Source organism: Silurus aristotelis, assembly GCF_946808225.1.
Source record: "Silurus aristotelis genome assembly, chromosome: 6".
Classification (NCBI taxonomy): Eukaryota; Metazoa; Chordata; class Actinopteri; order Siluriformes; family Siluridae; genus Silurus; species Silurus aristotelis.
The window spans coordinates 9209495-9353673 of NC_139579.1; the positions used below are offsets into that span (position 1 = coordinate 9209495).

Consider the following 144179-nt stretch of genomic DNA (forward strand, 5'->3'; position numbering starts at 1 on the left):
CCTCGGACTGGGGCTCCATGCAAGATCTCACCTCGTGGGGTCTCAATGATCCTAAGGAAGGTGAGAAATCAGCCCAGAACTACACGGGAGGAGCTGGTCAATGACCTGAAAAGAGCTGGGACCACCGTTTCCAAGGTTACTGTTGGTAATACACTAAGACGTCATGGTTTGAAATCATGCATGGCACGGAAGGTTCCCCTGCTTAAACCAACACATGTCCAGGCACGTCTTAAGTTTGCCAATGACCATTTGGATGATCCAGAGCAGTCATGGGAGAAAGTCATGTGGTCAGATGAGACCAAAAAAGAACCTTTGGGTCATAATTCCACTAAACGTGTTTGGAAGAAGAAGAATGATGACCATCCCAAGAACACCATCCCTACTGTGAAGCATGGGGGTGGTAGCATCATGCTTTGGGGGTGTTTTTCTGCACATGGGACAGGGCGACTGCACTGTATCAAGAAGAGGATGACCGGGGCCATGTATTGCGAGATTTTAGGGAACAACCTCATTCCCTCGGTTAGAGCATTAAAGATGGGGCGAGGCTGGGTCTTCCAACATGACAATGACCCGAAGCACACAGGAAAACCAAGGAGTGGCTCTGTAAGAAGCATTTCAAGGTTCTGGCATGGCTTAGCCAGTCTCCAGACCTAAACCCAATAGAGAATCTTTGGAGAAAGCTCAAACTCCATGTTTCCCAGCGACAGGCCAGAAACCTGACTGATCTATAGAAGATCTGTGTGGAGGAGTGGGCCAAAATCCCCCCTGCAGTGTGTGCAAACCTGGTGAAAAACTACAGGAAACGTTTGACCTCTTCAATGCTCTAACTGAGGGAAGGAGGTTGTTCCCCAAAATCTCGCAATACATGGCCCCGGTCATCCTCTCCTTAATACAGTGCAGTCGCCCTGTCCCATGTGCAGAAAAACACCCCCAATGCACCCACAATTGCAAACAAAGGCTACTGTACCAAATATTAACATTGACTTTCTCAGGTGTTCAAATACTTATTTGCAGCTGTATCATACAAATAAATAGTTAAAAAATCATATATTGTGATTTCTGGATTTTTTTTTTAGATTATGTCTCTCAGAGTGGACATGCACCTACGATGAAAATTTCAGACCCCTCCATGATTTCTAAGTGGGAGAACTTGCAAAATAGCAGGGTGTTCAAATACTTATTTTCCTCACTGTATATATATATATATATATATATATATATATATATATATATATATATATATATATATATATATATATATATATATATATATATATATATATATACACACACACACACATACACACACACATACACACAGTGAGGAAAATAAGTATTTGAACACCCTGCTATTTTGCAAGCTCTCTCTCTCTCTCACACTCACACACACACCCCGGCCACTTTATTAGGTACACCTGTCCAACTGCTCGTTAACGCAAATTTCTAATCAGCCAATCACATGGCAGCAACTCAATGCATTTAGGCATGTAGACATGGTCAAGACGATCTGCTGCAGTTCAAACCGAGCGTCAGAATGGGGAAGAAAGGTGATTTAAGTGACTTTGAACGTGGACGTGGCATGGTTGTTGGTGCCAGACGGGCTGGTCTGAGAATTTCAGAAACTAATGCATTAGTACCAATTGCGAGGAATGTTTCCAGTACCTTGTTGATTCTATATCACGAAGGATTAAGGCAGTTCTGAAGGCAAAAGGGGGTCCAACCCGGTACTAGTAAGGTGTACCTAATAAAGTGGCCTGTGTGTGTGTGTGTGTGTGTGTGTGTGTGTGTGTGTGTGTGTGTGTGTGTATATATATATATATATATATATATATATATATATATATATATATATATATATATATATATATATATATATATATATACATACATATATACATACATACATATATACATATACACACATACACTATATATACACATATATATATATATATATATATATATATATATATATACACATACACACACACACACACACACACACACACACAATCCTAAATATTTTAAATCAACTTTAAATGTATTTAGATGTCATAGCTCACTATATACTGTATATAATCGAAAATTTGCTATATACTGTATGCATACATACATACACTATATATAATATAATATATATATATATATATATATATATATATATATATATATATATATATATATATATATATATATATATATATATATATATATAGTGTATAATATATATATATATATATATATATATATATATATATATATATATATATATATATATATATATATATACCGATCCGGTATGAAATTCCGCGACCGATCCGGTATGAAATTCTCATTTGTGATCCGCATATTTATATTTGTATATATATAATGTATGTATGTATGTATATGTGTGTGTGTGTATATATATATATATATATATATATATATATATATATATATATATATAAAAATATGCGGATCACAAATGAGAATTTCATACCGGATCGGTCGAGGCCCGGGTTAACAACGACCACCACAGGTATCGTTAGCCGACAGGGTACCGGTGGAAATTGGGCTACTGTTGGCCGAAGGAGGAGGAGGAGAGGAGGAAGATGTCTACGGAGACGGCAGGGAAAGGAGCAGTGTAGGAGATAGAGGTTCGGGTTGGTACTTTAAATGTTGGTACTATGACGGGTAAAGGGAGAGAGGTAGGTAGGAAAGGTAGATCTGTTGTGTGTTCAGGAGACCAAGTGGAAAGGGAGTAAGGCCAGGAACATTGGAGGTGGGTTTACACTGTTTTATCATGGTGTGGATGGAAAGAGAAATGGTGTAGGGGTGATTATGAAGGAAGAGTACAGTAAGAGTGTAGTGGAGGTGGAGAGTTTCTGATAGGGTGATGATCGTGAAGGTGGAAGTTGAAGGGATGATGATAAATGTCATCAGTGCCTATGCTCCCCAAGTTGGCTGTGAGATGGAGGAGTAGGAAAAATTCTGGAGTGAATTAGATGAAGTGGTAGATGGTGTTCCTAGGAAAGAACGATTGGTGATTAGGGCAGACTTTAATGGGCATGTAGGTGAAGGGAACAGAGGTGATGAGGAGGTGATGGGTAGGTATGGTTTCAAGGAGAGGAATGTGGAAGGGCAAATGGTGGTAGATTTTGCTAAAAGGATGGAAATAGCAGTGGTGAACACTTATTTTAAGAAGAAGGAGGATCATAGGGTGACGTATAAGAGTGGAGGAAGGTGCACACAGGTGGACTATGTGCTATGCAGGAGATGCAACCTGAAGGAGATTGGAGACTGTAAGGTGTTGGCAGGGGACAGTGTAGCTAGACAGCATCGGATGGTAGTCTGTAGGATGGTTTTGGAGGCGAAGAAGAAGAGGAGGAGAGTGAGGACTGAAAGAAGAATAAGATGGTGGAAACTTAAGGAGGAAGAGTGTAGTGTGAGGTTCAGGAAAGAGGTCAGACAGAGGCTCGGTGGTGTTGAAGAGGTGTTGGATGATTGGGCAACTACTGCAGGAGTGATGAGGGAGGCAGCTAGAAAAGTACTTGGTGTGACATCTGGAAATAGAAAGCAAGACAAGGAGACATGGTGGTGGAATGAGGAAGTGCAGGAGAGCATAAGGAGAAAGAGGTTGGCAAAACAAAATTGGGATAGACAGAGTGATGAGAAAAGTAGGCAGGAGTACAAGGAGATGCGGCAGCAGGTAAAGAGGGATGTGGCGAAAGCCAAGGAAAAAGCATATGAGGAGCTGTATGAGAGGCTGGACACTAAGGAAGGAGAAAAGGATTTATACCGATTGGCCAGGCAGGGGGACCGAGCTGGGAAGGATGTACTGCAAGTTAGAGCAGTAAAGGATGGAGAGGGAAATGTCTTGACTAGTGAGGAGAGTGTGTTGAGAAGGTGGAGGGAGTATTTTGAGCAGCTGATGAATGAGGAAAATCAGAGAGAGAGAAGGTTGGACGATGTGGAGTTGGTGAAGCAGGATGTAGATAGGATTAGTAAGGAGGAAGTGAGAGCAGCGATTAAGAGGATGAAGAATGGAAAGTCGGTTGGACCAGATGACATACCGGTAGAAGCGTGGAGATGTTTAGGAGAGATGGCAGTGGAGTTTTTGACCAAGTTGTTTAACAGGATTTTGGAAGGTGAGAAGATGCCTGAGGAATGGAGAAGGAGTGTGCTGGTACCGATCTTCAGGGTGAAAGTTGGACTGCATGAAGGATCCGCCCTGAGCCCTTTCCTGTTTGCAGTGGTGATGGACAGGTTGACGGACGAGGTCAGACAGGAGTCTCCCTGGACTATGATGTTTGCAGATGATATTGTCATTTGTGGTGAGAGTAGGAAGCAGGTTGAGAAGAGCCTGGAGAGGTGGAGATATGCGTTGGAGAGAAGGGGAATGAGAGTCAGTAGGAGTAAGACAGAGTACATGTGTGTGAATAAGAGGGAGGGCAGTGGAGTGATGCGGTTGCAGGGAGAAGAGCTGGAAAAGGTGGGGGAGTTCAGGTACCTGGGGTCAACAGTGCAAAGTAATGGAGAGTGTGTTAGGGAAGTAAATAAAAGAGTGCAGGCAGGGTGGAGTGGGTGGAGAAGAGTGACAGGAGTGATTTGTGATAGTAGGGTATCTGCAAGAATGAAAGGAAAAGTTTATAGGACTGTGGTGAGACCTGCGACGTTGTATGGATTAGAGACAGTGGCATTGAGTAAAAGACAGGAGATGGAGCTGGAGGTGGCAGATCTGAAGATGTTAAGGTTTTCGTTGGGAGTGACGAGGATGGACAAGATTAGAAATAAGTTTATTAGAGGAACAGCGCATGTAGGATGTTTTGGTGACAAGGGGAGGGAGGCGAGATTGAGATGGTTTGGACATGTGCAAAGGAGGGACATGAATTATATTGGTAGAAGAATGCTGAGGATGGAGCCACCAGGAAGGAGGAAAAGAGGACGGCCAAGGAGGAGGTTCATGGATGTAGTAAAGGAAGACATGCAGGTAGTTGGTGTGAAAGAGGCAGATGTAGAGGACAGGGTGGTATGGAGACGGATGATCCGCTGTGGCGACCCCTAATGGGAGCAGCCGAAAGAAGAAGAAGATATATATATATATATACACACACAGTGGGTACGGAAAGTATTCAGACCCCCTTAAATTTTTCACTCTTTGTTATATTGCAGCCATTTGCTAAAATCTTTTAGGTTCATTCTTCTTGCTCATTAATGCACACAAAGCACCCCATACTGACAGAAAAACACAGAATTGTTGACATTGTTGCAGATCTATTAAAAAAGAAAAACTGAAATATCACATGGTCCTAAGTATTCAGACCATTTGCTGTGACACTCATATATTTAACTCAGGTGCTTTCCATTTCTTCTGATCATCCTTGAGATGGTTCTACACCTTCATTTGAGTCCAGCTGTGTTTGATTATACTGATTGGACTTGATTAGGAAAGCCACACACCTGTCTATATAAGACCTTCCAGATCACAATGCATGTCAGAGCAAATGAGAATCATGAGGTCAAAGGAACTGCCTGAAGAGCTCAGGGACAGAATTGTGGCAAGGCACAGATCTGGCCAAGGTTACAAAAAGATTTCTGCTGCACTTAACCCTTATCCAGCCTTCCAGAATCCACCGTTGGGCTGAAAAAAAGTCACTAAGTTTAAGTGCTGTAAAAATATATCAGATCAATATTTTTTTCCACTTTTTTCACTTAAGTCTGTTAATCAAACTCAGTTCTGATCAAAACTACAAAAAAAAATTATCCAGGATTTAAAATTTTTAATTGCCAATTAAATTAGTGACGTCACAAAAATAGGAAAAAACACAAATATTTTATATAAAACGTAATTGTAAACTGGATTTTTTTTAACCATTTATCACAGGCTAGGATGTGTCAAAGATTGGAAAAAAAAATTGACTTTTATGCATGGTTAGTTTTTTTGCAGCATCAGTTTAAATTATTTTGATGATTTTTCCCCATTGACTCCCATTATAACGACATTTTTTCAATTGCTCCAAAATTACATTTTATATGCATGCATTTTTTTAAATCATTTTTGCCCCTCTTTTTAAACAAGTTATATTTGCGTTTTTTACTGTTGACAGGCAGGTTTCGCCAAGAGACCATTAAATAGAGCTGTGGAAAGACCTTCACCCTGAAGTTTGACGATTTGCGTCCTATGGCGATTTCCATTCATTTTCCTATTTTCTGTTTTCGTTTGCAATTTTCTAGTGTTTGTGTGTTGGGTGTGTTTTTATGGGTTTGCACGTGTGTTCCGCGTGCGCGTGCGTGTGTGTGTGTGTGTGTGTGCGCGCGCGCGCGTGCTTTCGTGTGTGCGGAAATTGCGGAAACTAAGATTTCTTTCCACAGCTCTATTTAAATTTTTTTTTTTTTTTTTAGTTTTGATCAGAACTGAGTTTGATTAACAGACTTAAGTGAAAAAAGTGGAAATAAATATTGATCTGATATATTTTTACAGCACTTAAACGTAGTGGCTTTTTTCAGCCCGATCATCATGAAGTGGTGTATTCTTTCTACATTGAAAACTGCTGATGCATCATTTTTCAAAAATCTTTTTTTACAAATTTTCTTACAAAAAATCATTCCATTACCTTCATTATTTAAAGTTATCAAATTAAATAACATTATTTAAAGTTAGCGAATTAAAACATCAAGTGGCTGAAAAAAGCCACAGGGTCGGGTGAGGGTTAAGGTTCCTAAGAGCACAGTGGCCTCCATAATCCTCAAATGGAAGACGTTTGGGACGACCAGAACCCTTCCTAGAGCTGGCCGTCCGGCCAAACTTAGCTATCGGGGGAGAAGAGCCTTGGTGAGAGAGGTAGAGAAGAACCCAAAGATCACTGTGGCTGAGCTCCAGAGATGCAGTCAGGAGATGGGAGAAAGTTGTAGAAAGTCAACCATCACTGCAGCCCTCCACCAGTCGGGGCTTTATGGCAGAGTGGCCCGACGGAAGCCTCTCCTCAGTGTAAGACACATGAAAGCCCGCATGGAGTTTGCTAAAAAACACCTGAAGGACTCCAAGATGGTGAGAAATAAGATTCTCTGGTCTGTTGAGACCAAAATAGAACTTTTTGGCCTTAATTCTAAGCGGTATGTGTGGAGAAAACCAGGCACTGCTCATTACCTGTCCAATACAGTCCCAACAGTGAAGCATGGTGGTGGCAGCATCATGCTGTGGGGGTGTTTTTCAGCCGCAGGGACAGGACGACTGGTTGCAATCGAGGGAAAGATGAATGCGGCCAAGTACAGGGATATCCTGGACAAAAACCTTCTCCAGAGTGCTCTGGACCTCAGACTGGGCCGAAGGTTTACCTTCCAACAAGACAATGACCCTAAGCACACAGCTAAAATAACGAAGGAGTGGCTTCCATGACAGAACTCCGTGACTGTTCTTGAATGGCCCAGCCAGAGCCCTGACTTAAACCCAATTGAGCATCTCTGGAGAGACCTAAAAATGGCTGTCCACCAACGTTTACCATCCAACCTGACAGAACTGGAGAGGACCTGCAAGGAGGAATGGCAGAGGATCCCCAAATCCAGGTGTGAAAGACTTGTTGCATCTTTCCCAAAAAGACTCCTGGCTGTATTAGATCAAAAGGGGGCTTCTACTAAATACTGAGCAAAGGGTCTGAATACTTAGGACCATGTGATATTTCAGTTTTTCTTTTTTAATAAATCTGCAACAATGTCAACAATTCTCTGTTTTTCTGTCAGTATAAGGTGCTATGTGTACATTCATGAGGAAGAAGAATGAACCTAAATGATTTTAGCAAATGGCTGCAATATAACAGTGAAAAATGTAAGGGGGTCTGAATGCTTTCAGTACCCCCTGTATATATATATATATGTATATATAAACGTCTATGTGCATTTTCTTTGGACATCATTAAAAATAAAAAAGTTACACTAAACTTTACAAATTCTAAAAGATAGATAAACCAATAAACACTAAAAAGCAATTTTGTGTGTACGGATGATGGGTCCTTGTGTTTTCTTTGGCAATCTTTCTAAAAAATATATAAGTAATCGATCAGATCATTCTTTAACACACAGTATCTTTTTATAGGTTTTTATTTCCATTCAGTTTTATTTTAGTCCCTGATTTCCCCTTCATGACAAACATCAAATTTAGCAAAAAAGAACTGCATATAGTCATCTTAGGTAAAGCAATAAAGACAGTAAAAAAAATAAAATAAAATAAAAAAAAAGATGCACATTTAAACTACAGCACGTATACTAGCCTTAAATAGCCACCTCATAGGCAAGAAAATCATAAATTAATAAGCTACGTGAATGCTCCGAAAAACATCCTCGAGAGTGTAACACAATGTAATAATATATGACGAGCTAGCTAATTGGGTTAACACAGACTAATTTAAAAAGTATTATTACATTTATTATAATTTTTTTTTATCCTCTAAATAAGCTAAAGTTGTTATCAACAAACTGGGGTAGACGACAGTACATTCAATTTGCAGAGTAATTTCGCTTTTTATTTAGCTTGTGTTCATCGGTTTCCACCTCCATGTCCACCTCCAAAGTCATGCACATGTAACAAGATCAACTATTATTAAAAATATCTTATAAACCAAATTAAACACGTTTTGTTGGGTTTTTTCCTGTTACTATTAACAAAGATCTAGCAGTTGATTTTGTCCACCCCTGCACCTGCTAACAGTTAGTAGAGCTTACACACACTATTATAAAAAAAAAAAAACTATTAAGAGAAATATGTCTCCAGAGAAAATGTCATGCACTGACAAAACGTTTCTGCTAAAGAACAGCATAATTTGCTGCTCTTTGCATGTAGCCTTAAGTCAGTGTTGTAGTATTCACCAGTAGAACACAAACTATTTCCTGGAAGACTTTAAGTCTGCTTGATTAGCACATAATATTACACATTTAAGATCTGAGCTGCCTGTAGCTTTTTTCTGTACGACTGTAGCTTTTAATAGCTATTAAAAATCTCAGCAAAAAAAATTAAACAACCAAAAAACCCCAGAAAAACTGCAAAAGAATTTCCTCTGACAGATTTAATTACTTTTTAAGGTTTCCTTTTGAAACTGTGCTCACTTGGCTTCACAGATGGATAAATCCTAATAATATCAGTACACATAGTTGCAGAGTTTCATTCAATTTTATATAGTTAGAAAAATATAGTTGGTCTTAATCAGAAAATAACTGCTTATTAACGAATAGATGCAACTTTATGCCCTGCATTTGATATACAGTACAATACTTAATACATAATTTGATAAACCGTCAAAAAAACCACAATGCCCATTAAAACAAATATAACTTACTCACACAGGACTTGATTGTGTATCATGTGGGTGAGAAGCAGAAAATCCCAAAAGCATAAAATACCTGCTCAATACAGTAGGCACAATGGGGTAGATGAAATTCGACCAATAAGATGCATTGCAAACCTCAACATCTGGACCCAGTAAGCAGCCACCTGCAAGTCATCATCAATACCTTCATATACTGCTTAAATCAGGGGGCTCCAGTGGAATCGGTTCTAATGCACTGGTCCCCAAACCTGATGCTGAAGGAGAAACTTACAAAAGGAATAAGCAGGGTTTAAATTTTTGTATTCAGTGCATCAACATCCTCGAGCAAGAAATATTATGCTTTAAAGCAATGGGTGTCTAAACTGCTGAATCCTTTATGGTGGAACAGAAAGCTAAACAAGATACTAATGAATAAGAAAAATAACTGTAGCCAGGAAACATGTCAGAAGTTATAAAAAATTTGGTCAGACAATAAGGACAATTTTTTTTTTTTTTTTTTTATGACTGTTTCAGGCAATGGAGTGAGTCAAAGTCACCTTTGAAGGAAGTAGAAAGCCAAAAGTGCCCTCTCTACATTACACAAAAATTGCTTGTGTGCTCACTGATGCCTAGCTTCAGGGAAACCAACTTGCAGAAGATAGTGCTAATAGAGTGGAACAGCGAGGCGAAAGTGGAACCCGTTGCTAATGTGGTCAACTCATTGTCAAACGCTGTTCACCTCAATAGTCAAGCAGGGGATCACAATCTTGTTGGAGTACCTCAATTTCTTACAATCCAATCCAGGAGGTTGATCTGAACAGGCTATTCCAGGAGAAGTGCTTTATCCTTGTGATTTGCTGAGGTATACTGTTGCCTTGCAGCTATGCCAGGTTCTGCAAGGTCTTGAGCAATCATCTGCAAAAACCTTCACAAAGCCAGGTGTGTTGATTTTTATCCTGGACCTTATAGCAATCTGTCCCCTGGCATTTAGGGTCAATAAAATAAAATGCTAGTTAGGCAACTTCCGCTTAATGAACACTAAATATGCCCTTTAAACCGGTGAGGGTCTGGAAGGTTCAGAAGTGCAGAAGGCATATATAACCATCTCATTAGTCAGTTCCCAAATTTGGTGAAGCCCTTGATGTAGAGCACTCAAACGAGAGCAAATACAGATGTTAAGAACCACACCTGGAGTTTATCTGGCGATGAACCAGTTTTCCACCTGCAGTGCTGAAAACACTGTGCTGAGAAAGAGTTCTACTGTTTATCAGTAAAGCGCAGAGACAGTTAGAGCACAGTACGACTGAATTGCTTAATATATAATTGTCATTTAAATAAATAATGTCAAAGTGGTAGGCAGCACAGACCTAAAACATGATCTTGTACACCTAAATTTATTTTGTATTTTGGAAAAAAATAAGGTGCAAATGCAAGCAAAGCCCAGACTGCTAAATCTTTAATATTTTACTGGTATTATCATGAACGATAGATTACTGGTGATTTTCTGCATAATTCTCATATATCCGGGCGATTCTTGAAAATATTAAGTGATTAACATCCTTTGATTTGCAGAAACATGCAGCAGACTTTTTTGAGCTGCCGAAAGCGTTGTGACCTTAAAGACACATTCGCCCGCTTCTGAATCTGATCATAATGCTTTAAAGCTTAGTGTATTACCTGAAAGCTGTCTGATGTTTAAAAATAAGTAGCTGAGGCAGTCAAAACAGCAAAGGTTTTATTGCTTCAATATGCATCTTGAAGGAGAACTGCTTCTGTACGACTAGCCTTTTTTAATTACCATTCGTGGAGCCACTCAGCGGCAGCCGCAGTGGAATTCAGCGCTAGGATCAAGCAGGAAGGTGGCCCGGTTACGGTCGTTTGGAAGGCAGTCCAAGTGATACCAGGCATCACAGTCATCACACTGCACCCACTGCACCGTCTCCTGCTGTGGCAGACGACAACAAACCGAAGCACATGGCTCGACACACTGCGCGGCCCTCATTTCTTCTTCATCGTCATCTTCATCCTCTGAGGAAGACGATGTGGAAGACGATGAGGATGAGGAGCTAGATGACGACGACGAGGACGCAGGAGATGGAAGGGAAAGCTGTGGTGGTGGATGTTTCCTGGGTCTACCACGTCGTCTACTGCAATGGTAAAAAGAATACACACAAGTAAATTATACATGAAAGGCATTAACAATTTCAAAAAAGATCAAAACAGACCAAGAGAGACTTAAATACAACTAGGTCACCTTAAATATTAAAAAGAGAGCTGCAAGAAAAGATCTGCAGGGTCCAAGCACTCTTTGCAATAGTTTCCTCTGACAGACAGTTCTTGACAAAAACACATTAAAGGACCATAAATTAACACTTATCAAGTTTAGTGTTTTACAATTGTGTGTAAAATACCTGCAAAAAACTTAAGCCAACCAATTTTAATTAAATCATTCATGAATGGTTAATGTATCTACCTATGACTTTGATTTACACATTAAAAGTTACATTTAAAAAGAAATACAAAAATGAAAAATCAAGACTTATGAAGCATTTACTTTACTTACTATTTTGATCAAAAGGTACAGGATCTTTGTTGGTATCTTTAATACTGAAGCTTACAGAAGGGGATAGAGCTTTCTCTAACAAAACCCCACAGCTATAGAACACCCTTTCAATTATTGTTATTATACAGACTGAAAAAGAAATTGGAGCAGAGGCTAAGTGATAATGCTGCTTTGTGTCCCAGACTGAAAAAGAAATTGGAGCAGAGGCTAAGTGATAATGCTGCTTTGTGTCCCAGGGTGCCATAATGTTCACATTCTACCTTTTAGTTATGCTGTAAATTAGTCCTTCCAGAGTCATTGTACATCCATAAGTATTTGGACATGATTTTCATAATTTTGCCTCTGTATACAATAAAATAAGTTAAAGTCAGTCAATATGTGATTAAAGTGTAGATTTTTAGCTTTGATTCAAAAGGTTTAACAAAAAAAAAGTGCTTTAAATTTAGAGGGTTCACTTTAACATGCAAAACACTGACAACAAGAACAGAGTGGACACAATAAACTGCTATTAAACATCTGAAAAGCCTGCTTAGCTCTGGAATAAGGTACTTGGACAAACCTAGAAACCAAGATTAAGCAGTAGCAGAATTATAGAAAGAGAAAGCTAGCTAGGGCTTACAAAAGGATATCACAATCTGTCAAACGTGGCAGTGTTATGGCATGGGGATATTTAGCTGCCAGTGGAACTGGGTCACTGATGATATACTATACTATATATAACTATACTGATGATTGCTGACAGAAGGCGCAAGATACATTCTGAAGTATAAAGGGTTGCAAAATATCGCAAAGCTGATAAGACAGTGCTTCACATTAGAGCTGGAGAACAAATCAAAACAAACTGTTAAAACAACCCAGAAGATTAAGGCAAATAAATAAAATATTATTGGAGTTGCCTGACCTTAACATTTTTTGTTTAGTTTTTTTCTAGAGCCCATGAAAAAAGGTAAGTTAATAAAAATAAACTGTGCAAAAAGATGGCTGCAATTAAATATTTTTGCTTCAACCACTCCAATCACACTTTGCTTGCTGACTTTTAAATTTACTGTTCAAATACTTGGATTTAGCTGTACATCCTCTTAAACAACTAGAGAAGAGCATAAGGTGTCATTTTATTCTCTAATAAGATACCAATAAGTTTGAATGTGTTTGCTGGACCTTCCTGATCCACCCTCAAGCCCAGTTTCTGAACAGTTCACACTCAGGTCCCAATAACTGAACAGTTCATAACTTCAGCATGTTTATTTTAACATACATAGTACTTGTTGACTTTAGTTTATACAGAGTCTAGTTATATAACATAAATTACTTATAATTACACTATCTGGTGCCACCAAAAATAGGACCAAATAATTGTATTTAGGAAAGGCTTTGCATATTTTATCTATAATTTCCTGCATTTAATTATGAATTACAAAGAGCTGGATGCTAGGGTCTCTAAAAGTAGTAGTCATTTAATAATCCTGTAAAAAGTTTTTTTTTTTTTTTTTCTTTTTTTTTTTTTGGGGGGGGGGGGGGGGGCATTAGAATATTTGTAATTTTTGCAACAACAAAAAAAAAGCTGTAAGAAATCATTTGGCATTTTATGGACATAGATCTATGTATCATATCTGAAATGTCTGCCAATGGTCTGAAGGGCTAGAGCCTAATGGTCTTTATTCACTGCATTTTATTTTTAAAGCTGCTGCAATTTTAATTTCAATACATGATAATACACTCCATATACCCTCCAATCTGGCCTCCACAACCTTCTACAAATCAAAACTATGCCAAAAGAGCAGTATTCCGTCTTTTCTCCCCAATAATACTTATAATGCTCAAAAGATTTAAACTGTCCGAAATTACATCATACCCACTGCAAGTCATGTTCACTTCAACCTTACACAGTTTCATTTTCATTACTGTAAGATAAAATCGACCAGTGCATGTCCACATTGGAGAACATTAGACACAAACGTATTTAACATCAGGAATCTAGAATATATTGGAGTAAACGGCTGTAAAACTAGATATCAGATCTAAACACTTAAATAATATTAACAATAATTAGGAAGTATTTAAATACTATAGGGCAGGGGTCACCAACATGGCCCACAAGTACCACATGAGTAGCCTGCAGGCCTTTTCTAAAAATAGCTGTTTCCTACTTTGTTAAATCATTGTTGATAATTATGAGAAATCATCAACATGATCAGTGTCTTCACATAGATGAATATCACTAACTAATAATAATAACATAATAAAGGTAAAGATAAATATATTATATATATAATAAAGGTAAATTGAGCAAATTTGTTATTTTAGATCAAACTGAAAACTGTGTATTAAACTGGAGCCCTTCACATTAATCGGTACCCAAGAAGTAGCTCTTAGTTTCAAAAAGTTTGGTGACCCCTGCTCTAGGGTCTGTCACTGCAAATGAGACATATACATACATATACGTACGTACATTTTATATATACACACACATACGTATGTACATACATACATACATACACACACACACACACACACACACACACACATCTTTTTGCTGTAGATTCACATAAAATCTACCATCAAGCTGATTTTTTGCAACTTTACCCAACTACTGATCAACATTTTGAAAACAATAGAAACTCACTTTCGCTGTCTTTTTGGCTAGTTGTTATGGGCGATAATATGTAGGATTCACAAGTGATAATCCCACAGCTAGACTTTACAGGATTTCAATGTACAAAGTGGAGGCAAGTTATCGCCTGATATGAAGCAGTAAAATAGTATAATGCACACTAATGCTGTGGATCACCACTGTTGTCTGCAGTGCAAAAGTACCTGGATAAAAATTACAGTTCATTTTCGTTAGTTAGATTTAGAATTGTGCTGCTCCAAATCTTTTTCAGTGATGAAGTAGTGCCAAAAGATTACATTACTTTTAATACGGGTTTTACTAGTTATTAGGTTAAGAATGTCACATAGTAATAAGGACATGGTGTTCTCCTTGTCTTCTCATTATAGTTTTCTTTCATTATTGTTCTTCATTAGTTTAATAATTTCCATTATTACTTCTCCGGTTCATCAAATTCATGTGCCTTCAGCCCCTTTGTTAAAATCACGATATTCACCATATAATTATCACAATAATCCTGCATTTACCTCAGTAAGGTTATTAGAAAATGTTTACAATAGCCATCTCACTGTATGGAACTGGAACTGTTATTATGGGGCATATGGCTACAGAAGAACCTCATTGATTGTAAACTCTGTTAAAACTGACTGCAAGTACCTGTGTTTAACTCATGTGCTGCTTCCAGCCAATAAGAATCCAGTATTAAGGCTAATCTATATCTTTTGAGATTTGTAGGTAAAATGGAAAGTATAGTGAGAATGAAGCGTAGACGCTAGAACGTGTGCTGAATTGTTGAATCAGAGCCTGATTTGAATCTTTAAGCCAGAAAAATGTTAGTAAAATATGAACTCCTTACTACGCAAAATGATCATGGATAAATTTAGTTTAACTTTAGCTGTACCTAGTGCTGGCGTGAAAGCGGGCGGCGTGTCCCCTCAGCACTTTGTTTGGCCGTGATGGTGGAGAGGCCAGCTGATAGTTTTCACCTCCTACGAGCAGTGAAGAACATAATGGAGTGCTGTTTGCTCTTCTCCTGCCACGAGGCGCTGAAGAGCAGCGCTTCTGCTGACGGCATCCCATCAGACTGACACTTTTGCTGTGGGCTGTATTCTCATTGTCACGCTTTAGGATCAGGGTAAATGACGGATGACCATGTTTCCCGTTGTTCAGCTGATTAAAAACCACAGTGTTTTGCTTGGACAGGACCGGCCTGGTATCAAGTTGCGGCCTTATACTTGACTCCATATTGGACAGTGGAGACTGGAATATATCTGACTCTGACTTGTACAGGCGTCTTCTTTTGCCAGCTTTGGCTTTCCATGCTTCCTCCACCCCGGTTTTGCAGACATCTTGGTCTTCCACACTGTCGTCTTCCAAAAGCACTGTGTGCGCTGATTTGCGGCGACTTTTGGATGATGGCGGGATGGACTTTGCGGTCTCTCGACTGTCCGAAAGAGAAGGAGGAGTTGAAGGAGGGACCAGACTTTGAAATGAAGGGTTGTCAGCAGAGTTTAGAGTCAAGCCAGCAGTTTTGTCACTCTTTTTGAAGGTCCAGCAGCTCCCGTTGATCTTACTAAGGCTGCCGATGGAGTTGAGAATGACTGTGGCTTTGTTGATGGACAACTTAGAAATGTCAAGGCCGGGCTCTTGTTTGCAATCCAAGCTCGTTCTGATCCGGTTATTGATATTGGACGAGAAGGAGTTCGCCTTCGGGACAGTTATGGCGTCAAACTCCTGTGGACTCACCCTGACCTTTTGAAATAGGAAGTAGAATTCTGGCCTTCCTTGCACTGTTTGGCCACCAAAGGTTAGTGTGTCGCCATCAAATATCTCCAACAGGACACCTGACTCAATCCGGACATCATTTACCCATGTACCTGATATCAACGACAATAAGTTGATCAGTTAATGACACATTGACAGCATATCAAATATATAAAAGCACGGATCCAAAACACCAACCATAGCTGCTTCGGTCCCTCACTTGGACCTTCCATCCGTCCTCTCCTGCAGCGTCGCTCTGTTTTTCAGCATGCAGCTCGGCATGTACACGCGAAACACTTGGCGACTCCAGGGTGACGTCGCACAACTCCGCCAGCCTGCCCAACCTGAACACAGAGTGCGCGAGTGCTGGCCGGAACGTGTACAAATCATGGGATGAGTCCAAAACGGCACCGGACTGGTGGCTGTTTGCATGACTTGACGAGCCTATTCTTAACAACTGGAAGCAGGGTTGGATTCCAGGGAACATGTCTGCACAGTTTTGGACAGAACACACAGAACTGCGTACAGAATTACGGCCCTTACGACATCGTAGACTTTCTGTTCTCGTTAAATGTCAAATTTGGGAGTCGTGCAACATTGTGCACAAGCGTTAATCTGCGTAGCAACGTATTAAGGTACGCCAGGAAAGGGGAAGGTCATTCAAAATCACGACCCTTACGACATTGTAGAGTTTCTTTTCCTGTTAAATATAAAATTTATACGAAGTTTTACAACATTGCATAAACGTTTTTATCTGCATAATCAAGGTATGTAATAAATGAGCCTGCTGTGTCATTCAGATGATCATCCTGGGAAGGAAACAAAACAAATAACTTAAAAACAGTAAAAAGAAAATATGAAAACAATTAATGCACAATGTATGTATAAGGGCATTAAGTTAAAATACATAACTTAGTAGTTTTATGTATACCATAAATAACAATTCATTATTTATATTGTTCAATACTACTTCTGATGCAAAGCTGGTGTACTAGTGATGTTCAGCTGAGACTTAGCTTAGCTTCTGTTCCTATTCTAGTCTTATTGTTTAGCACCATGGGCTAGTGCTTTAGCTAGAACGCTAGAAGAAATGTCCGAACCTTGGTATTCCATGAACCTAATGTCCCATTACAAGTAAAAACCACACTACTGTTTTAGTTTCTTTTTAATATCTACATAATCTGGTTTTATGAATATGAGGAGCGGCCGCGCGTGCAGCTTGAACGCCGCCGAACAAACAGGAAACTCCGAAGGGAACGCGCTAAACACTGCAAGCCCGCATTAACTCCGGAAAAACATTTATATACGAGTTTCCTTCGAGCAAAACAGTTTAAAGGACCATGACATACCAGAAATATGTCCCCGGATTACTGCAAACGTGAACATTATGCATCTAGTCGCGTCCTTTCACTTTTTTCGGGGGCGATTTCTTCGCAGGAAGTGCTTTGAAATTTGGCGCGCCGGGCTCCTTGCGCGAGATTGAACGTCACTTCCGGCTTGGCTGGCGCGAACGTTATTCATTTCTATATAGAGTGTGTTTTCATTTTGTCATCAGTGAGATATTCTATAGTGTTTTACATCCGAAACAATCAAGATATCCTGTATCAGAATGTTGCTGAGTTTTTCCTCTCAATACAGAACCAAATGTATAAGTGGTGGGGTTTTGATCAAGCTCCACCTACATGGGCGGAGTCTATTCATTCGGCTGATCCCTCGGACGCGGGAAATTACAGCTCAAGTCAAGTTAAGCCACGTCAAGTCAAGCAGGCTGTCATTGTCAATCCAACCATATACCGCAGTGATCCCCATTTTGAGTCACAAACCAGTTTCAGGCAAGACCATACCTAATAACGTGCACATCACTTATCACTCTTATACATTGGGGATGGATTTGGAATTATTAATATTAATATTAATATTATTATAAAGCAAGTCTACTACAATGGCTTAGGACTGCAGTTTTCATGAGCATTTATGCCCCATCACTAAACAATTCACCTCAGCAATGACAAAACTATAATGAATTGACACCAAAGTGCCACCCAGATGAGGTTGGGTTCCCCTTTTGAGGCTGGTTCTTCTCAATCCTGGAAGTTTGTCCTTGCCACTGCCACCACTGGCTCACCTTTTAGAGATAAACTTATAGGGGCTTAAAGGCACTAAACTAATAAATTCACATTTGATTAACTCTGTAAAGCTGCTTTGGGACAATGTCCAATGTCCAATAAAACTGAATTGAAAGGATATCACATTACTATTATACCAATGGCAGGCTATCAAGGCCAGCAAAGCCTTCTCTGCCGACTCCATCAGAATCACTGATTTACGTTTTAATATATTTTTGTCTATGGATATTTATTACATTATTCTCAATAGACTATTCTATTAATTTTATAGTTTTTCTCTGTGTAAGTTAAGATTGGAGTTTCTATCCAATTAGATTTCAGCCATCACATCATGTGTTGCCAGGGTCAAAGGTATCTATCTGCCGTAAGCCCTTCACAGTCAGCACCTGCGGGCTCCATGAGCGTAAACCACGTTGCTTAAAGCTGTTGCTTTAACCGAACAATTTGACGACTTAGAAGCCCTGTAGAAGGTGTCCAATCATGTCAGCATTTTTAAATCTTTTGATTGGATGGTCAAATATAGTTGTATGAATTTATGGGGTCATAATGATGGTATTAAGAGGTGGATTGACTCAGGTCAGGTGGATTGACTTTAGTGGTGATGATACCACTGAATGCCTAGGAGTAAATAACACGGCCTGCCACTGTAATATACATATATGTTGTAATTATACATTGTATTATTGTATATCAGGGGTCACCAACGTGGTGCCCGCAAGGACCACATGAGTAGCCTGCAGGCCTTTTCTAAAAATAGCTGTTTCCTACTTTGTTAAATCATTGTTGATAATTATTATGAGAAATCATTAACATGATCAGTGTCTTCACATAGATGAACATTATTAATTATTAATAATAACATATAATAAAAGGTAAATTGAGCAAATTTTTTAATTTCAGATCAAACTGAAAACTGTGTGTATCAAACTGGTAGCCCTTCACATTAATCGGTACCCAAGAAGTAGCTCTCAGTTTCAAAAAAGTTGGTGACCCCTGTTGTATATATAATAAAAATGAAACTCAACTCACTATTATGCAAAATCAGTGGGAGCTTCATTTGTCATAACTGCAAATAAAACAAGTGTGAGAAATTGGCATCACCGAAACTAGTTTAATTTTTTTTTAAATAGAACATGCTACAGACTGCAAAAATCAATAAAAAGGAAATAATATTAACATTTGATTTTTTCTGTGCGGCTCAGTACCAAATGATCCACAGCCACAGTTGTTGGGGGCCCCTGACATATATAGTACAATACAATACACAGTAAAACAAAACAACTTTTCCTAGGACCAAGGTGCTCCATCAGACAACATAAATTAACAAAACTACACAAATTAACTGGGACTTTACATTAAGTGCACGTGTGAGACTTTTATTGCCAACACAGCATAAGACAGTGAGACAGTAGACATAGTGACACTGCAGCACCGACCAGTACAGAAAGTTTTTGTTCTATATTGTAATTAATTCTGTAAATGTAATACTAGAATTGTTTTAGCAGAAATTTGTGCAAAACAGCAGTTTTATGCAACCAGGTTATGAGTTAGTTTATTGGTGTTTTTGTGCCAGTCCAGTCCCTTTGTATTGAGTAGTCAAATGTAGTGGACACAGTCTGGATGTGAGAACATGAATGCTTCAGTACCTTTTTGCAGACAGCAGGACGATAAACAGAGTGTGTGAGGGGTGTGTGATTAGCCTCAATGCTGTTGGCATTGCAGATGCAGTTAGTGGTGTAAATGCCTATAAATAAGTGAAGAGAAACTGCTGTATATTCAAAATGCGGGGAAAAAGCATTAACATCTGTCCTGCATGAGTATAAACTTTATAAAATATAAAATATATAAAGATATACAGTATATGAGAGAAAAAAGTGTATATACATGGAATGCTTATGACAGTAAACAGTAAAACAGTAAAAATTTAAGGTGGAAATTTTTATTAGACTATTAATTGATTAGACTAATGTTGTGCTCATAACCCTTAACCTCATACACATAAACTTCTTTAAATTTTTTTTTTTTTTTTAAAAGCCAATCACAAATTTTCCCCAAATCAAATACATAAAGATGGTTTCTATTGCATGTGGCTTATCTGTTTACAAATAAATGAACCAGTCTATTAGGCATTTGTGACAATAAATGATGCTGATCTGATACAATAAAAGGTAAAAGTGAAAGCATTTCTAGCTTGAACATTTACTAGGCTACCATCAGAGGTGGTGGTGCTTCTTGTGCTTTAGACTGTTGTCTTGCAGCATAACCCAGTTTCATGTAAAGGTCAGATCATCAACATTCTTTTCAGGATTGTGTGGTAAAGAGCAGAATTCATGATTTGATTCAATAAGAGAACCACCCCACCTTATAATTACCATGTTTTACTGTTGGTATGGTTTTCTTCTTGTGGAATGTTGTAAGCTTTACATCAGACTCGTCAATCTACAAAAAATGTATGGCTTTTATAAAAGTGGGGCTTGGAACGAGAATATGCAGCAAAAGGCTTCACAAATGGTCCGGATCGATATCCTTTTTGACCCAAAAAGTGAAGATGTTTGCTCATCATGTACAGTAAAACTAAATGTATCAGCACAAACCCTTTATTCCAGCTATGAAGCATGGTGGTGGTGGAAGGATTAATGGGACACTGGGAATGGGAAACTTGCCACTGATATTATCAATTTAAATACATTTCAATTTAAATCAGACTATTTTTGAGATAATTAAAGAAATGTGAACTTTTCCATGCAAAATGGGAAGAAATTAAGAAGGGGCTAATATAGTTTATTGTGAGTTTTCTAATGGACATTGTCTCAGAGCAGCTTTACTAATCTTAAAAGTTAAAGATAATTATATAACATTGATTAATTAACCTGTAAAGTTGCAAAAAGTAATTCCCAAAAGTAGATGTTCTTACCCTGGTCACATTAACAACAAGAACCTGAGAACTAGAAACATTCAGATCTCATACAAAATACTACTGTATACAGGCAAAAGTTTGTGGACACTTCATCAAAAGATTTTAACCTCCACTCTTCAGGGAAGATGTTCCAATAGAGTTTTTGGAATTTGGCATGAAGCCACAAAGGTGTTAGTAAAGTACAATGATGTTCAGTAGGTGAGGTGAGGAGGACTGGGGTGCAGTCTGTTTTTTAAATAATCCCAAAGGCGTTTAACATGGATGAGGTAAGAGCTCTATAGGAGGTCGCTGAAGATCTTCCACTCCAACCCATGTAAACCATATGTTCATGAAGCTGGCTTTGTGCACAGGGGTCATTGTCATGCTGGAAAGTTTAGGTATCCTAGTTCAAGTAAATGAAAAGTTTAATGCTGGCTGATTCAAAGACATTTGCATGCCTCCAACTCTGTGATAACAGTCTGTGAAAGAACCCTGAAAAGTTAAGTGTCCCAATACTTTTGTCCATGTAATGTAGATCAAGTTCTAGTTAGGAGTCACATTTACCATTTGTGCATTAGCCACTATTTATTCTGAAATCATTATTCAACTGCACATTTACCAGCAACAAGGTTGATTATATATTTTATTCATTCATTTATACATTTTCTTCCGCTTATCCGTAATTCGGGTCACGGGGGCAGCAGTCTAAGCAGGCCCCCGCCTAAGACTGCTGCCCAATCCTCACAGCACCGTCCCTTTCGGTCCCTCCTGCAGGTGGTGAGCTCACGGGAAGTATATATTTTATAGTTTTAATAATTTTTTATAAAGAGTTTGTTTCTTTGCAGCGGTATGGAAAAGACAAGCGAATGTTGGTGTAAGGGACCACCCAATGGCCCAACGACAGAATCCACTGGTGTGTGTGAAAAACCTTTGTTGGGAGATGAGGTGACCTAAAGACCTCAACTCTCACATCATCAGGACAATGTTCCCAAAAGATTTTTATTTTTGGTCTGTTCTACTGATATGGGACTGAGATCATATTTCTATTAACACTGTTCTATTTAAACTGATGCCAAAAATGAAAAATTCATTTATAAATTCCTAAGATATAATAACTACAGTACCCAAGTATCATCTTCTTTTGGCTGCTCCTATTAGAGGTCGCCACATCGATCTCAATAATGAGTGCCATAAAGACTCCAAATAAATCTGGGATGCCCAATTAAGCCCTGCAGCATACCAAGTAGCACTGCATATCGGTCAGTTATCAGTCACATTTTGGTGGCTCTCATGAAGAGAAGATACAATAGCGACAGAACTGAAACACTCTTCCTCAACACCTTCCCTTTATATCACGTTTCGCAATTCTTCAAATCAATGCCATTAAAATGAAATGACGAGTCAATCGATCAAGTGTCCTTCAATGTAAATGTACACAAACTCAAGAGCTTCTGTAAGACCCAACAGATTTCTACAAATGATTGATGAAAAGTTTCTTCATACGAAGCTTGATAAACGAGGCTCATTCAGTGAACCACAAGTACAGCTGAAATTTCAGTGTTGTTTACAGAAAACAAAATATTTGCCTGTTCTCTAAAACATCTTAATGTTTAGTACTTTATTATTAGCGATAAAGCATAACACAGAATGCCACAGTTTTTAACACACATGTCCTGTGATGTACTCGACAGCTTAAAATGAGCATCTTGTTGATAAATAACAGTTAAAGGTGCAGCTGTGAAACTTTAATAGGAGCGAATCGCAGGTGGAATGGCGGCGCAGTCTTCGGCATTCAGAGAGTCATCGATCACAGGTCTGTATTTCAGAGTGACCTAAGATGCATCAACATGCAAGAAAATGTGATGTCACAAGCCAAAAAAAAAACAACAAATTTAAATTAAAATGCCTTATTATGCACAAACTTTCTTACCCCAACAGGACAAATAAGAAATCTATTAAACTAATATTATAGAAAATGTGTATATACTGATACCTTTCCTGTCTTGAGATCTGCGTATGAAAGTGTGTGTTTTCTCCAATGCTCTTCAAAAGGCTTCTTTTGCTGACCCTGCAGTGGCTTTGAGTAGTCATATTCATCCACACGAGTCTGTTTGAGAAGAGTGTACACACACACACACACACACACACACACACACACACACACACACACACACACACACACACACACACACACACACACACACACACACACACACACACACACACACACACACACACACACACACACACACACGTCACAAATCAATGGCATAGCATTGTTGTGTTATGTTTTGGTATTAAATCTGGCCATAATATGATTCAACTAGATTAAGCTCCAGAAATTGATTGAGTAGAACTTGCTTTGAAATCTTCGCGAGCATGAGCCCCCCTGCTTTCTTTGCGAGCCTCAGCTGCGTTGATCGTCTGCACAGCATTCAGCAACAGGTTCTGCAACTCCAGAGTCTCCACGAGATCGGTGTTCCAAACAATACCTTAAACACCAGAGCAACATAAGATTTACATTAGAATGTGTTAAATCGTCTAGCCATTGATAACAGGATCAATGTAAAGCTAAGAAATTAACTATTATATAAATCACACACCAAAATGAACTTCTATACCCTCTCAAACTTTTTGGATGGAAGGTATCAGTTCAAACTGCTAAACACGCATCTAAAATCTGCAATATGTAGCATCCAGTTCCAGTTCCATATGGAGTGCGACAGCCATTGTTAACATTTCCTAACAACTTTACTGAGCTAAACAGATGATTTCTTGCGAGTTGCAAGCTTATTTGGTGATTTTCTTTTTTTAATTTTTTTTTATAAAATTAGCTGCGGTACCAGATGAACATGACGGGCCACAATGGGTTCTAAAATTTGACAGAGGGGCCGGGTCATTCATTCATTCATTCATACATACATACAGTACAGACCAAAAGTTTGGACACACCTTGTGTATATATATATTATATATACAGTACAGACCAAAAGTTTATATATATATTATATATACAGTACAGACCAAAAGTTTATATATATATTATATATACAGTACAGACCAAAAGTTTGGACACATCTTCTATTTGTAATTATATTCATAACAAAAAAGTGTGAAACAACTGAAAATGTGTCATATTTTAGGTTCTTCAAAGTAGGCATCAAGAGAATGCCAAGAGTGTGCAAAGCAGTAATCCAAGCAAAAGGTGGCTACTTTGAAGAACCTACAATATGACATATTTTCAGTTGTTTCACACTTTTTTGTTATGTATATAATTCCATATATAATTCCACATGTGTTAATTCATCGTTTTGATGCCTTCAGTGTGAATCTACAATTTTCATAGTCATGAAAATAAAGAAAACTCTTTGAATAAGAAGGTGTGTCCAAACTTTTGGTCTGTACTGTACACACACACACACACACACACACACACACACACACACACACACACACACACACACACACACACACACACACACACACACACACACATAAAAACATTAGAGATATGGCAAATTCAGTTTCATCAAGTGCCAAAAGATCAACAATTTGTTGATCTTTTTTTTGTCAGTGCATCAATAAACACAGTAGAAAAACTCAAGTTCAGTTTCAGTAGGAAGTGTTGTTGAACTCCTTATTTTGCCAGTTCATCAAAGTCTGGAGTAAGTTTTGTTGTGGCAATTCTCAGGATAGATCCGAGGTGTTTGTCAGAAACTGTCGCAGTTTTTAAAGAGTATCAGATTAAGCTTTCTTAAGAGAAGAAGAGAGTATTGCACGCGAACAACGTCAATTGAGCTGAAGTGCGACATCTTTAGGGGAAACCTGGGCATTACAGGGGAAAGGTAAATTTAACAATGTTTACCTGTACCTATTTTAATAGAATTTCGTCACGTTCGGCGGGCCGGATTAATAAATCCAACGGGCCGTGTGTGGCACGCGGGCCGTAGTTTGCATAGTCCCGCATGTCTGGCATAGTGCTTTTAACAATGGACATTGTCCCACAGCAGCTTTACAGAATTAAATAGTTTACAAAAATAGATGAATTTATAAATCAGTCCATATAAGTTTATCCCTTATGAGCAAGCCAATCACGAAAGTGGTGAGGAAAAACGTAGATAGTATGAGGAAGAATCCTTCAGAACAACCAGACTCCTGGGAACCCATCCTCATCTCCGTGGCACACAGTGTCCATCACTGCTGAGTTTATCAACTGTTTACTGATAGACACTTGAAGGCAAAAACTGTTTGTCAATTGCAATCTTAAGCCTAAGACTGTTTATATGAGTTACAGTCCAAATCCATCTTAATGGTTCTTAAGTTGAACTTTGCTCAGTAACTTCATGGATCTTAGACAGACCAGTGGTCCCCCGGAACTCGCGGGGGTTACGTTCTAAGCTTTTGGACCTTTGAAGAAGTAGATGCCGAACTTGCAAACATCCCGAACCATCTAGAGACGTACCAGTGCCAACTGAATCCCACTACATGTGTGGAGTTTTGACATTGGACCTCCTGGAGTGTTTAAAGGCTCTGGCATGGAGAAGCTGGTGCTGGATCTGTGATGATCACAAATGTTGAGCTAAGTAGCTCCTAGTTTTATAACCATAAAGACTGTAGAAGACTGTAGAAAGAACATTACTTATAATCTTATACTCCAGTGCTCATGTTAGTTCTCACTCTCCAGTGTTCTGTAGTGCTGAAAGATTTATGATCAAACTCTTGATGTCACCCAAATGAGGATGGGTTCCCCTTTTGAGTCCGGTTCCTCTCAAGGTTTCTTACTCATAACATCTAAGGGAGTTTTTCCTTGCCACAGTCGCCACGGCTGCTCATCAGGGATAAATGCACACCATTCACCTTGACTGTTGATTTCTGTAAAGCTGCTTTGAGACAATGTCTGTTGTGAAAAGTGCTTATAGAAATAAACTTGACTTGACTAAGACACAAATTCCAAAAACCCGCCAATTTTGGACGCACCCCCCGGAGCCCCTATGGCACCTTAGTGATTTCATCTAGACATTGTGTCACTTTATACACGTAAAGGTACAGTATTTAAACAAATACAGAGTTTAAAATGTTATTCCTAACGGCCTTGAACATTCGGTCCCGCTGCAGATTCCCATGAATTTTAAGGTAATCCACAACTTCAGCCCCCTTAAGGTAATACTTTGTAGCGCCACCTTTTGCTGCGATTACAGCTGTAAGTCGCTTGGGGTATGTCTCTATCAGTTTTGCACATCGAGAGACTGAAATTTTTGCCCATTCCTCCTTGCAAAACAGCTCGAGCTCAGTGAGGTTGGATGGAGAGCATTTGTGAACAGCAGTTTTCAGTTCTTTCCACAGATTCTCGATTTGATTCAGGTCTGGATTTTGACTTGGCCATTCTAACACCTGAAAATGTTTATTTGTGAACCATTCCATTGTAGATTTTGCTTTATGTTTTGAATCATTGTCTTGTTGGAAGACAAATCTCCGTCCCAGTCTCAGGTCTTTTGCAGACTCCATCAGGTTTTCTTCCAGAATGGTCCTGTATTTGGCTCCATCCATCTTCCCATCAATTTCTTCCCTGTCCCTGCTGAAGAAAAGCAGGCCCAAACCATGATGCTGCCACCACCATGTTTGACAGTGGGGATGGTGTGTTCAGGGTGATGAGCTGTGTTGCTCTAACGCCAAACATAACGTTTTGCATTGTTGCCAAAAAGTTCGATTTTGGTTTCATCTGACCAGAGCACCTTCTTCCACATGTTTGGTGTGTCTCCCAGCTGGCTTGTGGCAAACTTTAAACGACACTTTTTATGGATATCTTTAAGAAATGGCTTTCTTCTTGCCACTCTTTCATAAAGGCCAGATTTGTGCAGTATACGACTGATTGTTGTCCTATGGACAGAGTCTCCCACCTCAGATGTAGATCTCTGCAGTTCATCCAGAGTGATCATGGGCCTCTTGGCTGCATCTCTGATCAGTCTTCTCCTTGTATGAGCTGAAAGTTTAGAGGGACGGCCAGGTCTTGGTAGATTTGCAGTGGTCTGAAACTCCTTCCATTTCAATATTATCGCTTGCATAGTGCTTCTTGGGATGTTTAAAGCTTGGGAAATCTTTTTGTATCCAAATCCGGCTTTAAACTTCTCCACAACAGTATCTCGGACCTGCCTGGTGTGTTCCTTGTTCTTCATGATGCTCTCTGCAAAGTTCAAAGGGGGCCGAATACTTTCGCAAGGCACTGTATATACAGTGTTGTGAGATGTTACTATACAAATGACCTTAAAACACCAACCTCTGTCAAAAGTCTTCACGTCGTCTAATGTCTGATACACGGCGTCCATCTTAATGCAGCCTTCCTTCAAGACGTCCCCATTTCGAAACACTGCTGCATGAGACTGCATGGTCTGAGAACAAATACAGATAGATCAGAAATCTGTTACCAATTTTGAGGAATGTAATTAAATTTGGCTCACACGCGTACTGGCATTATAATATAATTATATAATGTAACCTGTTTCCTGATAGAAAAAGATGATAGGGTGTGCATTAAAGTGATTTTTATTTTTCTGGCACCACATGACAATGATGTTGCATCGTTCCCGTTTTATACAGTTTAAAAATAAATAAATAAAATTAAAAAACATAACAGATGGGGCATTTTAACCCTGGAGCATGATGATATTTCCGCTCGCCACCATAATAAAAAGCTAGTGTGGGTGCCGCGTCTTACTGAGGTTTTTATAGTGCCATCTTGGAGACTGAGCGTGGAAATTGAGTGTTTCAATAAAAAAAAGAATAAAAGAGAGACAAAAGAGAACTTTAATTCAAACTCTATTCATCATGAAAAGCATTTAGCTTTGCTCAGAGAGTCATTTACAAAAGTGAGGGTGACGAGTCAGAGAGTTTATTTTTTATGGCTGAAAATCCACAAATGTTGTTCTAAATGGGACCTACAATGTCCTAATGCCATCCTGTATGTAGAGAATCTTGTAAGTTGGAGAATGACTGAGATCTGGAATTCATGCTGTTTTGGTGAAAAGAAGTTCCATCCATCCATCCATCTTCTCCCGCTTATCCGATGCCGGGTCGCGGGGGCAGCAGTCTAAGCAAAGATGCCCAGACTTCCCTCTCCCTAGACACTTCTTCCAGCTCTTCCGGGGGGACACCAAGGCGTTCCCAGGCCAGCCGGGAGACATAGTCTCTCCAGCGTGTCCTAGGTCTTCCCCGGGGTCTCCTCCCAGTGGGACGCGCCCGGAACACCTTCCCAGGAAGGCGTCCAGGAGGCATCCGGAACAGATGCCCGAGCCACCTCAGCTGACCCCTCTCGATGTGGAGGAGCAGCGGATCTACTCCGAGCTCCTCCCGAGTGACTAAGCTTCTCACCCTATCTCTAAGGGATCGCCCAGCCACCCTGCGGAGGAAGCACATTTCGGCCGCCTGTATCCGGGATCTTGTCCTTTCGGTCATGACCCAGAGCTCATGACCATAGGTGAGAGTAGGAACGTAGATTGACCGGTAAATCGAAAGTTTCGCCTTGCGGCTCAGCTCCTTCTTCACCACGACAGACCGGTACATCGACCGCATTACTGCAGAAGCTGCACCGATCCGTCTGTCAATCTCCCGTTCCACCCTTCCCTCACTCGTGAACAAAACCCCAAGATACTTAAACTCCTCCACTTGCGGCAGGAACTCCCCACCAACCTGAAGTGGGCAAGCCACCCTTTTCCGACTGAGGACCATGGCCTCGGATTTGGAGGTGCTGATTCTCATCCCAGCCGCTTCACACTCGGCTGCAAACCGTCCCAGTGCATGCTGAAGGTCCTGGTCTGATGAAGCCAACACGACAACATCATCTGCAAAGAGCAAAGACGAAATCGTGTCGTCACCAAACCGGACACCCTCCGACCCCTGGCTGCGCCTAGAAATTCTGTCCATAAAAATTATGAACAGAACCGGTGACAAAGGGCAGCCCTGCCGGAGTCCAACATGCACCGGGAACAAGTCTGACTTACTGCCGGCAATGCGAACCAAGCTCCTGCTTCGGTCATACAGGGACCGGACAGCCCTTAGTAAAGGGCCCCCGACCCCATACTCCCGGAGCACCCTCCACAGGCCGCCGCGAGGGACACAGTCGAATGCCTTTTCCAAATCCACAAAGCACATGTGGACTGGTTGGGCAAACTCCCATGAACCCTCCAGCACCCTGTAGAGGGTATAGAGCTGGTCCAGTGTTCCACGGCCTGGACGAAAACCACATTGTTCCTCCTGAATCCGAGGTTCTACTATCGGCCGTATTCTCCTCTCCAGTACCCTGGCATAGACTTTCCCAGGTAGGCTGAGAAGTGTGATCCCCCTATAGTTGGAACACACCCTCCGGTCCCCCTTCTTAAAAAGAGGGACCACCACCCCGGTCTGCCATTCCAGAGGCACTGTCCCCGACCGCCACGCGATGCTGCAGAGGCGTGTCAGCCAAGACAGCCCCACAACATCCAGAGACTTGAGGTACTCAGGGCGGATCTCATCCACCCCCGGTGCCCTGCCACCGAGGAGTTTCTTTACTACCTCGGTGACTTCAGCTTGGGTGATGGACGAGTCCGCCTCTGAGCCCTCAGCCTCTGCTTCCTCAATGGAAGACGTGACGGCGGGATTGAGGAGATCCTCGAAGTATTCCTTCCACCGTCCAACGACATCCCCAGTTGAGGTCAACAGCTCCCCACCTCTACTGTAAACAGCATTGGTGGGGCACTGCTTTCCCCTCCTGAGGCGCCGGACGGTTTGCCAGAATCTCTTCGAGGCCAGCCGATAGTCCTTCTCCATGGCCTCACCGAGCTCCTCCCAGGCCCGAGTTTTTGCCTCGATAACCACCCGGGCTGCAGTTCGCTTGGCCTGCCGGTACCCGTCAGCTGCCTCAGGAGTCCCACAAGCCAACCAGGCCAGGTAGGACTCCTTCTTCAGCTTGACGGCATCCCTTACTTCCGGTTTCCACCACCGGGTTCGGGGATTGCCGCCTCGACAGGCACCGGAGACCTTACTGCCACAGCTCCGAGCGGCCGCTTCGACAATGGAGGTGGAGAACATGGTCCACTCGGACTCAATATCTCCGGCCTCCCTCGGGATCTGGTCAAAGCTCTGCCGGAGGTGGGAGTTGAAGATCTCTCTGACAGGAGGCTCGGCCAAACGTTCCCAGCAGACCCTCACAGTACGCTTGGGTCTGCCGAGTCTGTCCAGCTTCCTCCCCCGCCATCGGATCCAACTCACCACCAGGTGGTGATCAGTTGACAGCTCCGCCCCTCTCTTTACCCGAGTGTCCAAGACATACGGCCGCAGGTCAGATGAAACGACCACAAAGTCGATCATCGACCTGCGGCCTAGGGTGTCCTGGTGCCACGTGTACTGATGGACACCCTTATGCTTGAACATGGTGTTCGTTATGGACAAACTGTAACTAGCACAGAAGTCCAATAACTGAACACCGCTCGGGTTCAGATCAGGGGGGCCGTTCCTCCCAATCACGCCCCTCCAGGTGTCACTGTCGCTGCCCACGTGTGCATTGAAGTCTCCTAGTAGAACGACGGAGTCCCCAGTCGGAGCACTGTCCAGCACCCCTCCCAGAGACCCCAAGAAGGCCGGGTACTCTATACTGCCGTTTGGCCCGTAGGCACACACGACAGTGAGAGACCTATCCCCGACCCGTAGGCGCAGGGAAACGACCCTCTCGTTCACCGGGGTAAACTCCAACACATGGCGGCTGAGCTGGGGGGCTATAAGCAAACCCACACCAGCCCGACGCCTTTCACCATGGGCAGCTCCAGAGTTGTAAAGAGTCCATCCTCTCTCGAGGAGTGTGGTTCCAGAGCCCAGGCCGTGCGTAGAGGTGATCCCGACTATCTCTAGTCGGAACCTCTCAACCTCACGCACAATCTCAGGCTCCTTCCCCGCCAGCGAGGTGACATTCCACGTCCCTAGAGCTAGCTTCCGTGTCCAGGGATCGGGTTGTCGAGGCCTCCACCTTCGACTGCTGCCCGATCCTCTTAGCACCGGCCCCTTACGGTCCCTCCTGCAGGTGGTGAGCCCACTGGAAGGCGGCCCCACGTCGCTCCTTCGGGCTGAGCCCGGCCGGACCCTGTGGGGGAAGGCCCGGCCACCAGGCGCTCGCATACGAGCCCCAACCCCGGGCCTGGCTCCAGGGTGGGGCCCCGGCTGCGCCATACCGGGCGACGTCACGGTCCCTGATGTAGTATCTCTCATAAGGGGTTTTGAACCCCTTATGAAAAGAAGTTAAAAACTAAAAACCTTTGGAGCATACAAATCTCATCATGATAGTATCAGACCCAGGGGTGAGTAAATAAAATAAAAAAAAATAAATAAACTTAAAGTTTATGTTAATAATTCATTGAAAACATTCCCCTTTTTGTGCAAATATGAAACCACAGGCAAATTAATATCTTCATTTTAAACGCAACTTTGAACATAATACACATAAAACCCATGTATTAACACTCGAGTACATTTAAAGACAAATACTTTTGTACCTTCTGCATGTTGAGCCTGATCTCAGAAGTTCTTGTAGAGCCATCAGCGAAACGGATTTTATCCAGGTTAGCAACGGATTCCTCTCCTGCGTTAGGCTTCAGAGGTTCAAGCTTCTCTCCTGTTTTAGCAAAATAAGAATACATTCCCTGAACGGTTCCACTGATAGCAACCTATTTTTCCCCAGTCAACCTGGGTGTAAAACGGTATAAACCTTTCATGCTACCGTATTGGCGTAACACGGCACGATAGTAAACGTGTAAAATGTTACTGCTTAACCTGGTGTGTTGTTTTCAGCAATGGTAAGAGCACAAGCACGGCCAAACACCACGAGATCCAGCAGCGAGTTGGCACCCAGGCGGTTGGCACCGTGTACAGAGGCACAGCCAGATTCACCGCAGGCATACAACCCAGGCACTACTTTATCCTCACCATCCTTATGAGTGATGACCTATGCAGAAAACAAAATATTTACATATTACTCCTGTCTTAGCATTACAATATTTTCTAAAATTTTATTGATTGGTTTGTTCTGATTTGTTCAAAAATAAAGGCAAACGAGATATTTGCAGCTGTCTTGCCATGCTGTTTGCTAAATTAACAAATCATAAGTATCATCTGTGCGTGGAATCAACTTTTAACATTGTGAATTGTGAATTGAAACTTTACAAAAATCTGTATATTAAAATTAAATTTCAAAATGTATCCATTATGAACAATGAAACACAAGCAGGAAACCAAGAGAAAACCAATTCTTACAGTTCAGTGCCTGGATTCAGTGAATCACCTAATTGTAGAATTGTTTTCAATGTGAAACGAGAGCAGGATTGAAACATGACACAATGTTAAGTTATTAACAGCCTAAATCTTCATAAGGTTACTGAGCAACTCAAAAACTTTGAGGATGGCTTAAGACTGCAGTTTAAATGAACAGTTCTAGGTGCCACCCAGATGAGGATGAGTTCCATTTTGAGTCTGGTTCCTCTCAACGTTTCTTCCTTATACCTTCGCCACTGGTTCGCTCATTAGGAATACATTTAAAAGGAACAAACATGTAGATACTAAACTTATACACTCCAACTGTATAATTTATCCTTGTAAAGAGGTAAATTTACTTCAAGACTTCTCTGTTCTGGCACAGAGGTGCTGGAATGAACTTCCCCTAGATGTCCAATCAGCAGGGTCACTGGCCATCTTTAGGCGACGGGTGAAACCCTACCTCATCCTGAAACACCTAAACTAGCACTTGCTTTGTCTTTGAAAATAAATCCTGATACATAGGCTGATGGTATCTTAAGTTTGTAATCTAGCGAACCAGTGTTGATTTAGGTTAGGATTCGAAAAGAATACACAAGCTCAATATAACATAAGAAATACAGGCACCTGTCCCTTGTAGTTGGTGGGGATGCCTCCCATGTTGTAGTGAACTGTGGGTAAGACAGGAATTGGCTCTTTGGTGACGTCCACTCCGGCGAATATCATGGCAGTTTCAGAGATTCCTGGCAGACGGGAAGCCAGCTGCAGAGGTGGGAGATGGTGGAGCTGGAGGTGCACGTGGTCTTTCTCTGGGCCAACACCTCTTAATCATGGAGAGCACAGTGTCAATTTATTACTAAATCCACTCACAATCCAGTTTACAAAAAATACCTGCACATTCATAGCTGGGTGATATTTATTTTTAAACAATATTTCGAAATAATAGTTTACAGTTTAACTTCGTTTTCCTATTTTACTGCCGTTTTGTGGACAGTTTTTTACCTAAACGTATTCAGTGCATCATAGAACCGTCCTCAAGTGGTAGAAGATAATGACTCCTTGACCTTATCCATCTTTATCCCTTTTGCTTTATTACCCCTGCCAAAATGTGTGTGTGTGTGTGTGTGTGTGTGTGTGTGTGTGTGTGTGTTTAGGAAAACCCATACCTTCCTTCACGGATTTCGATAGTCATGGAGCGTGAAACCACATCCCTGGAGGCCAGATCTTTAGCGTTGGGAGCATAGCGCTCCATAAACCTCTCACCCTCGCTGTTAATCAGGATTCCACCTTCACCACGACATCCCTCTGTTATCAGACAACCAGCTCCGTAGATGCCTGAACAGAATAACAGACATTTTTCATGGCACAATGAAATAAAAAACTACACCATATACATATATTTATGCATGTGTAATTATTTATGGAAAAACAAACAAATACATCTCCGATGTGTTCAGTGCAAAAGTATACCGATGGATTTTCTGCATCCTGTTATTTTGTGACTTAACAGTTTAAATGTCTAATAACGACTGCAATATTCTAGTCAGAGAGATCAAAAGAAAAAAAATCTAAAGAAATGAAAATGAGGAGATTTTGTACGTGGCATCTCCTTAAATATTAAATCAGAGATTAATCTCAATTACATGAAAATGTAGTTACTCTCCGTTTATGTTTCTGCATTTCAGCCATATAGTAATGCATGAGAATGAGCTATTGAATTAGATTAGACAAGGACTAAGCCTATACAATGTTAAACCATTTCATTAACAAATATGTATTTTACAATGTTAACATTTTGATTTAAAAAGATGTTACACCATTGAAGATTTTTTGTAAAATTCAGTCTCTTTATTGGTAATTTAATGAAAAATATATGATACTGACCTGTGGGGTGAAACTGAACGAACTCCAGGTCCTGGCACGGCAAGCCGGCACGCGTCACCATGGCAGTACCATCTCCTGTACTGGTGTGAGCTGATGTGCAGCTGAAATAGGTGCGTCCGTACCCACTGTGGAGAAATGTGCCTTCAGTGTATATAACAACATGCGGGTGGAAAACTTAAAACAAGTAGAATGCCAGTGATGTATCAAGAGATGCCTCCACTTCAAAGATGTTTGACCATCACCATCACCCACAACGAGGATTATAGTGTCAGGACCTCTTCCCACTTACCAGCGAGGGGCTGAGAAGTTTAGTAGACTTTTAGCACTAAATGAATGGTTACAGTCATGGTGTCGAGAACATAAACTTCTCTTTGTTAATAACTGGAACTGTTTCTGGGAGCGTCCTAGGTTCTTCCGCCCTGATGGCCTGCACCCCAGCAGAGTTGGAGCAGCAGTGCTATCAGATAACATCTCTAGGATACTACACACCATCTGACTGGTAAGACATCAAGAAATCTTCAACTATAAGAACACGCATACTACAGACCAAATAGTTACAAGTTCACACACAGCCCAGTTTATAGAAACCGTATCTATTCCTCGGGTAGTAAAACCAAGAATTACATACACAAGATCCAGAAATAATCTTATTGCAGTTAAAACTGAAAAATGCCAGATAAACAAACACAACAAAGTTCTAAAGTTCGGTCTTTTAAACATTAGATCACTTGCACCCAAAGCACTGATTGTAAATGAGATGATCACAGAGAATAATCTCGATGCACTCTGTCTCACTGAGACCTGGATTAAACCAGGTGATTATATGGGTCTAAACGAGTCTACACCGTCAGGATATGTTTATAAGCATGAGCCCCGTCAGACTGGTCGTGGGGGGGGTGTAGGAACCATTTATAGTGCTTCTCTTAATGTTAGTCAGAGATTAGGATTCAGCTTTAAATCATTTGAAGTGCTCGTTCTTAAAATTGCACTTTCAGACATGCATAGAAAACTCGCTCTGGTCACCGTGTACAGACCCCCAGGGCCCTACGCTGATTTTCTTCATGAGTTTGCTTGTTTTCTCTCAGACCTCTTGATCAGCTTTGATAAAGTGCTGCTTGTAGGAGATTTTAATATTCATGTAGATGATGCAAACGATGCCCTAGGAATATCATTTGTCGATTTACTAAACTCTTTTGGAGTTAAACAAAACGTCACCAGACCAACCCACCGTTTTAACCACACACTAGACTTAATAATATCCCACGGAGCAGACGTCACTGATATAGATATTTTACCCCAGAGTGATGACATCACAGACCATTATCTCCTACTGTACACACTACCGGTAGAGCAGATTAACCGTGTTTCACCACGGTATCGACTTGGTAGGACTATTATTCCAACCACTAAGGACAGATTCATAAATAACCTGCCTGATTTATCTCAGTTTCACATTAAACCCATAACTGCTGATCATCTTGATGAGATGGCGAACAACATAGACCTTATCCTCACTAGCACTTTAGACACTGTTGCCCCCATCCGGTTAAAAAAGGTTCGAGAACAAGCACCTGCACCTTGGTATAATAGTCATACGCATGCCCTAAAGAGAACAACACGTAATCTGGAGAGAAAATGGAGGAAAACTAAATTGGAGGTATTTAGAATTGCGTATAAAGACAGTATGCTTAGCTACAGACAGGCGCTAAAAGCTGCTAGAGCTAAACACCTGAGCAAACTCATAGAAAATAACAAAAACAACCCCAGGTTCCTTTTCAGTACAGTCGCTAAATTAACAACAAATCAGGGATCTGAAAAATGTGTTCCATCACAGTTTAGTAGTGAAGACTTTATGAATTTCTTCACTGAAAAAATAGATAACATTCGAAAAACAATTGTGGCAGTTCAACCTCTGACAGCATCTCCCGACACAATCGTACTTACAACCCCACAACTACACTGTTTTACATGTATAGGACAGGAAGAGCTGTATGATGCTATTATGAAAGCTAAATCAACAACATGTCAGTTAGATCCAATTCCTACTAAACTACTGAAGGAAGTGTTATATACAGCTGGTGAGCCTCTTTTAAATATTATTAACTCCTCACTATCGTTAGGTCATGTCCCTAAATCCCTCAAGTTAGCAGTTATTAAGCCCCTCATTAAAAAACCTAATCTGGATCCAAGCACGCTATCGAATTACAGACCAATTTCAAATCTCCCATTTATGTCTAAGATTTTAGAAAAGATTGTCGCTGCCCAGCTATGTAACCACTTGCAGGAGAACAATATCTTTGAAGAGTTTCAGTCAGGTTTTAGGCCCCATCATAGCACAGAAACTGCTCTAGTTAAAATCACTAACGACCTGTTTTAAGCTTCAGACCAAGGCTACATCTCCCTATTAGTTTTACTAGATCTTAGTGCTGCGTTCGACACTATAGATCATGATCTTCTCCTCGATCGCTTACAGAATTACATCGGTATTCAGGGACGGGCATTAAGCTGGTTTAAATCCTACCTGTCCAATCGTTACCATTTCGTAGATTTAAATGGAGAGCTATCCAGGATAATGCTAGTAAATTATGGCGTGCCACAAGGGTCAGTTCTGGGACCCCTGCTTTTTACAATATACATGCTTTCATTAGGAAATATTATTAGAAGGCATGGAATTAGCTTCCATTGTTATGCTGATGATACCCAGCTATATATTTCATCCAAACCAGGCGATACAGCTCAATTAGCTCGCATAACTGAGTGTGTTGAAGAAATAAGAGATTGGATGACCCATAACTTTCTGCTATTAAATTCTGATAAAACGGAGATTTTGCTCATCGGCCCAAAAAATAGTACACAGAAGCTCCAGCATCTCAGCCTGCATTTAGACGGTTGTTCTGTAACTACTAGTCTAACGGTAAAAGACCTGGGAGTTATTTTAGACAGCAACTTATCTTTCAAAAATCACATCAATCAAGTTACAAAAACAGCCTTCTTTCACCTTAGAAATATTTCTAAGCTAAGAAATATGTTATCTATATCTGATGCAGAGAAGCTCGTCCATGCGTTTATGACCTCTAGAATAGACTACTGTAATGCATTACTAGGTGGATGTCCTGCATCATTAATAAACAAGCTTCAGTTAGTTCAGAATGCCGCAGCAAGAGTTCTTACTAGGTCAAGAAAATACGATCATATAACCCCAATCTTATCGTCCCTACATTGGCTTCCTATTAGGTTTCGAATAGACTACAAACTACTGCTACTCACTTATAAAGCACTAAATGGTTTGGCTCCCATGTATCTATCCAGTCTCTTAACACGCTACAATCCGTCACGCTCCCTGAGATCTCAAAACTCTGGGCTTCTAGTAGTTCCTAGAATAGCAAAGTCCACTAAAGGCGGTAGAGCATTTTCACATTTAGCTCCTAAACTCTGGAATAGTCTTCCTGACAGTGTTCGGGGTTCAGATACACTCTCCCAGTTTAAGTGCAGATTAAAAACATATCTTTTTAGCAAAGCCTACACATAACACACATCACATCATAACCTTGTGCTCCAGAACATCTGATCACATGCACATTATCAACTTGTGCTGTTAATATCATGAACAGCAGCTACGCTAATTCCTCTCCACTGCTTCTCTTTCTCTCCCCATCCCGAGGCATCCTGAGGTTTGGCCAGCTCCAGTCACGTCCCACCTCGTGAAGATTATGGACCTATGGATGATCATGGAGAAGTAGATGCCGAGTGTTTAAAGGCCCTGGCATGGAGAAGCTGATGCTGGATCTATGATGATCACAAATTGTTCTGTATTGTTGAAAGATTTATGACCAAACTTTTGATGTCACCCATATGAGGATGGGTTCCCCTTTGAGTCTGGTTCCTCTCAAGGTTTCTTCCTCATATCATCTAAGGGAGTTTTTCCTTGCCACTGTCGCCACGGCTTGCTCATCAGGGACAAACGCACACCATTCACCTTCACTGTTGTTTTCTGTAAAGCTGCTTTGAGACAATGTCTGTTGTGAAAAGCGCTATACAAATAAACTTGACTTGACTTGACCATTTTTGGATTGAAAAAAATTATTTATGTGATAATTGCACATAACTTAAACATTTAACCGCTACACATGCCTGCAACACTGCTGGTAGTTTGGATGACTGGATATGTGAGGAGATGATGCAATAGGAAAATCCAGACATGGGCATGTTGGGGGTTGGAGAGAAAAACTGATTCCTGTCCGTCCTTAATTGCAAATTAGCCTATCATATTCTAAAATTTTATTTCTTGTTGGATTTGATCAACACAATATGTACATTACAAAATGATGAGCACCAACCCTAACAAGAGGAAGAAGAGCACTGAGGAGCTTTTCTCATACAAAAATGTTTTTAGCTGTGCAAACTATAAAGGTGAGATAATTGCAACACTCAATGACAATAACAAAAATGTTTTAACAATAACACTTTCCCCAAGCAGAAATGGCATAGTTCACATCCACCTGATGTGGACTGCACTATGTACAGTTATAAAACACTCCAGACTTATTTAATTTTTATTTAAAGAGGATTAGGGATTAAGTATCTGAAACGCACCACAGCTCAAATGTAGCATCTTCCTTGAGATTCAGGCTCTCCAAAAAAGTGTCTACAGTCAAAAATGTAATTTTTTTCTTACCCTGTGGCAATTACTGTGTTTTTGGCCCTAAAGCGGTGAATAGAACCATCTTCCATGCACAAGGCGATGACTCCTACACATTTCCCTTCGTCCATCAGTAGGTCCAGGGCAAAATACTCCACAAAATAGCTTGTGTCATACCTCAGAGACTGGCAGAGTGAGAATACAGAGTTAATAAAAACTTAACTTCCTGAAAGTAGTAGTGATTTGAGTAGGTACTGTGACACACCCGTCCATAGAGCGTGTGTAAGAGAGAGTGACCCGTCCTGTCAGCCACGCAGCAGCACCTGTGGGCTTGGCCGCCTTTACCATACTTCAAACTCTGACCTCCAAACGCACGCTGGTAGACTTTTCCATCCTCTGTACGGCTGAATGGCATACCAAAGTTCTCCAACTAGAGAGAGAGAGAGAGAGAGAAAAAGAGAGAGAGAAAGAGATGAATGTGAACAAGCACAAAAAGAACTGTACTGACCACCAATACTAAATGAAAAAATACACTGTGTTCACAATTATTAGGCAAGTTGTATTTTTGAGGATTAATTTCGTTATTGTACAACTACAGTGCTCTTGGTCAATCCAAAATGTTAACAAACCCTCAAACCTGACCATTTAAGTAGTAAAAGTGAAGTTTTGGCTTTCTTAAGAGAATATCTACATGTACACCATAGATTTTCCCATCTCACTTGTTCATTTTCGTTCACCTGTTAAAGTGAGAATAACAAACAAACAGTTTTGATAACAGTCACAAGCCTTCCATTCACAGAGTCATTTTCTTGATCTGGTCAGAATCAACTTTTTGTGCCACCACAACCACGGCCTCCCAAACACTGTTCAGAGAGGTGTACTGTTTACCTTCACTGTAAATATCCTGCTTAAGAAGGCCCCAAAAGTTATCAATAGGGTTGAAGTCAGGTGAAGAAGGTGGCCATGTCATTAGTTTTTCATCTTCAAGGTCTTTGCTGCCAGCCATGCAGTGGAGTACTTTGATGCATGTGATGGAGCGTTGTCTTGCACAAAAATCAAAGTCTTCTTGAAAGATGCAGACTTTATCCTGTACCACTGTTTGAAGGAAGTGTCTTCTAAAAATTGGCAGTAGGTCTGAGAGTTGATTTTGAGTCCATTTTTAACCCAAAAAGGTCCAACTAGCTATCTTTAATAATACCTGCCCATACCATAAGCCCACCTCCACCTTGCTGGCGTCCAAGTCAAAGTGGAGCTCTGTGTCTGTTACTGACCCAACCACGGGCCCATCCATCTGGGCCGTCAAGAGTCACTCTCATCTCATCAGTCCACAAAAGCTTGAAAAAATCTGTCTTCAGATATTTCTTGGCTCATTCTTGATGTTTCAACTTATGTGTCTTGTTCAGAGGTGGTCGGGTTAAAGACTTTCTTACCTTGGCCATGTCTCTGAGAACTGAACACCTTGTACTTGTTGACACTCCAAGTAGGTTGCAGTTGTGGAATATGGCAGCACTGGAGGATAATGGGTTCCTGGTAGCTCCATGTTTGATTCTTCTCAAATCTTTTGCTGTTAATTGGCGTCTTTTCTTCTCGACACGTTTCTTGCGACCATGTTGTCTATTTGCTACAAAACGTTTGATGGTTTACGCCCGAATATCTTAGATATTTCAAGTGTGCTGCATAAAATTTTTTACTTTTTAGTGTCAGTTAAATCTCTTTTTTGGCCCATTTTTCCTGAGGAGACGAATCTGCCTAATAATTATGCACACCTTGATATAGGGTGTTGATCTTCTTAGGCCACACCCTTCCTCGTTACACAAATACACATCCCCTTATATGCATTAAATCCAATCAGCATTCAAGTTTATACAGCTTGGACTTGGAAATTATGGATAAAATGATATGGTCAAAATAATCACTTGCCTAATAGCGTGATGAGAAGAAGTGAAAAAGGTAACAAGGCAGGATGATTTAAGAAATAAATATGATTTTTTTGAATACACGCGCTTTTCTCTCTTCCTCACCTCCACTACAGCAGCAGGAGCCTGTTCAGTCATGTAGTGAATGGCATCCTGGTCCCCCAACCAATCGGATCCTTTTACAGTGTCGTAAAAGTGCCAGCGCCAATCATCTTCCTCCATGTTACCAAGCGCTGCGTTGATCCCGCCCTAAAGAAAAAAGTGCAATTCCATTTTACTGAAATGAACAAAACATTAAATACATAAAAAAAATCTGTTTTAATGAGTCTGTTCCAGAATCAGCCTTGCAAGCAAAAGTCAAATGTTCAGCCTTCTTACAACCTTTGTAGCTCATCATTGTATTTCATTGTGAATTGCAAGCTGGCCTTCTGATACTTAGTTCTGAGAAGAAGTTTATGTGTTATGGCTTATATATTCCAGCTATATATTGAGATAAGATATATATATATATATATTGAGATAAGATATATATATATATATATTGAGATAAGATATATATATATATATATTGAGATAAGATATATATATATATATATATATATATATATATATATATATATATAATCTTATCTCAACATCCTCTTCAAATGTTAATTTTTGATCTCTTCATGCCCTGTGAACGCTATATCAATATATCGATATCAATGCCTTGTTTTGGGGGTTTTCTTCACAATATATTTGTCATCGGCTGCTGTTGTTTTTCTTGGCTCACTTTGTAGTTGTCTGGTTGTTATGACACTTTTATGTTATGATATTACTTTCTTTTTAGGACGTTCCAAATTGTTGTACTGGCTATACCAACGCTTGAGCAATTGCTCCATTTGATTTTTCTATTTGCTCTGCTCTTCTGCTATAGACAGCGCTCTGTTCTTCAAGGTGGTTTGTCGTTTTTGAGAACAAAAGCTTCAGAAGTCAAACTCAGGGCAAACCTGGGCAAGGTGAAAGTATGACCAATCATCTCGCCCATCTTTTCTTCTCAAACGTGAATGTCTTCAGTGTAAAAAAACAGAAAACTGATATTGCTACTCAAACTTTTAGAAGGACATTGTAGATCCCACATATATTCGTTGACTGGGTACAAACATTTCAGAGATTTCCAAAGAACGCAAGTTGCTGATATTAAACCGAACACTGCAGGTGTAAATGGGTTTCTTTGTACCTGTGCAGCCACCGTGTGAGAGCGCGTAGGGAACAGTTTGGTAATGCATGCTGTATTGAAACCGGCTTCGGACAACCCAAAAGCAGCCCGAAGTCCAGCGCCACCTGCTCCCACCACAACAGCATCAAACTCATGATCTACCACCGGATAATGTGTAGATATCTGGAAATAAACACATGTACACAACAATCAATTCTACTTTCAGATGTGGCTTAGAATACATGTTTACATTAATGCGGCTCGATCTTAAGCTTTTGTTTCAAAACGTTTACATTTTTTTCTTTTTTGATTCGACGTGGCGATGTCAAGAAAAAGCAGCAAGCTTTTTAAACAGACACACAGCGTTAGAATTGTTGTTGCCTGTTGCTAAGCCTGAGACCATAAAGTCACTGAGTGTAACAAATGTGACGAATGTGATTAAACATGTCACTGTTTTTAAATATCTCTGTTCAGTCCACACTACAAAAGCAAAACGTAAAGACGTTTTCAAACATGTCCACTCGAGACAGCATTTTGGAATAGAGCTTAGTTTTTGCTGCACAATAAAAAAAACACTATCTCAGTATGGAGGGATGTAGAGAAAAGAGAAGCATTGGCAAATTAACTTGGACATAGCTTTAACACAGACAAGGAACACACGCTATTTTTTTTGCAAATATTCTGTACTCTGGGGTACTTTACTTATTTTACAACCCAGTACATGGGCTGCAAATGACCAAACATTATTTGATTGAAGATGAATAATCTGTGATTAATATTCACAATTTGTGAAACCTTATGCAGTGTTTAGCAGCAAGTTGTAAAGATTTTTCAATCACTTAGAAAAATCAGGTTGTACAAAGAACATCCCCTTATCTTTCGGTGTCTTCTTTACACAGAAAAAACACTAAATATATATAATAATAATAATAATAATAATAATAATATTAATATTTATAATAATATTAATAATAATAATGATAATAATAAAAATAATAAAAAAAAAACTCAAACTAACAAATGAGCCCAGAAAGATAGGTAGTGACCTGACAAGTAATTGTAATATAACTAGTTAAGAGCTAGTTAGTTACTAATTTTTATTGATCCAATAATAAATTGTCAAAAAAGAAAATCTGTACTTGGCATGTAGTTCTTAATAAATCAGTTACAGTGTAATAATAAGCTCATAACTGGATCATTGTCAAAGTTGAACACAGATCAGCAAAGAACTTACAGAGTCTGAGAGCTTCGCTCCACCTCTTTTGCCATAAATGGAGAAATGAAGCTTCCGGAGGCTAGCTGGGCAACCGGCTCGCAACTGGGTGAAAAGATAACAAAAGCATTTGAGTAGGTAAAAAAATAATTTTTGGAAAGACTTTATAACACAAAACGTGAGAAAAAAAATTTTATATACACTATAATACACATTGATATCTATCTATCTATCTATCTATCTATCTATCTATCTATCTATCTATCTATCTATCTATCTATCTATCTATCTATCTATCTATCTATCTATCTATGGGCAAAGTTTGTCATAAGATATGAGTGTCTGTAAACGCTGTTTGCCGTGTCATCCACAAATGCAGGTTAAACCTCTATCATCAAAAAAGAAGCAATATGTGAACAAGATCCAATGCCCCCGTCTTCTCTGAGCCAAAGCCCATTTAAAACTTTCTTTCAGTTAATTTTAAATTGACTGAAAGAGAGTGGAAAATTGTTGTGTGAATTGAAATAAATTTTAACCAGTTTAAAAGTCTGCGTTTCTGATCATACGGGGGTGCATTAATGACTGAAATGGACAGCTTTCACATCTGGAAAGGCACCATTAATGCTGAAAGCTATATTCAGGCTTAGGGTTAAGCAACAATTGCTTCTATCCGAATGACATTTCTTTTCAGGGAAGGCCTTGCATATTTCAGCAAGACAATCCTATCTGAATACTGCATCTATTACAACAGCATGGCTTCCTAGCAGAAGTGTCTGGGTGCTGAAATAGCCTGCCTGCAAGCCACAATGTTACCATTTTGAAAATTTTAAAATGAGTATTAAAAAGAAAAATACACAAAGGAAGACCCTGGACTGTTGAGCAACTAAAATTCTGTATCAGACATAAATTCAACTAAAATTTCAGCAAATGGTCTCCTCGGTTTTCAGATGTATACGTACTGTTATTAAAAGAAGAGGGGATGCAGCACTGTATGAAACATGGCCCTGTCCCAACTTTTTGTTACGTGTTCCAGCCATCAAATTGAGTCCTCGAATGTAAGTCACCTTATCTTTTCCTTAAAATTTCCTCAGTTTAAACCTTTATGTTTCTTTTATGTTCTTCTGTAAATATGAAACCTAAGAAAGGTTTTACAGAACCATACATTTACAAATTCAAAGATTTTATTATAGTTTTTGAAATAATATGCAACATGCTTACTTAAGACTGACCAATGGTGTCTAATCTTTCAGGCATGGACAAAATGAGAAAGAGAAAAAAAAGCCTCTTTGTATCATGAGGGAAACGACCAGCCTGTCCTGAATTAATACCATTAACTGTGTTTATTTCAAACTGTCATAAAATGTAAATTAATTGCTAGTGAATTCAGTTTCAATGACAAAGCAGAACCCGGATCCAAGTGTATATATTGAAAATACATAATGTGGAAAATGATCCGAAGAGATCAGCAAGCTTGTCTTGCTCCCCACACACACACACACACACACACACACACACACACACACACACACAGTGATCACATCCTACTTTATTTCTGAAAGGAAGTTTGGTGTGCAGCTCTTGGCCTGCCTTGTACGAGTTTATACACTGCACTGACACGTGATGCCAAGCTGCGTGATAACTGCATCAACAACCACAGGTGTTCCTATTAGAGCTGCTAAAAAAGTGAATGTGGTGTTAAGAAAATTAATGTAAAAAAAAAAAAATATATATATATATATATATATATACAAATAAAGACAGAAACAGACTAATGTAAAAATGATTGATCATATCTATATAAGAGAGGTCTGTAATCTGAATATGGAAAAAGCATATACTGTACATCACTCTCTCACTCACACTCCCTCACTCTTTCACTCACTCACTCACACACACACACACACACACACACACACACACACACACACACACACAAGCATCTGAATGAAGAAATTAAACACAGTCAAGAAACTTTCTTACAAAATATATACAGTAATTGATCATGAAGACTCTGTGCTCGCCTGGATTGACCTACACAGTTCTGTAGTTATCTAACACTGCACAAGCACTGACCCTGAGACAGAAAAGGACAAACTCACTGATTACTGGACTGAAGATTAATTAAGCATCCGCGTGTAATAACGACTTCCACGCCATTATACAAGCCATCTCACTGACATTATTCCATCGCTTACCGATTTTGATAATAAAACCTTTTTTCCGAGGACACGGGAAGTTGCCAAGAGCGCCGCCATGTTGGTTCTGATATCGCCGTCTACGTCTTCTTCTTCCTCATAACATGCGTCTTCTTCTGCCTTTAGCACACTGACAAATCATATTATCGCCACCTACAGGACAGATGGGTTTAATAAAAGCAGTACTTTTGGGAATTAGCGCAATTTCGCATGTCTATATACAGCACTTACACTTTATGGACGAAAATATTCGGAAAACTTGCTTTCCCAGCTACATGTGGTAATTTCCCAATCTGTTATCGCAAAGGTGAAGGTACACGATTGTATAGGGTAGCATGAAATTTCCCCTTCACATGAACTAGACGACCCAAACCTGTTCCAGCATGACTATGGCCATGTGCACACAGCAAACTCCATGAAGATATGTTTTGCATGGTTTAAAGTGAAAGATCTCCTGCAATAGAGCTCTGACCTCAAACACTCTAAAATGAACTGGAACACTGACTGCACATCAGACCTCCTCACCTCACCTACATCAGTACCTGACTTTACTAACACCCCTGTGTCTGGATGGGCACAAATCTTCACAAGCACGCTCATAAATCTAGTGGAACATCTTCCTATGAGCGTAGATAGATTTATTAAAATAATAAATTGGGAATAAATGTTGAAATGTTGTCCACAAACATTTGGAAATAAGCAAATACTATCCGAATTACTGACTTATGTTTTAATATATTTTTGTCTGTGAAAAAGTATTTCATTATTCCCAATAGTCCCTTCTCCTTATTTGATAGATTCTCTCTTCGAGTTCAGGTTGGAGTTTCTGTCCAATCAGATTTTAGCCGTCACATCACATTTTGCCAAAAGGCTGGCACATATTGCCGAAAGGCTGACAGTGCGGGCTCTTGTTAGATTCTAATCTATGCTGCATAAAGCTGCCTGACTTGGAAAAAGTAAGAAAGAGAGAATCAAAATGGAAACCATTCTCATATGGGTAGGTAGATCCCCTACAGACCAGCAAAAAATCTGACTCCCACACACCCAAATTAGTCCTGTTCCTTTAAAAATGAACCCCTAATATCAACTCATTGTGTGGATAAAAGACACCATCAAAAAAAACAACCTGTTCCATTTAAACCTCTTCACACATGGGCAAGATTAAAGAGCTGTCAAAAAAACGTCAGGGACAAGATTGTAAACCTGCACAAGGCTTGAATGGGCTACAAGACCATCACCAAGAAGCTTGGTGAGAAAGAGACCACTGTTGGACACTCCAGTGCTCATGTTAGCTCTCATTCTCCAGTGTTCTGTGTTGTTGAAAGATTTATTATCAAACACTTGATGTCACCCAAATAAGGATGGGTTCCCCTTTTGAGTCTGGTTCCTCTCAAGGTTTCTTCCTCATAACATCTAAGGGAGTTTTTCCTTGCCACAGTCGCCACGGCTTGCTCATCAGGGATAAATGCACACCATTCACCTTGACTGTTGATTTCTGTAAAGCTGCTTTGAGACAATGTCTGTAGTGAAAAGCGCTATAGAAATAAACTTGACTTGACTTGATTTGACTTGACTTGACTTGACTTGGAGCGATATTGCAAAATCTCATCTCATGGGGTAAGGATTATTCTGAGAAAGGTAAGAAATCAGCCCAGAATTACAAGGGAGATGCTTATTAATAATCTCAAGGGAGCTGGGACCACAATCACCAATGAAAACCATTGGTAACAAACCAAGGTCCTTCTGGTCAAGAATGCATATGAACAGGCCCATCTGAAGCTTGCCAATTACCTACTGAATGATTCAGAGAAGGCTTGGAAGAATGTGATGTGGTCAGATGAGACCAAAATTAAACTTTTTGGCATCAATTCGACATAAATAAACATGTACAAATATGTAAATTAAATGTTACTATATTATGAACTAATGATGAGTAAAGGAATATACTAATCAAGAACTAACTAGCTAGCTGGCCTAAAATAGCATCAGCATTTTCCATCCTCTGATTGGTTGGTCAGAGGGAAACTGTTACAGCCAAGTTCGACTGGTAAAACGTGTGTCGCTCTGCACACATTAATACATCTGAGTTAGACTTTCTTATGCCTACGGAGGAAGAGAAATTGATTTGGTCCTGGACATAATTAAAAATCCATTTTCCAGAAAAGCTAGACATCGTGAGGAGGTCGGCCAACCCTGAAGCTAGCTAGCTTGTCTTAGCCCGGGAAAGGGTTTGTTCGCCATTTACAGACCAGTGAATATAAGCAGTACCACTGGCTTACAGCCTCTGAGGAGCGGTGCAAATTATAAGCATGCATTTCTAGTGAGTAGGTTGTATTTTATTTACATTTAATGAGTACATTTAATACATACGTAACTTACATACGTTCCCTTTCAGGAACTCAAGCTGCGACAAAACGCTTTGGGAACGAGTGTCCCATCATGCCACACTAACCAGTCACTGCCTAGTGTGTCTGAGCACCACTAGCATGCAAGACAGAGAAGCCATGAGTGGCTCTGATGTCGAGGTTGTAAAACCTGACAAAGATCAAAGGGGTGGACCAGCCCGCATCGTTGCATATGTCCCGCAGAGAAACTCCCGCGGACCAGGCCGTAAAGGCTGCAATACTTCAGGTGGAATGAGCCTTGACACCGAAGAAGTGGGAAGACCAGAGAACTCATAAGATGATGTAATGGCATCCACTATCCATCTGCTGAGAGTCTGCTTATTGGCAGAAAAAACTTTCCTATTTAGGCTATAGCAGACAAACAGCCACTCTAACTTTCTCCACAGACTCGTCCTGTGGAGATATGTATCTAGTGCTCACACTGGACACAGTTGATTTTGCTTCTCCTGGTCTTGTGCTAGAAAAGAAGGAGGCAGAATGTCTGCAGTACGACAGGTCATGAGGAAGCCGTAGGCACCTTAGGCACATACCCAGGTTTAGGGTAGAGAAAGGCACTGCCATGCCAGGGTTAAGCTCCAGGAGAGACGGGGCCACAGACAGAGTCTGTAGGTCCCCGACCCTCTTAAGGGAGGATATCACCAAAAGAAAGGCATTCTTTACCGACAGGTATCTAAGGGCCACCTTGGCCAAAGGCTCGAAGGGGGGCTCAGATAGAGCCAAAATGGCCAAATCCCACACAGGCACTCTGGGTCGTATCCCGGGCCTCAGCCTCTGGGTGCCGCGTGGGAAACGTGTCACAAGAGGGTTTCCCCAGCAACTGGGGTTAAGACTGAACGCAGGGAAGAGGGTGCTTACTCCACTGCAGAGAACCACCTTCTTGGGCGTAGTGTGGGACTCGACTGTGTTGCGGGCACAAATGTCTCCCACCCGGTTTGCAGCCATCCTAACAGCAATCGTAAGAGAAGGCTAACCACTCACTGTGTCACAGTTCCAGAGGCTGCTGGGTCTCATGGCGGCAGCATCCAGCATAATTCCACTTGGCCTCCTCCATATGAACCCCTCCAGTTGTGGCTCAGAGACAGAGAGTTCTCCTGAGGGGGCAACCCACCTTGGTGTGACTATTGACCCCTATTTGTTCTGTTGAGGCTCATGTGAATAATATTACCAGGATCGTCTTCTTTCAGCTTAGAAATATTGCTAATATTAGAAATATGATGCCGTCACAGGATGCAGAAAAACTAGTTTATGCTTTTGTTACATCTAGATTAGACTACTGTAATGCTTTACTGCCTGAGTTCGAGTTAGTGCAGATATAAGCTTCAGTTAGTCCAGAATACAGCAGTAAGAGTCCTTACTAGATCTAGAAAATATGACCACATCACCCCTGTTTTAATCAGCCTACACTAGCTCCCAATTAAATCTTGCATTGATTATAAAATCACCTGGGACTTAACTCCCCTCTCTGTAACTGGGTGTTGGATTTTTTTAGAGAGACCACAAAATGTATGGGTCAGGGGAAAAAACATCTATGACCATCACACTAAGCAAAGGGGCACCACAGGGGTGCACGCTCAGCCCGCTGCTTTTCACCCTGTTGACCCATGATTGTGTTCCCGGTTACAGCACCAACCACATCAAGTTCTAACCACATCGTCAAGTTTGCAGATGGCACGACTGTAGTGGGCCTCATCACCAACAACAATGAGGCCAACTACAGGAGCAAGGTGAGCCAACTGGTCCAGTGGTGTAACAACTCAACGTGAGGAAGACCAAAAAAATTGTCATCGACTTTAGAAGAGGACCTCCACAGCACCCCCCACTAACAAGCAACAGTGCCACAGTGGAGAGGGTGAGCATCATTAAGTTCCTGGGATTGCATATATCTGAGGACCTCATCTGGATGACAAACACCACATGCCTCTACTTCCTCCACAAAATAAGGAAAGGAAACTTCTACCAGGGCACCATTGAGAGCATCTTTACCAGCTGCATTACTCTGTGGTACAGAGGCTGCACTGCCTCCTGTCAAAAGATTTTGCAACGCATAGTGCATGCAGCCAGCAAGATCACTGGTGACTCACCTACATCATCTGGAGCAGTTCGGAATCAATATTTGTCTAATAACATGACAAAAACATTAAAAAATGAAATAAAATACAACCGACTCACCAGAGATGCATAGTAATAATTTGCACCGTTTCTTAGAGGCTATAATCCAGTGGTACTCACTGTTCTGGAAGTGGTGAACAAACCTGTTCTAACCAACCAATCAGAGGACGGGAAAATGCTGATGCTATTCTGGGCCAGCTAGCTGGCCCTGTAAGGCAAATATGAAATACAATTGGTTAAAGGAACAGACCTGTTGGTAATATTCTCAATGCTCAAAGAGCCAGCAGAATATACTTTGCAGGCCCCTGGGCAGATTAGATTGACATAGCAGCACATAGAGGCTGAAATCTGATTGGACAAAAAAATCTAACATCCACATACACGTATTGGAAGCAGTGCAGCCAAGAGAAGTGCTACAAAACGAAGAGAATAGATGTTTGGAAATAAATAAATACAATTTAATGGAACAAATATTAGAATTTAGGTTGTAAATTCAGGTCAGTGCTTCTGATAGTGTTTAGGCCAGCAGAGAAGTCTTTACTGGCCCTAACCGCCTGCCACTGATTTACTGTATATGTACTCAATACTTAGAAGGGAACCCAGCCTTTAGGGTTGCACAAGCCAGTGCACTCTTAGTGGTTGGTACAGTGACTGGTAAAGGGAGAGAGGTAGATGATATGATGGAGAGGAGAATGGTAGATATGTTGTGTGTTTAGGAGACCAAGTGGAAAGGGAGTAAGGTTAGAAACATTAGAGGTGGGGGTTAAACTGTTCTTTAATAGTGTGGATAGAAATGCTATCAGAAATGGTTTCAGTATTTTAGTAAGAGTGTAGTGGAGGTGAAGAGAGTTTCTGAAAGTGTTATGAATGTGAAGCTGGAAGTTGAAGGGGTGATGATAAATGTCATCAGTGCTGAACAGAGGTGATGGGTAGGTATGGCCTTAAGGAGAGGAATGTGGAAGGGCAGATGTTGGTAGATTTTGCTAAAAGGATGGAAATGGTAGTGGTAAACACATATTTTAATAAGAAGGAGGATCATAGGGTGACGCATAAGAGTGGAGACTGTAAGGTGTGCAGGTAGCTAGACAACATTGGATGGTGGTCTGTAGGATGTTTTTGGAGGTGAAGAAGAAGAGGAGGAGAGTGAGGACTGAAAGAAGGATAAGATGGTGGTAACTGGTGGAAAGACTGTAGTGTGAGATTCAGGGAAGAGGTCAGACAGGGGCTCGGTGTTGCTTAAGAGGTGCTGGTTGATTGGGCAACTACTGCATAAGTGTTAAGGGAGACAGCTAGAAAAGTACTTCGTGTGACATCTGGAAATAGAAAGAAGACGAAGAGACCTCTCCTTGAACTGCCACCTTAACGTGGTGGAGGGGTTTGAGTACCCGAATGACCCTAGGAGCTATGTTGTCCGGGGCTATATGCCCCTGGTAGGGTCTCCCAAGGCAAACAGGTCCTGGGCGAGGGGTCAGACTAAGAGCGGTTCAAAACCCCTTATGAGAGATACTACATCAAGGACCGTGACGTCGCCCGGTATGGCGCAGCCGGGGCCCCACCCTGGAGCCAGGCCCGGGGTTGGGGCTTGTATGCGAGCGCCTGGTGGCCGGGCCTTCCCCCACAGGGTCCGGCCGGGCTCAGCCCGAAGGAGCGACGTGGGGCCGCCTTCCAGTGGGCTCACCACCTGCAGGAGGGACCGTAAGGGGCCGGTGCTAAGAGGATCGGGCAGCAGTCGAAGGCGGGGGCCTCGACAACCCGATCCCTGGAGAGCCGCTCCCCCTTAGGGATCCAAAGCGACAGTGACACCTGGAGGGGCGTGATTGGGAGGAACGGCCCCCCTGATCTGAACCCGAGCGGTGTTCAGTTATTGGACTTCTGTGCTAGTTACAGTTTGTCCATAACGAACACCATGTTCAAGCATAAGGGTGTCCATCAGTGGACGTGGCACCAGGACACCCTAGGCCGTAGGTCGATGATCGACTTTGTGGTCGTTTCATCTGACCTGTGGCCGTAGGTCTTGGACACTCGGGTAAAGAGAGGGGCGGAGCTGTCAACTGATCACCACCTGGTGGTGAGTTGGATCCGATGGCGGGGGAGGAAGCTGGACAGACTCGGCAGACCCAAGCGTACTGTAAGGGTCTGCTGGGAACGTTTGGCCGAGCCTCCTGTCAGCGAGATCTTCAACTCCCACCTCCGGCGGAGCTTTGACCAGATCCCGAGGGAGGCCGGAGATATTGAGTCCGAGTGGACCATGTTCTCCACCTCCATTGTCGAAGCGGCCGCTCGGAGCTGTGGCAGTAAGGTCTCCGGTGCCTGTCGAGGCGGCAATCCCCGAACCCGGTGGTGGAAACCGGAAGTAAGGGATGCCGTCAAGCTGAAGAAGGAGTCCTATCGGGCCTGGTTGGCTTGTGGGACTCCTGAGGCAGCTGACGGGTACCGGCAGGCCAAGCAAACTGCAGCCCGGGTGGTTATTGAGGCAAAAACTCGGGCCTGGGAGGAGTTCGGTGAGGCCATGGAGAAGGACTATCGGCTGGCCTCGAAGAGATTCTGGCAAACTGTCCGGCGCCTCAGGAGGGGAAAGCAGTGCCCCACCAATGCTGTTTACAGTAGAGGTGGGGAGCTGTTGACCTCAACTGGGGATGTCGTTGGACGGTGGAAGGAATACTTCGAGGATCTCCTCAATCCCGCCGTCACGTCTTCCATTGAGGAAGCAGAGGCTGAGGGCTCAGAGGCGGACTCGTCCATCACCCAAGCTGAAGTCACCGAGGTAGTAAAGAAACTCCTCGGTGGCAAGGCACCGGGGGTGGATGAGATCCGCCCTGAGTACCTCAAGTCTCTGGATGTTGTGGGGCTGTCTTGGCTGACACGCCTCTGCAGCATCGCGTGGCGGTCGGGGACAGTGCCTCTGGAATGGCAGACCGGGGTGGTGGTCCCTCTTTTTAAGAAGGGGGACCGGAGGGTGTGTTCCAATTATAGGGGGATCACACTTCTCAGCCTACCTGGAAAAGTCTATGCCAGGGTACTGGAGAGGAGAATACGGCCGATAGTAGAACCTCGGATTCAGGAGGAACAATGTGGTTTCCGTCCAGGCCGTGGAACACTGGACCAGCTCTATACCCTCTACAGGGTGCTGGAGGGTTCATGGGAGTTTGCCCAACCAGTCCACATGTGTTTTGTGGATTTGGAAAAGGCATTCGACTGTGTCCCTCGCGGCGGCCTGTGGAGGGTGCTCCGGGAGTATGGGGTCGGGGGCCCTTTACTAAGGGCTGTCCGGTCCCTGTACGACCGAAGCAGGAGCTTGGTTCGCATTACCGGCAGTAAGTCAGACTTGTTCCCGGTGCATGTTGGACTCCGGCAGGGCTGCCCTTTGTCACTGGTTCTGTTCATAATTTTTATGGACAGAATTTCTAGGTGCAACCAGGGGTCGGAGGGTGTCCGGTTTGGTGACAACACGATTTCATCTTTGCTCTTTGCAGATGATGTTGTCGTGTTGGCTTCATCAGACCAGGACCTTCAGCATGCACTGGGACGGTTTGCAGCCGAGTGTAAAGCGGCTGGGATGAGAATCAGCACCTCCAAATCCGAGGCCACGGTCCTCAGTCGGAAAAGGGTGGCTTGCCCACTTCAGGTTGGTGGGGAGTTCCTGCCGCAAGTGGAGGAGTTTAAGTATCTTGGGGTTTTGTTCACGAGTGAGGGAAGGGTGGAACAGACGGATCGGTGCAGCTTCTGCAGTAATGGGAGGAGACCCCGGGGAAGACCTAGGACACGCTGGAGAGACTATGTCTCCCGGCTGGCCTGGGAACGCCTTGGTGTCCCCCGGGAAGAGCTGGAAGAAGTGTCTAGGGAGAGGGAAGTCTGGGCATCTTTGCTTAGACTGCTGCCTCCACGACCCGGTATCGGATAAGCGGGAGAAGATGGATGGATGGACGAAGAGACATGGTGGTGGAATGAGGAAGTGCAGGAGAGCATAAGGAGAAAGAGGTTGGCAAAACAGAATTGGGATTGACAGAGTGATGAGAAAAGTAGGCAGTAGTACAAGAAGATGTGGCAGCAGGTAAAGAGGGATGTGGCAAAAGCAGGGGAAAAGGCATATGAGGAGCTGTATGCGAAGTTGGACACTAAGCAAGGAGAATACAGAATTGCCAGGCAGAGGGACTGAGCTGGGAAGGATTTGCTGCAAGTTAGAGCAATGAAGGATGGAGATGAAAATGTGTTGACTAGTGAGGAGAGTGTGTGGAGAAAACGAAAGGAGTATTTTGAGCAGCTGATGAATTAGGAAAATGAGAGAGAGAGAAGGTTGGATGAGGTGGAGATGGTGAAGCAGGAAGTGGCTAGGATTAGTAAGGAGGAAGTGAGAACAGTGATTAAGAGGTTGAAGGTTGGAAAGTCGGTTGGACCAGATGACATACCGGTAGAAGCATGGGGATGTTTGGAAGAGATTGCAGTGGAGTTTTTAACAAGATTGTTTAACAAGATTTTGGAAGGTGAGAGGATGCCTGGGGAAAGAAAAAGGAGTGTGCTGGTACCGATCTTTAAGAATAAGGGAGATGTGCAGACCTACAGTAACTACAGGGGAATTAAGTTGATTAGTCACACCATGAAGTTATGGGAAAGAGTAGTGGAAGCCAGGCTGAGAGAAGAGGTGACCATCTGTGAGCAACAGTATGGTTTCATGCCGAGGAAGAGCACCACAGACGCATTATTTGCTTTAAGAATGTTGATAAAAATGTATAGAAAAGGTCAAAAGAAGTTGCATTGTGTGTTTGTGGATATAGAGAAAGCATAAGACAGGGTGCAGAGAGAGGAGTTGTGGTATTGTATGAAGAAGTCAGGTGTGTCAGAGAAGTATGTGAGGGTGGTGCAGGACATGTATGAGGACAATATGACAGCAGTGAAGTGTGCAGTAGGAACAATAGACTGGTTTAAGGTGGAGGTTGGACTGCATCTAAAATCGGCTCTGAGCCCTTTCCTGTTTGCAGTGGTGATAGACAGTTTGATGGACAAGGTCAGACAAAAGTCTCCGTGGACTATGATGTTTGCGGATGATATTGTGATTTATAATGCGAGTAGGGAGCAGGTTGAGAAGAGCCTGGAGAGGTGGAGGTACGTGCTGGAGAGAAGGGGAATGAAAGTACATGTGTGTAAATAAGAGGGAGGACAGTGGAGGGGTGCGGTTGCAGGGAGAAGAGGCAGTGAAGGTGGAGGAGTTTTGGTACTTGGTGTCAACAGTGCAAAGTAATGGAGAGTGTGTTAGAGAGGTGAAGAAAACAGTGCAGGCAGGGTGGAGAAGAGTGATAGCAGGAGTGATTTGTGATAAAAGGGTATTTGCAAGAGTGAAAGGAAAAGTTTATAGGTCTGTGGTGAGACCTTTTATGTTGTATGGTTTAGAGACAGTGGTATTGACTAAAAGACAGGAGGTGAAGCTGGAGGTAGCAGAGCTGAAGTTGTTGAGATTTTCATTAGGAGTAACGAGGATGGACAGAATTAGAAACAAGTTTATTAGAGGGACAGCACATGTAGGACGTTTTGAAAACAAAGTGAGAGAGGCCCGATTAAGCTGGTTTGGACATGTGCAGAGGAGGGACATGGAGTATATTGGTAGGAGGTCATCCCATGCTGTGATGTGGATGTGGTGAGTGAAGACATGCAGGTAGTGGGTTTAAAAGAGGCAGATGTAGAGGACATGGGGGTATGGAGACAGATGATCCGCTGTGGCGCCCCCTAATGGGAGAAGCCAAAAGAAGAAGAAGAAGTACTCAATACTTAGTAGGAGCTCCTTTTTCTTTAATTACTGCCCCAATTCGGCATGGCATGGATGTGATCAGTCTGTGGCACTGCTGAGGTGGTATGGAAGCCCAGGTTTCTTTGACAGTGGTCTTCAGCTCATTTGCATTTTTTGGTCTCGTGTTTTACATTTTCCTCTTGACAATACCCCATAGATTCTCAGCAGCAATGCACAGAGTGACCATTCTCCACTGATCATCGATGGATCCTCCGTGGAGATCGTCAAAAGCACCAAATTCTTTGGTGTTCATCTGGCAGAGAACTTCACTCGGTCACTCAACACCAGCTCCATCACCAAGAAAGCCCAGCAGTGTCTCTACTTCCTGAGAAGGCTGAGGAAAGCGGTGGCGGTGCTATTTTGTTTTGCACTGTCTGTCTTGCACTGTTTGCACCCGGTTGCACACGATGCACTTTATGTACCGAGAACACTTACTAGTCCTCAGCTCTGAGTTTCCTGTTATGTAGCTTTATGTTGTAAATGTAGCACCAGGGTTCTAGAGGAAGGTTGTTTCAATTTACTGTGTAATGTGTCAGCTATATATGGTTGAAATGTCAATTTCAAAAAATTTAAAAGCTTCTTGACTTGACTTGACTATTGACCTGGATACAATGCAGAAGTGGTCTAATTTTCCTCACTACAGTGTTTGTTTCCTCCTGATATTTACATATGCAAAGTGAAATCAGAATAGTCAGAAAAGTTTATTTTAGTTTAAATATTATGGGCTTTTATGCTATACACTAGTATACTAGTAAACTATATACAGAAGCACCAGCATCTCAACCTGCATTTAGACGGATGCTCTGTAACCACTAGTTCAACGGTAAAAGACCTGGGAGTTATTTTAGACAGCAACTTATCTTTTAAAAATCATATCAACCAAGTTACAAAAACAGCCTTCTTTCACCTTAGAAATATTTCTAAGCTAAGAAATATGTTGTCTATATCCGATGCAGAGAAGCTCATCCATGCGTTTATGACCTCCATAATAGACTACTGTAATGCGTTACTAGGTGGATGTCCTGCGTCATTAATAAACAAGCTTCAGTTAATTCAGAATGTGGCAGCCAGAATTCTCACAAGGTCAAGAAAATATGATCACATAACCCCGATCTTATCGTCCCTACATTGGCTTCCGGTTAAGTTTCGAATAGACTACAAACTACTGCTACTCACTTATAAAGCACTAAATAGATTGGCTCCCATGTATCTCTCCAGTCTTCTAACACGCTACAATCCGTCACGCTCCCTGAGATCTCAAAACTCTGGGCTTCTAGTAGTTCCTAGAATAGCAAAGTCCACTAAAGGTGGTAGAGCATTCTCACATTTAGCTCCTAAACTCTGGAATAGTCTTCCTGACAGTGTTCGGGGCTCAGACACACTCACAATTGGATCCCACTGCATGTGTGGAGTTTGACATTGGACTTCCTGAAGTGTTTAAAGGCTCTGGCATGGAGAAGCTGATGCTTGATCTGTGATGATCACAAATGTTGAGCTCAGTAGCTCCTACTTTTATACCAAAGACTGTTGAAAGAACATTTACTTATAATCTTATACTCCAGTGCTCATGTTAGTTCTCACTCTCCAGTGTTCTGTATTGTTGAAAGATTTATGATCAAACTCTTGATGTCACCCAGATGAGGATGAGGTTCCTCTTTTGAGTCTGGTTCCTTTCAAGGTTTCTTCCTCATTACATCTAAGGGAGTTTTTCCTTGCCACAGTCGCCATGGCTGCTCATCAGAGATAAATGCACACCATTCACCTTGACTGTTGATTTCTGTAAAGCTGCTTTAAGACAATGTCTGTTGTGAAAAGCGCTATACAAATAAACTTGACTTGACTATACAGGTTTAATACTACAGATTCAGGGATGTTTCTGATCTGCAAAAATGTCAAAACAAGAATGTTCAACATTTGAGTAATTTTTGTAGCTTGTTAGGTATTAAATCTTTGTCAAATACACGCTTAAAAATGTCAAAACGTTTATACAAAAACTAAATATGGACGAAAAGTAATGATTTCCTGACAAATGAGAATGGAATTAAACTATCAATGCAGTTAAAACTGAAATGAAAAACTGAAATGAACCCAAAAACCAAAATAAAATAAGTTTTAACAGCGGACCGACAGAAACCTTACCTGCACTTCTATATATTTAGAACAATACTACTCACTGATATATGGTAGGTAGGTACTTGTGTGTGTGGTGTGGTTGTTGAGGTGAGACAAGCTTGCTGATCTCCTCAGATTATTTACCACATCATTTATTTTCTTTATTTACACTTGGACTAATTGAGTCTTCTGTTTAGTCAGTGAAATCAGATTCACACACACTTGATACATTAACATTATTTAAAAGAAAAACTATAATATAATATTGAGAATTAATGAAAACACTGATTACATAAAATAAAAAAAACACTGTAGTCATGGGTTTTTTATTGTGTGCAGGTGTTTGATTTTTGTTTCTAGAGTGTTTTTAAATGTTCTAAATCCAAACTCAAAATTCTGAGACACTGGACACATGCTGTGAATTGTTTTGAGGAACAGTGTTCAGAGTATATTTATTAGGGCATTAGGGTAGTGTTTAGACTGTAGAAATAGCATTTATGTTGTAGCAAACATATTTACATCTAATTTTTTCATGCACTTTCTTGTTCTTTTACCTGTTAATTGTGTAAATGGCACTGTGATAACCAGTACAGAGACCCTTCAAAACCAAATATTGCAACCCTTTTGATATTGGTGCAGAAAGAACAGCCCTAAAACAGTTATAAACTTAACACACATACAGTATCTCAGAAAAGTGAGTGCAGCCCTCACATTCCAGCAACCATTTTGTCCCCATCTTGTCAAGCCAAAATACGCTAAATCAACATTTTATACAGTATATTTAAATACAATTGGAAACTCATTGATTGCACAGTATCTTTACTTAATATATAATTTATGTATATTTTATTTGAAATTTCTTAGAATGTATTTTACTTTAATTTTACTGTGAGCAACTGCAACCCAACAATTTCCCTGTGGGATCAATAAAGTATAAAGTTCTGATTTCCAAAACCTGTGAATTGATTCAGGATCCACAGCCAAGTTAAAATGTAATGAAGCAGGAAGGGAAACAAGTAATACAATTATTTTGAAGCATTTTGTAATTGTAGAGAAATAGAACTTTTATAATATTGATTTTCACTGAACATTTACAAAATCAACATAAAAGCAAATCCGTAGTGTGGAGACGCATGGTCCGCTGTGGCGACCCCTAATAGGAGCAGCCGAAAGAAGAAAAATAGAAAAGCAAATGCATCAGTCTTCTGCTTTTCGGTGTGACGTGTTGGCCTTGGTTACCCTCCAATTAATCTCCAAAATAAAATGGCATTTAAAATAAGAAAACCACCACAAGACGTTTACACAAAAATAGCATTTTTATTGAGTTTATATGGGAACTCAACAGAAAAATAAATTAGGCCTTCCCAGTTTAATTAAATGTAATTACACAGAGATAAAGACCAAACTTTTATCTGCTTAAAAAAAAACCCAGAATAGATCATTCAATAGAATAATGAAATCTTTAATAAAAAATACCCAGTTAAGATACCCTGAAATTGTGCTGCTGAGCCGAGCGGGCAGTGCAGCAAGGTGGGTTCGAGTGTAAAAAGGTTATCGTGTGGCAGAGACAATGAATGAGTGTATATACAGTCAAGCACCCGCCGATATGGAGCACAGATGGTTGTGGAAATAAGAGCTCGTCATCCAGGTAGGCAGCAGAAGGAATGACTCAGTCCGAATCAGAGAGAACTATCACTGCGTCTGGGTCACACTGGGTCGCAACGTCTACCTAAGAAGTATAAAAGAATGCTTTCGTTAGTAGGTAAAAAGAAATCACAGGTACTGACTTTTTACACGTCCCTGTGTATAGTCAACACCAGGGACAAGATTAGGATTAGTAAAATGTTCCCACCTGAATTACTGGCACCTACATGAGGGGGGAGAGAAAAAATATATATTTAAGCATACTGTATTAAATGAAAGTACATATTTTACCAACAATTTTGTCCATGTCTGTGTGTGTGCGCGTGTACGCATGTGTGTGTGCATGTACATATTAAAAAAAAAAAATATATATATATATACACACATTTTATTTCAAAAAAATTTTAAATACCACTTTTTTTTTACCTTGATAGAATGATTTATTTGAGCCGTCACTCACTGGAAGCTTCCCTTCCCACAATCTTACAACATTTTACCCTACCAAGTTTGAGCAGATCTACAACAAGGTGTCAAACACCTTACAAATAACCTTCATGTTGAGCAAACAGAGGTGAAACATGCTATTTTATTTAGTATTCTTCGCTCTTCATGTTTCTGTCACTGCAAATATGATGCTTGAAGGGCATACCAGTGAAATATCAGTCAGGAGTAAAGAAATATAGTGAAGTGAGTAAAATAGTAGAACATAGTAAAATGGAAAAATTTGCAACAAACTAAAAAAAAAAAAAAAAAAAAAAAAATCAAGGAAAAAAAAAAAAAAACCTAATTATTATTATTATTATTATTATTTGTTTTAAAACCAGAGTTTTTCTGGCAAATGAAAAAAGCTTGCAAGCATTTACATTTCCTGAGCATTTGGCAGATGCTCTTATCCAGAGCAACATTTCTCTCATTCATACAACTGAGCAACTATGAGGTTAAGGGCCTTGCTCAGGGGCCCAGGAGTAGCAGTTTAATGTTTGGGATTTGAACTTAAGATATTTTAGATCCAAACCACTAAGCTACCACCTCTACCTCCCAGTTCTAGACTGCATAGCCAGTAATGCCCCTCCGACACCTTTAAAAGCTTAAATGGTGAAAAATTATATATATTGAAATAAGATATTTATATATATATATGAAAAAAAATAAAAACACAGTACATTAAAACATTTTTATTGAAAAATCGCAAAGAGGGGAAAGAGTGAGTTCGTTATATTCGTAATTAACATCTGCCCCCCCCCCCCCCCACACACACACACACACACACACATACACACACTTGCCTTGTGCTTTTTAGGGGGTGGTGAGGCGTGAGTGCTGCTGACCATATCCTGAGTGGGTGTGTCCGCCCGGGTCGAGTCCACTTGCACGGGGCTACAGGCCACTTTAATGTTTAGCGATGCTTTACTGTTGCTAAAACACAACATTTACAGTTCAGTTTGGTGACGTTTCAGCATACAACACATATATAGAAATCATCACAGACCTGAAAACACAGATCTAAACCTGTGCTCTAAACCTTCTATTAATTAGCATAAAGCTTGGATTCTGGAGCAATGGGAAAAGGTCATGTGGTCGGATGAGTCCTGATTTACTCAGATTTACCTATACAATTTTGGCAATTATTTTAAAAATAATGGCAGTATGTCAAGTTATTTTCAGAGAACAATTTGTTTATTGTTAGTAAATGCCATGCCAGCAGTGGTGGCTATTCCCATGAAATATCCAGGCAAGATCAAGGTGGGCATAATTAGATGTTATAGCTTTTTTTTTTTTTAACAGATTTTTATTATGGCAGAGTTCAGTGATTATATGGAGTCCTTCAGTTTAATTTTCTGTAAGTATTCTAGTATTTTCTTTGGTGATACATTTGGAAGATTCCTTTATGTGTACTTTCTGAGTAGAAGAGCTGCCTTGTGTTTTTAAGTGAATTGAAGTCTATTAATATGTGTTTATAGCCATGCTTTTATTTTTACAGCGATGACACGTTGGGAATTCCTCTCCATTTAGCAGGAATGCATTTATCTGGTGTGTCCAATATATGGACATCTGGTCATGCCCAGATTTACATTGGAAGTTGAGAAATTGTCTTTGGTTTATAGTTTGGTTGATTTTTTCAAGAGGTACGAGTTTCTTATTGGTTTGAGAATTTCAACGTCACTGGTGTTCAAATGCTACAGCTGCAGATACGCAGATCCTTCTGGATCCATCAGTATATACAGCTTTATGTAATGGGAAGCAGCATCTTATAGCCAGCAATTATTGTTTATATTCATTTGGTTGAGTCACTTTCTTTTTATACTTGGTCAGGTCCATTATGATGCTTGGTTTCTTCATAATCCAGGGTGGTATAGGACATGTATGTGTCTGTACTAGGTATGTCTAGGTTGATATCCCTGTTTTCTAAAGGGGTTTTATGCAGATCCCAAGTGGGCTGATGTACATGGGTCTAGGTTCATACAGCTGTGGGTATTGACTGAAGTATAAATCAGGTTATTCTGGTCCATCTTTAGTTTGGTTGCATAGTGCAAAGCCAGTTTCAAGCGTCTGCTTTGAAGCGATGGTTCTCTTGTTTCGATGAATAAACTTTGAACTGGTGATGTCCTGAATGCTTCAAGAGAGTCTTATTCCTAGGTGGTATACTGTATCCAATATTCTGGTATAGGATTTCCTGGCTGCACCATAGACTACACTTCCGTAGTCCACCTGGGAATGGACCAGAGTTCTGTACAGTCCGAGTAGTATGGTCTGCATCTTAGTTTGCATAGTACTTTAAAATTGTCCATGTTTTATAGCATTTCTTTCTTAACAAATTCATAGGTGGGATCAATGACAGTTTGTTATCAAAATTGAATCCCAGAAATGTGGTTTCTTTGAGGACTAAAGGTTTCACTTTCCATAAAGAGTTCTCGATCCACGGTAAGAAACACCTGCAGCTGATGAGACTAAGCAGTGCGCACTGTTTCACTCCGGCAACGCCAATAAAAAGGAGCGAAACCCCAGCTTCAAAAAGCGGTGGCTAAGCGTATGCGGGCACCAGGAAAAAGCATGCCGGTCCACAAGGAAACCCTGTCGGGCACTGAAAATGGAAAGCAGGCCCATCCACGAGTAAGTCAAGCGGATGCCGGAGGAATGCGCGCCGATCTGCGAGTGGCCGTCAGCAGTCTTCTAGATGGAGGTGTCCCAAACTGCGAGTGTCTGGGTGAGCCCCGGCCGCGGAACCACGGGGAACCAGTGGAATTTGCTAAAGTGGTGCCAATAAAGAGGAGCACGACATCAGCCTCGGGGAGAAAGACACCAAGCAGAGAAATGAGTGTAAGGGTCACCGAACGACTTTGCCCGGCCGGCGAGTGCACCCGGACGGACCCCAGGAAAAGGCATGCTGGTCCCCTAGGAAACCCAGGTGGGTGCTACAGAGAGAAAGCGTGTCAGACACCCGAGGAAGGCGGGCTGATCTGCGAGTGGCTGCCGGCGGATGTCAAGATGGAAAGGCGTACCGAACCACGAGTGTGTGGGTTAGCTCCGGTGTGATTACTGGAATAGGAAAGCGTCGAAAAATGGAAGTAAATAAAGAAAGCTTTGCTTGGTGAACCTTTGCCTGTGTCTCTCTCTCTTCCAGCGCAGAACCAGTGAGTATGCTACACCCATTTAGTACAAGTCTTTTAAAATGCCATATTTACGTCTTGTATCGTATGCTTTTTTTAAGGTCGAAGAAGACAGCTAGTGTGCTCTTTTTTGATGAACACATTCTGTTTGAATTTTTTCAGTGTCTAAAACCACATGATTTGGTGTTTGATCTCTAGTATTCACACAAGATTTACAATTCTGTAGTTTTACACAGACAGCTGGTCAGGGCTATAGTTGTTCAGATTGGTATGATTTTTTGCCTGCTTTTGGTATGGGTATAATTATTGCATCTTTCCAGTGGGGTGGAACATCTCCTGACGTCCAGATGGTGTTATAGTTGTTCAAGAGGATAGATGCTTTGGGGTAGGTGTTTTAAAAACTGGTAGTGGATATTGTCCAGATCAACAGCAGTGTCGTTTGAGAAATTAAAAGATTTTAAAAGTTCCATAGTAAAGAGCTGGTTATAAGGTTATACGTTGTCTGAAAGGAACTTTTTTGTAGTGTTTGTATGTTCTTTCTCATCAGTATGGCTGTATTCAACCAGGCACATTAAAGGTTATGTAATTGTAAAAATGTATGTAACTGTAATGAAAAAGTGACTGTCTGGAGCTAGGCAGGTTTCCTGAAGGCAAAAGAGGTTAAAGATAGCTTTTAAATGTTGTAGTTCTGCGCAATTAGCAGTTGGCTGTTACACTGGATGATGACATAGCTCATTAACAGATTTGTAAAACAAACGAGGGTCCTTTATTTCTACATTTATGGGATAGGCTGTGATCGGGAGAGTTTTTTTCCGCCATTAGAGTGTCCTTTGGTTGTTTGGTTATGAGATCTCTTTTATTGAATTGTTTATTTTTAATTTTTTTTTATCATCGAACATTTATGTTTACACATTTTTTTAACAAAAACATTTGTTTTACTGATGCGCCAAGTAGCAAATCAAGCCGCCGGCAATTAAAATTTCCTTGTGGAAATATGTTTGGTGTCCTGATGATTTACGTAAATTAAAACACCATAATAACTTAAAAACATTAACAATACATTTTTTCAAGCTGCCCTGTCATCTGAAAATGTAAACAAGATTGTCTATTTCAGCAACGTGCTCAGTGCAAATAAATATAAGTTATGGAAACCTTTGGTTTTTCTGTGTTTTCACGTGGTTAAAAGACGAACAAGTTCTTTGAAAAACATCTACAGTGAGGAAAATAAGTATTTGAACACCCTGCTATTTTGCAAGTTCTCCCACTTAGAAATCATGGAGGGGTCTGAAATTGTCATCGTAGGTGCATGTCCACTGTGAGAGACATAATCTAAAAAAAAAAATCCAGGAATCACAATGTATGATTTTTTAACTATTTATTTGTATGATACAGCTGCAAATAAGTATTTGAACAACTGTCTATCAGCTAGAATTCTGACCCTCAAAGACCTGTTAGTCTGCCTTTAAAATGTCCACCTCCACTACATTTATTATCCTAAATTAGATGCACCTGTTTGAGGTTGTTAGCTGCATAAAGACACCTGTCCACCCCATACAATCAGTAAGAATCCAACTACTAACATGGCCAAGACCAAAGAGCTGTCCAAAGACACTAGAGACAAAATTGTACACCTCCACAAGGCTGGAAAGGGCTACGGGGAAATTGCCAAGCAGCTCGGTGAAAAAAGGTCCACTGTTGGAGCAATCATTAGAAAATGGAAGAATCTAAACATGACTGTCAATCTCCCTCGGACTGGGGCTCCATGCAAGATCTCACCTCGTGGGGTCTCACTGATCCTAAGAAAGGTGAGAAATCAGCCCAGAACTACACGGGAGGAGCTGGTCAATGACCTGAAAAGAGCTGGGACCACCGTTTCCAAGGTTACTGTTGGTAATACACTAAGATGTCATGGTTTGAAATCATGCATGGCACGGAAGGTCCCCCTGCTTAAACCAGCACATGTCCAGGCACGTCTTAAGTTTGCAAATGACCATTTGGATGATCCAGAGGAGTCATGGGAGAAAGTAATGTGGTCAGATGAGACCAAAATAGAACTTTTGGGTCATAATTCCACTAAACGTGTTTGGAGGAAGAAGAATGATGAGTACCATCCCAAGAACACCATCCCTACTGTGAAGCATGGGGGTGGTAGCATCATGCTTTGGGGGTGTTTTTGTGCACATGGGACAGGGCGACTGCACTGTATTAAGGAGAGGATGACCGGGGCCACGTATTGCGAGATTTTGGGGAACAACCTCCTTCCCTCAGTTAGAGCATTGAAGATGGGTCGAGGCTGGGTCTTCCAACATGACAATGACCCGAAGCACACAGCCAGGATAACCAAGGAGTGGCTCTGTAAGAAGCATATCAAGGTTCTGGCGTGGCCTAGCCAGTCTCCAGACCTGAACCCAATAGAGAATCTTTGGAGGGAGCTCAAACTCCGTGTTTCTCAGCAACAGGCCAGAAACCTGACTGATCTAGAGAAGATCTGTGTGGAGGAGTGGGCCAAAATCCCTCCTGCAGTGTGTGCAAACCTGGTGAAAAACTACAGGAAACGTTTGACCTCTGTAATTGCAAACAAAGGCTACTGTACCAAATATTAACATTGACTTTCTCAGGTGTTCAAATACTTATTTGCAGCTGTATCATACAAATAAATAGTTTAAAAAAATCATACATTGTGATTTCTGGATCTCACAGTGGACATGCACCTACGATGACAATTTCAGACCCCTCCATGATTTCTAAGTGGGAGAACTTGCAAAATAGCAGGGTGTTCAAATACTTATTTTCCTCACTGTATGTCCTTTAAAACATGTCTAGTCTTCATGCTCTGTGTTGACTATGGTTTCACCAATAATAAATACTATACAATATTAAAAACTTGAAAAATATTAATTTATGGTACATTTAGAAGAGAGAAAAAAACGTGCAATTAAGTTGCGATTAATCACAAGTCAACTAATGACAATCGCGATTAAATGTTTTATTCGATTGACAGCCCTATTTATTATAGAATCTAATTATCACTTTGGAAACCAAGCTTTTTTTTTTTTTAGTTTACCTAGTGCCATTTTGTACGATGATGTGGTTCTTCTTTGATTCCCGCTTCCTCTTCTTGCTGTTACACGTCTTGTTAGTCACCTCGGGATGATTGGCAAACACAGTCAGTGGGGAGGAGCCGCTGTTCTCAGGGGGGGTGGGTGGAATCTCTGTAGCTTCACTGACGCCGTTCGAGTCAGCTGAGGGACAAGTGTTAGAAACGAGCAAAACGTCCTCTGTAGACTGAGGGTCCGGGCCACACGTCTGACTGTGGCTGTCTGAGGAGGAGGGGACGTCTGTGGAACGTTCGTGTTTGAGCGGTTTTTCTGTTCTACTTTCGGACGGTGGAACTTCATCGCCGCTCACAACTGTCTCTCCACAGTCGGGCGATTTAACTGACTGACACGAGCCGTTGCTGTTGGGCTGCACGAGCTCATCGCTAACGCTCAGATTTTCCTCCTCGTCTTCGTCATCTGAAATATTACACAAAGGAAATAATTTCATTCTGATACAATAAATTAAAAAACGGACAATCTGCAATGATCTAATACAGGACACATATTTACATGCACCTTTTGTTATTGGTAAATAAACAGAAATCAATCTTAAGTCACATAAGAAAAGATAAGAAACACCTGCAGCTGATGAGACTAATCAGTGCGCTGATTTAGTTTTGTGATGCCAATAAAGAGGAGAGAGACGCCAACCTCCAAAAGAGAGAGAGAGACACACCGGGGGAAAACTGAGCTCATTGAACAATGGGGAAGTTTAATATTCAGTTCCTCCTGGTACAGACTAAACACACTTGAGGAAAAACTGCACACCGTTCCATTTCCTTTTCTCTTTTACCAGATAAACCAGTACAACATTCATCTCCCCGTTAACATCATCAGTCGGTCATCAGTTTTGCAGATTAATCAACACATAGTGAATTGCTGGAACTATCCGCAAAAATCCAGACGGTTGCCATCTGCACCGAAGTGGCTGAGAAGGTCTGCTGTAATTAAAGTACAAGAGTGGGCTCTAAAGGGCGGATCACTAACGCCTTGTGCTGTTTATTTTGCCATGCGAGACTACCACGTTCATGGCGCTAAAAAAAATGAACATGAAATAAAAATTTACAGCTAAATAAAAATTTACTCAATTAATTTAAAAATGTACGAGTACATTTTTAAATTAACAAACAATAACCACCACTTCAGAAGCATTTATTTATTTCAGGTAATGTTACAAACGGAATCTTACTTTAAAGCGGTACCATTTCAAATAAATCCAGTTAGTCATGCTTAACATAGCTTTCTTGAAATGTTTTCTGGAAGCACAGAGAATTTAAATTAAAGTTCAGTACTATTTAATATGCAGTGTTATTTTTTATTCAGTATCACTTTTAAAAACTGCTAGTTGATTAATCGGTTATCAGCAAATCTGATCCAACCTAGCTATTGGTATCGGTGAAATCAATCGGTCAACCTCTAGTTCCTTAGTCATCCATCAGCAGGAAGATGACGAAACACATAATACAACAAAGGAACTAACTTTATCTATTTCAGAAGGTTTCTGTGCAGCTCATCAATTCCTTTAAGTAAACAGTTGCTTTGCAACACCAGCACATTCAGTTGGGCGAACAAAAATTTTTTCATAGCTATTTCACACCTGGTCTGGCTTGTGCTTCACTGGCCTGGATCTCCTCGTCAATATCTGGATCTGAAGAATCCTCCTCTTCCTCCTCTTCTTCTTCTTCCTCCTCCTCCTCCTCTTCGTCCTCTTCCCCTGCCTCCTCCTCTTCATTTTCATCTCCGCTCTTTTTACAGTTCTCTGCTTTTATTGATTCCTGCTCTCCATTCTGTACCAAACAGTTCGGAAAAAATTTACTTTAATTCTATTTAATGGTTTTGATTTAAACTTTTTCCCCTCCATAAGCTCAGGGCAGAAAAATGTGCCACAAACATAATCCAACCTTCGCAAACGCCAGTCTGCCAAAAGCCCTTTACAGATTTTCAAAAATAAAAGCAAATGTGGAAGAAGCAGTTTGGTACCTTTATATGTTCTTTGGGTAGGATTTATCGCTTTTCTTTATGTACATAGCACATTCCCATCCCATTTCTTTTACCCTTTTCACCTCTTTTTTCTGTTTCTCTTTCCCAAGCCGTTTTCTCCTCTCCTCCTCCTCCGTATCGTCCTGTTTGTTGGCGTACTTGTTGATGACCACCTCTAGGGAACTGAGAGCCAGCTCTCTGTTAGAGCGCAGCTTTTGGGATAACTCGGAATCACAAAGCGCAGGATCTGCAGCTGGATTAGTAACAAAAATAAAACAGATGTGAAATTCAGAAACGGCATCAAAAATGCACACAAAGAAAAGTAACATGTTTAGAGCAGCACAACAGTAATACGTTAAACTGTGTGTTTCCCTGCTTAGGTGGTTTTTAAATGATACAGACTCCTTGTGGGTCAGTATGGAATCTTTTACATGTGCGCCAAGACTGCTAACATCCCTTCCGTTTATTCATAACTTTAAGGAGGTCTGCCCAGTAGCTGGGAAGTTTTTGCTTTTAAACACTCTTTTGGCTTGGGATGATATCAGGAAGTATCTCACTGTCCCCAAGAATTTGTCCATGCAATCCCCAATTGCTTTAAACCCTGACTTCCCTGACTCGTTAGCCGGTATTGGCCTTCTGGCCTGGGCAGGAAAGGGCATATCTAATTTGGCTGATTTATTTACAGGAAAGGTCTTTAAATCTTTTGAGACGCTTAGGATAGATTACCAACTTCCCAAGTCCCAATTTTTTTTTATTTCTCCAATTCCGTCATTTTATTCAGTCTGAAATGAGACAGGGAAAAATTCGCTGGGAACTTTCTGAAGTTGAAAATAGTCTTCTGCTTCCGGGGGCACTAAAGGGGCAGATTTCTTATCTGTATTCTCTGTTATCAGAAACCTCTTCTCCTTTGGATCCTTTGAGAAAGGTTTGGGAAAGGGATATGGGCCAGTCATTTACTGATAACGAATGGCTCTCTATACATGAGAAAGTTTTTCATAAATCAATCTCAAGCTCTGTGCATGAACAAAACTTCAACTTTATATACAGGATATATCTTACCCCAGTACGCCTCCACAAAATGTACCCAAATGTATCTCAGATGTTTTAAATGCAAATCTGAAATAGGAACGTTGATGCATTTATTTTGGGACTGTAGGAACATTAAACCTTTTTGGCATGAGGTACGTGGTATGGTTCAGAAGATGCTGGGTAGAAAATGTACTTTGTCTCCGACTATTTATTTACTAAACTGCAAGACGTCATTGGATTTCTCTACTGACTCACAGTCTTTATTAAATTTGATTACTTATTTGGCACAGAAATGCATACTTATTCTATGGTCATCACCACAGGTACCAACTTTAAAGATGTGTTTAGCACAAATGGCTAATCTTCTCCCTTTGGAGAAACTTACGTATGACTTGCAGAAGAAATCCGATGTATTCTGGCGGATATGGGCCCCTTTATTTACTTACTCTACAGGCACGACTGTAGATTTACTTACTCTACAGGCACGACCCTAGCCCTGACTTATGTTTTTCTTTTTTGTGTTTTGTTTTCCCCTTTTGTTTTGATTTGCCCTTTGCCTTTCTATGGTCACTTTTTCATGTTAGCATTATATTGTTATTAATATGCTTGAGTGTATGCTGTGTGTGTTGACTGATCGGCTCTGTTGTTTTGTTTTAGTAATAAATAAATAAAAATACAATAAAAATAAAATAAAAAAACTGTCTGTTTTAATTCACTTTTCGAGGTGGCATCAAAATAATTTTGAGACTAAATGGTACCAACTAGTGCTATTCTGACCACATCCGTTACCACGTCTGTTATTTTATCATGGACAGCAAGTTAGAACAAAGAACAAAGGGTGAAATTCTGCATGAAACCGGGCAAGTCCGCTACAGAGAGGTGTGACGTACGGCAATGCTGCAATGAGTCGTTTGCAGCGTTTTGAGTGGCACGTGCACTATAAGAGTGGAAGAACTTCGCTGGAAGACAAGAGATCAGGGAGACCTTTACAGAGGTCAAAAAGCATTTGGCAACTTGTGCATGGTGATCGTCGGAGAACAAGCCACACGATCTCACTTCTGCACCCACCCTACTCAATTTGGCTCCTGCAGACTTCAACCTCCTACTGAAGGCTCAAAGGCCACCGTTTTGACGCCACTGCAGAGATCCAGCTCTAATCACAGAAGGGTCTGACATGCTTGAAATGAAGACCTGCAGGACAAATTCGCGAAGTGGCAGGAACGCTGGGAGCGCTGTATTGCTGGGCAAGGGGACTATTTTAAAGGTGATGGTGTATAACCGTATATTAAGTACTTTCTTGTAAACAGATTTTTTGATACCACCTCGTTTACATATAATGCAAAAAACACCCTGTTTAAACAAAGATTAATTGGAAGATGAATTACTGGGTTTGTAGAAGTCTGTAAGGTGTGAGCCGAAGTTGTAGACCATGTCAAGGTGGCGCCGCTCCTGCAGCCTGTTGCCCGTCTCGCGGAACACCTCCTGAGCAATCTGCGCCTCCTGCTTACGGCTCAGCATCAGCTGACTGCGTTCGTTGGCACGCTTCACCACTTGAAGGATGTCCCTGTAATCCGGAGGGTTCTGATGGGCCTCGGGTTGGTTTATAAATCGCTCAATCTAATAAATGTGCGAGGAAAATTGGGAACAGATACAACAACTCTATTTGAAAAGGCTTTAGAGCAGGGGTTCCCAAATAGTTTAGCCCAACAATCTCAAATATACTCAATATACAAGCCTAGAACACCAAACTTCTTTTGCAGGACGGTTGCAACATTTAGCGGTTTTATTATTCAGGTTACATGGATGGGTGTGTAAATCAAGCAAACCAAAGAAAGATTTCTTAGAATGACTCAACAGTCTATTGTGGGTTTCTCTGTTGAGCTCTGTTTCATGAGCTGTGTCTGTACCGGTGTTTCTACCTGAGAAGTATTTACTGAATAGTTTACCACCAAAAGGTGCAATGTTCTAAGTTGTTAAACACATCAAAATGTAAATATCAGGAAATAAATCATGAAATTCTGATATTTATCTTAAACCCAAATGCCTTTAGTGTGAAGCCAAAAGAGCAATCCAGTAGACTCTCATTGATCTATACTCAGTACCCCATAATTCCAAAGGGAAAAAAGAATTCTAAAAAAGTCTAAATTCTTAAAAAACCCAACAAAAAAACAAAACGTAAATATCGTATGTACAGACCCTCTCCAACAACATTTGAAAATTAGCTCAGGTGCCTCACAATTCTCTTGAACTTTGCCGAGATGTTTATAATTTGAGTCCACCTGTGGAAAAGATTACTAATGGAACATGATTTGAAAGGCACACGGCCACTTTATATAGGGCCTCACATCTGACAATGCATATCATGCACCAAGGTCAAAGGAACTGGCTGCAGAGTTCATAGATCTTGGGAAGGCTACAAAAAAAATTGCCGCTGCACTGAAGAATCCCGTGCACACAGTGTCCTCCAAAATTCTCAAATGAAAGAAGTGTGGCACAAGCAGGACTCTTCCAAGAGCTGTTTGCCCAGCCAAACTGAGCAATCGAGGGAGCACGACGGTCTCTCTGACCGATCTCCAGAGATCCTTTGTGGAGATGTGACAAAGTTCGAAAAGGACAACCATCACTGCAGCCCTCCATAGAGCTGAGCTTTATGGCAGTGGCTAGAAACCAATGGATACTCGCTAAGAGTTTGCCAACAGACACCAGAAGGACGCTCAGACTCTGATCTGATGAAATCAAACTCGAACTGCTTTTAAACATTATGTCTGGAGGTAATCGTGTGCCGATCATCACCTGCCCAAACACTCCAAAAAATAAAGCATGATGGTGGCTGTGAGGGTGTTTTTCTACAGCAGGGACTTGGTAACTGGTCAGGGTTGAGGGAAAGCTGAATAGAGCAAAGCACAGAAATAGCCTCAACAAAATCTTGTTCCACAGGACCTCAGTCTATGCTAAAGGCAAACCTTCCTAAATAACATTCCTAAGAACACAGCCAAGACAACACAGGAGTGGCTAAGAGACAATTCTGTAAATGTCCTTGAGTGGCCCAGCTGGAGGTCTGACTTGAACTCTATTGAACATCTCTGGAGAGACCTGAAAGTGACTTTCCACCGAAAATCCCCATCCAACTTAACTGAGGTTGAGATGATCTGCCATTAAGAGTAGCAGAAAATCCCCTAATTCAGGTGTGCAAAGCTTGTTGCATCATACCCCAAAAAGACCAGAGGATGTAATTGTTGCCAAAGGTGCTACAACTAAGTACTGAGTAAAGGGTCTAAATACTTATGTGCATTTGAGATTTTCAAAAAAAAAGAAAATTATAATAATACAACAAAAATTTGACATTTCTACAATTCTGTTTCCACTTTGTCACTATGGTGTACTAAATGTGGTTTAATGAGGCAAAAAAAATATGTGGTATCAGGCTGCAACATAAAATAAAATAAAAAGTGAAGGTGGTATGAATACTTTCCAAATGCAGAGTGTATATGTGTATATATACACACAAACTCTAGATACACTCAAATTGTACAATAAACTACTACTACTTCTTTCGGATTCTCCAATTAGGTGTCGCCACAGCGGATCATCTGTCTCCATACCCCTTCTGCCTCTCTCAACCCAACTACCTGCATGTCTTCTTTTACCACATCCAAAAAAAAACTCCTTGCCCTTCCCCTTTTCCTCCTTCCTGGTGGCTCCATCCTCAGCATTTTCCTACAATATACCCCATGTCCCTCCTCTGAACATGTCCAAACCATCTCAATCTCACCTCCCTCGCCTTGTCTCCAAAACTTCCTACATGCGCTTTCCCTTACATCTCCCTTATTCTTAAAGATCGGTACCAGCACACTCCTTCTCCATTCCTCAGGCATCTTCTCACCTTCCAATATCCTGTTAAACAATCTTGTTAAAAACTTCACTGCCATCTCTCCTAAACATCTCCACGCTTCTACCGGTATGTCATCTGGTCCAACCGACTTGCCACTCTTCATCCTCTTAATCGCTGCTCTCACTTCCTCCTTACTAATCCTATTCACTTCCTGCTTCACCAACTCCACATCATCCAACCTTCTCTCTCTCTCATTTACCTCATTCATCAGCTGCTCAAAATACTCCCTCCACCTTCTCCACACACTCTCCTCACTAGTCAACACATTTCCATCTCCATCCTTTATTGCTCTAACTTTAAGCACATCCCTCCCAGCTCGATCCCTCTGCCTGGCCAATCAGTATACATCCTTTTCTCCTTCCTTAGTGTCCAACTTCTCATACAGTTCCTCATATGCCTTTTCCTTGGCTTTCGCCACATCCCTCTTTACCTGCTGCCACATCATCTTGTAACCCTGTCTACTGTTCTCATCACTCTGTCGATCCCAATTCTGCTTTGCCAACCTCTTTCTCCTTATGCTCTCCTGCACTTCGTCATTCCACCACCATGTCTCTTTGTCTTCCTTTCTATTTCCAGATGTCTGGATGTCACTAAGTACCTTTCTAGCTGTCCCTAATCACTCCTGCAGTAGTTGCCCAATCATCCAGCACCTCTTCAACACAACCGAGCCCCTGTCTGACCTCTTCCCTGAATCTTACACTACAGTCTTCCTCCTTCAGTTTCCACCATCTTATTCTTCTTTCAGTCCTCACTCTCCTCCTCTTCTTCTTCGCCTCCAAAACCATCCTACAGACCACCATCCGATGCTGTCTAGCTACGGATGTCCATCCTACAGACCACCATCCGATGCTGTCTAGCTCCCCTGCCAACACCCCAGGATCACCCCTACACCATTTCTTTTTCCATCAACACCATGATAGAACAGTTTAAACCCACCTCCAATGTTCCTGGCCTTACTCCCTTTCCACTTGGTCTCCTGAACACGCAACATATCTACCTTTCTCCTCTCCATCATATCAGCTACCTCTCTCCCTTTACCATTCATAGTTGGCTAACGATACCTGTGGCGGTCGTTGTTAACCCAGGCCTCGACCGATCCAGCATGAATTTCTCTTTCCATTTACCCAGGCTTGGGACCGGCACTAAGAGTGCACTGGCTTGTGCCGCCCTAATGGCTGTGAAATTAGCATTTTTTTTTTTTAAGCTTTGGAGGAGGTTCTGAGTGTACAAAGCTAAACTAGTGCAAATTACAAAAGAAAAACGAGTACCTTTTTGTTGATTTCTGGGTAACGAGTGCCACTGAAGCGAATTCTCTGCTCCATTACTCTTCCAGTGAGTGTGCTGCAGTTCTTCAGCTCACAGAGCTTATCATAGATCTTCATAATCTGAAACAGTCCATTCATAGCAGGTGATAACAGAAAATCCACACAGAACATGAGTAACTATTTTGAATTTTTTAAGTCCAAGTGTGTAGAATGTTTCGTACATACAGTACAGACCAAAAGTTTGGACACACCTTCTCATTCAAAGATTTTTCTTTATTTTCATGACTATGAAAATTGTAGAGTCACACTGAAGGCATCAAGGGCTATTTGACCAAGAAGGAGAGTGATGGGGTGCTGCGCCAGATGACCTGGCCTCCACAGTCACCGGACCTGAACCCAATCGAGATGGTTTAGGGGTGAGCTGGACCGCAGAGTGAAGGCAAAAGGGCCAACAAGTGCCAAGCATCTCTCTGGGAACTCCTTCAAGACTGTTGGAAGACCATTTCAGGTGACTACCTCTTGAAGCTCATCAAGAGAATGCCAAGTGTGTGCAAAGCAGTAATCAAAGCAAAAGGTGGCTACTTTGAAGAACCTAGAATATGACATTTTTCAGTTTCACACTTTTTTGTTATGTATATAATTCCATATATAATTCCACATGTGTTAATTCATAGTTTTGATGCCTTCAATGTGAATCTACAATTTTCATAGTCATGAAAATAAAGAAAACTCTTTAAATGAGAAGGTGTGTCCAAACTTTTGGTCTGTACTGAGATTATATATATATATATATTCTATACATTTGAGGTAATAAATAAATATATATATATATGTTTGGTGAAATCAAATCATAAAAAAACAGTAGAACTCGGCTATGTTTAAAAGAAAATAAGAGCATTTCCACATGCACAATTTGAAGGGAACTCAAGGGATTGGGGCTAAACAGCTGTGTAGCCTTAAGAAAACAATTTATCAGTGAGGCTAATCTAGGGGGGAAAAAAAGGCTTCAATTTGCTAGGGAGCGTAAAGATTGGACTCTGGAGCATTGGAAGAAGGTCATGTGGTCTGGTGAGTCCAGATTTACCCTGCTCCAGAGTGATGGGCACATCAGGGGAAGAAGAGAGGCAGATGAACCGATGCACCTATCATGCCTAGTGCCTACAGTGCTATGATGTGGGGTTGCTGCAGTTGGTCAGGTTTTGGTTAAGCAACATTATGTGCCCAAAAAATGAGGTCAGCTGAATTCCTAAATATACTGAATGACCAGGTTATTCCATCAATTGATTTTCTCCTCCCTGATGGCATGAGCATATTCCCAGATGACAATGCCAGGATTCATTGGGCTTAAATTGTGAAAGAGTGGTTCAGGGAGCATAAGACCTTAACCCCAGTGAGAGAATGGAGGTTGGATTGCTTGTTTTTTATAACGCAGTTTTTTTTATTATTATTAACATTTGTGATCAAGATTGAACAGTTTACATTTTTAATTTTTATTGAGGAAGCAATTAAATTGGCAAAAATGTAATTAGTTAATTTGCAATTGGCCAGGCAGAGCTGGGAAGGATGTGCTACAAGTTAGAGCAATAAAGAATGCAGATGGAAATGTGTTGACTAGTGAGGAGAGTGTGTTGATGTCAGGGATCCACCTGCCACGCCCCCTTTGGTGGCTCTCTATGCCTCCACTCTCCCTAGAGCTCCAGGTTTAATCACGCACACCTGGAGCTCTTGATCACTCATGCCTCCACTCTCTCTGAAGCTCCAGGTTTGACGATGCACACCTGAAGCTTATCATCACTCCACCCCGCTCCTACATAAACCCCTCACTCTCATTCACTCCCCGTTCGTTATTGTTTATGTTGGACTTTCTGTGCTGTGTGTGTTTATGGCTTCATGTAGGACTCTTTATGTTCCGTTTCATCCGGACTCCAATATCCTGCACCGGCTGCGCGCTTCCTTTCAGCGCATCTCGGATCAGCTACGCTTCTCCCCTAACGCACCTCGGACTCTCTTTACCCAAAGACTGCCGTGCGTGTGTGCTTGTGTGTATCTCTCTCCCTCACTCGCTGTATTAAACCCGAGCGAACCGTACTTCGTACTTCCGCCTCCGTTTCATTCGTACCCTGACAGTTGAGAAGATAGAGGGAGTGTTTTGCAGTGGAGTGGGGGTTGCAGGGAGAAGAGGTGTTGAAGGTGGAGGAGTTCAGGTACCTGGGGTCAACAGTGCAAAGTAATGGAGAGTGTGTAAGAGAAGTGAAGAAAAGAGTGCAGGCAGGGTGGAGTGGGTGGAGAAGAGTGATAGCAGGAGTGATTTGTGATAGAAAAGTATCTGCGAGAGTGAAAGGGAAAGTTTATAGGACTGTGGTGATACCAGAGATGTTGTATGGATTAGAGACAGTGGCATTGAGTAAAAGACAGGAGGTGGACCCGGAGGTAACAGAGCTGAAGATGTTGAGGTTTTCGCTGGGAGTGACGACGATGGACAGAATTAGAAACAAGTTTATTAGAGGGACAGCGCATGAAGGTGGTTTTAGAGACAAGATGAGGGAGGCGAGATTGAGATGGTTTGGACATGTGCAGAGGAGTGACATGGGACTATCGGTAGAAGGATGCTGAGGATGAAGCTGCCAGGCAAAAGGAAAAGAGGAAGGCCAAGGAGGAGGTTATTGGATGTGGTGAGGGAAGACATGCAGGCAGTTAATTTGAAAGAGGTAGAGGACAGGGGGGGTATGGAGACGGATGATCCGCTGTGAAGCAGCCGAAATAAGAAGAATTATTAATTCATTAATTATTATGAATATTAATAATAATACTAAAATCTTTTAGGATCTGCCCAAGTCTACTTCAATGAAAAGGTACAGGCTCTTTATATGTACTTCTACCAGTGAAGGCAACAGCAGGGGCAGAACTTTCACCATAGTTCCAATTAGCATTCATGTACAATTTATATATTAATATAAGGCTGCTCTGAGACAACGCCCATTCAATTAAATAGATTTTTGTTTGTGTAGAATATTCTGTAAGAACTTACTTTGCGCTTGAGTTTATGCTCCTGGATATAGTTTGAGTCCTCCTTCTCCAGATCCTCCAAACTCAAATCTGCCTCCTGCAGGCGTCTGATCTCATCATTATAAACCTTCAGCAAGTTCTCCAGATATGCTATCTGAAAGAGAACAGGAGAGAGAGAGACTATCATCTTACAACATGAGTTAGCTTCTAACTGCAGCTAACACACACGTTACATCTCTTCTACCCACACAGAGAACCTGGGATAAATTAGTGTATCCAGTCCACCCCCCCGGCATGTTGTTTAGCTGCATATATCTTTATGCTGAAAATACTTTTACACACACAGAATGTTTACTGCTGTAACAGCTTTGTGTTTAGTCGATGTACAGCTACATGTATATATATATTAGTAAAGCAAACCCTGTAGTATTAAAATTCCAATGAAAATAAAAACTTTTAATACACTCGAAATACTGTTTTAATAACTTGTTGTATAAGTGTTAACTGGAACACAGGGAATCAGGGAAATTGTGATCTACCTGTCTCCTGGAAGCTCGTTTGGTTTTCCTTTCCTCCTCCCCAGTATCTGTCGGCCTTGAAGAAGATTCCTCTATCATGTCGGTCTTCCCTTTTTCTTTGTCCTCTCTGCTGTCAGTTTTCTCCTGCTTTTTGACATTAGAGTGCTGTATGACGACCCTCCTTTTGCTCGAGTGCTGTTTAAGCAAGGTACAAAGTTCGTTTATGTAAACAAATGTTTTGCTGGTTTGCGATTGGGCTCGTGTCAGGCAGCGACCCACAGCGTTCCGGAACTCCACGGACATCAGGAAGTCGGGCAAGGCCTTGGAGTATTTCGTCTTCAGGAAAGTCACGACCTCAGGGTGTGCTCGAGTGTGTTCCTCGCAATGATTTACAAACTGGGCGGGGTCAAGAAGAAAAACAAAACATTTAAATTGTGGTTTCTAAGCAGAAACGGCTTAAGTTTGTAATCAAAAGGGCAACAAAAAAAACAGCTTTAAAAAAATTATTTTTAAACAAGTTAACGCTTTGAACCCGCGGCTTAAACAACGAAACGGCTAATTTTTCCTGGGTTTTTCCCGGCTTCACAAGCTTCAAGCCAAAAAACTGAACCCCATAACATTAGACCAATCAAATTGCCGAATGGGTTCAGGTGAACTAATGAAACTCTTTGTATCAAATCGAGCACTGAATCGGGCCGCACCACATCATAAATATGGATGATGTTCCTCTGACATTTGACCTGCCGCTCACTCGGACTACAGGAAATGCAGATCATTCCTCACACTGAAAACAACCGGGCATGAAAAAAAACGGGCATGAAAAGTGTTCTGAGCTGCATGGCATCGGGAGAAAAGCTTCACCGATGGTGATTTTTAAACGCACAACGATGCCAAAAGATAAACTCCCGAGAGAAATAGTTGTGAAAGGAGGGAGGAAGACAGTGAACAATGACTTTCTTAGTAGGCTACTGTTTAGATACAAGCCGTGTAACAGGCACTGTGTTTCATTAAAGCCTGTGTAAAGTTCATTGGTTTCAGTGTAGACACACTGCAGCTTATAGACAGGTGCGGCTTATTTATGTTCAAAATAAAAATCTTTGTGAAAAGTGCCATTTTAAATGATTTTGTAAAAGTAACACTGACGATCACAAAAACGAATAACAAAATGATAGTAGATGAAGAGTATATTACATTAATATTTAAGCAGTGTTGAATATTTACAAATTAATTTTAAAATCCTGTTTATTCTTAATAAGGAAATGTATTCTTATGCACTGGATGAATTTTCAAACATAAACAACTTCCTCGAAAACGTTATTCGCTGTTTTGATTGTTCACAAGGACGCAGTGTATTGCACAGGTTTTAAAAATTATTGTTGTAGGAAGAGAAGTGATGCTTAGTGTCATTTTTTTCAGGTTCCTGGCTCCGGAACACCTCCACCATAAAAGTATATCAATCGTGTGACAGCACTTAACTGTCTTAACTTAGTCTTGTGTTTAACTGCAGCAACAGACATCTGCTTTTTCTCGCCATATCGATAAAAAAACCTAAAACATTAATGTATTTACTTATATGTAGGCAGTATGGATATAGAAACACATTAGAAGACAGCTGTATACAGATGTATGTAGATGTATATACATTTCAGCATTTACAAACCTCATTAAAGAGCTTTTCATTCTCCACTTTTAGGACATGACTCTCCTTTTTGGAAGAAGCAAACGGAGACTTTGAGATGTGTGTTGATGGCTGCTGAGAGACGAGAGGCGTGTTGGACGTGCTGGACACACAAGAAGTCGGAGGATGCGACAAAGAAGAAAAAGGCTCCTCGGCATCGTCATCATCAAGGATTACGATGTTTTCCATCGCTTTTGGAACGGCTGCAATCAAGGACAGGAGCTGATGAAACTCTGAAGTGAAAAGGTGTCAGAACAGTTTCAGGGTTTGATATTTACATATACACAACTGAAATCTCTCAAACGTGTATAGCGTCGAGTCAGCAAAAAAAAAAAAAGCTGTCATTTTTTTAAGTTTCAATATTGTGGACTTTGATTCTATACGGGTTTGATACTACAGGTTCAGGGATATTTCTGATCTGCATTAATGTCAAAACAGTTCAACATTGAGCGATTTGTGTAGCATGTTAGAATCATCTTGTCTTTTGTGAAATACATAGTCAAATATTTCACGACTTCTCATATAGTAAAAATTCAGACTATACTAAAAGTAAATATGCACTAAAAGTGAAAATTATGAGACAGAAAAACACATTTATAACCATGTATGTGCTGTTAAAAATGAAATGAAACTGAAATGAACTGGAAAGCAAAACGCATTCAAAACTAGAAATGGTTTTTAAAACTTAAAACAACAGACTGAGAAAACTTGCATGCATGCAAATATAAGCATTGCACAAGCAGAAAAGTGCAGATAAACATGCGAGTATATGCACAGCTAATAAATCTAAAATCCCTGGGCAGTGAAAAATATTCAGAAGCCGTAGAGCAAATAGAAAAAAAAAAAGTGTATAAGAACTATAGGTGAAAATTAACATTTAGATTAAATGCATGATGTGCACTTCGTCTATGTTTAATTTTACATACATTTACAAAATTTTAGCATACACCGATGGTATACAAATATTTTGGAAATATACAATGCCGAGAATTTTAGGAACTTTGAATTTGAACTATGAATTTATATTTCTTATTCTGTAAAGCTTCTTTGAAATAATGTCCACTGTTAAAATGCTATACAAAGAAACCTGAACGTGGGATTAGTTTTTATTTGAACTTTATCAGCGGGTGTACAACAGTGTAGTGTGATTGCCTTGGAAGGAGGCAGCGGTTGGCGTTCGGTCATTCAGCGGAGGCTTTAAGAAATTCAAGGAACATCAGGACAAGCGAGTTGATGGTGCGAGTTGACGGCTTTATTTACACCCTGCTCCTTGCTTCGTATCTGCACAGACAAGAACAAAAAAAACAAACAAATCATCGTTATCAGTCACGTAACACGGCACAACCATTTGCCCGGACATGACCTTATACAGTTTGTTATAATGTTGAAAAAATAAAAATAAATCAAGCACATTCAAGTTGAAAACAAAGCAGCGATCTTGTTGTTAAGTATTAATACTCCTAACTAACATCAATGCTTTGTAAAAAATAAATAAATAAATAAATAATCATCTAAGAGTCACAAAAAAGGTTCCAGGTCGATCATGGAGACTTTGTGCACACGTCATTGTCTTTCTTCAAGATGTTTTTCAATTCAATTCATTTTTATTTGTATAGCGCTTTTAACAATGAACATTGTCTCAAAGCAGCTTTACACAGATAATGTAGTGATTAAAAGTGAATATGTTCTTCATAAGTAAGTTTGTCCCTGATGAGCGAGTCGGTGACGACTGTGGCAAGGTAAAACTCCCCGAGATGGCGATAGGAAGAAACGTTGAGAGGAACCAGACTCAAGAGGAAACCCATCCTCATCTGGGTTTCACCAGTGTCCATTTGCAAATATGTCCATTTGTTTTTGACTATCGCCTTTTGAAAAACGCAGCTCATCGTATTCCGAAGGCGTTTCTTGGTCGACTTTCGTCTTTAACCCCTGAAAGATGACGTTATTCTGCGTCTTGTTGTTTAGGACGATATATGATTGCGTCCATATTTCAGAATCCACACAACACAAGCAGCTTTTCCAGGGTGACGCTTCCACCACCGTGCTTCACTGTTATCGTGTCTCGACAAGTAACAGTCACGTGACCTTTTCTTCTCGTCGTAAATAAGTGTGTACACTTAGAGCATTAAATCATTGTGCTTTTTCCCGCATTATGATAATGAAATTAAATCAATCAATCGGATTGGTCGCTGTTTAATATTTAATGAATGGGTGGAAAAATGTGAAATGCTGTACACTATATTTTACTCCCTTTACTCGTCTAAAACTGAGTACTAGAAAGGAAACAAATGGACTTTGTTACCTTTTTTTTTACACTTTAATAAGTGTTCTCCGGGTTGGGTTCAGGAATTGTTCGGTTAATTTGGTTTCTTGCCCCGAATATGTGAAGTATTTCAGAAGCTGGCGTTGGGGGTTTTCCTGTTTTGCAACAAGCCTGTTAGCCTGTTTTGCCGAATACCGTTAGCATCGCTTTCAGCGCTCATATTCCCACTCGGAAACAATACAGCAGGGTGTTTACTGTCAATTTATGAACTCCAACCCACCATAAAGCCATTTAATACCGAATCTCCACTCAACATCTCCACACAAAGCACCGTCGAACAATAAACTTACACGCGCCACTCCGGAACACAAAACCGTTTGCTCGAGTACGTCCAGGTTGCCAAGTCTTTGTGTGCCAACTCCACGCGTGTTGCACAGAAATCCCTCCTCTTAAGATGCCATCGAATAAATTATAAAAAAAAAAACTCAAACGAAGCAGAACTTCACGCGGCAAAACTTTTTTTCTTTTTATATTTACATTTAAAAACCCAACAGGGAGGAAAAAAAATTGCGTCCAAAAACAATCTAGGTGGATTCCCCCGCTAAGGTACTCGAGATCATGGCAACCACCCGACGCCGCAACACGGAGCGCTCTGATTGGACGCGCGAAGAAGCGACAAACTCATTGAACAACACTATCTTCTGCTTTTTCCACATTCTTTTCTTTTTCTTCTGCTTCGGTTCATGCGAGTCTTCGCTCGCTGCTGCCACCTGGCTTCCAAGACAAACACAAACACAACACAAAGCCTTTTTCGGGTGGGATTAGTTTCTAGACTTATGAAATGCATTTTTTTTTTTTTACATTTCACAGTTGAGCATTCATAATCAATTCAAATCATATTAAAAACAAATTTGAATATTAATTGGCAGAAAAATAATAACCTGAAGAATGGACTCAGAATTTACAATAACTCTGCTTTGAGTCAGGAGAGGGCTTTGTCCCAAAAACAGCTTTACAGAGATAAGTAGGTTATAAAATATGATTTTATATGTTAGTGCTTATGAGTTTATTCCTAATGAGAAAGCCAGTAGTGACAGTGGCAAGGAAAAACTTGATGTTGAACCATCCTCAGCTCGACCGAGGGATCTCCAACTCCATTCAGAATTAAACGCTTCGAGATAAATCACTTGTCACCGGTACTTCAGGAGCATTATTCATTCGTGGTTTTACAGTTTTACTTGGAATGCAGGAAAAGCTCTGTCAGAAGTGACAGCTAAGATCTTAATAATTTCAAATATATAATTTTATCAGCCATGGATTGGTCCACAAAGGCCTCTGACTTTGACTGCCACCTGAACCTCAGTGCACCAGAACCTTACTACTCCTCCTGCAGGTCCCATGCATATTATTTGAGTAGGGTGCTGACCACCAGGTGCTTGCCAATGGGTTTCCCATAGGCCTGGCTCCAGGGTGGGTCCCCAGGGTGGGCTGGCCCCTCACCTAATACCAGTTTGTTCTGAGTCCCTACCAGGAGCTATCCCCATCCCCCCATTTATAACTCCTAGGATTAGTGGGGCAAACAAAACCCCTATACATAAAATCACTTAAATCAATTCAACTTGTAACTAAATTTGTAAATGATTAATTTATATCTTGTGTCTTTTTTTTCTATTTGTTTTGATTATGTATTTCATAGGCTGCTTGGAGAATTCACTAGTAGGAATTTCACTGAATGGTCTAACAGACTGGTTCCTGTACATATAAAGAAAAACTCTTGAACTCAGATTACACAAAAATAATACATTTGTTTTCTTATAGATCCAAATGATTCAAAATTACCCATATTTTCTTATACTCTGCTAATAAAATAAGTGTTTGTACATGATCAATGCTAGAACAGGATTATTATAAATGTGTAATTTATTCCACTGATTATTTTAAGGCTTTAATTTGCTGATCAGACGGTCAAGCCCCAGCCAAACTGCCACTGTGGGGCCCTTGAACAAGGTCTTTATCTCTTTCTGCTATGTATAATGGCTGACCCTGCACTCTGACCCCAGCTTCCTAACAAACTGGGATATGCAAAGAAAAAAAGGTCATTGTGCTGTAGTGTATGTGTGACGTGCAAATGCATTTATTTTTTTATCTAAATGTAAAATAAAACATTTATAGACTTTCCCTTAGCTCTTCTACTCAACCGCCCTCTTCTTCACTGGGCTTTTAGAAATCAAAGTAGTGTCAGGATTGTTTCTGGGAAAAATATTTTTTATCGGATTGATTTGGATAAACATAATGATTGAGACAGTGGCAGGCCATGCATTTCATACCCAGGCCTTCCTGACATACCATGTCCTACCTGAATCAATTGACCTTTTAATACCATCAATATAACACATTACGGCTATAGAAAGCATCCATGTTATATAGAACTGCTGTATAATGGCATGCTGCCTCACAGACGGTTATCTCATACAGAGAGAATGAATGTTATTACTAAAGAAAGAGACCAAATGAACACAATACAACAAGTCTTCTTTCACTGCAGCCACAGCTGAACCACCTGCATGCATCATCTCAAGCATAGGTATTAATATTAACCTCATAAAATGACCATGGGCATTTTTTTTTATGTGCATTACAGTTTTGTGTGGATTTGAAAGGAAGGCAAATTGTATGTTTTTTGTGCAAATTTTACAGGAAAGAAAACGCAAAAGTATAAATGGGTCATGGAAAATGGTTTTGAACTGTTTCGGCTGACCTTTACTCGTGTTGTCCAGCTGCTCTTAAAAAGTCCATGTTGTAAATGTTCTTGTAAGTACATCTGCATCCAAATCAATTTCTTCTCTGCTGTCAGCCATTGTGGAATGAAGAAGAAAAAAAAAAAAAAACAGCTATTAAATCCAAACGAATATATTTGAGCTTGTACACACTGCTACAAATGAGTAGTCTGCTCTTTGATCTGATTGGTTTTCGCAATCTGATTGGTTGAAGCAATAGCTTCAAGCAACATGGATTTTGATCTAGAAGATCCCAGCAGTGCTGTCTTTAAAGGGCTTACGGCAGATACCATTGACGTTCACGTGACATGACTGCTGAAACACATACACTCGAAAGAAAAGCTATTAAATGAAGAGAACAGACTATGTGGAAGTTTAATACATATTCATGAAAAAACATATATATAAACATGTCACTGATTCTTATAGAGATTAGGGCAGCAGAGAAGGTCTTGCTGGTCCTGACGGCCTGTTACTGGATTAGATGAGGATAAAGCTTGAGATGTGGTTAATTTAGGACAGAAATTTAAAGACTACACATAGAACAGGATGCAGGTATCAACATGAATCTATATTTCATACAAATCAGAGTTTCAGTATTTTTTATTGATGTAAATAAGTTGTATGGGGTTGCTTTGAATGAGATGGAGATCCACCTGAGGACAATAATGTGAAAGTCTACACAAAGGACAGGATGCAGGAATCAGTGACAGGGTTATGGTTCTGTTTTCATAGACGAAATCATGAAAAGTGTGTGTGTACTAGTGTGAGTGTGTGGGAGGGAGGGAGGGAGGGAGGGGGGGGTTTGGTCAGTTGAATGTAATTAAAACTCGACCCCAGTTTACAGTTTACAAGCCATCTGATTTGGAGTAAAGTTGGACTGAGTGCGATTTAACGCCTGACACGCACCTGCAGATGAAACCCATGTAGAGCATTTGTAATCTATAAGTGATTTCGTTTCCTGTTTGGAAAGGAAGGAGTGTGCAGCAGATACAGTGTGGTAGCTGAGAGAGTGATAGTGGTGGTAGGAAAGGAAGAAAAGGAAAAGAAAGGAAGAACGCAGGGTTAACAGATGATATATTAGTAGCAGGCTTGTGTTTTCAACCAGTAGAATATTCATGTTGTCTGATCCCTGCTTATAGATTTTTATGTATATTTATATATATATATATATATACACACAGTATATTATAGATTCAGGTTGGGGTAGGGTTGCTCGCTAGCTCCATGAAATGATTCGCCTTCATGTCATCTAAAACGTAAGTTAAAATGCACTGCTGCCGTTATATTAGTTTTTTTGCACAGTTTGATTTGGACCCAATGTCTGGATTTAAAAATGGGTTCTAGCTAAGTTAGCTAACTTGCTAGCAAGCTGGCGTTTAAATGCTAGAATTTTAGGTCAAGTCTAGACAGATAAATAATTTAGAATTTGTTACTGATATGGGGGTGTATTATATGGTTAATAAGTGGTTTTGTTTTACTCTTGTTTGTAAACTGTAGGTAGGTACGCGTACTTTTTGTTTGAAAAAGAAGCAGCGGGGCAGGGCCTCAGACCGCGGTGTAGAGTTCAACCCGGATCCGTGATTCGAACTCCTGTGTGTCCCTGACCATGGGCGACAACAGAGGTGAGCTTATTTTTTACTGTTTTACACAATTTATCTGCTTAAATGTGGAATGCTTTTGCGTTAATCATGTATGTATGTATGTATGTGTATGTATGTATGTATGTGTGTGTGTGTGTGTGTGAGAGTATATGTATGTATGTATGTATGTATATGTGTGTGTGTGTGTGTGTGTGTGTGTATATATATATATATATATATATATATATATATATATATATATATATATATATACACACACACACACAGAAATTATATATAAATAAATATACATACATACATACATGTGTAGGTGTATGTGTGTGTATGTGTGTATATATATATAAAAACAAATGAGAATTTTAGAACCTTCAACGTAACACACATTAATCCATGAAGTCCTTTATTGCTTTATTTTATCATATGCTATATAGATTTTGAAACATTTAAAAATGTTTTGAATCACTAAACCGATGTTTTACCGATGTGCCAAGTCTCAAATCAAGCACCAAAATTTGCCATGTTGCAAACATCCGACAATTAAAATCTTCCGTGTGGAAACAGAAAAAGTTTTATTTGGTGTCCTAAAATTTAAAACACTAAATCTTTCTTCTTTTGGCTGCTCCCATTAGGGGTCACCACAGCGGATCATCCGTCTCCATACCCCTCTGTCCTCTACATCTGCCTCTTTCAAACCTACTACCTGCATGTCTTCCCTCACCACATCCATGAACCTCCTTTTTGGCCTTTCTCTTTTCCTCCTTCCTGGAGGCTCCATCCTCAGCATTCTTCTACTGATATACCCCATGTCCCTCCTCTGCCCATCTTAATCTCGCCTCCCTCACCTTGTTTTCAAAACGACCTACATGCGCTGTCCCTCTAATAAACTAATTTCTAATCCTGTCCATCCTAATCACTCACAACAAAAACCTCAACATCTTCAGCTCTGCTTCCTCCATCTCCACCTCCTGTTTTTTACTCAATGCCACTGTCTCTAATCCATACAACATTACAGGTCTTACCACAGTCCTATAAACTTTCCCTTTCAGTCTTACAGATACTCTTCTATCACAAATCATTGCTGCTATCACTCCTCCACTCTGCCTGCACTCTTTCTTCACTTCTTTAACACACCTTCGATTACTTTGCATTGTTGACCGCCAGTTACATAAACTCATCCTTCTTCTCCACCTCTTCTCCCTGCAACCGCACCACTCTACTGCCCTCCCTCTCATTCACACACATTTACTCTGTCTTACTCTTACGGACTTGTCTTCCCCTTCTCTCCAGCACATACCTCCACCTCTCCATGCTCTTCTCAACCTGCTTCATACCCTAGATCCCTGGGACATAAAGAAAAGACATAGAAACACCCCCAAAAAAACCACATCTAAGAGCATGTGCGAGATTGGGGTAGGCGGAGGCATCTTAATGTCCTAGTTCACAAAACAACATATTCTTCTATACCTATACCTCTATATCTGCTCCTTTACCTAAGACTATTTATAAAACGCTTGACAAACAAACAAGCTTTCAACCTTAAACCCTTAGACTGTTTGAGTTCTAAACAATAATAATAATAAATAAATAAATAAAAAAAAATAACTACTCCCTGTTGTGGACTTGATTTATTTTACGAGTAGTCTGCACCTTTTGAATGGAGTAAGAATGGTGGATCATAATTGACCAAAAGTTTCAGCATGTAGTGCTTTTATTTCAGTTGTATTTTGCAGTCGGTTTGAAATTTTAATGGTTTAGTAAGGACCCATGCTGCTGCATTCTGGACTAGTACTTACTGAAACATCCAGACAGTAAAGCATTACAATAATCCAACATAAAGGTAACAAAACTGCAAACTAGTTTTTCTGCATTGTGTAGTGACATCATGCAACTTACTTAGCAATATTCCTGAGATGAGTGCTATTGTAGTAATATTATGTATATGTATTATGTATTATGTATTATACGAACTTCAGTGGAAAGACTGCAGTCAATAATCACAGCTTTTACTGCTATTTATACAAAAAAACTAAACAAAACAAACAGTAGAAGCATCCAGAGACACTCAAAAAATCAAATAGCTTACTTCTGGTTGCGTCTAGTCCAGAGGTGGGAAGTACAAATACTTCGTTACTGTACTGAAGTAGATTTTTCTGGTATCAGTACTTTACTCCATTATTTATTTTTCAGACAACTTATTACTTTTACTCATTACATTTTTACTCATATTTCACAAATATCTGTACTTTTTTCTTCTTACATTTTCAAAACCGGCTCGTTACTTTAGTTTTAATCCATTGATTTGGTGAAATATAAATCTTTATTTTCACTGCGCGCCGAATTCAGCCGAACAACAGATTTCCTGTTACTGCGCGTCTTTTTCAATCCGCTGGTGTATAAAGTCCTGACTCTCACTCACCACAGAAGGCAGTAAGAAGTTTGGGGTTAACGTGGATGAGACAGAGGGAGTCAGTGATGTAAACATGACTGAGATCAGACACATTCATGATCATCATCATCTTTTCTCTGCTTGTGTTCTATACGTGGATCTTCAGCCTGCATACATTCATTAGGTAACAACATTTTTAATTAGTTTTGTATTAATATATATTTTTGGCTGTCAAAATTCTAATTATTTTAAACGGCACTAAACTGTGTTAACGCTATCAATTCAGCGCGCATTTCTGTTTCTACTATTTTTATAAAAAAATATAATAAATAAATAAATAAATATAAAAGAGGCGAAATAAAACCTCCAGCAAAACATACACTTATTCACGACGTCCCTTCTTTACTTAGATATAAAATAAATAAATAAACTTCAGCGAAAAATATTTTTTATCAGTAAACTTTTGCGCCAAGTCTCAAATCAAACACCAAGTCCGCCATGTTTTACACAATTAATCCTCTGGGTGGCGTTTTGTGGGTTTTTCCCTCATAATGGCGAAACAAACTTTAATTACTGTCTTTATTGTTCTTACAGATAAAAACAATACATCATTCAAATCTGTAAAATGTCTGATTATATATATATAAATAAAAGCTTCTTGACTTGAAGAGGTGCAGTTTCTTCGGTATCACCTCATTAGCTGTCCGTGTGGAAACATAGCAAAGGCTCTTAATGATGTCCACACATCTCTGCACTGTTATAGCCTTTATATTTAATCACTGTACATATGCTACTTTTTGCACTTCTGGTTGATGCCAAACTGCATTTTGTTGCTGCGTACCTGTACTATGCAATGACAATATCTATCTATCTATCTATCTATCTATCTATCTATCTATCTATCTATCTATCTATCTATCTATCTATCTATCTATCTATCTATCTATCTATCTATCTATCTATCTATCTATCTATCTATCTAATATTCATATGATGTGAGTTCCAGTTAACAGCTAAAACAGGTAGCAGTAATAGCTACTTTTTACTTAGTAAGTAAAAAGGTATTATCAGTACTTCAACTTTTACACGAGTATTTTAAAACATGAGTAACTGTACTTCTACTTAAGTAATGGATGTGTGTACTTTTGCCACCTCTGGTCTAGTCCTAGTTTAAGTACTTATGTCTGGTCAGAGTTCTGTAAAAAGATGTTAATAAGCACTCATAACTTTCTTTTTGAGTGCACAGTTCTCAACATGTACAACATCAACAATGTTAATAAAGTCAGTGTCTCTAAAGTGGCATTGTCACATAAGAATGGACTCTAGTACCAGGTTTCTATTTTTTATTTATTTATTAATTTTTTTTATAGATAGCATGTATAAGAAGGAAAAGCAGTGAGCCTTAAACCAACAAACAAAAAAGCGTAGAAAGAAGTCTTCAAACTGATAGTGTTCAATAATACCAAATAATACCTGAGCCAGGAGTGTGTTTTCTTATTTTCTGCATTTTCTATTTGAATAAGCAGAAAACTATGATCAGTGGTGTTAAAAGCTGCACTAAGGTCAAGCAACACAAGAAAAAAGCATTAACCCTGATCAGTGGTCATTTACTACTTTAATCAGCACTGGTCAGGTTTTTTCATCTGTTAAACAGATTTTGGCAGCCAGTAATAAAACCTTTTCTAAATAACCAATTCATCGCCTCTGGTTTCTGTTGGAAGAAAAGTGTAGCTTTGCTATCTAGTAAACCAGTCGATTTTTATGAGGAAATAAATCAAATGACTTTAGAAACAGATTCTAAATGCTGATTTGATATAGCTGTATTGTTACAGGGTTACTTATCAGATTGTCTAGAATTATATTAGTAATGAATCAGTGGTATAAAATAAGAATCTTGGATCGTTTGTCATAAATTTTTGTGGTGGACATATAAGTTGATCTCGCAGCTCTGAGCTTCAGAAGTCGAGACATAGTGTAGCCTACCCAGGAGTCTTAACGAACGATCAGTATGGGGTAGTAAACTGTAATTTGGTAATATGGTAATACGGTAATAATTGTACAAATTACAGTGCAGGGTTTAGCAAAATTTATGGTACTGTACAAACTATACAGTATATATTTATGTGGCAGTGGGCGTGTGGACGAGGGCCGGGTCACGAGCGGACGGGAAGCAGCTGCCTGCTGCCCGAAGCTTAAAATATTTTTACATCGTAAAATAAAAAATAAAAAAAACGTCGAACCATCATAACTCTATGTAATAAGATATATTTGGCAGAATTTATTGGGTGGCCCTATTTGTTTATGACTATATATAGTACATTCTCTTTATTGGGTATACCTAAAATATAGGCCTTGGTGAGAACAGTGTAGGTATAAATCAAGTTTTGATTTCTCGACCTATACAGGTGTTTGAATGTCTTATTATAATTTTACATATAATCCTGCAGTCCAGACGGCTCCTCTGTATGATCACCACCTACAGGGAAACAATGATTTCTTTTTTCAGATTCTCGCAGTCCAGACAGCTCTTCTGTTTCATCACCGCCTTCAGGGAAACAATCACCTGCACTGGTTCTCTCAGCAGCTGCGATGACCTCATTGCCACCTGTTACTTCGTCAGTCAGCAGTCCGATTAGCAGCATGGGATCACCCTTGTCTGTCATCAGCTCTTCTTTAGGTTCCCCTTGCCTCCCTGGGACGCCATCAGTGGGCTACGGCCCTATTAACAGTCCACAGGTGAGCTTCTGTAGAATCATTTACTTTGTGTTTTTAATATAGTCCATCTGCATTCCAAAAGTTAGTCAGGTTTTGATGGCAGAAAGATTGTCTTCGTTATGACTGGCAAATAGAAATCTATAAAAAAAAGAAATATGACGTTCCTCAGCTGCTGTTTGTTGCTTTGGAAATCCTCCTGCAGTAATTTTGTTTAAGTTAAAGGGACTTTTCCAATTTCCAATTTGAATATTGCAGTTTCATTTGTAGATGTTGTTAGTGGGTCTATCTGATATCTTGCTATTTTATTTAGGATTCAGATCAGGTCTCTATTGATTCAATGAGTCAGTTTGATTGTGATTGTTTTTGCTTTACACAGAAGACATTTGGGTTTGAGAGAAATAGATAATTGTGATGAGATCAGAATTTCAGCTTTGATTTCATGATATTTACTACATCTGTAAATACTATTACTATTTACATTAACGATTTGTGACATTTCACCTTGCTTAAATCCTTTTCCATTTCATTTGAGCAGAAATATTAGAAACTGTGACTGAGATGGTATTTCTTTCTGCTAATGTGTGTCTAAGATTGATTGTTTAAATCATTCAGTAATTCTGAAAGCCTACTCTGGGTTTCGCCTATGAAGGCTGCATTTGTTGTTAGAAAGGAAAGACCTCGATGAACACCAAAAAGCTGTCGGGACTGTAAATGATACACATTTTATAGTCAAGTCTAGAGGCTTTTATTGTCATTTCTACTATACACAGTGGTACGCAGTACACAGTAAAAAAAATGAGACAACGTTCCCCCAGAACCCTGGTGCTACACTAAACAACATGGAGCTACAACACACAACATAAAGCTACATAAAGTGCATCGAGTGCAACCTAGTGCAAACAGTGCAGACAAAAAACAGTACAGACAGACAACACAAGACAGTGTGGGACAAATACACATAACTCGATAGCGCCGACCAGTAAACCTACTGTATACTTTGAATATACAATGCTGTGCAAAGAGGGACTATAAAGACTAGAAACAAGAGTATATGTAAACACACACACACACTATATATATATATATAATATGAGAAATTGCCGAACGGGTTCAGGTGAAATTCTTTATATTAAATTGAGCACTGAATCGGGCCGCACCACATCATAAATATGGATGATGTTTCTCTGACGTTTGACCTGCCGCTCACTCGAACTGTCTACAGGAAATGTGAATCATTCGTCACGCTGAAAACAACCGGGCATAAAAAATACGCACTTCACCTGTGTTCTGAGCTGCATGGCATCGGGAGAAAAGCTTCACCGATGGTGATTTTCAAACGCACGACGATGCCAAAAGATAAACTCCCGAGAGAAATAGTTGTGAAAGGAGGGAGGAAGACAGTGAACAATGACTTTCTTGGTAGGCTACTGTTTAGATACAAGCCGTGTAACAGGCACTATGTTTCGTTAAAGCCTGTGTAAAATTCATTGGTTTCAGTGTAGACACACTGCGGCTTATAGACAGGTGCGGCTTATTTATGTTCAAAATAAAAATCTTTGTAAAATTCAGTGGGTGCGGCTTATATATGGGTGCGTTTAATAGTCTGGAAATTACGGTAGATTAATTACACACACATATTTCAAGTGTTAATTTATTTTGATTTTATTGATTATGGCTTACAGCTAATGAAAACGCAAAATTCTAAATCTTAGAATTAATCTAATATTACTTAATACCAATAAAAAAGAAAAAAGGATTTTTAACACAGAAATGTAGGACTACTGAAAAGTATGTGTACAGAACTCAATACTTGTTTGTGACTCCCTTTGCATGAATAACTGCAGCAATGCAGCATGGCATGGAGGCGAACGGTTTAAGACACTGCTAATGTGTTATGAAAGCTCAGGTTGCTTTGATTGCGGCCTTCAGCTCTTTATGTTGTTGTGCCTGGTGTCTTGTATCTTTTTCTTTACAATACTCCATAGATTCTCTATGAGGTTTAGGTCGGGCGAGTTTGCTGGCCAATCAAGCACATGGATACCATGGTTCTTAAACCAGGTATTAGTACTTTTGGTAGTGTGGGCAGGTGCCAAGTCCTGCTGGAAATTAAAATCTGCATCTCCATAAAGCTTGTCAGCAGAGGGAAACATGAAGTGCTCTAAAACGTCCTGGTAGATGGCTGTGCTGACCGTGGACCTGATAAAACACAGTGGACCAACACCAGCAGATGACATGACTCCCCAAATCACCACTGACTGTGTAAACTTTACACTGGGCCTCAAGCAACTTGGAATCTGGACTTCTCCTCTCTTCTTCCAAACTCTGGGACCTTGAATTCTAAATGAAATGCAAAATTTATTTTCATCTAAAAAGACAACTTTGGCACACTGAGCAACAGTCCAGTCCTTTTTGTCCTTTGCCCAAGTAAAATACCTCTAACGTTGTCTCTGGTTCAGGAGTGGCTTGACATAAGGAATGCGTCAGTTGTAGCCCATGGATACGTCTGTGTGTGGAGGCTCTTGAAGCACTGACTCCAGCTGCAGTCCACTCTTTGTTTAGGAAACCGTTGCTGGTGTTAATTCACTTATTAGTGTGAAACCACGAGTCTCCAATATTGAACTTTTTCCACAATATTCTAATTGAAACTGAATTGAAACTAAATTTTGGGTTTTTATTAGCTGTTAGCCATAATCATCAAAATTGAAAGAAATAAACACTTGAAATATATCAGTCTGTGTGTGATGAATCTATATAATATACGAGTTTCACTTTTTGTATTGAATTTCTAAAATAAACTTTTAAATGGGATTCTAACATGCACCTGTATACACACAAATTGTCAGAAAGGGATGAATGTGTATGGCAGATATTGACAAAAGTACAGATTAAAGTAATTAAAGGATATAGCCTGAGATACAAGTACTTATAAGTATGGATTTAAAAAAAGAAATGACTGTCAAAAAGTCCTTTGGGTCACAGGCAGAATTATCATGATGACGAATCAGTTTAATTTGCACTGTAAACCTTGAAACCCTACGTGTGGATGTTCTTGTTGTAAGGCTTTCAGTTTTGTGTTTCACAGAATGAAAAATACTTTTATCAAACATCATTTATTGTGGTAGTTACGTGTCAAAACCGACCCCGGAAAAAACGAATTTTGTAAGTGGACGCCACCCCAAAAAGCTTATTTTTTATTATTATTATTATTTATATATATTTATTATTTATTTTCTATTATTGTTAAGGCCATAAATCCTCCCACACTCTTTAAACACGCACGGAAAACATTTGCAAGAATATAGTGAGATGAATTGTGCAAATTTGTAGGAATATCACATTTATAGTGAGTACTGTACAGTACTGTAGCGTAGCTTATGCATAGTTTTTTCTGCTTGTTGTTTGGTTGAAGGGTTGAAAAAGGGCTGAGTTAAAGATACACGTCACCGCATTTTTTACTTTCATCTGGTGACTTCAACTCTTCAAGCCCTTTTTTTAACTTCAGATGACACTACAACCTATAAATTTCTTGTAATGCTACTTATTTCTTACGTGTATTGGAGAACAAGTAGTGATACATAGAAATGAGTCAAAAGTATGCAATGACGTTGAACATTTAGATTTTTTAAAAACAATTATTTTATTTTAAATTATTTATTATTTTCAATTTAATTAATTTTCTTTTTCTTTTTTTTTGTGGGTGGGACACTCAATATTTCAAGTCGTATGCATATATATTTATCATAAACTATTGTTACAAAAGCTTATATGGCAAACTCTTATTCTCTACAGGAACAGGAATGCATGTCATTAGACTTCTGAGTACACATACATATTTATTGCTAGTAATTTTGTACAATCTTGCAATGTAATATTGTAATATCCCCCCCCCCCCCCCCCCCCCTCCTTTCCAGATCAACTCTACAGTGTCCATGTCTGGCCTGCATGCCGTCAGCAGTTCAGACGACGTGAAGCCACCATTTGGCCTGAAACCACTTTTAGGCCACACCCCTGGACCCACACTCTCCCACAAACGTCTCTGTGCGATTTGTGGCGATCGCTCCTCTGGTACATTTCCATCACAATTTGGAAGAGGTTAAATGGGAAAGAATGAGCAGGATACTGACCAGACAGGATTTCATGTGATTTACTATTGGACTGGTGTAAACACCAGTGTGTCTCATTCTCTACTTCTGAAGGCTTATTCCTAGAGGGTTGTGGAATAACCAATTCAGTTTGATTGATTTAAGTTTATTTCTATAGTGCTTTTCACAGTGTACAACTTTATGTAAACAAAATGACAACAATTGAACAATTTGGTTATATTTACAGTATCTTACAAAAGTAAATACACCCCTCACATTTCACAGTATAATCTTCTAAAAGGACAATACTATAGAAATGAAACTCGGACATATTTTAGAGTAGTCAATGTGCAGCTTGTATCGCAGTACAGATGTCATATGAAAAAACTCAACATACAGCCATTACTGTCAAATTAGCATGCAACAAAAGTGATAGCTGTATGGCATGTAATCAGGCAAAGCCACGTGAGCTATTATTCATGTTCGTGTTTTTTTCTGCTTGTCAGGATCATACACATTTGTGTTTTTTGTATTTGAACAGTTAAAATTTGGTGCTTTGAGTTCAATTCTCTCACACTGACCACTGGATGTTCAACATGGCACCTCATGGTAAAGATTCTCTGAGGATTTGAGAATTAGAATTGTTGCTCTCCAAAAAGATGCCGAGGCTATAAGAAGATCGGTAACAGAGTTACAGTGCAGTACAGTGCAGGGTCATACAGAGGCATTGTTTGAGGTTGTAGAAGCGGAAGGTCGCTTGTCAGTGATCAGACCATATGCCACACACTGCAACAAGTTTGTTTGCATCACTGTCGTTCTAGATGGAAACCTCTTCTGAAGCTGCCTCACAAGAAAGCCCACAAACAGTTTGCTGAAGATGACCTGTCCAAGAGCATGAATTACTGGAACCATGTCCTCTGGTCTTCAGACCTTAACCCAGACCTTAAGCATGTGGGGCATCCTCAAGTGGAAGGTGGAGAAGCGCCATGTGTCTAACATCCAGCAGCTCCGTGATCTCGTTACATTTACATTTGCGGCATTTAGCACACGCCCTTATTCAGAGCGATGTACAAAAGTGCTTTGAGTCTCTAGTAATGAATAAATCTACACTGGTACGCCAGATTACAAACTTAATATAAATATAACCCTTAAATTCTACAAACTTGGAAAGTGCTAATTTAAGTGTTTCAGGAAGAAGTAGGTCTTCAGTCGTCGCTTGAAGATAGTCAGGGACTCCGCTGTACGGACATCTAGGGGAAGTTCAATCCACCACCTCCAGAACAGAGAAGAGCCTTGAAGTGTACTTACCTCTCATTCTGAGAGAAGGTGGTACCAGTCGAGCAGTGCTGGAGGATTTTAGACAGCATGGTGCAGTGCGAGATGTGATGAGGTCACTGAGGTAAGATGGCGCTGGTCCATTTTTGGCCTTGTAGGCAAGCATCAGTGTTTTGAATCTGATACGTGCAGCTACTGGAAGCCAGTGAAGGGAGCGCAGCAGTTGGGTGGTGTGGGAGAACTTGGGCTGATTGAACACAAGCCGTGCAGCTGCATTTTGGATCATTTGCAGTGGACGAATAGCGTTCAGGGGAAGACCTGCCAGCAGAGAGTTGCAGTTGTCGAGTCTTGAAATGACAAGAGACTGAACAAGCACCTGGGCAGCCTGTATGGACAGAAATGGTCGAATCCTTCGGATGTTGTAGAGAAGAAATCGACAAGAGCGAGCCACATTAGCGACATGTGGGAAGAAGGACAGTTCATTGTCCATAGTTACCCCAAGGTTACGAGCAGTGGCTGAAGGGGAGAGCAGAGAGTCATAAAGTGTTATTTGGAGATCTTGACCTGGAGATGAATCACCTGGGATGACCAGCAATTCTGTTTTGCTGGGGTTGAGTTTTAGTTGGTAAACACTCATCCATGAAGATTCAATTCAATTCAATTCATTTTTATTTGTATAGCGCTTTTAACAATGAACATTGTCTCAAAGCAGCTTTACACAGATAATGCGGTGATTAAAAATGAATATGTTCTTTATGAGTAAGTTTGTCCCTGATGAGCAAGCCGGTGGCGACTGGCGACTGTGGCAAGGAAAAACTCCCCGAGATGGCATAAGGAAGAAACCTTGAGAGGAACCAGACTCAAGAGGGAACCCATCCTCATCTGGGTTAAATATATGTATCTAGATATGTCTGTCAAGCATGCCGAGATCCGAGCTGAAGCTGTGGTATCTGATGGAGAGAAGGAAAAGATTAGTCGAGTGTCATCTGCATAGCAGTGATAAGAAAACCCATGGAAGGATATGACTTTACCAATGGAGTGGGTATAGAGGCAGAAAAGGAGGGGACCGAGTACCGAGCCTTGTGGGACACCAGTGGTGAGTCTGCACAGGGCAGATGTGGATCCCCTCCATGTTACCTGGTATGAGCGACCTTTCAGGTAGGAAGCAAACTATTCCTATGCTGTTCTGTGGGTACCGAGGCTCTTGAGGGTTGACAAAAGTGTCTTGTGGTTCACTGTGTCAAACGCTGCTGAAAGTCCAGAAAGATAAAGTACAGATGACAGCTTGGCTAACCGAGCAGCATGCAGTTTCTCAGAAACAGTCAAAAGGGCCGTCTCTGTGGAATGTGCTGCTTTGAACCCAGACTGGTTCGGATCATGGAGGTTGTTCTGTGAGAGATAGACAGACAGTTGGTTAAAAACAGTGCGTTCCAGAGATTTAGAAAGAAAGGAGCAAAGTGATACCGGTCCGTAGTTGTTGAGGTCTGATGTATCCAGAGCAAGTTTTTTAAGATGGGAGTGACCCTTGCGTGCTTGAAGGTAGTTGGCACATAGCAAGATGTTAAGGACTTGTTGATGATTGTGGAAATGAAGGGCAAAAGAGCTTAGTTGATGGTCTGAAGCATAGTTGAAGGGATTGGATCCAGAGGACAGGTAGTGGGATTGCAAGATTTAATGACTTGCAGTATCTCATCTTCTGTTAAGGTTAAAAAGCTTGACAGAGACATAGTGGATTGTCGGCATTGTTGGGGAGTAAGTGAAGGTCTGGCAGATTTTCTTAATCTTCTCATCATAGAAGGAGGCAAAGTCATTAGCAGTCAGGGAGGATGGAGCAGGTGCAGCAGGGGGGTTGAGTAGTGAAGAGAGCTCATTATAAAGAAGTGAAAGGGGATCTCAGCAACAACCTGTGCAGCTTTGGTAAATTCCATGCCCAGGAGGATTAAGGCAGTGCCAGATAACAGTGGTGCTCACACAAAATATTCACACTTTGGATGCAGGTTTGAAGTTCAATTAGGGTGTACTCACTTTTGTTACCAGTTATTTAGATCATAATGGCTGTAAGGTGAGTTATTTACAGAGGACAGAAGAAACCTTGAGGCACCAGACTCAAAAGGGGAACCCATCCACATTTGAATGACACCAAGAGTGTGATTTTAAATAAAAAAAACTTTATGCCACAGCATATATCAATTGTCAGTTTGGTTATCCTTAAAGTCCAATGTCTAAAATATTCATGAAGTGGGATACAACTGGAGCTGGTAACCGCTCTAAGTTGTGCTTTTAGTGTGTTGTCATTTTTTTAAATAAATAACCTGTGACAGAAGAAACATCTATTAATATCCCAAGAATCCAAAGCCTAACAAGAAAACTGGTAGAATATGTAATACATGTACCAGTTGGATAATACTCGATAATGTTATGTAATGTAGTATGATGTGAGGGATTTATTCCAAAACGATCAACAACTAAAAATGTGACTCCTATAAGAGTGTTCATTGATTTAAATACAGATAACATGCTCTGATGCTTAGTCATAGTGGCAGGCAGCCAATCAGATCTGGATCACTTTTGGAAAAATGAGTTAACCTGATATAGTTGAGGTTACAGATTAGAAATGTTGGCCCAACCTACTACTGTCAGTAAATACTTAAAGCACGCAGGATTAAAAGCCCAGCAACTCCTATTTTGACACGTATTGAGCCTGATACAAGTTTGGAAACAAAGTTTGGTTTTTGATACACACATGCATGTTCCTTTTGTTTCTATGCAAGAATCTAGGTAAAAGGTAAAAAATGCACAAGAATTGGACAGTGAAAGAAAGAGACTGGAAGAACGTTCTGTGGGAAGATGAGTCCAATTCTGACATTTTTGGCTTAAACAGAAGAACTTACGTAAGATTACGAAGAGAACAGCTGAAGGGATCTAATGGAATGGCCTGCCCAGTCACTGCACCTAATTCCGATTGCACTGCTCCTGGATCAACTGGATGGATATTGAACCCATTTCAAAGTTTGACAAGAGGCCTGGCAAAGTATTTAAGCGGAATCTATGGAGACACGAAATACGTTTCTGTTCGTTACATATTTGTATGAACATTTTTATATTTGTTTGGACAAAGTAAACGTTGTTGCATATTAACAAAAAGAACATGCCTATGTCTTTAAAAATGATTACAAAAAATTAGTGTTTCCAAAGTATTCTTCACATCGATTCTGCTTTCATTGTTGTAAATTTACATTTCACATGTGAGCCTCAGAAACACAGATTTGTTACTATGCACAGGATTTTAATACTTCATTAAAATTTAGAATGTAACTTATCACAAGCTTTTGTTAGCGATACATATGGCCATATGTACATCTTCAATATTTTGTTATATCGTGAACCTTTAGTGTTCGTGTATCTATTCTGAAAGTCAGCGTAGCACACTTTCTGCATGAAAACATAATTCATAAGTTTTTTTTTTACAGTGGACTAATTTTGATAAGCAGCCATTATAATGAGTTCATATTTTAACTGCTCCTAATGTTGTTTATTTATTTATTTATTTATTTATTTATTTATTTATTTATTAGCGGTGAGCTTCTGTGCTGAGAAACAGAATTTCCCAGACTGAAGTAACTTATTTTTTCATTTAAACACTCAACTAATGAGATGAGACTGAGGTTAAGAAAGTGTAGCTACTGCAGGAAGAAATGTGCGATTTCTCAGTCCAACACGTGGCTTCATTCCCTAAACTGGAACAATGATGGCAAGAAAAAAAGCTCTGATCTGAACTTTAATTTCAGTTCTGAAGTGGCTCGGGATATATTCGAATTTATTTTATTTTATTTCTTTCTAACATCAGCTGTAAACTCTAGAAGATATCTTGCCATTCACATTCTGGTTAACGTTTGAAATACTAGAACATTTTCAGACAAGCTATATAAAATATATAACTTCAAACATTGATGTCCCCCGTACACACACAACGTGAACACAGAAGCTGCCTCTATGTGTCTGATTGTTTACCAATTTCTTTGGTTGACTACTCTTTAGGGAAGCACTATGGCGTTTACAGCTGCGAGGGGTGTAAAGGGTTTTTCAAGCGCACTGTGAGGAAAGATTTGAGCTACACCTGCAGAGACAACAAGGACTGTATGGTGGACAAGCGCCAGAGGAACCGCTGCCAGTACTGCCGCTACCAGAAGTGTCTAGCCATGGGCATGAAGAGAGAAGGTAAGACCACCGCTTTTTAGCCTGCACTTTATTTTATTTAATGTAGTCTTTCAGGATGTTTCAAGGAGGCAAGGATTTTCCAGCATGCGTTTTTTTTCCTTCTTTACCTTCACCTTCCCCTTTCCTTAAAAGTGAATCTTTCTTTTTAAGAGAAAATGCTAGTATGCTGTCAAAACTAGGGCTAATATTATATAATATAGGGCTAATATAGCAACCGCTAATATAGCAACACCAAATATTAAATTTTAAATGAATGGACATTGATTTCCTTTTTTTAATATATTTATTTTTATAAATTTTAAAATGTTTGTGTGTCGTAGCTGTTCAGGAGGAACGTCAAAGAAACAAAGAGCGAGAAGGAGAAGTCGAATCCACCAGTGCAGTGAATGAAGAAATGCCGGTGGAGAAGATCCTGGATGCCGAGATGGCTGTGGAACAGAAGATCGAGCTGCATTCTGATGGAAGTTCAGGCACCAGCTCTGTGAGTCACCCATCCAATCACTGACTCATTAGTGTAGAGATCCTCAGCATAGAATACATACAGTAAACCAGCTCACATTAACCCCCTCACATTTAGGAAAACGATCCTGTGACGAACATCTGCCAGGCAGCTGATAAACAGCTCTTCACTTTGGTGGAGTGGGCCAAGAGAATCCCACACTTCTCCGAACTGGCTCTTGACGATCAAGTCATCCTTTTACGTGCAGGTAAGTGTGAATCTGAGTTGACTCTATAGCCAGTAAAAGCTTTTGAATGTAAAAAATAAATCAATAAATGAATAAATAAAAAGACTGCAGAAACATTTGATGACCAGATATGGGAAGATCAACCAAAACCACACTCAAACAAAAGCACTATAACTTCTGGAGGCACAAGTCAACATTGTGTTGTAAAGTCATTTTTTGTTCAATGGCCACAGTATGTACCAGGGGTATGATTGTACACAAAATCCATGGTTCGGTACGTACCTCAGTTTTTAAGTCAATTTCAGTTCAGTTATGGTGAGCAAATGCTTGTCGTTTTTTATTTATTTTTATTTTATTTTATTAAAGCTTGATGCTTGATTAAATGATAATGAAATTAATATTTGTATTTTTGTATACAATTTTATTAAACTGATTAAATAAATGTGAAAAAAAAAAAACATTTGTCAGACCCCATTTGGAAATATACACAGATGTGTGAGTGTGTGTTTTATATTCAATATTTAATTTTCTAAAGATAAGAAATCTCACGAGTGAGTACACACCCCTCGTATTTTGAATTTCCATTTCGCAACCGTTTTAGTATAATCTTCCCAAGTGACAATACTAAAGAATGAAACTTGGATATATTTTAAAGTAGTCAATGTGCAGCTTGTATAGCAGTGCAGATTTACTGTCCTCTGAAAAAAACTCAACATAGTCATTATTGTCAAAATAGCTGGCAACAAAAGTGAGTACACCCTCAGTGAGCATGTCAAAACTGTGTTCAAAGTGTGAATATTTTGTGTGAGCACCATTGTTATCTAGCACTGAATTAATCCTCCTGGGCATGAAATTCACCAGAGCTGCACAGGTTGTTGCTGGGATCCTCTTCCACCCCTCCATAATCACAAAGCTGCTCAATAGGGTTCTAGTCTGGAGACATACTTGGCCACTCGATCACCTTCTGGAGGGCAGTTGTCATCTTTGGGGTGGTTATGTTGAAAAACTGCCTTTTGGCCAAGTTTCTAAAGGGAGGGCATCATTTCTGCTTCAGAATGTCACTGTACATTTTGGAATCCATGTTTCCCTCAATGAACCGCAGCTCCCCAGTACCAGAAGCACTCATGCAGCCCGAGACCACCACCATGCTTGACTGTAGGCAAGACACCGTTTTCTTGGTACTTCTCACCAGGGCATCGCCACACATGCTGGACACCATCTGAGCCAAACAAGTTTATCTTAGTCTCATCAGACCAGAGGACATGGTTCCAGTAATTCATGCTCTTGGACAAGTCATCTTCAGCAAACTGTTTGTGGGCTTTCTTGTGAGGCAGCTTCAGAAGAGGTTTCCTTCTAGAACGACGGTGATGCAAACCGACTTGTTGCAGTGTGTGGCATATGGTCTGAGCACTGACAAGCGACCTTCCGCTTCTACAACCTCTAAAGCAATGCCTCTGTATGACCCTGGTCACTGCACTGTAACTCTGTGTTACTGATCTTATAGCCTCGGTATCTTTGTGGAGAGCAACAATTCTAATTCTCAAATCCTCAGAGAATCTTTACCATGAGGTGTCATGTTGAACATCCAGTGGTCAGTGTGCGAGAATTGAACCCAAAGCACCAGATTTTAACTGCTCAATTACAAGAAACACAAATGTGTCTGATCCTGACAAGTAGACAAAAAGATGATGAATGCCATACAGCTGTTATCACTTGGGGTTTATTCACACTTGTGGCTGACTAATTTGACAATAATGTTTTTTTCAGAGGACTGTAAATCTGTACTGAAATACAAGCTGTACATTGACTACTCTAAAATATAAGTTTCATTTCTATAGTATTGTCTATTCAGAAGATTATACAAAAATGCTTGCTGGAATGTGAGGGGTGTGTTCACTTTTGTACTTAACTGTTCTTATTTCAGCATACTTCAACAAATGTCTTTATTCCTTCCTTCCATCCTTCATTTATTCACTTCCTCAATATGGAGAATTTTTGAAGCCGTGTATAAAGCGCATAAGAATCCATATTGTTAAACTGTCGTAAAAACGAAGGTGGCAGCGATTTCACGCATGCGCGAAACAAGATCTGAGTTTTACGATGCTTTGCAAATCGGATTTCCGGTACAGAGTTAGTAGCCACAGTGACACTGCGCTAAATCTAGTTAATCTTTTTTTATACCCCTGGCATTGTTGTCGAGGTTTATTAATGATTAAAAAAAAAAGGGACACTGTGCTCAGGGTCAGAGGCAGAGACTAAACAAACTCGCCGTCTGTCATTTAATACGTTTGTAAGAAAACCCGGATTTTAACTCTGTTCCACACGTACAAAGGATTGCATTCAGTACTGAAAGCCTTGTACCGAAACCGTTTGGTACGAATACGTGTATCCTCACACCCCTAGTATGTACAGGTTTGAACATAATCTGCCGCAGTCTGTTAACATGGATAATAATAATGTTATTAGCTTCTTTTAACTAACCAAGTAGAATTTCAAGTCTTGTAGGCAGGAAGAAGACTTGTTCCATGGATATAATTGGCCAGGCTTAATCAATTCCATTTCTTCTGAGAACAGACCTCATACCAAATAAAAATCCCAACATGGTGGAGATTTATTAGGAGAAGGAATTGATCACCGTTTTATCCAACGATAAGGAAAAAAATGAAACCATGACCACACAGGGCACGTTTGCTTGATCTTAGACTTCATGGGGGTTGATATTTTCCTTCTCATCCAGTCAGTGTTCAGTGGAAAGCTGGTTGAGAACATCAGCAGAACATCATGGCGGCCATGATGACGATCCTGGAGGTCTTCACATCAGCCGGTCCTTACGCAGATACACAAAAGTAGTTCTTTAGTCTAGAACTATTAACCTAAATGTGTTTTTTTAATCTGTTGACAACACTTCCTTTTTTTTTTTTTTTTTTTTTTTCTCTCCCCCCCCTGTTTAGGTTGGAATGAGCTGCTGATTGCCTCGTTCTCTCATCGCTCCATCAGTGTGAAGGATGGCATCTTGCTGGCCACTGGACTCCATGTCCACCGGAACAGTGCACACAGCGCAGGAGTGGGAGCCATTTTCGATAGGTAATCGTTTTATACATGTATATTTCTCTCATTTCACTCATTTATGTATGTAAACACCTTAAATTAATTTAGAAAGCAAATGGAATAACTGAGATCAGCTCAGATCTGAAGGTGTGTGAATCCTCAAATCCCCAAAAGAGTCCTCCTGAGGGTCATCACTGACTTTTCTCTGATTTTGTGCTTAAATTGATACGGTTTTCAAAATTCTGAAAAGTCTATGGACTTGAACGAATAGGTCTTGGGCAATGACCAATGTTCAGATGTTTCAAAGGTGTGAGTGGGAGAGGGACCCTGAGGAGCCAAGAACTGCTTCCAACCTGATCCAGGAGAGGGCAGTACAGCCTGGTTTAACCCAATAACCATTCATAAATAAACGTCTTTTGTTCTGGTCTTCCCTCAGACTCTCTGGACCTTAACTTGTCTTTGCTCAGTCTCTAATTTTATTATTTTTTTTACTTCTATAGTTTGAACATTGCGACATTGATGGTTTCAGGGCTTTCAGATACAAGTAGACAATCGAATTTTAAACAGTAAAGCAAATTATCTATTTTTCTTTTATTGCACACAGTATTTAACCTCGTCTACAGCATTTTATGTAAATGTTAAATGCGAGGCTTTACGGCTGTAGTTTATTCTGATATTTAGGATCGCACGTTTTACTCCACGTAATCACACAATGTAACTGTAAATACTAAAGCATCTGTCGGTTAATGATTGAAAGAAGGTGGATTTTAAAACAGTTTAAAACGATGTGCTTTAATAATTGATTTGATATAGTAAGAGGAAAACATTGATTACATAAAATCTTTTCCCAAAATAAAAAATCTATTAGAAATATTTCGACTTTGTAACATGGAGCTTTCATTTGTTTTGGGCTTCTGAGGTTTCCTCTGCCTCATTTTCTCTCTCTCCTATATGTTCAGGTGTAGGATGGTTCTCATGTGACCACCTTCCTCTATTATTAACACTACCCAATCTCTAAATGACTACAGCCGATAGCATTCACCGTCAATGTTAGGCTTATTAGGTCTTACATTCTGTTTATCTTGTTTCCCTGCTGCACACGGCCTCCTCCAGTTTGCCTTTTGCCCCAAAACTCACCCCTAGAGACAATCTGTTTATCTGCATTTAAAATGTGCAAAATATGCACCTATTTTATGTTTCTAGTTACATTCCACTATTTGTAATTAGAAATAGAGCACTAGTGTCTTGAGACCTGCGTTCATGTTTATAGCGGAGAAGGAAAAAAAACAAAAACAAAGCTGTTTTTTGTGCCGCCTGAAATGCTGTCACATGTTCTGTCCATTCACTCTTTCCAAGAATATTGGGTGGCTGTACAGATGTGTTAACATCATGATGATAATTTGTTAGGACATCTTTGCTTTTAGCCTTAGATTTTCATCACATGGATTCAACAGGGTTTTGAAACCGTTCCGTTTGAGATTGCGGTCCTTGTGCGTGATGACGTTACACATTTACGGCAGATATTTTTTAATCGCATTTCTACTGCATTCAGATCATGAAACCAGTTTTGCTTTGCAGCAAGGATTACTAATTTGCCGAAAATAGCCATTGGAAGACGTATGGTAAAACGTGACCTGAAAAGGTTGAATGTTGAGTTAAAGTTCTTATGTGGGCAAAGAAAATGACAGAATTTTATCCACCAGCCTGCACTGCTCACGTAGGACAGAATGAGTTTATGGTTTCAGTCAATGCTAAATTCTGATCATAAGCATGTAGTCTCAGATCTCAGTTCTTGGCTGACAGAAAAGGAACCTGATCCTGTGGTCTTCTGCAGTTGTAGCCCCTGCACCTCAAACATCACAGCTTACGATGCCACTTTTTGGGGATGACAATTAAGAAATTGTCAAATTACATTGTAAGCAGCCTTTTTTTTTTTTTTTTTTTGAGGATGTTGATGACCATATGACGGGTGATTTGGGGGTGTTTCTTTATGCGACTGTGCAGGAGCAGAGTAGTTTAGAAGGTCAACCGGAGTTCTTGTGTATACATTTTTAACACCACACGCTTCTCTATCTGCCCTATTTACCTCATGGAATCCTGTGCCATCGCAGTTTTTTTTTCTTTCTCATTTTCTATTTATATTGTTTATTTTATTGGCCACTGTGGCCTTGCAAAGTTACACTTTATTTTTTAAAAAAGCTTTTCACTTCCTGTCTGGAAAACATGAGCCGAAACAGGAAATGGTCTTGTGATTGGAGCTGATTTATAGAGTATGTTATGGTTAGTATTTTGTGGTGTGTTTCCAGCATTTATTGTTGGATAGAGAACATGCATGTAGCACAAACGGTAGTTTTCCTAACCACCCGCATAACCTCCAGACCGTAAAGGCATTGTAAAGGCACATTGTTGCCATTCCGCTGCCTTAAGGATTGACTGAGGGTTTTCTTGTTTGCTTTGTTTGAGACCTAGAGAACAAGTGTGGATTTTAGAGAGGGTATGACATGTAAGGGACACTCACCCCTCTGACTATCTGCCAGCTGAGTCTAAGCTGACCATTTTTCTCCACTGACCCAATACTGACTTAATAGCACTCATTAGGTGTGTTTAGAGCAAGGATTTTACCTCAGTGGTAGATGAGAATCAGAATCACAAACAAGAAAAAAAAAGAAAGGATTAGTCTTTGTGTTAATGGAAGGCAGGAAAATGAAATAGCACGTTTTTTTTTTAACAAGTTGTTAAACTTGTCTAGAAATTGGGATTGTTAGAATTGTTAGAAGATGACTGTGGGAGTGGGATTTAATAATCAGACTTTTGCGCACTTTTAGTCACCAGTGACGGGCAATAAGAGGTCAGTCAAGTCAAGTCAAGTCAAGTTTATTTGTATAGCGCTTTTCACAACAGACATTGTCTCAAAGCAGCTTTACAGAAAACAGTGAAGGTGAATGGTGTGCGTTTGTCCCTGATGAGCAAGCCGTGGCGACAGTGGCAAGGAAAAACTCCCTTAGATGATATGAGGAAGAAACCTTGAGAGGAACCAGACTCAAAGGGGAACCCATCCTCATATGGGTGACATCAAAAGTTTGGTCATAAATCTTTCAACAATACAGAACAATTTGTGATCATCATAGATCCAGCATCAGCTTCTCCATGCCAGGGCCTTTAAACACTCGGCATCTACTTCTCCATGATCATCCATAGGTCCATAATCTTCACGAGGTGGGACGTGACTGGAGCTGGCCAACCTCAGGATGCCTCGGGATGGGGAGAGAAAGAGAAGCAGTGGAGAGGAATTAGCGTAGCTGCTGTTCATGATATTAACAGCACAAGTTGATAATGTGCATGTGATCAGATGTTCTGGAGCACAAGGTTATGATGTGATGTGTGTGATGTGTGTTATGTGCAGGCTTTGCTAAAAAGATATGTTTTTAATCTACACTTAAACTGGGAGAGTGTATCTGAACCCCGAACACTGTCAGGAAGACTATTCCAGAGTTTAGGAGCTAAATGTGAAAATGCTCTACCGCCTTTAGTGGACTTTGCTATTCTAGGAACTACTAGAAGCCCAGAGTTCAGCCTTATAAACCAAACCTTTTAAAAACTCTCGTCTAGAGGGTTCATTAGATTCGGATCGGATCATCAGGTCAGTCAATTATGTAGTGTCATGTAACAGAGTTCTACAGTGTTGTGCAGGTAATATGGAGGAACTGGGCAGAAACTTTAAAGGGACTATGGAAAAACGCCACTTGAACGTCCCTCGTATTGAGGAACTGTGAAAAGTATTGTGCAGGAACTACGAGGGGCGTTCAAGTCAGCTCAGACACTGTAATGCGTTTGAATGGCAAGATTAAAAGTGATGGTCCCGGTTGTGGTGGTTCCCTGATGACTGAGTGAAGCAGGCTGTCATTGGATGGTTCAGGTGTACTGCCGAATCTTTCTATCTTTTATTTTATAAGCGACTTGACTTGAACACCCCTCGTATTAAGGAACTGTGGAGAGTAATTGTGTAATTCTACTTCATGCCATGCAGTATGCCTCCGAGTTCACGTACTCAGTGATGTGACTGTCAAGTATTTAGTCTTCTTGTTCTTCATCTTGTCTCATGAACTGTGAGTCCTGGGAAAACAAAAAAAAGAAAAAAAAAAAAAGCCCCAAAACCATTTAGTACCATGCACTTAATTGTTTATTAATGTCAATGAAATATGAAAAATATCTACATTTCCACAATCAAATCAGGCATTTCGCAGCTTACGTATATTCATGAATGGTCAAGGTGCTTGGATTATGCAGATCGCAGCATATTACTGTTGATCATTATGAATATTTGAAAGCTATTTCTTCTGCTTCTAGGCAGTGCATACATGATCAGTCAGTTATGTAAATAACCCGATAAATATTTACACAGACACACACATTTCTTAAAACTTTATCACACTGTTAATCTGCTTCGATTTGTTTTCTAGATGCTAGTTGCATTGTTTTTATTTAATTTTTTTTCTTTTTGCTCAGCCTTTAAAACAAATCTTGGAATAACTAGTTGCAGGCTGCTGTTTGAGATTAACCTGCTTCACTGTTCTCTATCACCTCGTGTTTGCTTCTCCTCCGTCAAAACGCGCTCGCATGACCGAATGCTTGTGGTGTGATCATCTCCAGGATGTGTGTGGGTTTTTTTCTTTCCCCATTTCATTACCAGCGCTATTACTTCATGCTTGTGCCCATTGTGTTGTCTCCTGCTATTTGTATACTTTGATGCTGATTGTGTAACTCTCAATCCCTTGCTTCTCTCAACATTCTGAACATTAAATTTCTTTGCTTTAAGCTGCTTTTTGTTTTAGTTGTTTTTGTTTCTCCCCTCAGCTTGTATGTGCAGATATTTTAAGATTGCAGTCTGTCACCTAAAGCTTAGTAAAGATTGTGTTGCCCCCATCCCAGAAAATGTGCTTCTCCTCAACAAGAGCCTGCAGCTTGTTACTCCTTGAACAGGCCCCACTGTCTCTGCTGGTGCACACAAGACATAACCTTTACATGAGGAACATGTTAATAGTGTAATATTCTGTGTATTGACGTTGTAATAACACATTGTGATTGAATACACAGGGAGAGTGCGCACAATGCAGAGGTTGGGGCCATATTTGACAGGTAATGAAGCCACACCACACGATACAAATATACCAAGGCAGCCAAAAATTTCTTTCTTTTTTTTTTAAATGATGTTTGTAGGTGGGTCGAGCAATGTGTGTGTCTGTGTCTCTGAATGATGTGTGGATATTATTGATTTTGTATTCAGACATCTAAGTGCTGTCACTTAATTTGCATGTCCGTTTTGCCCCTCAAAGTGATCTGCACTATATCGCCTGTGTGTCTCATTTTCTGGTGCTAATCCAGGGTCCTGACTGAATTAGTGAGTAAGATGAGAGATATGCAGATGGACAAGACGGAGCTGGGGTGTCTAAGAGCCATCATCCTGTTTAACCCAGGTACTTGTTTTTTATGATTACTTAAGCATCCTGTTTGTGTTTTTGCATGGATTGGATTTTATGTACCATAATTATTCTTGCCTGTACGTGTTCCACAGACGCGAAGGGGCTTTCAAACCCAAGTGAAGTGGAGTTACTGAGAGAGAAGGTCTATGCTGCACTAGAAGCTTATTGTAAACAGAGATATCCTGACCAGCAGGGCAGGTACATCATGAAAATCTTCTAACTTTTTTCATGTTAAAGTTTTTATCCTTTGTAGGTCATGATTGATTTTTGTACAACCCCAGTTACAAAGTTGGGAAGGTGTGTAAAAATTCAATAAAAAAGGAAATGATTTGCAGATCTAATAAACATATATATTTAATTCAAAATAGAACATGGCAAACACGTTTTACACTGTGTAGGAATCCTCTTCTTTTAACACATCTGGAAACTTAGTTTTTGGAGAGAAATGTTGTCCCATTCACGTCTGATACAAGGTTTTAGCTGCTAACAGTCCTGGGTCTTCTTTGTCATATTTTTTTTCACGAAATGCCAAATGTGTTGGAATGGGGAAAGGTATGGAATGCAGGTAGGCCAGTTCAGCAAACTCTACAACAAAGCCATGCTGTTGTAGTAGATTCAGTATGTGGTTTATCATTATCTTGCTGCATACGCAAAAAATACGAAAAAAAAAAAATAATAATAATTGCTTGGATGAACGGGATAAACCTATAAGAAACAAACTTATAGACATTAAACTTATACATTATAACTTTATAACCTCAAACTCTGTAACGCTGCTTTGGGACAATGGCCAGCACTATACAAATAAAGATGAATTGAATTGGATGGAAGCATATATTGCTCTAAAATCTGTTTATACATTTCAGCATTTAGAGTTCCTTGAACTGAATGTTGATAACAAGCCGAGTGGTTCATCTTTCTTCAGCCTGGAGGATGCAACATCCATGGCTTCTAGAAATAAATTTACATTTAAATTCCTTTGACCACAGACAAATTTTCCACTTTGCCTCAGTCAATTTTAATTAAATTTTAAATTGGCCCAAAGAAGACTAGAGTGTTTTTGGATTATGTGCTTGGATATGGTTTACTCTTTGCATGATAAGAGCTTTCACCTTCATACGTGGAATACACCGCAAACTTCATAGTGTTCAAAGTGATTTCTGGAGGTATGTCTGAGCCCATGCAGTGATTTCAATTACATCACCATTGTTCCTGGTGTATTGAGGTTTCTACACATTCTTTAACTCTTTTAATATTATTTACTATAGATGAGCTGCAGCTTCCCAATTTTATGCGGACATTTTGACAAAAAAAAAAAAAACGCAGATTGGTGAAGCTCTGCCCATCTTTACTTGAGAGGCTCTTCCTCTGTTAAGATACACTTCATGTACTTCATGACTTGTTGACAATTAACCTAATCATTTGAAAAGTGTTCCTTAAGCTGGTTCCTTTTTTTCCTCCAGCCTTTTGTTGCCCTGTCCAAATATTTTTAGATGTGTTTTGGGCAGCATATTCAACATTTGCCACATTGTTATTTTTTTTCCATAAAGTTTTTCTTCATTTGATATGTTTTTATTTATTTAATATTTTTATTTAATTGTGAATACAATATGGCTTCATTTCTGTTGCAAATTGCATTCTTCTTTTTCTTTAGATGATTTTTTTTCTTTAAACCACATAACAACCTTTTTAGAATAGGGGTTTTATATGTTAACAGTCGGTTAAAAAAGTATTCGGAAGGTATGCACCTGTGATTCCAGGGAATGCTACCTAGACCTGTGAGATATAGATCTTCTGAAGCTTTTTTCCCCCCATAGAGTTTCTCAAATTAATGACTGTTCCTTGACCTATTTATTACATTCACCATATTCACACCTCTATTTAATAGCTGTTTCACTTTGCATGCAGCTGTAACTATTGCTATAGTTATTGTTTATAATGCAGCTAATTAATTTAGATTGATGATTAAACTTGCAACTACCAGCCAATCAGAATTCAGTATTCAGACAGTTTATGGTACAAGCATACAATATTCCGAATGATATTTAACCAGATAAAATCTATTTGGGCTTAATGAGTTTAATGCGACTATAGTCAAAATATTAATTATTTTGGCATCTTTATGCAATCCTTCTGTTTTTTTCCCCTGTAGGTTTAAATAATAAAGTCTGACAATATTCTAACTATGTACTGTGTAGTAAGTAATGTTTCGTGACAGGTGTAGAGAAATACTGGTAGAACATATACCGTGAAATTGGTGGTTACTTGAAGCGTAACCATCTCTGGCTGGCAATAACGGTGTAAAAACTATAATTATATTCAGATTCTTCATACCAGCCAGTGTGAATCTTCTGAACAGTCTTCTGTTCCTGCTTACTAGGTTTGCCAAGCTCCTCCTACGACTGCCAGCATTGCGCTCCATTGGATTAAAATGCCTGGAACACCTGTTCTTCTTCAAGCTGATCGGGGATACCCCAATCGACACGTTCCTCATGGAGATGCTTGAGGCCCCTCATCAACTTACCTAATCTGGACCACTTTTTAGCCAGTTCTGTCTGGTTTTGCACCAGGGTGTACCGGTAGCCTGGACATCGAGGCTTCACTGTGTCCGTTCAATCTCCTGCTTACTCACACCTTCCTTTATTATCCTCTCCTTTTTCTTTTCCCTTTCCCCCCCACATCGTCTCCTGTGCTAGTATTGCGCCAAAAAAAAAAGAAAAAAAAAAGACTTTCATCTCTCCACAAAACGACGGCGAGGGGCATATATGGATATTTTACCTACGTTCAGGGACACGTTCGAGAGATAATCGTATTTTGCAAACGAGGCTTTCCAAGATTGTTTTCACTTCCGTTTTTTTGGAGCCTTTGTATCGATAATGGTGCTCAGCATTGTTTGTTTTTAAATCTACTACAAGAAAAACACAGCTGGTACGTTTCTTTCTCAAATATAGCTCAAACGAGCCGAATGCACATCTCCCACGACCAGGAAGTCAGGTTTTATCATTTGATTTAAACTGGTAAAAAAAAAATAATTGCGGTCGAACCTGATGATCAATAAAATCTGCCTAATGTAAAAACCTGATCACTTGAGGGGGAAAACTTGCTTCCTGTAGCAGTTTCTTTTCTTTTATTTCTTCATCTCCAAGTATATTTAAATGAATTTGCAATCATGGAGTCGTCCTGGAAGACCTGACACAAAGTAATAATTACTGTATGACTGCATGTGGAACTGATTGTACATTAACCTTTGCATAGGCTAGTCCTCGACAGTAGAGTTCAAAGACGATCCAATAATCAACAGAATTTGCTCAACACTGGTAAATAAATAAAATCTGGGGAATAAATCTTTAATTTTTTACACCGACGTTGATTTTGTTTGTTTTTGGGTGGTTCTGCTGGCTACAGATCGTTTAGAAATCTACATTCGATCACAATATCACAAACCCTTATGTCTTCCCTGTAAGGATACAATTCTGGAAGAAATTCTTTCGAAAACCCATCAGCACTGATTTGCATTGGCATTAGGAGTTATCCAGTTAAATAAAAATAAATACAGCACACTTTCTCATGGAGCCATCGAATGAGTTCAGGTGTAAACGGTGCTCGTGTCTCTTTCTCTCGCGTCTCTTTTCCACATTTTGAAATCCGCGACTCTGATTGCGAACAAATGATTTCGGACAGGTTTGCCGTCTGTGTGTGAGAGCAGGCCTTTGGGTTAGGTTTCCGATCACCGCAAAAGACATGCGTTACAGGTCAATATACAAGTGGTGTCGCTTAACATCAAAACGTGCGGTTTGGCTTTTCAGCTAGCCAGGCTCTTGAACAAATCCACGTGGCGTCTCTTGTACATGCGTTTTTCGGTCATGTCCACAGCAGACCCTTTAAAGACCCAGCTCCTCCACAACAACCTCTAATATTAGTACATGGCTTACTTCATGCATTATTTGGTTTCTGGAAATGACCTGCTTCATTTTTAAAACCAAACTTACCCCTAGACTTATGCCGGATTCGCGTAAAAAAAAAAAAAAAGGAAAAAAAAGGTGTGTGTGTGTGTGTGTGTGTATACTGTGATGTACAATATGTAAATCCAATCACTTTTTATATATTTTTTCATGTGCCAAATGTGACTTCTCTTCTGCATTATATGGTGTTTAAAACTAGAAATATTAAAAAAGAAAAACAGGTCAGTCAGTTGAGTCCTCTGACAGCTCCCCAGGTTCTACATTCCATCCAATATCCACAGAAATATCTATATTTTAATTTAGACCCACAGCCCTTTCATAGCTACACAAAAGCTCACAATCTATTTTTTTTCTTCCCTTTGTATGGTTTAACAATGGAAAAAACCAGCATCTTGGCAATCTATGCATCTATTTGTAGAAAGATATAAAAATATATGATTAATACTGTGTGCTTTGTCTTTCTTCGTTCTGTAAATGTGTAAATGTAAACGTGTGCACAGGCCGAGCTGTATGGAAACCAGTCGTAGATTTAAAGTAGCAACAGATTTCACAAAAGGATCGTGTACCACCAGTGCATGTCCTCGGTCCAGTATCTTGGAGAATTCGTTCTCTCTCTAAAACGCTGTGCTCCATTACTTCAGGGCTCATGGCTGATTTGGGTCTCTTTTGATTTTAACAGCACGTATACTTCAGGGGGAAAAAAAAAGGTCACAACGGATGAATTTCGAATGCGTTTGAAAATAGTGGCTTTTTCTACAAGAGGAAATCGCCATCTACCCTCTTTTACATATATGATCTTGCAGACACCTGATTGGTTAGTGTTTCTCTGATTTCCAGGGGAAAGATAGACCTCTTTTAAACCTTTCTTATTTAAAAGCATCAGGATTAGAACTTGTAATCTCCAGATTATAGAGCAAAAAGACGAGATATATTTTAGTGTTTATTTAAAATTTCCTTTTTTTTCTTTTTTTTTTTTTTAAACCAGGTCCTGTTTCTGGTTTATTATTTGCACTATTTGCAAAAAAATTATTAATTTACCAGTCTCATCTCTTGAAAGTTCTCGGCTCCCCCCCTTTTAAGTTATAATGAGAAATGTTGTGTACTGCAGCACCTTATAACATCTTTCCATGGACACTGGTACTGTACTGATGAGCTGCTGTAGAGGGTGTGTGTGTAATTGTGTTGGCCAGAAGTTGTTTTGGGAGGTATTTGTACCCTGGACTGTGAAACAGACTGTACTGGATCTCGCGATGTCGGTTTGATCATCACCTTGCGTTGCTTTATTTTCCCACACAAGACTGACTGTGACTCTTCTTCATTATTTTCTACTCAGGGGGGGAGACATAAACATCCTTCATCATCTGTTCTACCTGAAATCCTGAAAATAATGATTGAAAAAACAGTGTAATGTTACTTCTCTGCTTTTAACGGTAAATGAGCATGCAGTATGCTGTGTGGGGGTGTTTGTAAACACAATACACAAATCATGGAAATGTGTGCGCTTTCAAATATTGTTTTGTGCTCAGTTTTGTCACACAACTGGATGGTCTGAAATCTGCACAAACTGTACTGGTTCTGTTCTTTCATACAACAAGCATCCATTAAACAAGACATTGAGACAAAAAGGTCTTTTCTTGTCTCTTATTTTTTATTTTGAATGTATTTATTATATGTATTATTTCAACATTAATCATACCTTTTCCACATCGCGCAGCACAATGTATGAAATCATGCTCGAGGTGCCTTGGCTTAGTCCCGAAGACCTTCAACTTTGGATCGGAGTTTTTGAGTTTTGATCAAGGCCCTTAATCCCATAACTGCTCAGTTGTATGAGATAAATGTAGGTCGCTCTGAATAAGGGCTTCTGCCAACTGCTGTAAATGTAAATGAATCATACACGAGTTGAGTTTTAGTTGTTGTTCACGTCATGTGTCAGAATGAAAACTTTAACAAAACGTCTGAAACCTTTACAAAGAATGATGTGAAAAACCGAGCAGAGATCGTCTATACGCTTTCATCTAGTCGATGAGACAGAAAGAGATCAGAAGAGATGGACCACCCAGGTTCAACCTGACAGTCTACAGTAATTCAAATAATCAAAACTTAAAAATGAACTTCAAACCTTGGGTGGATCTACAACACATCAGGTTCATCTCCTTTCAGCCATAAACAGGAATCTGAGGCTGTCATGAGCATAATGTCTCCCAAACTTGGCACCTGAAGTTTTTAAAGGTCAGGATCGAGCAGTTGTTCTAATAAAGTGAATAGAAATGTGTATATATGCTATATGAATAGCAAAAATTGTGTTATTAATTAATGCTTCTTCATTAACTTCATAATGAACTTCATTAACCTTTTTTTTTTTTTTTTTTTTTTTTTTTTTTATATAAATAAATTGCTACTGACAATTTTTCCCCCCTGATCATTCACACTATTCTAATGATGGCTTTGCCTTGCACTTTAGCCAGTTTTTTTCTAGAGTCTATTTATTTCTTCTGCATTCATTTGCTTGTGCTGCTTTTCCCCACAGCAGTCTTGGTAATAATGATTTATTGACTTTTCTCATTATACTGATTTCAGTTGTATATGTTCCATGCATTACAGTGTGTGTATTTCGAAGTCAGAAATCGAAAGGTTTTGGAACTGTGCACTGCCCTGTGCAGGTGATCCGGGAGATTTATGGTGCTCAGTCCAGCAGGACCCCCGGGTCCTTAGTGCCCACTGCGGTTAAACTGCAGCGCTTTGACCGCTAGAGGGCGCGTTGTCATGCTCACTGCCTCCTCCTGTACAAGAGAATTCTTAGCACCCAGTGTGATCTTTCCACCTTGGAGCACTTTACCTCCACCTCCATACTTCCATATCCACCCTCTTCTCTTCACACACCAAATGGAGGATATGGTTCACATAGCTCTAAATAATAAATTACATGTGTGTGAGTGTATATATATACATAATGTATTAAAATTTGTGAACATTTCACTCCTGATATATTTTTTTTCCCAGAGTAACTTACATTTGTCTCATTCATACAATGAAGCAGCTATGGGGTTAAAGGCCCAGCAATGACAGCTTAGTGTGACTGGGATTTGAACTCCCTAAAAGTCCACTGTTCAAAGTCTATTGCCTGAACCAATAAGCTACCAACTCATTATCTACCACAATATTTTTATTGTTATTATTTTTACAAAGAAGATATTCTATTTGTGTAATAATAGAATGAGCAAATGAAAAAAATAAAAAATAAAAACATGAAACTCAATCATACTGTAATCATCTAATGAATGTTGTTTGCACTAAATGTTGCACATGTGCACTTTATGTTGTTATTTTTTTTAGCTTTGTATAGTCCCATGTTCCTTTTCATTAAATAAAAGTTGTCTGATTGTTTTTTGGTTAAAATGGTTGAAAATGAAGAAGAAGAAGAAAAAATGGACCAGTTAATGTTTTAAGTCTTTCTGGGTCTGATTTGTTGTGAAAGCTGCTACTTCCTGCTACTGCTATTTTTAAATATGTTGATGTTACACAGAAGCAGATTTTATTAGGAACCACCGGCTCATTCTGGCACTTTTCTAACCATACAATCATATGGCAGCAGCGTAGTGTATACAATCATGCAGATACAGGCCGAGAGCTTCGGTTCATGTTCACATCAAACATCAGAGTGAAAAAAAAGTGACAACTTATCATCGAGTATACACAGAATGGTGTGAAAAACAAACCTGCCGATGAGCATCCGTTCTGTGGGTGAAAATGACGAGGGAGGAGAGAAGAATGAACAGAGTGGTTCAAGGTTCAAGCTGATAGGAAGTTACTACATTAGGCACTATTTACATTCACAGTAAGCATAAAAACCTCTGGGAACACACAACATACACTGCTCACCCAAACTGATAGATAAATAATTTAGAAAATACATCACTTGTTTTTTTGTTTTTTTGTTTTTATTCCAATCTTCAGGAGTCAAGCTCTTTTTTTAATATATTTTTTTTCTTCAGTTTCTTTAGGTTTTTGAATGCAGATTTGAGTTTTTATTATAATAACAACAGTAATAATAATACATTTTCTTCTTTTTCTTCTTTCTATAATTTTTTTTATTTACATTATTATCATTATTATTATTAATAATATTATTATTATTGTTGTTATAACCCAGCCATTAGGGAGGCACAAGCCAGTGCACTCTTAGTTCCGGGTAAATGGGGAGGGTTGCGTTAGGAAGGGCATCCAGCGTAAAACATGTGCCAAATCAAATATGCGGATCACAAATGAGAATTTCATACCGGATCGGTCGAGGCCCGGGTTACCAACGACCGCCACAGGTATCGTTAGCCAACAGGGTACTGGTGGAAATTGGGCTACTGTTGGCCGAAGGAGGAGAAGAAGAGGAGGAAGACGTCTACATAGACGACAGGAAAATGAGCAGTGTAGGAGAGTGGAGGTTTGGGTTGGTACTTTAAATGTTGGTACTATGATGGGTAAAGGGAGAGAGGTAGCTGATATGATGAAGAGGAGAAAGGTAGATATGTTGTGTGTTCAGGAGACCAAGTGGAAAGGGAGTAAGGCCAGGAACATTGGAGGGTTTAAACTGTTCTATCATGGTGTGGATGGAAAGAGAAATGGTGTAGTGGTGATTCTGAAGGAAGAGTTTAGTAAGAGTGTAGTGGAGGTGAAGAGAGTTTCTGATAGTGTGATGAACGTGAAGCTGGAAGTTGAAGGGATGATGATAAATGTCATCAGTGCCTATGCTCCACAAGTTGGCTGTGAGATGGAGGAGAAGGAAAGATTCTGGAGTGAATTAGATGAAGTGGTAGATGGTGTACCTAGAAAAGAACGATTGGTGATTGGGGCAGACTTTAATGGGCATGTAGGTGAAGGGAACAGAGGTGATAAGGAGGTGATGGGTAGGTATGGCCTTAAGGAGAGGAATGTGGAAGGGCAGATGGTGGTAGATTTTGCTAAAAGGATGGAAATGGCAGTGGTGAACACTTATTTTAAGAAGAAGGAGGATCATAGGGTGACATATAAAAGTGGAGGAAGGTGCACACAGGTGGACTATGTTCTGTGTAGGAGATGCAACCTGAAGGAGATTGGAGACTGTAAGGTGTTGGCAGGGGACAGTGTAGCTAGACAGCATTGGATGGTGGTCTGTAGGATGGTTTTGGAGGCGAAGAAGAAGAGAAAGAGAGTGAGGACTGAAAGAAGAATAAGATGGTGGAAACTGAAGGAGGAAGAGTGTAGTGTGAGGTTTAGGGAAGAGGTCAGACAGGGGCTCAGTGGTGGTGAAGAGGTGATGGGTGATTGGGAAACTACTGCAGGAGTGTTGAGGGAGGCAGCTAGAAAAGTACTTGGTGTGACATCTGGAAATAGAAAGGAAGACAAGGAGACGTGGTGGTGGAATGAGGAAGTGCAGGAGAGCATAAGGAGAAAGAGGTTGGCAAAACAAAAGTGGGATAATTTTCAATTTCAAGCTTTCTGCAAATATATTTATTGTGTGTAAGGCAAGTATTCACTAAGATTCAGATTGTTTTATTTATTTGTCTGTGAGGAGAGAGGACAGAGAGCGCCCCCTGTCTGTTTTCTTTATTGTACAAAAGCACAGCGTTTTGTTCTTTTTATGAGTGTAAAAAATAGACCATTTACAGATTCGAATGTCGTATTGCTCGTATCTGTACGATCAAAAAAAACACAGAGTAATTCAAGTTCGGTTTAGTGTCATGAGGAAAATATGCAACAAAACTTGCAGGTGCGTTTGTCGACCCCAGAGGGTGAATTGTGCGCATCATGGCGGATTTTAGTGCTGATTTGGGACATCAAATGTTTAATGAGTAAAAATGATTTTCTGTGGAGTTTATTAATTTTTTTTTATATCTGAGTAAAGAAAGGACGTCATAAATAAATGTGTTTTGCATTTAAAGTTTTAATTTCACCTTTCTTTTTTATTTATATTGATAAAAATGGTCAAACAGAAATAAGCTGCATTAATTGCGTTAATAAAAATCCAGGCTGAACATCCAGCATATAGAACACAATCAGAGAGAAGATGATGATGATCAGGTGATCAGGAATGTCTCTGTTCTCAGTCATGTTTACATCACCGACTCCCTCTGTTTCATCCACACTTCTATATAGGGGCACTTTGTTGCCTTCCGTCTTGCTAATTGTTTGCTTGGTAATCTAGCCTACATCTGTGGTGTGTAAGAGCCAAGAAATGATACACCAATGGTAGGTTGAAAAAGCAGCGCAATCACAGGAACTAGGTTAATGGAGTGTAAGAAAAGTAGAAAGAACAGATATTTGTGTAATGAGTGAAAGGAAAAATTGTCTGAAAAATAAATAGTGAAGTACTGATACCAGAAAAATCAACTTACTACTACAAATTATTATTATTATAACTTAAAATACACTGCAATAAATATTGTTGATATCTGAAAGCATTTCACTCAGTTACTGAATAAGGAAACTGATGCTTGTAATTTTTTGAGTTTTGCTGTCACAGGTGACTACTGTCTATTCAATAAAAAAGGAAAATGAAGGATTAGATGCTATTTGACTGGCTGTTAAAGTCAAAATATAGCAGTTCTTTGTTTCCTGGTGCACATGTGCAAAATATAAATGGACAGCTGTAATCACTGTAAAAATAAACAAATGATAGCTAAATAAATGAAATAACACAGCAAAGAGTGTAATGAACCAGGCCAAGGTTTTAAAATGAACCCAGTTTAAAACAGGGAAATACTATTTAAATTATAGAACTGTAATGAATGGACTTTCGGTGTCACCCAGATGAGGATGGGTTTCCTTTTAAGAATGGTTCCTCTCAAGGTTTCTTCCTCATGCAGTCTCAGGGAGTTTTTTCATTCCTCATTCACTCTCACTCATTAGAAACAAATTTATAAGGAACAAACTTATAGGCAGGAAACTTATACTTTTTATTTAAATACAACTTTATAACCTCTATTTTTGTAAAGCTGCTGACATTGAGACAATGTCCATTGATTAAAAAAAAAAGCGCTATACAAATAAAAATGAAATAAATTGAATAGATACTTTTAACACAACTTTACAAATAGGGATTGTTTTTGTGTAGCAGTTGGACTGGACAGCAAAAAGCATGTAATGTGTCTTCTGATTAATTCTTCAAAGTGAAACTGTAGTTGATAAAGTTACCATGACAAACAGTACTAGGACCCGATCTTGCAGCGATAGAATTACTGCAGATGTGATCATATCATTGTGAGAAAAGAGAGACAGTTAATCAGAAAGCTGGAATAGACACACACACACACACACACACACACACACACACACACACACACACACACACACACACACACACACACACTTGTACTAGGTATTTACAGGTACGCATTGTATACAGATGCACTATCTAAATCCATTAATGGAAAAAGAGTACCACTGACCATGATGTTCATTTATTCCCGGCACACCAGTGCACCAGTGTGTGTGTGTGTGTGTGTGTGTGTGTGTGTGTGTGTGTGTGTGTGTGTGTGTGTGTGTGTGTGTTTGTATGTGTGTGTTTGTATAAATCTAAATCTAAATCTAAAAAGTGATTTGAAAATCTCACCCCTTTCCTCGCACAGTTTGTGTCATTCCTTCTCTAGTCTTCTGCTAGACTAGAGGTTGGAAATTTCTGATTGGTGAAACCAAAATGACAGCAGTAAACATAAAATGTTCTGTACATGATTCACTCATTTCAGCACCACACACAGACGATACAATGTCTATCCCAAATAACATCTGCTTTGTACTCATGGGTGGAGAACAGAGCAGCTAATAATAGTGCAGAGCAACAGCTTCAGATGTGTTTGGATGAAATGGTCTATACAAGCTAGGTGTAGGTCATTTTGGACACTTGAACAATTGTTGTCTACTAAATAGGTAAAACACTTTATGTAAGACTTTACAAACTAATATTTGTATTTTTAACTTTTAAAAGTGTTGGAGCACTTTTGATTGTCTTGGGATTCTGAGGGATTTTGTGGCACAGCACTAGAGAAGCACAGGACAAGAGTAAAGTGGATGCACGTTACAGTATGTGTTTATAATTACTTTCTTTTCTGGATCCTTTATGGTTCATGTCTTGTCCTCCAGTATCTAGAGGAGGTGTAAGGTTTTATCTCGTTGAAGCTACACTGGCAAAGTGGCCTCATGTGTGGTGTGGTACCTTCAAACACTGGTTCAACAATCTGTGTAAAAATGGCGGACAGGCAAGAGCAAAGAATAAAACACACAGAGATGCACTCTGTTAAATATTACTTCAGTAAAAGTGAAAGTGCTCCTTTTAAACTTTCACTTGTTTCAAAAGTACACAAATATTTGCCCTCAAATGTACTTTCCAAAGTACTATGATTTATAATGGCTATAATGATCCTATTGTCATCTTTGTCACAAGACTCTTTGCTTAATCAACTCAGTTTATGTGAAAAGACTCCATTCTATTAATAAAATGATATTGATTGATATCTATTAAAATTTTCATGAGCTGAAATGCACTAAATAAGTTTAGTTTTCACAGAATGCAATTTCAGCAATACAAATTTACATTTTTCTAAAAAGGAATGAAATGACTTCTTCATTTTAAAAGACCTGCTTTATTTTCTGTTGTATATTTCGTATTGCTCTTTATTTAAAAAAAAGTACTTCTTATCCAATTACTCAATTAATCAATGAAAAGCTAGGATAAATGGGGAGGGTTGCGATAGGAAGATCATCCAGTGAAAAACATGTGCTAAATCAAATATGCGGATCACGAACCAAAATTTCAAACCGGATTGGTTGAGGCCTGGGTTACCAATGACTGCCATAGGTAATGATGCACACAGGCGGACTATATTCTATGCAGGAGATGCAACCTAAAAGAGATTGGAGACTGTAAGATGTTCACAGGGGTCAGTGTAGCTAGACAGCATTGGATGGTGGTCTGTAAGATGGTGGTAGAGGTGAAGAAGGAGAGGAGGAGGGTGAGGACTGAAAGAAGAATTACATGGTGGAAAGTGAAGGAGGAAGACTGTAGTGTGAGGTTCAGGACAGAGGTCAGACAGGGGCTCGGTGGTGGTGAACGGGTGCTGTATGATTGGGCAACTACTGCAGGAGTGATAAGGGAGACAGCTAGAAATGTACTCGGTGTGACATCTGGAAATAGAAAGGAAGACAAAGAGACATGGTGGTGGAATGAGAAAGTGCAGGAGAGCATTAGGGGAAAGAGGTTGGCAAAACAGAATTGCGAAAGAGTGATGAGAAAAGTAGGCAGGAGTACAAGGAGATGCGGCAGCAGGTAAAGAGGGATGTGGCAAAAGCCAAGGAAAAGGCATATGAGGAGCTGTATGAGAAGTTGGACACTAAAGAAGGAGAAAAGGATTTGTAGCGATTGGCCAGGCAGAGGGACCGAGCTGGGAAGGATGTACTGCAAGTTAGAGCAATAAAGGATGGAGATGGAAATGTGTTGACTAGTGAGGAGAGTGTGTTGAGAAGGTGGAGGGAGTATTTTGAGCAGCTGATGAATGAGGAAAATGAGAGAGAGAGCAGGTTGGATCAGTAGGAGTAAGGCAGAGTACATGTGTGTGAATGAGAGGGAGGGCAGTGGAGTGGTGCAGTTGGAGAAGAGGTGGAGAAGGTGGAGGGCTTTAAGTACCTAGGATCAACAGTGCAAAGTAATGGAGAGTGTGTTAGAGAACGGAAGAAAAAAGTGCAGGCAGGGTGGAGTGGGTGGAGAAGAGTGATAGCAGGAGTGATTTGTGATAGAAGGTTATCTGCAAAAGTAAAAGGGAAAGTTTATAGGACTGTGGTGAGACCTGCGATGTTGTATGGTTTAGAGACAGTGGCATTGATTAAAAGACAGAAGGTGGAGCTGGAGGTAGCAGAGCTGAAGATGTTAAGGTTTTCATTGGGAGTGACAACAAATTTACAGGATTGGAAATGAGTTTAAAAGAGAGTCGGCGAAGATGGTTTGAGATGGTTTGGACATGTGCAGAGGAGGGACATGGGGTATACTGGTAGAAGAATGCTGAGGATGGAGCCACCAGAAAGAAGGAAAAGAGAAAGGCCATGGAGGAGATTCATGGCTGTGGTGAGGGAAGACATGCAGGTAGTTGGTTTGAAAGAGGTAGATACAGAGGACAAGGGGGGTATGGAGACGGATGATCCGCTGTGGCAACCCCTAAAGGGATGTTAGTGTTGTACACAAAATTCACGGTTCTTTAAAATGTTAGTTTGGACGAATACGTGGGAAGCTGACCTGACCTCCCATTGTTTTAGACAGCGAGAGAGAAAGAAGCATCGTCTCAGTTTAGCGTTTCGTGTGTTGCACCATGTTCGGAATGCAAGTTTTCGTTAGTAATGCAAGTAAAATTTTTATAGAATTTTTTGCATGTACTGCAAAGCATTCGTAAAGTTCGCAATCTGAGGTTTCATTGTACGTAAATCATCAAGACATCGAGCGGAAATGTTTCCACATTTTTGCTACGTTTTCGCTTGATTTGAGACTTGTCTCATCATTAAAACAGATTTTTAGTGAAAAATTCTAATTTTTTTCCTGGAGTTAATAAATAAATAAATGGAGAAAAATATTTGGTCCACTTAAAGTGAATAATCATGTTATTCTGCCTCACCCCACATCTATTTTCTTCAGGGCACTGGGGAAGCAAAGGGGGTTCAAAATGTCTCAAACAAAATATGGTTTAAAAACAGTTGCATTTCATTTATGCCATTTCATTTATGCTACATGTTCATGCTACATGAACATTATAGATAAACAGCTTTTCACTGCACTAAACATATGAGTTGAGGCTGTAACTGGTCACACCCATGCTTGAGTTAAAAAAAAAAAAATCACAGGAGTGTTGAGAACACTCAAACCCTTGTTTTAGCATTCCAAGCACATACACATACACATTCACTCAGTCAAACACTTTCGTTGCTTTCTTTGAAGCCGGAAAAGTCGATCCTGCCTGGAAGTTCCCCCTGCACTTTTTTGACTCTTTGGAGCATAAAATAATAATAATGAACATCCTAACCACAAAATTCCTACCTGATTGAGACATTTTTTTCCTGCAGTCATAGGTTTTTTAGTATCTATTGCACAGATACAGATGGAGTGTCATTTCAGCAGTATCTAAACTGTCCTGACAATAGTCTTTACTGCTCTTAATCCAATTAATTATCATTAAATCCTGTAAAAACCTTTTGTTTTTAATCTCAATTAATCTGGTAGACTAAAATGCTGTTACTCATTTTAAAAACATTCCATCTAAACAGTGTATTCTATCTAAACATTCAGAATGTTCACAAAACAGTCCAACTTGTCAGATATAATCAGGGCTTAATGTGAACTGAAATAACCCCAAACTAATTTCAGAATTTCCACTGTAATTGCGAATATTATAAAATATTATTAGGGTATTCACACAGAGATAATAGGATCTGTGCTGACAGTATGTGTGCCAAATTAAAATACAAACACTGTAAATCTAGTCCTTGGCAATGACTATAAATGGCTAGATGTAAGACTTTTAATGAAATGTATTAAATGTATAAAATTTAATTCATATGAAAATCTATCGATCTTGCTTCGAATTGAGTTGGATTTTTTTTACCATCATGTTTACACAATAAACTTTCTTTTCGGCTTCTCCCGTTAGGGGTCGCCACAGCGGATCCTCCGCACGTTTGATTTGGCACATGTTTTATGCTGGATGCCCTTCCTAACGCAACCCTCCCCAATTTATCCGGGCTTGGGACCGGCACTAAGAGTGGCTGGGGATGGTTCCCTGACCTGGAATCGAACCCGGGTCGCAGCGGTGGGAGCGCTGCATCTTAACCACTAGACCACCAGGGGACCTATCATGTTTACACAATATATCTAATAAAAAATGAATGTTACGTTCTGTTGCAGGTCAATAGTTCTGTTAGAATTATTGTCAGAATTATGGTTAGGAATATGACCACAGACTACATTATCTGTTTGATTTAAGTCCAACTAATTCATGCTGACTGTCAGGGATCCACCAGCCACACCTTCACCAGACCCACCTATCACTCCTAGCAGCTCTCCATCATACTAACTACCCGCACCTGGCACTCATCAGCTCACCTCCTATTTACGTTCCGTTCTCCCTTCATGTCACCGTCCGTTCTACCGTTTAGGCTGGAGAACACTGTCGGACTGCTCAAGCTACGGATTTCCCGTATCACGTTGGATTACTGTCTTTTCCAGGACATTGCATGTTCCACGGACTTAGCCTTTCTAAAGGATTCCCAGGGTTTGCTGGATCTTTATGTACTGTGTTGTTTGCCGCTTTTTCCTTTTTGTGCTACCTTTCATTAAACCTTCGTTCTGCTAAACTCCGGTTTCTGGCACGTTCTTCCTGCCTGACACTGACTTAATCCAAAGCCAAGTCCAAATTATGCGTTTTCTTGGCAGTTGTATATAATCTTTTTAAGTCTTGTTTATCATTTACGTGTGCACTTACAAATTCACTTTCTGCACTTGCATCGGGCATATTACATAACAATTACATTTCCCATCAGCCACTAGCACCTGTGATGCGGAGAATGAGGCGGAAGCCGAAGTATACGCACACAAAGTCTTTAATGACAAAAATAGGCAGGAGATACACACACTGGCAGCGAAGCAGTATAATCCTGTAAAAGCAAACGGCAGTTTGTATGTAGTAGCCACAGGTCCGTGTTGGGGCAAGCTGGCGGCAGCAGGGATTCGTGGTGCAGACAGCGTGAAACGTGGAGAACACAATAACGGACAGAGTGGAAGTGAACATAGGCTGCTTATATGTGTGTGGTTGATGGAGATCAGGTGCACCGTGTTAGTAATCAGGCGAGCAGCTCCGTGCGGGCAGGGCTGGTGCGGGTAAAGACGCAGGGTGCTCCCTGACAGCACCACATTGTTTCACATCACATGACTGTTTGTTCCACAGTTACGGTGATAGATAGATGGATGGATGGATGGATGGATGGATGGATGGATAGATAGATAGATAGATAGATATAACTTTGTCATTGCATAGTACAGGTACACAGCAATGAAATGCAGTTTGGCATCTGCCAGAAGTACAGGTAAATGGTTCTAAGGCTATGGCGTTGAAAAAGAAATGTGCAAGTAGAAGGTTATAAGATTATGGCATTTAAGAAATGTGCAAGCTGAATAAACAAGTCTACTATATATATATACACACACAGTGAGGAAAATAAGTATTTGAACACCCTGCTATTTTGCAAGTTCTCCCACTTAGAAATCATGGAGGGGTCTGAAATTGTCATCGTAGGTGCATGTCCACTGTGAGAGACATAATCTAAAAAAAAAATCCAGAAATCACAATATATGATTTTTAAACTATTTATTTGTATGATACAGCTGCAAATAAGTATTTGAACACCTGAGAAAGTCAATGTTAATATTTGGTACAGTAGCCTTTGTTTGCAATTACAGAGGTCAAACGTTTCCTGTAGTTTTTCACTTTGTAGGTTTTCCTGTAGAGTTTGAGCTCCCTCCAAAGATTCTCTTTAGGGTTTAGGTCTGGAGACTGGCTAGGCCATGCCAGAACCTTGATATGCTTCTTACAGAGCCACTCCTTGGTTATCGTGGCTGTGTGCTTCGGGTCATTGTCATGTTGAAAGACCCTGCCTCGACCCATCTTCAATGCTCTAACTGAGGGAAGGAGGTTGTTCCCTAAAATCTTGCAATACATGGCCCGGGTCATCCTCTTCTTAATACAGTGCAGTCGCCCTGTCCCATGTGCAGAAAAACACCCCCAAAGCATGATGCTACCACCCCTATACTTCACAGTAGGGATGGTGTTCTTGGGATGGTACTCATCATTCTTCTTCCTCCAAACACGTTTAGTGGAATTATGACCCAAAAGTTCTATTTTTGGTCTTACTGACCACATGACTTTCTCCCATGACTTCTCTGGATCATCCAAATGGTCATTGGCAAACTTAAGACGTGCCTGGACATGTGCTGGTTTAAGCAGGGGAACCTTCCGTGCCATGCATGATTTCAAACCATGACGTCTTAGTGTATTACCAACAGTAACCTTGGAAACGGTGGTCCCAGCTTTTTTCAGGTCATTGAGCAGCTCCTCCCGTGTAGTTCTGGGCTGATTTCTCACCTTCCTTAGAATCATTGAGACACCACGAGGTGAGATCTTGCATGGAGCCCCAGTCCGAGGGCGAATGACAGTCATGTTTAGCTTCTACCATTTTCTAATGATTGCTCCAACAGTGGACCTTTGTTCACCAAGCTGCTTGGCAATTTCCCCGTAGCCCTTTCCAGCCTTGTGGAGGTGTACAATTTTGTCTCTAGTGTCTTTGGACAGCTCTTTGGTCTTGGCCATGTTAGTAGTTGGATTCTTACTGATTGTATGGGGTGGACAGGTGTCTTTATGCAGCTAACGACCTCAAACAGGTGCATCTAATTTAGGATAATAAATGTAGTGGAGGTGGACATTTTAAAGGCAGACTAACAGGTCTTTGAGGGTCAGAATTCTAGCTGATAGACAGGTGTTCAAATACTTATTTGCAGCTGTATCATACAAATAAATAGTTTAAAAATCATACATTGTGATTTCTGGATTTTTTTTTATTAGATTATGTCTCTCACAGTGGACATGCACCTACGATGACATTTTCAGACCCCTCCATGATTTCTAAGTGGGAGAACTTGCAAAATAGCAGGGTGTTCAAATACTTATTTTCCTCACTGTACAATACAGTGTATAAATACCCCAAAAAAGAGACATCTAATAAGTAGTTACACTTCCAAACCTATTGCACATAGGTAATATTGCACATACATGGGTAATATTGTACACCTTGAAATTACGTTTATATGTACATTTTTGGTATATGTTTCACTGGGAGCTGTTCTGATTGTAGATTTTCTGATTTACTGAGCTCACATTACCCAAAGAAGGCATTTAAGGAATTTAATTTCTTAATAGATCTGTCAAATTAAACTTGGCTTAAAGGCATACAGAGACTGGTATACAAATTGAACAGAGTAGAGAAAATGCAGGTGTTTCAGCACATTAGTCAAGTCGTCATGTCAAGAGGCTTTTATTGTCATTTTTTACTATACACAGTGGTACACAGTACACAGTAAAAACGAAACAACGTTCCTCCGGAACCCTGGTGCTACACTAAACAACAACAATGTTTAATGGTACTACCTTCTCAATTTTAGATAACCTTCAAGCAGGGGATGCATTTCATGGAAAATTCATATTAAAACCAGCTAATTCGCATAGCTATACATATTAACGACCTTTCCTGAAAACATAAAAAGAACACTGTTTTCCAAACACATGGACTGGAATGGAAAAATGAGCATTACATGGTAATAGTGGGCCATAAAAAATTGTCTAACTAGAATAAAACAGGTCTTAGACAAACTAATTATTATTATTTGGCTGCAGAGAAAGACTGAGAAAAAAGGATAGGTCAGAGAGACTACTGAGACTACTGTCTATTTTTTTGAATGTCGGATCTTGTATGCTTTTCTATGTTTTGGGGTGCGTAAAATTTTGCTAAAGATTAGAATGTTCTGTGAGCATGTAATGGCAAAATAAGTCACAAAAGAGAGGCTATTTAAAATAAATTATTTTCCAACTGCAGTCCACATATTTGCTGGTGGGGCAAGCAAATTTTTTCCCTTGTTTTTTCTGGCTTGATTTTTCTCCCCTTTCCAGTGCACCTATGGCTTCTAATTTGGATGCTATTACCATGCTATTTCTTTAACTCATGAAATTATTTCGTTAACAACATTAACACTTACATTCAGATCTAATCAACTTTCCCTAAAAACTTCCATAAGCATTATCTCTTAGCTATGCATTCAGAACTTCTTCCTTTATGTGTCTGGCTAAACAATCACTGTGTAGCTTTGCAGTTTTTCTAAAATAGAGAAAAATTAGATTAGAAACCTAAACCATGAAAAGAAATGTCTTGAGGAGGTGCTTGCATTCAATTATATTCATCTATTTACATCTCTGCCCCTAAAAGTGCTTTGTTGGAGAGAAAAACAACAGGATTTCAGCCAGATTGTACGTAATGAAGGATAAATTCTTTGTTACTGTATTAAGTCGATTTTACTGGTATCAATAGTTTATTTGACTGTTTATTTATTTTTTTACTTTGTTATCTTCACTCATTAAATTTTTTTACACAAATAGCTGTAATTTTATACTTCTTACATTTTCAAACCAAACTCAGTACTTTAGTTTTAATTTATTTGGTAACATGATTAATATTTTTTCTTCTCATCGTGCACCATTTTAAGCCCATCAACCTATTTCCTGTCATTGCATGGCTTTTTCAACCTACCACTGGTGTATTTCCTGGCTCTCACACACAACAGATGTAGGCTAGCCTACAAAGCTAACAACAAGCAAGGCAGAAGGTAACAAGAAATATAGCTAACTTGGATGAGACAGAGGAAGTCAGTGATGAAAACATGACTGAAAACTGAGACATTCCTGATCACCTGATCATCATCATCTTTTCTCTGCTTGTGTTCTATATGGTGATTTTTCAGAAAACATTTATTAGATATAATATTTAAAATGATTTTGTATTAATATATTAATACTGTTGAGTAAAGGATGTGTGTACTTTTGCCATCTCTGATCTGAATTGATAAGCAGCCTCTCAGTGTTTCTTTACAAATGAGCTTTTCAGAGAAATGTTACATTAATTTCTCATGGTCTACATAGATGATATTTTTAAGTACTGTCTGTACTGGGGAATAAACTCTATGTTAACTTGGAATTGTGTGAGTGCCACAAGTATTGCCTTCTTTGGATAGGATATTTTCAGAAGGGGTAAAGATGGACAAATCCTTGGTGGAGACAGTAACCTCATGGCCACAGGCTTGTACCATAAAGGAACTACAGATTTTCCTGGAATGTGCAAACATAGACAGAAGGTTACTTCATTATTTATTTTTTTTAGTAGCTATTCCTTCACAAAACCTTTTAGGTGGAAATGCAAAATGTTGAAGTAGAATAATGCAGTACCTGAAGCTTTTCAGACATTAAAGTTCCCTTTTATCACTCTGATCCTGCATTTTTCTTTGTAGTTGAGGTAGACATTTCAGAAAGTGCCCAAATCAATAGATACCAGGGCAGAGGAAATGAGAGGCAGGTATCCTTTAGGGACTGAGGATTCCGTCAATGAGATTTTGATCATGGGGCTCTGAACAATGCAAATGGAAAGATTTTTCCTCAATGAGTTGAGAGAATCTGCTAATAACGTTTGACTAAACCTGGTGTGAACACCTGCCAACAGTTAATAATTTCAAGGCATCAGATACACAAACAGTTTCAGACACCTCATTGTATTTTCATTACATCTACACAAAAACAGACCAACAACAAAGGCATTTCTTCCTTAGTCTGAGTGTCCTACATCACTTGATATAACCTCTAATAATAATAATCTTCAAGTACAGGTGAAAGAGCACCACATTGGGCTGAACTGTTTGACTATTGCTTACTTAGTCATTTAGTCAAGTCGTGCACTCGTTCCCGTCACGTGAGTGCGTCAAAAGAAAATCCCCAAATGAGGACTAACTCCCATCTTTACTCAATGCTTTTGCCCCAGAACTTAATTATTACTGGTATCAGCGGACAATCGTGAATGTCCCTTTGCACACGCCTCATCTTCACCAATTGTGCCATTCTTAATGCATTGAATTAGGCTTTGATGGACAGTGGTCCACCAAAACTTGATATGTACCCTCTTGTATACTCACTGACACATGGTACACTCCTGCTTAGTTGGGGAGGTCTGCATTGTGTCAAGATTCCCAGTGGACATACAAGGTGTTTTAGAGAAAGGTAGTTAAAGGAGGCAATTAAATAAAAAATAATCTTCTTCCTCAGCTTTTGCTGGTTGAGTGCAAAAAAACAGTCAAGCTTACAAAGGGAGAGTAAGTGAAAATGTTGACGGTGCTGTATAGAGGTCTGCCCAACTCACTGCAAAATCACTCACTTCAGAGTAGTCCAGTATGTTATCCACTTAAACAGTGGCTGCAGGAGATAATGTACGTGCTGTCTGGCCAGTCACACACTTTAAAAAGGCATCCAAGACTGTATTATTGTGTAAAAACATCTTTTAGGTACAGTGTGGGTTGTGGTTACCATGGCTTTACTTAACATACCTTCCTGCCCTGGATCACCTGCCAGTCCTTCACCTAGACCTGGAGCAGGGCCTCAGTAAAAGCCCAGTGTTGGGTTGGCTGAAGGGTGACTATAACCTTTACGAGTGCACTCAGTGGCAAAGACTCTATGACAGCACAATTCTAGCCCCTCAAATCCCAGATTAGGGCAACAGTGTGGAGTGCATGTTGGTTCGGACAAGAAAAAGTGAGAGGAAGGTCTCAGTTTTTAAATAAAAGTAGAAAGATTAATTTTGCCACTTATCAGCCTTTTATTGCAGATAGACACATTGCTCTGTATGACGAGCTCAATCTCTTTCTATGATTACAACAAACGAAAAAGCACAAAAAAAGACAGTTATGCAGGCTGCCTGTAATAAGCCACAATTGACAACCATTGCATGTTAACTGCCAGTTCACTTGCCACCTCTGCCCACAGCTTGATCACATCCGTACTGTCATACTATTCTCTGATATACTTCAATTTTAATGTATCACCATCCCATGTCTTAGATTTTTGTATATGTAAAAGTCAGTAACAGTTAACAGACCATTACCTATTACCATTTTGTCTATATTTACTTTTGATAGCTTATTATTGTACTATATAGCCCTGCCAAAAAAATGATATTTCTCTTGCCAAGTTCCTTTTCCTATGGCACAGTTGTCTGGCATTTGTTAACCAAGGAATCAATATTTCTGTGCATAGTCATGGATGTAAATCCCTGTAATATAGACGTGCTCATTTTTTTTTTTTTACTTTTTACAATTGATAGTTATTACCTATTACTGTACTTACAATTTACAGTTAAAAGAGTGTAATATACAATATATCTAGTGTAATGGTCTGGCTCAAAGTCCAAACAGACTCTCTGGCAGTGCTGGCATTAAACTCACACTCATCTTCCTTACACTTACACTCCATTTAATCTACAAAAACTACTAAGGTACCAACGAGTTGTTAATTGTATGAGCATTTAGCTTTGCAACAGACACTCACAGACTGATGTTTTTTCTAAAATATTGTGTGTGGTTTGCTTCAGATTGGCACTGAAAAAGTGTAATTTGCTCCAGATTCCAGACTCACTGGGGTTATAAATGGACCTGCACAGGCTGCGTAGTTTGCCATGGGTGTGTTAAAAAAGCACATGCTCTGATTTAAGAATGCACACCCAAGCTAAAAGGACTCCAGCAACAGTTAGAGAAAGCAGTCGGTATGTGCTGGTTATTAAAAGAATTACATTAGGTTACATTTCTTTTTTGTTTGATTATATCACACATTCCGTAAATATCCCTCAGTTATTAAACCCGAACTGCAACCTTAGTCAACAGGTCAACTAACATAACCCCACCCTCTTGGTCTCCTACTTGCCAATCCTGTCTCTACTCTTCTCTGTGTAAATAGTGGATACTTTCTCTCTCTCCCTCCCTCCCTCCCTCTCTCTCTCGATCTCTTCCTCATTCAATGGCCTCATTCATATCTCGCTTCATTCACATGCCTTTTGGCCTCCTTCCATCTGTCTCTATAAATTCCTATAATTTCTCTCTTTGTACTTTTCTTGCTTGTCCAACTTTCACTTCAGTGTTTTTTCAGTTCGTGTTTTGTAACGCCATCTTTGCATCATCAGGATTTTAAACACAATACAGTTAGTATCAATTATTACACTATGTTGTTGTTGTTGAAATCTTTATTCTGATTGGCCAGAATAAGTCGATTCATGTTTTATTCATAAGCCATTAAAAGATTATTTTGGGGATTTACTTAACAATACATGCAAGCACTTGTACAGCAGGTAGGTGGCATCGTTTGTGTACCTTTTGCACATCTGGAATTTTTTGGTTTGTTTGTTTATTTTATTTCTGTTGGATGCTTTTAAGGCCTTTTACAAGACAGATTCTAAAGCTCCCTAGACAAATTTGTCAGCTTCTGATGCACCATATGTTTTCCTGTATACTTACCCACATGCTTGTACATTACATTTTCTATTTCAGTTAAATTCCTATGAACTTATGGAAATTTTGGCAAACACTGTGACTGATTAAAATCACCAACCATTATAGGCTGACCTTAAACTCCTGTCCAGCAGGTTTCCATGCTGTCATGTAAAATATTTAGCAATTTAATGACAACTATTCTAGGAGACCTGTTTGCCCCATGTGCAGCAACAGGAAGATGTTAAATAAACAGATGTTCCTTTTTTTAAAAACATGTTGAGTTTGTTGTCCTACGCTTTGTCTCAGGCACACTAACATCTTTCATTTAAAAGAATTAAAACTCACAATTTAATTGTAAAACAGACATTTTGGATTCGATTTATAGGGTAAATGATAATTTTATATGTAAATGTTCTTTATTGACTAATTATTTGTCCAGTATCCGTTTCAGAAATGAGCTTTAGAGGGAGTATGGTATGAACGGAGTTATGAAAGGAGTTCCTTCATCTTTCTGCAACTTTCACCTAAGGAGCAGATGAAAGGGATTTGTTGAACTGGATGAGAGGAGAAAAGGGCAGGAGCAATCTATTTAACAAGAAAGTAATAAAAAATGAAGTATTGACATGAAGTGTTGTTCAGTGCAAGTGGTGAGCTGAAAGGTGGTGATGGACCACCATAAACTTCACAACTGCCGTATGGCTACTGAAGAGCTGGCAGTTTGCCTGCTCTAAGTCACAGAACATGTTCCAGCATAACTGTGCATTTCTTTATGACCTACATAATTGGATAATTGAAAGATGACAATCAAATGACTTGCACTGGGAAATGTTACAGGAATAGCATGGTATTTAAAATATTAGATTTTAGGATCCAAAAATATAAAGAAGTAGAACTATGTCTAGATTATGCCAAACATGGACTAGAGGGTAGAGTGTTGTCAGGGTCTAAGGAGCCATACATCTTAAAAAAAAAATGATGAAGTTAGCATTGTAGACAGATTGGAAAATCCAGAGCTCCTTGTTAATGCTGCCTGCAACTGGTGTAGGTGAAATTAGATTATTGGTCTTGTGGTTTCTGAAAGGGGAACACCTTAGAGGACTGAGATGGGTGTGTACAGGGTCTGGAGCAATTTACATGATGGAATAAAAATGTTTGAAGATGCCCAGCTTGAAGGTTTTGCAGCCAGGGAGCTGAATAACTGCCAAATTTTATAGAAACAAATACAACTCTCTTTGTACAACTTTATTTTAGGGGCTTAATGGAATATCTAATCCAATACTTTGGCTAGTTATTGGCACCATATAACATTTTATTTGTGAACAAACAACTAGTTATGATTGGATAATAATTACTCAATAATAATTTACTTTTATAATCATCAGCTTTAATAAAGATGGAATATAATTTCTATTAAGGCAAAAAATGATACAAGGGTGAAGCTATCTATCTATCTATCTATCTATCTATCTATCTATCTATCTATCTATCTATCTATCTATCTATCTATCTATCTATCTATCTATCTATCTATCTATCTATCTATCTATCTATCTATCTATCTAGAATTAAACTTTTCCTATGCAATTGATCGTGATATATGCAAAATCTTACAGAACTTCTACACTCGAGTGACATTCCCAAACAACAGTCAGAAATACTGAAACAGTAATCACCTGGTAAATTTTCTTGATTTAGAAACCCATTACTTAGACATTTACCATCTGTGTAAAGCTGCTTTGAGACAATGTTCGTTGTTAAAAGCGCTATACAAATAAAAATAAATTGAATTGACTGCTACACCATTTTCGTGGAGAAATGTATCCATTTCTAAACGTAAAAAAGGCTGAAAAGAAAATATAAAATAAATTGGGGTGCAAATAAAGATAATTGTAAGTTTCCCTTTTTGATCATTGCTGGGCTGATTAACCACATGCCCTGTAAGATGTTTTCTGACAATAAAATTCTTTACTAATAAAATATTTCATTATATTTTGTTTTATTTTGTACAACATAGAAAATGACCTTTCTGCATGAACTCCTGCCGTTTTCAGTGGGACAAATTAAAACACTGTTAATCAGTCACACAAATAAGGCTTTTATCCACAGAATCTCCAGACAGCTGTTTAATGAAGTGATCTCGACTGCTTTTCTTATGCATTACAGACCAATCTCCTTCTGGTTCAAGCGCTGCAAAGATGGTATCCATTCAACTAAGTAATTATTAATAAAGCTTAATTGTATTCCAGTCATTTTGAGCTTATCACAGCAAAGATATGGTGTTAATTTATACTTTTGAACAATCTTAAAGTACATCAAGATGCAGATACTTACCTATATTTGTGCTTTTAGACCTCAGTGCATCTTTTGACTCAGTTGACCATAAAATATTACTATATAATATAACACGGGTTTGACCTCTCTGGTTCTGTTTCGAATTGGTTTCTGACTACCAAAGTGGTTATGAATACTATTTTGTGCCTTCTTATCTAAGCTGTGGAGTCGCTCAGGGTTTCAATTCTCGGAAAGATACTATTTAATCTCTACATCTGTCCCTTAGCCAAACCATAACCAATAATTTCAACATTTTCTTCCATACAGGTCTATAGTTTTCAACCTCCAAAATTCTATCTGCTTTTAAGTTCACTTAAAGGACATCTAGTATAGGATGTACCATAGTAAAAAACTATGGAACAAAAAAATTTATAAAAACTTTGTCAAATAATCTGAGAGTTACTTTGATAGATAACTGCTGATATGCAAGAATACATTTTATTTATATATCAAGAAACTAATACATGGTTTTGTGTCAACTCATCTGGTCTGTTGTTGCATTCTTTAATCTGGCCTGTCATAGAACTCTATCACTAGTTTACAGACAGGACTAAAGAAACTAAAGTAAAAGTCACCTGACTACACAAACCTGAATGTACATTTATGCCATTTGGCCGACACCCTTATCCAGAGCCACTAAGCAGTTGAGGGCCTTGTTAAGTGGCAGCATGGTGGTGCTGGGATTTTAACTTATGACCTTCTGAGCCAGAGGTCAGTGTCTTAGCCACTAAGCTACCACAATCCCTAAATTAGCCTGCTCATTTCTGTGAAATGCAGCACTCAAGATATATGATTTTCACAGACACCTGTCTAGACTTCTCGATTCCAGATGTGGTTTTGATCTATAAGGATGCACACTGGAAACAGTACAATATGGTAACAGAATAACATGGAAACAAAAGGACAAAAGACTAATTTTCTTTTACTTAACATGAGACTGGACTGACACACACTCACACACTGAAACACCTTCCCTGCAAATTTTTATGCACAAATAAATGCTGCTTAATCTTTACCAAGAATGCACAATATTTATAATTCTATAGACAATTTAATTGTATATCACACATTTAGCTCTGTCTGCAATGCAACAGTGTTAGTGTGTTGTGTTGTTGCACTAAATGGTGTTTGCACACATTTGCACTTCATGGAACATTCTGTACTTCTGTATATGACTAAAATGACAAAACAGCCAATAGGTCTCTGCATCTACACAAACAGCAACCACCTACACAGAGATTTCACATACTAGTATTAGACAATTCACTTCAGGCTATAATCCAGATTAAAAGTGCACTTTCAGGCAGGGTTATTATTGCTGGTGAATTTAATTAGGCAATCATCCATGACAGTTTTCCATGAGAGCTGATAGCACATTATACCACATTACACAGTCATAAAGGATATAGAGCTTAATGCTCCCTCATTTGAGATAGTCGGAGAGAACAACTCTCAGTTCCTACGTAATGCCAGCCTACAAGTAGCTCAAACTTACTATCAGGACATAAGTCCAGGAAATTTTAAATACACAGACGGGGTCATATTTGTGCAACAGGTCTTACATGAAGACCAGCCTGAAAATGATGTATATACATTCTCTGTAATTGCGTATTCAAACTTTTACATCAACAATGTGGCAGTAAAATATTTGTCAAGAATCACAACGCAGCATTCAATAGAATAGTCAGAGAAACTGGTCTCCTTATACTTGTCCATGACCTAAGTGTTCACCAGCACCACTAGTTCAAAAACTTGACAAGCCACCCTCACTCAGTTATGCCCTGAATACCCCAATCCTCAAGCCTGATACTCTGCAGTGCTGTGTTGCTAGAAGCACTGCTGGATTCTCTAACTACCTAACCTATGACTATCTCTCTGCCTAAAACAATAAGATTTCTGAACATGAATCAGCTTACAGACAAAAGGCTTTGTGGTGCTTAGGCAAAAATCTGACTATAACCCCAACCGTAGTTAATTACTGACTACATATTTGAAGTCTGTCATAAACAGTCAAAACTGTAGCATGAATAAAACAGCACAACAGCATTTTTTTTTTTACAGAACACTACCTTGTTCACCACCTGCTAAACAATCTATGGAAAAGAGGTGATATGAAAATAAACAAACAAAATCTTATCTAAAACATGAAAATGTTCCTTTGGTATGATCTTTTTTCTGTTTCCACAATCTTCAAATTTGGTGGAAATCCTAAACTGTCCATGACTGGAAGAGCACCACTTTCAGAGTAAAGCATGGTGATGGTTGCATTATAATGTTGATCCAACAGACAGGGAAACTGGTCCCAGTTGACAACAAGATGTCTAGTTTTCTGTCATGTGATATATATGTAACAAATTACTATAGAAACAGTTGCTTTTATCCAAACCAACCTGTAATTAAGTTGAGTATGTGAAGGTTAAGGGCGTTGCTTAACGGGTTTATTGTGGCAGTTTGCCAGGATTTGAACTCATAGCCTTTTGATCTGTAGTCATATGCCATAATTACTAAGCCACCACCACATTTAGAATATTCAGTGGAGGAGCTTTAAATGGACCCTAATTGTTGAGTAATACCCAGCATATCATGATAAGCTAAAGTAACCCTGTCCTGACTCTTCGGTAAAGGACTGGTTTAGCAAACGTCTAGTATACAGTTTCATATTTCTGTTTTTTTTTTTTATGGATTCTGTCCATTATATTTGCAAAAACATAAGATGTGTGCTCCTCTGGAACAGTCATTCAAATGGTAGATTTGGCCATATTTTATAACATACCAGAAGTACTCCAAAGATCTGGATTTGATAATATCCTCACATAGGTTTTTGGACAACTTCTTAGCAAACCAAAATTTCATCCAGAATATTTTTTTGATAGTCAATAATCCATCATCGTTAAAATTTTATTTAGACAGCATTTATCCAGGCCTTCATGCCATTAAAGTGTTCAACAATTAGTTAATTGTTTTATTACCTTAAAACAAGACAAGCTCTCCGGATGTGATCATAGGAACTCATGTCAGCGTCTAACAGTAAGCAAACAGATGATATCAACATTTATTGATGATAATTGGATGTATTTTCCTGATTTATGTGTATCTTTAGGGAAAAAAAAGTGCTTTTAACTTCTCATATGATACAGTGCCCCTGGAGGACAAAGAGTTAAGGGGCTCAAGGCTCAAGGGCCCAAGAGTGGTAGCTTGGTGATACTGGCGCTCAAACTTCTGACCATCGAATCAGTAACCGAGAGCCTTAAATCACTTACCTACTACTTCTCTCATGGTCCTCATATTCCTATTCTGTCTTGCAGCTACTGTCTCAAATAATTCTATGTATTATCTTATACACACATAAAAATCTTGTTGTCAGAGACCTGATATTACCATGTGCTGCACACAGCTGTACAGCTATGCCCATCTGTATCCCAGTTATATAGCAAATGATGTGAAACACATCCATCCCGTCAATGTCTTCACAAGGTTTCCGTCTATTTTGGTAGGTTGTAGGGTGTGTGCGTGGTTTGTAGCCCTGCCCAGTAAAATATAGACCCTGTTAGAAACTCTTGCCTGCTTTATTGTAATTACAAGGTCCCATTCGTAAATAGCCAGGCTAGCCACAAGAGGCTGCTGTATCTGTCTGTGGTGACTTTTTGCTTTTCCGTATGTGTACTCCACCTGGTAACCCCCTGAAAAAACACAGTAAAAGAATATACATTCACATTGCCTTTCCTTAGGTGGCTGATTGAAAAACAGATCTATAGCCGTAAAGTTAAGGGAACACTTCAGTTTTACGGTGGCTGTGTTGTTGAAAATGAGAATTATCACATAGGAAACTATTACCTTAAGCATCTAACTTTGGAGGAAGGAGAGCTTTGCTTGAGCTACATTGAGCATAGATGATTATTAATACTTCTACACATTAATCCACACACAGAAAATACTTCTTATTTAAACTTTATCATCTCAACTTTTTCATATTGACAATGAAGGTTATATGATCAAGAAGAAATGTGTTATAGGACATTAGTTTTATATGCAATTTTTTTTTTTACTTCTAATATGTGAGGGATTCATGCACAATCCTATTAAATGTCCTATATGTATTTTTAAAATGAAATTAACAATTAAAACAATCCTTATTGCCTCAGATTATTTTATACTTATAATTTTTTTTTTACTTTCATACAAAGAATGTAAGTTATTTCTAGAATGATCAGTGTTTGCTGAGTTCTTCTAAGTTCCCACATTTTTCTTTTTTTCTTTTTTATAACCAGACTGTTTACAGACATGCCTTCAAAAGCGACACCGTAACTGCTCTGACCTCAAACACTTTTTTTGGTAAAAAAATTGCTATTAACAGCTCTATTGTTTAAGATGAACAATGTATGTATTTTCATAATCTACAGTATGTAAACAGTAAACATTTGTTTATTATCATCTGAGAAATACAGTGCAAATAAACTGGTACATGTTTTTCTAACCCCTACAATGGAGTGTTGTGTTACTGGCTGCTGTTCCTGCTGTGTCATTACCTGAACTTTGTCTTACCTGGAAAAGAATTTTACTCCAGTCTTATTCAATCTACACAAGATTCCTTTTAATGGAGATTCAACTGGTTATTAGATATACTGAAGCTAAAATCTCATCTCTATAAAGAGCCTAGCTCAAATCTAAGAGGCAGTGTAATCTTAGAAATCTGACACAGCTGTCCTTGATAACCTGCATAAATCTACTCTTGGGCTTTTGGGGCTTTTTAAAGGAACCAGTGTCTGCCTCACTTCTTCAAGTCCACATTGTTTTTAGAGAATCATCACGACATCCAGCAGTTTAGTCACCAGAACAGTCAAAAGGAGTAAACCATTAGCCCTTATATAGATATCTATCTATGAATATTTTCTCCAAGATGACTTGCAATGTCCAGCAGCCTGGCTCCTGGCATATATAACTACACCACCTGGTGACACCAAATGTCTGGGTAATTTACACCACAGAATAAATTGTCCTTTAACTCTCAAATGACCTTCTTATTGTAAAGGGCTATGGTATGTGCTTTGAGTATTTGCCAAACTCTACAAAACAATACAATATATACATATACAGAAAAACAAAAAACAAAAACAGAATCTATCAAATCTGTTTCTGACTTTACAGAAAGCAAAATTGATGCATTTCTGACCTTCTGTCTTGTGATGGTTTCTTCAAACCATCACACTTATCAGAAGGATATGGGTTTTATACGCAGCCTTTATTTTGGAGTCAAATTCTTGTTCTTCCTACGAACAAACAAGAAAATATAGGAAACTGCTCTTTCTCTATGCCTCTATGTCACACTGCTGGGTCACATTTAAACACCAACCACAAGGTGGTGGTTAATAGCTGCTCGTGTGTATTATCTACTTGAGCTGGCATGACCTCTAGAAGCTTAGGTAAAACCAGTTAATCAGGATGAGAGGAGTCGATCCAATCGATCAGTGAATCACGATTCAATTAAAGGCATTACTCACTAAAAATCTGGTTTATAGAACAGTCAAAATGAACTATAATGCACATACACTTAGAAATGGTGATCTAGACCACGATAGTGTACACTTGCTTATTTATTTACAAGTTTCTGTAATGTGTTTCTTTCCAGTGTTAACTAAATAAAGTATTACATACTAAAGTTCTCACACTTTTAATATTTTACAAAATGTTATTGCTTGTTCTTCATCTTAAAGCAAGTTTAGGATGATTATTCCAGTAAGATTATTTAAAAATTGTGTATATGATATGGGACTAAATCTATTGTTATTGAATTTGAAGCAATTCAACTGACTATTCTTTATAAATCTGTAGTCCCTTTTAACTGGGGATGGGGATGGCAGCTGGGGATGGTTCCACAGTAACAGAATAAAAATCCATTAGGTTACTGAGCAACTTAAGAACTTCGAGGATGGATTTGGACTAATATCAACAGTCTGCTACAATGGCTTAGGACCACAGTTTGCATAAACAGTTTTTAATTTAAGCACTAAAGAGTACACCTTAACAATGATGGAACTGTATAGAATGGACCACCCAGTTGAGGATGGGTTCACTGGTTCCTCTCAAGGTTTTCTATTCATAACATCTCAGGGAGTTTTTTCTTGCCACTGTTGCCACTGGTTTTCTCATTTGGGATAAACAAAATGATAAGGAACATATAGGCACTAAACATATACATTTATTTATACAACTTTATAACCTCTTTATGAAGTTGCTTTGAGAATGTCCATTGTTAAAAGTGCTATAGAAATAAAGGGATGCCTAAACTACATTTAGTAGACCCCTTTATGCAGAGTGACTTACACTTGCTCAAAGGCCCAGCAGTACCAGCTTGGTGATGCTGGGATTTGAACCCAAATCCTTCTGATCAGAGGTCTAACAGCTTCCACTGAGCTGCAACTTACCACAGTCATACTTTGGATGGCGTTTTGAAACTACACACATATAACTAGATATTGTTTGATATTACATAAAAATTTAATAAACCTTTATGCAGTGTTTAAGAAAACACCAGCATGGAGGGCAGACTGCAGGTCACATGGCTCTGAGATCTTTTTTTTTCTTCTATGTTATAATGAGATAAATGATTATTCTAGTTCACTTGTATGTTTGTCATGTTAGTTATGGGAATAATTCATATGTAAGGACATTAGAAGTAGATAATAATATGTGTATAATGCATGTGTATAAGAGGAGCAATCAATCAGATCAGACTGTGAATGCTGGAGCTTTGCTTAAGGTTTTTGCACAATAGCAGGTCTGTTCTGAGGTTCGTCTCGAGCCGAGGTGTAGCCTGTGATTAGTGTGGTTATGCGTGTACCTTCCCTCCTTCCATCCATCCTCTCTCTCTCTCTCTCTCTCTCTCTCTCTCTCTCTCTCTCTCTCTCTCTCTCTCTCTCTCTCTCTCTCTCTCTCTCATTCACTCTATCTCTCCCCCTCTCTCACTTCCACATGCTTCCTAACTTTTCAGGGAGTAAAGCAAGAAGTGGAAGAGAGACTGTTGGGAGAGAGAAAGTCTGATTGCCGTGTGAAGTCTCTCTCTCTCTTTCTCTCTCTCTCCCTCTCTCCTCTCTCCTTCTGACTCAATGGCTCCTTAGCGTCAGATTTATCACCAGCGTCCCTGCTTCTATTGAACCTAAAAGTTTATATGTAAAAAAAGGTGGGTTTGCGCTACAATTTTGTTTTTTTAAAAGCGGACCTCATCGGGGTTTTTTTGGTAACTTTCTGCTGTCCTGCCTTGTAGTCTCACCAAAATCTTGGAAACTATGGATATTCGGATGAAACGGAGACCGTGGATGCAAGCGCCTATTGTTGTGTTCGTCCTGTGCCTAATTCTCCGGGCACAAGCAGGTAAGGTGCATTTGTTAAAGATGATGATGTTATGCATGAGCGAACACACACACGCGCACAGAGCTCCAGAACATCTGCAGGAAGCAAGGGCTCTCACCTTGACGCGCGCGCTTGTTTCTTTTTGCTTTTACGCATTGTTAGAGAAAGAAAAATAGGGGGACAGTGTGAGAGAGAGAGAGAGAGAGAGA

At 39.8% G+C, this 144179-nt stretch overlaps 6 protein-coding genes across 13 annotated transcripts in view; 3 read left to right on the forward strand and 3 right to left on the reverse strand.

Moving 5' to 3' along the window:
* Positions 1–10999: 10999 nt before the first annotated feature.
* On the reverse strand, positions 11000–17811 carry tcf19l (transcription factor 19 (SC1), like). Its single transcript, XM_083543319.1, has 4 exons — positions 17563–17811; positions 16412–17022; positions 15351–16326; positions 11000–11425 (listed from the first exon to the last, which is right to left on the reverse strand). Exons 2-4 carry the CDS (start codon positions 16698–16700, stop codon positions 11092–11094), a joined length of 1599 nt encoding a protein of 532 aa, XP_083399445.1. The 5' UTR covers positions 16701–17022; positions 17563–17811; the 3' UTR covers positions 11000–11091.
* A 5029-nt stretch (positions 17812–22840) lies between these two features.
* On the reverse strand, positions 22841–45698 carry sdha (succinate dehydrogenase complex, subunit A, flavoprotein (Fp)). Its single transcript, XM_083543292.1, has 15 exons — positions 45549–45698; positions 43375–43458; positions 42162–42323; positions 41048–41191; positions 39292–39456; positions 39063–39211; positions 34388–34512; positions 33670–33838; positions 33131–33326; positions 32027–32198; positions 31750–31868; positions 27510–27621; positions 23597–23727; positions 23229–23342; positions 22841–23067 (listed from the first exon to the last, which is right to left on the reverse strand). Exons 1-15 carry the CDS (start codon positions 45606–45608, stop codon positions 22981–22983), a joined length of 1989 nt encoding a protein of 662 aa, XP_083399418.1. The 5' UTR covers positions 45609–45698; the 3' UTR covers positions 22841–22980.
* Positions 45699–50736: 5038 nt separating this feature from the next.
* On the forward strand, positions 50737–119664 carry LOC310727723 (craniofacial development protein 2-like; the record flags this gene model as incomplete). Its single annotated transcript, XM_083544470.1, has 2 exons — positions 50737–50802; positions 118657–119664. The coding sequence occupies exon 2, from the start codon at positions 118666–118668 to the stop codon at positions 119662–119664; it is 999 nt and encodes a 332-aa protein (XP_083400596.1). The 5' UTR covers positions 50737–50802; positions 118657–118665.
* daxx (death-domain associated protein) lies at positions 59251–82624 on the reverse strand. Of its 5 annotated transcripts, none has more exons than XM_083543289.1 (13): positions 82285–82624; positions 80824–80952; positions 79654–79874; positions 78015–78389; positions 77498–77629; positions 74473–74589; positions 70698–70929; positions 68367–68536; positions 67901–68090; positions 66270–66720; positions 60884–61013; positions 59806–59820; positions 59251–59682 (listed from the first exon to the last, which is right to left on the reverse strand). In XM_083543289.1, the coding sequence occupies exons 3-13, from the start codon at positions 79858–79860 to the stop codon at positions 59623–59625; spliced, it is 2079 nt and encodes a 692-aa protein (XP_083399415.1). In that variant the 5' UTR covers positions 79861–79874; positions 80824–80952; positions 82285–82624; the 3' UTR covers positions 59251–59622. The 5 variants fall into 5 exon arrangements, 4 of the variants coding, with proteins under 4 accessions (XP_083399415.1, XP_083399416.1, XP_083399413.1 ...); XM_083543290.1 differs by having other exon boundaries at positions 81974–82624; XM_083543287.1 differs by having other exon boundaries at positions 79654–79904; positions 82285–82623.
* Positions 85462–114889, forward strand: rxrba (retinoid x receptor, beta a). Of its 2 annotated transcripts, XM_083543326.1 has the most exons (12): positions 85462–85970; positions 86212–86336; positions 91208–91437; positions 95328–95481; positions 100812–100991; positions 101312–101472; positions 101569–101698; positions 104629–104761; positions 109820–109861; positions 110108–110199; positions 110298–110403; positions 112586–114889. In XM_083543326.1, the coding sequence occupies exons 2-12, from the start codon at positions 86321–86323 to the stop codon at positions 112731–112733; spliced, it is 1392 nt and encodes a 463-aa protein (XP_083399452.1). In that variant the 5' UTR covers positions 85462–85970; positions 86212–86320; the 3' UTR covers positions 112734–114889. The 2 variants fall into 2 exon arrangements, with proteins under 2 accessions (XP_083399452.1, XP_083399453.1); XM_083543327.1 differs by lacking the exon at positions 109820–109861 and having other exon boundaries at positions 85475–85970.
* A 23895-nt stretch (positions 119665–143559) lies between the features above and the next one.
* col11a2 (collagen, type XI, alpha 2) overlaps positions 143560–144179 on the forward strand; it is a 55191-nt gene continuing 54571 nt past the window's right edge. For 2 of the 3 annotated variants that reach the window (XM_083543161.1, XM_083543162.1), the window contains exons 1-2: positions 143561–143797; positions 143883–143991. In XM_083543161.1, the coding sequence (XP_083399287.1) occupies positions 143907–143991 (85 nt within the window). In that variant the 5' untranslated portion in view covers positions 143561–143797; positions 143883–143906. Of the gene's footprint in view, positions 143798–143882; positions 143992–144179 lie in introns of all 3 variants that reach the window. The other variant, XM_083543160.1, reaches the window with a different exon arrangement.

Coding starts and splice junctions, on each gene's coding strand:
- tcf19l (XM_083543319.1), bottom strand. CDS start 16,700: ATGTTCCCTGGAATCCAACCCTGCTTCCAGTTGTTAAGAATAGGCTCG. Junction 16,327..16,411: donor GAGGGACCGAAGCAGCTATG/GTTGGTGTTTTG, acceptor CGTTGATATCAG/GTACATGGGTAAATGATGTC. Junction 11,426..15,350: donor CGCTTTCACGCCAGCACTAG/GTACAGCTAAAG, acceptor TTACCATTGCAG/TAGACGACGTGGTAGACCCA.
- sdha (XM_083543292.1), bottom strand. CDS start 45,608: ATGGCGGCGCTCTTGGCAACTTCCCGTGTCCTCGGAAAAAAGGTTTTA. Junction 43,459..45,548: donor AGGTTTTATTATCAAAATCG/GTAAGCGATGGA, acceptor CTTTTCACCCAG/TTGCGAGCCGGTTGCCCAGC. Junction 39,457..41,047: donor CTCCTGCTGCTGTAGTGGAG/GTGAGGAAGAGA, acceptor CTCTCTCTCTAG/TTGGAGAACTTTGGTATGCC.
- daxx (XM_083543289.1), bottom strand. CDS start 79,860: ATGGAAAACATCGTAATCCTTGATGATGACGATGCCGAGGAGCCTTTT. Junction 68,091..68,366: donor AAGAGAAACAGAAAAAAGAG/GTGAAAAGGGTA, acceptor TGTTTGGTACAG/AATGGAGAGCAGGAATCAAT. Junction 61,014..66,269: donor ATCGTACAAAATGGCACTAG/GTAAACTAAAAA, acceptor GTTGTGTTTTAG/CAACAGTAAAGCATCGCTAA.
- rxrba (XM_083543326.1), top strand. Junction 101,699..104,628: donor AGTCATCCTTTTACGTGCAG/GTAAGTGTGAAT, acceptor CCCCCTGTTTAG/GTTGGAATGAGCTGCTGATT. Junction 109,862..110,107: donor GTTGGGGCCATATTTGACAG/GTAATGAAGCCA, acceptor GTGCTAATCCAG/GGTCCTGACTGAATTAGTGA.